The sequence below is a fragment of the Budorcas taxicolor genome, chromosome 5 (assembly GCF_023091745.1).
Source record: "Budorcas taxicolor isolate Tak-1 chromosome 5, Takin1.1, whole genome shotgun sequence".
Lineage (NCBI taxonomy): Eukaryota > Metazoa > Chordata > Mammalia > Artiodactyla > Bovidae > Budorcas > Budorcas taxicolor.
In genome coordinates this window covers 21,425,560-21,539,968 of record NC_068914.1, presented here as the reverse complement: position 1 = coordinate 21,539,968, position 114,409 = coordinate 21,425,560, and the positions used below count along the sequence as shown (strand labels likewise).

General features: G+C 39.5%; 1 protein-coding gene, 1 non-coding gene and 1 pseudogene across 3 annotated transcripts; 1 reads left to right on the top strand and 2 right to left on the bottom strand.

Annotated features, from left to right (window-relative positions):
* Positions 1-9,994: 9,994 nt before the first annotated feature.
* On the bottom strand, positions 9,995-10,878 carry LOC128047514 (40S ribosomal protein SA-like; annotated as a pseudogene).
* A 24,148-nt stretch (positions 10,879-35,026) lies between these two features.
* Positions 35,027-35,108, top strand: TRNAS-UGA (transfer RNA serine (anticodon UGA)). The gene has a single exon. It is a non-coding gene; the product is annotated as a tRNA-Ser (tRNA).
* A 30,494-nt stretch (positions 35,109-65,602) lies between these two features.
* DNAJC12 (DnaJ heat shock protein family (Hsp40) member C12) lies at positions 65,603-107,007 on the bottom strand. Of its 2 annotated transcripts, XM_052640955.1 has the most exons (6): positions 106,921-107,007; positions 98,960-99,064; positions 91,814-91,892; positions 82,641-82,780; positions 73,423-73,627; positions 65,603-66,079 (listed from the first exon to the last, which is right to left on the bottom strand). In XM_052640955.1, exons 2-6 carry the CDS (start codon positions 99,035-99,037, stop codon positions 65,985-65,987), a joined length of 597 nt encoding a protein of 198 aa, XP_052496915.1. In that variant the 5' UTR covers positions 99,038-99,064; positions 106,921-107,007; the 3' UTR covers positions 65,603-65,984. The 2 variants fall into 2 exon arrangements, with proteins under 2 accessions (XP_052496915.1, XP_052496914.1); XM_052640954.1 differs by lacking the exon at positions 106,921-107,007 and having other exon boundaries at positions 98,960-99,130.
* Between the last annotated feature and the right edge of the window lie 7,402 nt (positions 107,008-114,409).

Here is a 114,409-nt window from a genome sequence, read left to right as displayed (position 1 = left end):
AATGATAAAGTGGGGATAATAGGAAAGTCCAGGAAATTCACACATCAAAAGATCAATTATGTAAAATTCAATGTCTTCAGTACCGTAGAATTCTGTATCACATCTGAGATAGTTTTTTCCTCTGAAATCTTACCAAGCATCATGCTCTGTGCTTCTAGGGTTTATTTAGACCCGTGTAATTATTAATAAAGAATGTAAGTGAAGACTTACCAAAAGCTCCACAGGTGAAACCACTATTAAAATCACAAAAAAAAACTCTTTTCCAACAAAATTTCTTTTTCCTACAGCTATTCTTTTATATATTTCCTCTTTCCCTTTTAAATCTCTCACTATCAACATCTTAACATTCACCGGAACAATCTTCCATACCCCTGCTTTATGCTTAATCACTTCATCTATTCCTTGACACCCCTCCTGAACTTGTACCATATTCTTTTAGGCATTAACACTTTTGTGACTTTTTTCCGAAGTCATAAAAGTAGTGACTGTAGTAGTAGGTGGTCACTACCCCTAAAATAGAACTGTTCGTTTGAGGTTTGGAATTCCTGTTCTTAAAAGGCTGAATTCAAAAACTTTTAAAGGCATTTTTTTATTAGCTCTATAGGCACTCTTAGAACAAATATTAGGGAGCTAAGAGGAAAAGGCAAGGTCTGCAAATTGTCAGAGAGAATCAATTATGAAAGAGGTCTCATTTTATATGATTTCTAGGGAAATCTGTGAAATAACTATTTTCATGTAGCTTCCTTTAAAATGTGCATACACTTGACATTACATTTCTCTAACGATTCTTAGTTGTTAACATATTGTCTTCCCCAGATTTTTTTTTAAGCAGCTTTTTCCCCCTGGAGAATCTAGGAACAGCCTCTTTTCACAGTGCAAACAAAGAGTAAGTTTTATGTCTCTCAATCCATCTTTTCTTGAATAAAGAAATCACTTTTCACTTGCAAAATAGAAGTTTTTGTTTTAGAGCTTTAATAATGAATGTTTTCTAAACACAGACTGTTGAATTGAGCCCAAGATTAGACACCCAAATTCTATTATGAGCCAGCCTGCTCCTACTTTAAAGCCACAGATAAGTTACTTACCTGCTCTGTACCTCTCCTTTCCATCTGCAAAATGGAGATGAAAACCCCTATTCTTTCTATCTACTTTTCAGGGGATATGTGATTTTACATGGATCAAATCTGAAATGCTTCAAATTACATTGAGCTCCTCAGAGATGCAATACAGATGCAATTATATTACTTGGTATAATCAAAGCAATTAAATAGTATAAACAATGAAATATAATTTTAAAGAGCTCTATAAAGTTGTGTGTTTTTTTTAAATTCCCTCTTAAAAATGTCTGCAGCCTTCAAGATAGGTTTTAGCTGAAGTATTTCCCACTATAGCCACAAGAGGTCCTCCTCCTAGCAATTCAAATCACGTCGGATTTGATGAGCAGAGGCCCCACGGTTCTCTATATTTATATCGGTTGGGTGACAGAAAATACAGATCACCTATGTCAGATTTCCATAGCAAACTATAGGGTAGCAAACAAAACCGGAAAAATCTGGCTTTCTCTGGGTGATCACTGAAGCATGCTGAACACTAAATAGTTCCTGTAAACTACACAGCCACTGCATTTTGTGCCCTGGCCCGCTTCCAGATTTTCACAGTAATTCCATCTTGTCACCTTGCCCAGTCTTGTTCAGTATTTATTATCCTTCCCTATTTACTTGTTTTCTTTCTTTATACTTTTAAAACTTTAAAATTTTGGCTCACATTCTTTCTGCAAGCAAACAAAGGTTAAGGACAGAGGAGCTAGATAAAAAGAGAAAAAAGAATAAATCAGAGCCATCACAGAAATCCTTCTGAGGTAATCAAGGGTGTCTTTGGCTTTAGGTATCAGGGCTGGCCCCAGACAAACTCACTCAACCACATGTACTGAGAAGCCCCTTGACGCAGAGCCCTGTGTCAGGGGCCAGTTAGATTAGAGGAACAGAAGGGAGGCCTCCAAAAAGAAAACAACTCAACCCCTATCAGCAGTCCCTCCTGGGAAATCAGCCTTTCAGGGTACAATCAGTATTTTAATCAGAATGGAATACAGTTTCTTCTTTACATTAAAATCCCTTAAAAAATGAAAGTTAGCTTTTGCATGAACCATGAGTCCATTTTATTCTATATATGACACCCGAAAATATTGGCTTTCAGATTGAGACGTAAAAATATGTATTTTCTGAACAGCTCTAACACTTTTTTTTTTCTAATTCATGTTTTATTGACTAAGGAGAGGCACCTAGCTGGAGTTTAAACACAAGATGGAAGTTGGAATGTCCCACCCAAAATCCTCTTTCTCATTCCCCGTTTCAAGTAGCCTCTGTGTTGTTCACCTCACCTTGCCTCTGTCACACCTTTTTAAGATGATGTTTGAAGTGAAGAATACTTTCAGTTTGTGATAATTAAAGGTATTTTATTCTAAAAATATGTGATAAATAGTTCTGGTACTTTGTTGGGTGTTGTAGATGAATCTGCTCCTATTTCAACATTTGTATACTGTAGTAAAAAGAGGTTTACCCCACTCTCCCTTTCTACCCACCTTGTTATTAAGTACTAACCAACTCTCCTGCCTCATTCACAAAAATAAGCCATCTTGGAAGACAGCCCCTACCTTCTCATCACCAAATCTACAAGCCCACCCATTCGAGTCCTGACTTCTCTCTTATTACAATTCAAGCTGTACCCTTGCTCCTACCAAAGGTTAATCTCTCCTCTTCTGCTCTGGATCCCTTCTTCTCCTACCTTCTCTAGGACTCTGCTCTTTCATTATCTCATGTACTTCATTATAACCCCTTCTCTACTTTTCTTGGCAGAAAATCAGGCCACCATCTTTAATTTTAAAACATCGAACAAACATCAGCTTCACCTTACAGATCTTTCCAGCTGCTCCTCCCAAGTTCTCTGCTGCCTTCATCACAACACTTCCCTGAGTTGCTTGCCATACCTATGTTTTCACTTCTCATTTATTCTACAAACCCATTCCATGTGACTTCTGTCACCTTCACTGCCATAAGGACCATTTTAAAGTCTATCCACAACTTCCCTGTGGCCAAATCCCCAGCAGGGATTACATCATCCAATCTGACAGTTTTAAAAATGAGATCTGTAATAGGATGCTGAGCAGAATTTTTCTTATTGCTCAGAATTGGCAACTAAGGCTCAAAATGAAAGAAAAAGAAGCCTTCTATGTACATCACATGCTAAGGGATTTAGAACAGACATCTCTCTCTGGGGCTTACTGAAAATCAGTTTGAAAAAAGCACATCATGCTTCCCTCTCAGCCCCAGCAACAGAGGAATAGTTAGGGGACTTGAAAAATTAAAGGAGTCCACGGGGTCGCTAAGAGTTGGACACGACTGAGCGACTTCACTTTCACTTTTCACTTTCATGCATCGGAGAAGGAAATGGCAACCCACTCTAGTGTTCTTGCCTGGAGAATCCCAGGGACGGGGGAGCCTGGTGGGCTGCCGTCTAGGGGGTCGCACAGAGTCGGACATGACTGAAGCGACGCAGCAGCAGCAGCAGCAGCAGCAGGCCAACTACTCATCTCCTCTAGAAGATATCAGAGCAGGAGAAGTGGTGGAAAAGTCAATCTTGCCCCTTCCTCCTTTCAGGTCCCTCAAGAGGACATCTGGTCAGTGCTGGAGGAAAGGGAGGAGATGAGATTTAAATAGGAATGAGATGAAAGTTTCAAACTGGACTAAGCAGGCCTTAAAGCACTGAAAATGGCAGGAAAATTATGGAACCCACCAATGTGTCATTAAGGAATGAGACAGGGAGGTGTAGCAGAGCAGAGTGAAATGTAAGAATTGAACTAACTGATACACTCAACAGTCACACCTTCACAGGCTAACCATTCTCAAACTTGTATCCCCAACCCAGACCTCTCTCAGGAGCCCAGAGGCATATATCCAACTGCTATTTCCATTTGGAGAGCAAACATACATTTCAAATTTATTCTGTACCCAAAAAAAATGTTCTTGATTTTTCCCTTCAAACCTATCTCATTTATGGTGATTATAACAGAAATATCAAATCAATATGTTGTACACCTGGAACTAACATAGCATTGTAGGTCAAGTATATCTCAATTTTAAAATTATAATTTAAAAAAATTAAGGGATGGAGGGGTGTAAAAACCCTATTTCTATCTCTAATACTCCAGTAATCGGCACCATCACTTAATTGCTTAAGCCAAAATCTTGCAGTCATCTTTCATTCATTCTTTTCCTTTAAAATCATCAAGAATTTCCATAAATCCTATTTCCAAAAGTTATCTTGAATACATCCACCTGTCTCTGTCTCCCCTACCCCAAGTATTCTGAGGCATTTGCAATCCATTTTCTACATAGCATCTAAATGATATTTCATAAGACAGTTTAATTCATGTTATTCTCCTGCATAAAGTTATCCAATGGCTTCCTATTATCCATAGCACAAAAGGAAAATCATTTACCAAATCTACAAGACCCTTCCATGATCTGGCTCCTGTCGACCTCTCCCACTGGACTCACAGTACTGTTCCCCCTAGTTCACTGACTTCAATTACACTTTCTGTTCAAAAAACATCCAAGCTTATTCCCTTAGGGCCATTGCACTTGCTGTTCTTTTGCCTGAAATCATTTTCTCCCAGCTATTTACATGCCTGGCTCATTCTCATCTTTGATATAATCCCTCAGAGAGGTATTATCTGATTACCTTTTCTCACTGCCCCTAGTCACTTATCACAACTTTGCATATTTATTTATATGTTTACTTTTTCTGTTTTCACCACTGGAATAAAAGCCAGGGGCAATGGCAATGTCCTTAACAGCATGGCATATGAAAATTAACTATACAAGATAAAGTATCAATAGCTATTGGCTTTCAAACGAAGAAGAAATAGCTCTAGAAGGAGGAGGCAACCAAGAAAATTTCCTGGAAGGAGTTATATTTGCCTTAATACAGAAATGAAAGATGTCAGCATCATGATAAAGTGATATGCTATTAATTTTATTTCTCAAATATCCTTCAAACCCATTGCCTCTCCATGTTTACAGCTATTACCCTGATACAAACTATGGTTGTCTTGCTTGCTGTCTTTATATACTTACCACTTAATTTCTCCCTCTCCCTCTGTTTCACTTTGTGTAAACCCAAATATGGTATTTAGATGCTAGTCAGAATATGTGGATGCTAAAATTTTAAATCTTGATTTAACTATTTCTGAATTACTAAAACTGACCCATTAACTTCACTGCCTTGGTGAAAACAGAAGGGCTAAAATGAATGTTCTTCTGATTAATTTTCTCAGAGTGCCATGCCTCAACTCTGACAGCTCATCTTGCTGTTAGTCAATAACCTTAACGAGCACAGTAATTACAGTCAATCATGTCTGCTTTACTTCATTGATTACTTTGTTATTTCTTTTACAACTTGTTAATGAAAATTCCCAGCACAGACATCCTGGGTGACATTTCTTTTATTAATTAACTACCCTATCAGTCCCTTGACTATATTATAACACCAAAGCATCTTGTATTGATAGTTTTAGAAACAACTTGCTCTTGCAGCTTTGAAAAAAATCAAAATCATTTTCAAGGCCATGGGATTCTGAGCATAGCCACAGTTACAGCCATAATTATGATGTGCTGTCTTTTCTTTTTCCTGCCTCTTTGTATAAACTTTAGTTAAAATGTTATCTTGTAGAAAATTAAGGAAAGGGTCTATTTCTTGAATTAGATGGAATATCGACCTGGAGAACAAGAGCAAAAGCAGCAGTGCAGCAGCATGGCAAGGCATCCAAAACAGGAAAACATGATGGACCTCTTCCTAAACACAGCTGAGAGAGCTCTGGGCATGACTCAAAAATAAACCAGAAACACATTCAGGGGCTAATTTCCAGCACTAAGGCAGTAAGAATTTAAGCTATTGCAATCTAGGTATCTAAAATAATAATGAGACTTCATTTTATAATACAGGTGTTGAAATAGAAATTTTAACAACATAACGTTTTCAAGTAAATAGTAACTTTTTAATCATGTTAACTATGTAGTAAATGGTATACAGTTCATATTGCATTTTAGGCAGGCTCTATTTCAATTTCAGCAGTGAGAAAGTACAAGCGAAAGAACCAAGCAACAATAAAGAGCTGAGCCCAATCGAAGTAGCTTGGTGGCCTAATGAAATACAGTTAACTTGTATTTAATTAGGACCAGTTACAATATCTAAGAACCAACAATCTAGAGAGTGGGACATTGCAGCAGGAGTCTCTACCCAGCAATGTCACTGTATGTTAGGTGGTGGTAATGCCCTATTTCAGGTGGTTCAACTAAAAACATCCAACCTGAGGCATAAGTTAGAGCCACAGTCAAGCACACTGGGCAGAAACCCAGTCACCTAGATTAAATGAACATGGTGGAAAGTTAGATGGAAGGATATGATTCAACGGACACAAAATTGCTCAGGCTTCACACAGGCACACCAGATATGGGACTAAAATTCTGGCTTCTAGCTACAAGGTAGATTCATTTGGAAACAGGATCTGACTAAGGCTGTTTGCAAACATTACAATCTACACAAGTAAAAAAGTTTGGGGTAGGCATTCTTCACATAATATAGGTTTAGTTCTTCTCAAGTAATCAGTGCAAATACTTATCATGTCCTAAGCTGTAAGAACCCTTTTCATACACATATTCTTAGGAATAGGTATCTTTTTGCCTATAGTCAGCTGAATAAGAAGAACCTTTACTATATGGCACCTAGATATGAATGATCCTTGTTTGGGTGGGCTACTCCTTTCAGTAATACAAACATAAGAGTTTAATGTTTTATTTCAGAATTCAGATTGTCAAATACAGGAATATTAACACTTACCATGTGCAAACTAGGAATTTATGTCTCAGAAATTATGCAAAAAAACTAACTTTAAGTATTCATTAAATTAATGAATGTATTTGCTCATGTATATTCAGTGTTTATGAACTTGATTAAAATCCTTTCTATGGGTTTATTATGACACAGAAACACTGTATAACCCAGAGTTTTACTTGAGGAAAAAGAAAGAGAAGGGATAAAAAACTACATTTTCTCCCAAAATTTTTTCAGTACTCTGATAAGCAATTTAATCTCGTGATTGTAGCTTCACTGTGAATAAATGTTTCATCCACCTTTTAAAACATTATAAACCAAGTATCAACTGTATCAGAAACTTCTGGTTAGCCTCACCCCTGATTCCCATCACACCTGTGGAAGATAGTTACTGGGTGGCCATAACACCCTCACATTGTTGCATCACACCTCACATCTCTCACTGTCTGCAGTGGGGCTTCTCCAATACCACAGAGAACAGGGGGAACCCACTTAGTATGTGCATATCCATAGAAGTCCCCAGGACTGAGTGTCCAGGATTAAGACACAACCAGTGAGGGTAAAGAACTGCTCCCTCCAGTTGACCCCCATGTAGAGAATTCTAAGGGGCATTTTACACAATCCTCAGAAGGTTCTGGGTCGCATCAAGTCACAGTTGGACTCAGTAGTAACTCTGACAATGCAAGTTTATAAGATTCTTTTCTCTTTTCCTCATCCTGCCCAGTCTCTCATCCCTGCTCCCTGGTGCTACCACCTAAATAAACTACCTAGACACAAGTCCTTAGCTCAGGCTTTTGCTTTCAGGGAGAATCCAAGTCAAGGCTTGGAATGGGTCCCCCCTCTCCTCTGTGGTATTGGAGAAGCCCCACCGCAGACAGTGAAAGATGTGTGGTGTGACACTGAAATGTGAGGGTGTTCATGGCCTGCCAGGAACTATCTTCCACAGGCATCATGGTTCTGGTATAGCTGATATTTGGTTTATAATGTTTTAAGCCACTTAGAATCAAGTAGGCCTAGAAAGCAGGTCCTTGGAATGATACTCTTGAATCAGATCACTAAAAGGCCAAATGGAAATAAGAGCCTATTGCTGGTGAGTTGCATGTGGCATCTTACCTATTGTGGGGTAAGATGAAGTTACAGGTGAGAGAACTGACTGCCAGCATCTAATTCCAATTCTGCATTTACTGACTTCATGTAGGTAATTTTTAAATGCCCCATGGTTAGGAGTATTCACAGCACAAAAATTGTCGAACACTACAAATCAGGGCTTTCCCTTTCCCAGCATTCTCTTGAAAGGACTAGATGTTTGGGAAGTGGCTACAGAAGTTTGGCCAACACTCTAGTTTTTAGCTTCTTTCTTTCCATACCCCATTTAAAGAGGTAACCTGATAACTTTTCCAGGATTTATGCTATAAATCACCAATTCCAAGGCTGCTCCTGTTAGCATATAAATCAGCTGCTTCCACTATGGTCAACCTTGTATCCAAATGCAATAAATCTTTTTTTAGCAATTAAAAATTCTTCTATAGTGTAGTTTGGGAAAGTTTCTAAATATACAGTACATTGTGGTCTGCTAGTGCTCAAGTGAGGTTTCCATAAACATAAACAGCTAATACATATCAGTCATATTCTATTTTTATAAAATCATATCATTTGTACTCCAACTACAATTTATTTTCAAACTTTTTATCTCTCAGGGCACATAATGCTTGATAAGACAATGGCTCTACAGTCTCTACATGAGTCATTTAACTATGTATCCACCTAATGAAAATATTAATTTATTATATTGCTTTTAAATAGTAATATCTGCCTGTCTAATATACTCTAAGGACAAGAGACTTTTCTTTCTCCCAATTTCCAACTACCAATTCCAAAATAAAAGCATATAAATATACTAAGGAGAAAAAATTTTTCTTTTCTGATTGGTTATCTTTCAGTGGTAAAAGCATACAGGTACCCAGAATACTTGCCAGTCTCTAGAACAAGAACAAACCATGCTCTTCTTTTTCCAGCAAACTTCCTTCAAAACACCCTCCAACCACTCCTTAAGACTGTCCATTGCCCCACACGCTATGGTGAAGAACAGGAAAGCCTGCCCTGCCGCAGTCCATGGGGTTGCAAAGAGTCAGACAGACTGAGCGACTGAACAACAACACTTTTATAGTGGTAGACACTCTGCTTGTCTGCAATTCCCCTACAATAAAAAAATACTGCAGCGGGAGACTTCCTTGTCAGTACAGCGGTTGAGACTCCATGCTTTCAATACCGGGGCACAGGTTTGATTGCTGGTCATGGAACTAAGATCCCACATACTGGTTCATGGGTCCCAAAATAAATTAATTAATTAAAAAGAAAAACACTGCAACAAAAACTCTTGTAGTAATACTTAGGATAGTGTTATTTACTGTAACCAACAAACCCAAAATTTTAGTCCTCTCAGCTCCAAATCTACTATTGCTTTGTGATACTGGAGCTGGAACTCAGCTTGCCCTCCTTCACCAGCTGGTTTTCTCTTAGCTTCTTCCAAGGACACTCGAACGCAAGAGAGTAGGTGGAATTTGCTTTTTCCTATTTCCTTGCTGTTCATACAGCTCAGCCCAGCAATGGTTCTTCATTCCTTGAATCAGCAACAGCTGTTCCAGGTTCAGCTCCTTCACAGTCCCAGACATGTCCTGTCCCGACAGTTCTCTCTCCTCAGACAACTGTGTCCTGGCTCCACTGGACCAACTTGAAGGTTTTAAGAATGCCTCTTCTTGCCTTTGTTCCCCCAAGGGTGATAGCTGTGCCTGCATTCCCTCTGGTTCCCTGATTTTCAGCCCTCCAACACCAATTTAACCATTTCCTAATAGTGAATTATTTTTACTAAACCTCCCTGTATGTTGTTTTTTTTTTTACTAGATGCTGGACATATACAGTGTATTGGCATTAATTATGCTATAAAGTCACCATTAACACTGAACTAGTGACTACTGAACCATTGCTCCTAGGAGAAATACAGTTACTGTGAGTCTGTGGTCACAATATTTCCACTACGATCAATATTTGCTTCTTGTTTTACGTGTGCTTCTGTTAAAAGCATCTTACTTGATATATTCTCTTTTTTTCACAACTGTTCATCTTCTGTCAACCCAATTTCCATTTTAAGAGTTTGAGGAAGAACAGTTTCTCCCCATTCCGTGGCCCGAGCAGTGTGAGCTGCAGAGCAGCGGGCAGCGGCAGGCTGAGCACTCCATTCTTCAGTGGGGAACTGCTGAACAGGCACGGAAGGGACCGGCACACCTTGCGACCAGTCCAATACCTCAGGTTGAGGAGAAGTGAACTCTGGAGCTGAAGTAGTCCATTTACCCTGAAACCCCTCCTCAGTCACACCTTCTCAGCTGCTGCCTGCTCTTCCTTTTCAATCTCTTCAGGATATCATGCAGAGATGAAGCATGACTTCCCATGAGTGTTCCACGCATGTGCTGAACTTCCCAGTTGAGCATCCACTGCACTCGACCCACTAAGTGAGCTCCCTTGTTGTTGCATGGGATGGCAATATCCACAACGGAGAATCTGTCTTACACAGAGCAATGGTAGGCAGGTTAACATAGGCTTCTGTGAGAGGCTGGTGGTCAGCCCTGGGGTCAGTAAACACCAGAAATCATGGCTCCCAGAACACTGCATGTATCTGGTTAGTGAAGGCTCCAGGAGTGAAGCAGCCAACAATAGAATTGGCAGCAGCGGCAGCAGCGGCAAAGTTCAACAAAGCTCGCTGGCCAGTGTTCCTAGAGAATATGACACCAGCATCAGCTGGGTTTTCAATCGCAACAATGAACAAGCTGCCAACAGAATCTTCTCCCAGGCTCTCTTCAGATTTATGATTTAGATGCCATCATTTTTGTAGATGTACTGTTCCGTGTGGCAGTCAAGGTTGGTGCCACCTAAGTGGGTTCCTACTGCAAGGAATTTGAGGACATTCCCCTCCTTCATTTGCAGAATGAAATCCATTTGAATTCTTGACCAGTAGCCCTATAACTCATATCTGAAAAAGCTGATGTAACACAAATATCTTCTCCATAAAACACATCACAGACTCCTTGAACTTAAGAACACTAGAGAGCGCTTGAACACTATACATATGTGGGAGTCATTTTAGATAGTGAAATCACTATCAAAAGGCACAAAATTGGGACTTCCCTGGTAGTCGGGGGATTAAGAGTCTGCCTTCCAAAGGAGAGTACGCAGGTCCAATAACTGGTCAAAGAACTAAGATCCCACAAGCTGCAAAACAAATAAGCCAGCATGGCAGAACTAGAGAGCCCGAAGGCCACAAGAAACATCCCCTGTGACGCACCTAAGATCTGACACACACAAATAAATAGGCAAATATTTTTTAAAGCTGTGGGAATGTGTAATAGTAAGGCTTTTTAATATGTATTAATATCTGTTTTCCAGTAGTCATATATGGATGTGAGAGTTGGACTGTAAAGAAGACTGGGCACCAAAGAATTGATGCTTTTGAACTGTGGCATTGGAGAAGACTGCTGAGAGTCCCTTGGACTGCAAGGAAATCAAACCAGTCAATCCTTAAGGAAATTAATCCTGAATATTCATTGGAAGGGTTGATGCTGAAGCTGAAGCTCCAATATTTTGGCCTCCTGATGCCAAGGACTGACTCATCAGAAAAGACCCTGATGCTGGGAAGGATCAAAGGCAGGAGGAGAAGCGGACAACAGAGGATGAGACAGTTGGATGGCATCACCGACTTGATGGACAGGAGTTTGAGAAAGCTCTGGGAGTTGGTGATGGACAGGCAAATCTGGCGTGCTACAGTCCATAGGGTCGCAAAGAGTTGGACTAGACTGAGCTACTTAACTGACTGACTGACTGACTGATTTCATATCTGGCAATCTCACAGAACTTTCCTTAGTTTTACATTTCTTGGTTGATTCCTATGTCATCTACAAATGATAACAGTGCTCCTTTTATATTCTGCTCTCTGTTCCCTCAGATATACCAGCCTGGGCCACTCTGAACTTGGCTCAGTTCAGACAAACATTTTCTTTGACAAGTCTTACCTAATTGCCTGGCCTCATATACAACTAAGTTCCCCAACTAAGTTAAATGCCAAGTTAAATGTACCAACCACATGCTTCTTTCTATATACCTCTGTTATAGAACTTAGCATATCGTATCAAAATTATGTGTTCACATGTTTCTCCACAAAAGAAATGAACTCTACCATATCTTACCCATGCTTATCCACCTAGGACCAAGCATGGTATGTAACCATAATATTCACTCAATGAAAGGTCGATAAGTAAATGAATAAATGTAATAGGCCAAAGTATTGCACACTGCTCACTCAGCACATGGAGAGAACAAATAAATACAAATATAATCACTTAAGTGAGTAACTCATGCTAAACAGCTTTCTTGGAGTCAATAAACATATGTCCAAAATCCCCAAAATTATACAATATAACAATAAAGCTTAATTGTGCTTCCTTTATTTTTCAGTTAGTATTTTAAGTTATGATGCCTAAGAACTGAGCATATTCACAGATTACAAAAAAATATTAAATAAGTTTATAATTAATAGTACACTAATATATGCTTTTCCCTGCAAATTTCTAGGAAAGCTGTAATATTATAATGACAATAAAAATAAACTTACTTTACCAAAGATAACTTCCTCTGAGAAAGTTTTTTATAAGTTTGAGTTTTTAAAAAGAAGAAGAAAATAGGAATCTGAGATAATACCTTCTTAAAACACCTTTTCCATAAAAATTTAAATTTTAAAGGTTAAATATAATTGTAGGAAAAAGTAGAGCCAGTTTTCCATTAACATAAAATGTAAATAACTTAAGCATTATTAGTCACAAAAATGAAGAGCTAAAACCAAGACTCTCAGCAGCTGTACAAAGATGGCTCTAGAGTTAAACAAACACTAATAGTGCTTCTAATAGTACTATCTAATAGTTAATGGGAATTTGTCAGACATTATCCTAGCACTTTATATATAATGTAATGCTCATATCTATAAATTATAATTTAAGTGTAATATAATGCTCACATTTCTCAATTAGATACTGTTAGATTATTTGTTTGTTAGATGAGCTAGTCTAAGCTCAAAGGTATTTATTTTCCAAAGACAGAAAACTAATAAATGGAGAGGTGGTCTGTCTGGCTCCACAGGTCCTCCATCAACCCCTATGCTTAAGTAAGCAAGCACCTCTATGCTGAGATCCAAGGCAAGTAGGTCAAGTACCTTTTCAATTACTTATCATAGTCTCCAAATTCCTGCCTTTAGGGGTTTTAAGATAGAACCTGAGGAAGACTGTGAAAATATTTAATGGAAGAAACTAATCCAAAAGACACTGAGCAGCAAAAGGGTCAGTAAACTGAGGAGCTAGGAAGTACACAAGCCTAAAAGGAGGTCTCAAAAGGAGAAGACATGAAATGGAAAACATAAAATTGTAACAAATTAACATTTTTAAGCACCAGCAACTGCCTGCTTTACAGTTTCACCAAATTTGTCTACGCCTTTTTGACAATATGAGAAGATATTGGTAAGTATATACAAAATAATATTGTAAGCAAGGAACTGCTCCCTCATCTCAACTTCTAAAAAGATAACCTTCCATAGTACAAATGTGGAAAATAAACAGAATGAAATTATGAACTTTTAAGCAGTCTTTAAATAGTATCTTTACAACATACTTTTAATGACTTATACAAAGTACTTTTATTCCATAATGGTAAGTCCAAAAAAGACCAAAGTTTCAAATTGTATAGATCATATTTTCTAAAATTTTAGAAGTATGTGTAAGAAAAAACCCTTAAAGAAATATTGAGGGAGGACAATTTTAGAAGACAAAAAAAAATTCTTTTATTTTCATTTTTACTTCGGGATTTCTAGGCCAAGCCCAGTAATTTGTCAATGCAGTTTTGGCAAAAACACTGGAGGGCACTCTATCAGTGAATAATAGGGTAAAAGTGAAAGTGAAAGTCGCTCAGTCCTGTCTGACTCTTTGCGACCCCATGGACTATACAGTCCATAGAATTCTCCAGGCCAGAATACTGGAGTGGGAAGCCTTTCCCTTCTCCAGGGGATCTTCCCAACTCAGGGATCGAATCCAGGTCTCCTGCATTGCATGGCGTAGTAGGGTAATTCTCCACTCTCCAAATTTTAACGTGAGTCCTGTATTAGAACCACCTGGTGGTCCAATGGTTAAGACTTCATGCTTCTAATGCAGAGACCCCAGGTTCAGTTCTTGATCAGGGAACTAGATCCCACATGCCACAACTAAGAGTTTGCATGCCACAGCTAAAGATCTTGCATGCTGCAACTATGACCTGGCACAGCCAAATAAAGAACGTTTTTAAAACACAGTTTAAAAATAAATAAAATAAAGAACCACCAGGAGGGCTTATTAAAACAGGGCTTGCTGGATCCCACCCCTAGAGTTTCTGAATCAATAGATACTATAGTTCTGACAAGTTCCTAGGTGATGCCAATGCTGCTGGTCTGGGACCCACACTTAAAGAAACACTGTTTTAAATAATTACATATATGTATATATTTATATATATAATTTAATTAAAATGTAATTTATTTTACTTATTTTATTATAGTACTTTGGTTATTGTTTTCTATTTAATTTACTATCCATAATTAATGTAATTAAACTTTGTGCTTTTTTATAAATCTCCATAGTTACGTAGATTTATTAGGTATATGTGTTGTTGTGTGGTGTTTTATTCCACACTAAAACAGGAAAAAGAGACTAGCTGTATATTTGATTGATAGAATAAAATAACAAATTTGGCTTAACTGCTACTCATGACTAACCCAAGCTGGTGAGAGTCTGCTTTCCAGAGAGAACGTTTCTTCCTCTGAAGCTTCCTTATTCATTTCTAAATCTCATTTACAAAATAAACAGCTAGGTAATAAGAAAAGCAGAAATTTGAAGGCAAGATATCTAATTTTTAAAAATAGAGTTTTAGGAGAAAATGAAAAGATAAAAGCAGTCTCTGACCCTTTCCCTATTCCCTTCTCTTCCACCCCCCACAATGGTACCAGAAATTATTCTCCATAAAATTCTACCCACTTTAAGCCCTGTTTAAAAGAGAATCTCCCTCACAGAACGACAATGATGATCATTCTACAGCATATGACAAATGAGAGCATATGTGCTGGTTTAAAAAAAAAAAAGCAAAAACATTTACAGATCTATTAACTTATTTGCTAAATTAACCATTCTTTATGAGATTTGCCTACTCAGCAGCCTGCATTTTCAAAGTCCTATAGCAGTACACTTCTAAATATCCTAAAACAAAAACAATAAATAAAATGTTATTCTAGGTTTTTTAATACTATGTTCTGATTTAATTTCTACATGACTGGATTCAAAGAACATGATAGGAAGAAAGGACATTAATATCCTTTTGAGATTTTCTGATTAGAAAACTATAAACTGTATAAAGTGAAGCTCTAAAGGAGTTGCATGGTCAGAATATAACAATCTGGCTTATTTCCATGGTGGCTGGTATATTAAGAACAAATTTTGAAGCCAGTGTACCAGTTTATGTTCTAGAAAAAGTATCCATGTCTAGATTGGGCAGTCTTTGGGGATGATAAAAATGTTTTGGAACTAGAAAGTGGTGATGGTTGCACAACACTGGGAGAGTACTAAATGCTACTGAATCGTCCTCTTTAAAATGGCTAATTTGGGGGCTTTCTTGGTGGCTCAGTGGTAAAGAATCTGACTGCCAATGCAGGAGACACGGGTTTGATTCCTGGTCCAGGAAGATCCCACATGCCGTGGAGCAACTGAGCCCATGCACCACTACTATTGAGCCTGTGCTCTAAAGCCCATGCTCACATCAAGAGAAGTGAGAAGCCCGCGCACCGCAACCAAGAGTGCCCTCGCTCAGCACAACCAGAGCCTGCACAGCAACAAAGACCCAACACAGCAAAAATAAAACACAGATAAAATGACTAATTCTTGTTTTGTCTTTTTCACCTCAGTAAAAAATAATAAAAGCAAAAACAAAAATCAGCAAGACAACTTTCACAATGTCCACATCCTTTTAAGATCCTTGCTCCTGACATTTTACAACAGGAAGAAAACTTTTAAAAAGAAAATATTACATTTCTTATATATAAACCCAATGGCCAAAAAATTTTCAATGCTCTACTCCCAAAAGTATTGAGAGAGTCAATTACTAGGCAGGTTGATAAGAACTCTGGTGGTCCCCAAGGAGAGAGGGGTCTGGAATTCTCAAGGAGGAGGAAAGGACAAACTTTTTTTCCTCTACATTCCTTAGGATTATATAACAATAATGTATCCTGCTTGAGGACAGTTTCTGGGGAAAAAAAAAAAACCTTCTGTCTAATCTTGTTATCTTAAAATGTAAATTATGGGAGTGGGTCTAGTAACATCTTTACAACCTCCAGACATTCTTCTGATACACTATAATATTTTTCTGGGCTCCAAAATCACTGCAGATGGTGATTGCAGCCATGAAATTAAAAGACACTTACTCCTTGGAAGGAAAGTTATGACCAACCTAGACAGCATATTCAAAAGCAGAGACATTACTTTGTCAGCAAAGATCTGTCTAGTCAAGGCTATGGTTTTTCCAGTGGTCATGTATGGATGTGAGAGTTGGACTATAAAGAAAGCTGACCACCGAAGATTGATGCTTTTGAACTGTAAGAGTCCCTTGGACTGCAAGGAGTCCATCCTAAAGGAGATCACTCCTGGGTGTTCATTGGAAGGACTGATGCTCAAGCTGAAACTCCAATACTTCGGCCACCTGAGGCAAAGAGCTGACCCATTTGAAAAGACCCTGATGCTGGGAAAGATTGAGGGCAGGAGGAGAAGGAGACAACAGAGGATAAGATGGTTGGATGGCATCACCCATCAATGGACATGGGTTTGGGTGGACTCTGAGAGTTGGTGATGGACAGGGAGGCCTGGCATGCTCCAGTTCATGGAGTCACAAAGAGTCAGACACGACTGAGCGACTGAACTGAACTGAATAACTAATTAAGAGTATATAACTTCATTCCTAACACTAGTGAGGGGGTACTCTTTCTGCCCCCTTCTGATGTCTATGTCAGAAGCTTTCTCTATCCCTTTTATACTTTAATAAAACTATTACACAAAAGCTCTGAGCAATCAAGCCTCATCTCTGGCCCTGGATTGAATTCTTCTCTGAAGGCCAAGAATCCTGGCATCTTCCTGGTTCAGCAAAACCTTTCAGTATTTAATTTGATTGGTTTCCCCAACCCACCTGTTTCTTCATCTACTCTCCCCTCTCTTGGAGTGACAGTCCCACTCTGACTTCACACATGTTATCAGTAGTTCTAGAGAAATTTTCAAAAATTTCTAAGTAAAACTTTACACATACATCTGAATGGTACACAGTTTTAGAAAAGAAAGTGTCATAAAATCTCAAAAATCATAATTTTTACAATTATTGTTGACTTTATCTTTTGATGAGTAAAAACTTTGCGTTACTAATTTCACCCAAACTAAGAAGTCACTTTGTGTTCTAAGCACTTACTAATGATATAACTTTGAATTAAAAATGCACTGTGCTTTAGGGTTTAAAAAAAAGACATAACCTTTCATTTCAGAGCCCATCAGTGACAGAATGGCTTTATTTCTTACTACATTATTTACAAATAACGAGCCAACAATACAAAAATGGGCAGCGGTTTTATAACTGAGATATTCTAATAGTGTATGAAATTAGATAAAATATTTTCCAATTTACAATCACACACAACATATTAGTTTCTCATTATCTTTTTATTTGTCCATATAACTCTGTAAGACCTGACTATTAAAACTGTGCACTATAATTTATCAAGAAATGATTAAGAAATAGGTTAAAGATGGTAAATTGAGCACACCCTTATCTTCTCTTCCTCTCAAGACTTCATTAAAATTATACAGTTAAGCAAACAAATCCAGCTCCTAAATGATCAGAGAGCAAACACACCAAACTTGGAACAGTGTTTATGGGAGAAATGCACAGAGATAGAAACAATAGCAGCTTCACAGTCCCATGTTGCCCAATACATAGCCAAAAAATGTAAATGGCTAGGTATGTGATATAGGTACTTGCCTGAAATGAAAATATAATAATGCTGCAGGAATTGTAATGAATTACCCATGTACTTGTATTACATACATTTATTTAAATTTTTAATTTAGGGACTTCCCTGGTGGTCCAGTGGCTAAGACTCCATTCTCTCAATGCAGGGACTGGGGTTCAATCCCTGGTGAGGGAACTAGATCTCACATGATGCAACTAAAAGTTCACAGTTCAGTTCAGTTCAGTTCAGTCTCTCAATTGTGTCCACTTCTTTGCAACCCCATGAACCGCATGCCACAACTAAAAGGATCCTACAAGCTGCAAATGAAAAAACAAACAAACAAACAAACAAAAACCCCGTATGCTGCAATGAAGATAGAAGATCCTACATGTTGCAAATAAAACCTATTACAGCCAACCAGATAAATAAATAAATACAGCAAAAATAAAATTTTAATTTAAAAATCAGTAAAGTTTGTTTCGGAAAAGTTCAGATTAAAAAATAAAATGGCCCATAAAAATTTTCTTTGAAAAGTTGCTACTATACTTTCAGTTCAAAAGATTTTATTTTTCCTGAAAGAGTACCAGCTCAAATCATGATAAATCTATTTGAATGTGTCAAAGGCATTTCAAATACAATAGATACCTACAGTGGAATTCTCTATCACTCACTCATTCTCAACTTACTCTCCATTCCTAGATCATACCCACATCCCACCTCCATGCATTGATTCAACATTTAGAGAAGATGTCCTCAGTTTGGAGAAGGGCCACAAGGAGGACTTATGATGGTATATATTCTCTTCTATTGCTCAAAACAATTCAATTCTTGCCCTAAACTTGTGCTTCCTACTCACCTTCTCCAAGCTAGACTTCAACAGTATGTGAACCATGAACTTCCAGATGTTACAGCTGGATTTAGAAAAGGCAGAGGAACCAGAGATCAAATTGCCAGCATCCATTGGATCATAGAAAAAGCAAAAGAGTTTCAGAAAAATATCTACTTCTGCTTCACTGACTATGCTAAAGCCTTTGACTGTGTGGATCACAACACTGTGGAAAATTCTTAAAGAGACAGGAACACCAGACCACCTTACCTGCCTCCTGAGAAATCTGTATGCAGGTTAAGAAGCACAGTTAGAATCAGTCAAAGAAAAACAGCATGGCTCCAAATTGGAAAAGGAGTATGTCAAGGCTGTATATTGTCACCTTGCTTATTTAACTTATGTGCAGAGTGCATCATGAAAAATGCCAGGCTTGGTAAATCACAAGTTGGAATCAAGATTGCCGGGAGAAATATCAATAACCTCACATATCCAAATGACACCACCCTCATGGAAGAAAGTGAAGAGGAACCAAAAAGTTTCTTGATGAAGGTGAAAGAGGAGAGTAAAAAAGCTGGCTTAAAACTCAACATGTATAATATCATGTATGAAATGAATCGCCAGGCCAGGTTCGATGCATGATACTGGATGCTTGGGGCTGGTGCACTGGAACGACCCAGAGGGATGGTACGGGGAAGGAGGAGGGAGGGGGTTCAGGATGGGGAACACGTGTATACCTGTGGCAGATTCATGTTGATGTATGGCAAAACCAATACAATATTGTAAAGTAATTAACCTCCAATTAAAATAAATAAATTTATATTAAAAAAAACTCAACATTCACAAAAACGAAGATCATGGCATCCGATCCCATTACTTCATGGCAAGTAGATGGGAAAACAGTGGAAACAGTGACAGAATTTATTTTCTTGGGCTCCAGAATTACTGCAGATGGTAACTGCAGCCATGAAATTAAAAGATGCTTGCTCCTTGAAAGAAAAGCTATGACCAACCTAGGCAGCATATTAAGAAGCAGAGACATTACTTTACTGACAATGGTCTGTTTAGTCAAAGCTATGGTTTTTCCAGAGTCATGTATAGATGTGAGAGTTGGACTATAAGGAAGACTAAGTGCTGAAGAATCAATGCTTTTGAACAGTGGTGTTGGAGAAGCCTCTTGAGAGTCCCTTGGACTGCAAAGAGATCAAACCAGTCCATCCTAAAGGAAATCAGTCCTGGACATTCATTGGAAGGACTGATGCTGAAGCTGAAGCTCCAATACTTTGGCCACGTGATGTGTACAACTAATTCACTGGAAAAGACCCTGTTGCTGGGAAAGACTGAAGGCAGGAGGAGAAGGGGATAACAGAGGATAAGATGGTTGGATGGCATCACCGACTCAATGGACATGAGTTTAAGAAAGCTCCAGGAGTTGGTAATCGACAGGCATGTCTGGCTTGCTGCAGTCCATGGGGTCGCAAAGAGTTGGACACGACTAAGCGACTGAACTGAACTGACTCAGCACTCAGCAAAGGAAGATTGGACCCACCTTCCTTGGAAAGTATCTAACTGAACACACCTTCCTTAGGTAATAGTTTAGCAACATCTTTCATTGTGGGAGCATGTTGCCCACAAATATCCCATTATTAGCACCCTTCCCACCCCCATCATTCCAAGCGTTTTAGTGCTTCCTGTCATATTTACTTTTTTTTCCTGAGAGACATTCAGGAAAACACCATTTTCTCCATTCCATTACATTGCCACTGACGTTTTAGTAACACTTATAAGTGAACATTTGGGGGAGCTTCCTGGTGGCCAGAACCTAAATTTGATGCTGCCCTTTAAACAACACAAAAGAACAAGCCACAGTCCGTACCCTTCAAAGTTTCCCTTTCCATTAAAAGGCTGCAACTGGACCATTAAGAAGGAGACAGATTTTCAGAAAACACTTACCCTCCACCAGGGAATTTATTTTGTCTCATAACAAAATAAAAACACACTGGGATAGTTTTTATTATGTCCAACTCAAACTCTTCCAGAAGCAGTGTCAGTGCCTTCTATCAACTATGTAAAACCCACTTATGGACTTGAGCCTTATTAAATAACTCTTTCCCTTTCTCTTTTTCTAGCCAATTAAAATTCCTTTAACCTATGTTCAAATATTAATTCTACATTTTAATTAATTCAAATTAATTGTCCTTTTTTTAAAAAAAACAATGAACTTAAGAACTGTGTGAAGATGGACTATGACTGTGGTCAAAATCAGTGTGTCATTGGGACTGAAACATTAACAATCACATAATACGTTCTGAATCTGGAAGTGAAAGTTGAAAAATCTCCTGTTTCTGGGATTCAAATCAAACAGATAAAAATTTATTGAGTGCTTACCCAAGACAAGCATCCAGTAAAGACAAATATGAAGCAATAAAAGATTCAAAAACATATCTGATCCTGAAAAAGTGAATAATTTAACAGAAGAAAAAATATGGTTTTACCTATCACAAAAGGGATAATTCACATAACAGTCAATTAATCAAAACAAGGAGAAACTATTTATTGCTTATTATCAAAATATAAGAGAATAATCAGACTGGGCATAAGAAAGTCAAGAGTGCAGAGAAACAGATAGCAAGACACTTCCATTGTGTATGCAAATTGGGAAAACAACTCTAAAGGACAATTTGGCAACAAGTACCAACATCCTTTTTAAAACACATACTTTTAATCAGAAATTGCATATCTAGGGATTTTTCCCAAAGAAATAACCTGTCAAGTATTTAAAGACACATGTACTACAAGGATGAAAGCAACACAGTTTGTAACCATGAATAATTACAAATAATCTAAATGCCCTACAATAGGGACGTGAACGTGATGACATAGCTGGCTAACCACCAGCATGGAAATATCTTTAAGATAGGATAAATGGGAAGCTTTATTAACAATACAAAGTATTTTTCCAAATAATATATACCATTGTTTTTAAAGACAAGTAATGTCCCCACAAAAAAATAAAATAAAAATAAAGACAAGCAATGTCCCCACACACTCTAGTATAAAAGGCTTAGAGCAAGGCCCGGAAATGTGAATTTTCAATATTCCCCCTCCCTGCACATGCACACACACACACAACTGACCTGGGTAATCCTGGCACAAGTGTTCTATAGAGGACCCTTTGAAACATGGTGTATGAACATACCTCAAATTTGAGAGTGAGTATATATGATAAAATATATATACATATATATGATATATGATAAATGATATGATATGATATATGATAAAAAATATATACATGATAAAATAAGAAAGTACAGTCTGGAAGTGATGTTTAAGTGGAAGATTGAGAGATAAAAGAATAAGAAAAAGAAATATAACACATCTACTCAGACTATCATGTAACCATTAAAATAATAACCACAGTGACAGAAACAGACAATATGATATAGTTTTAACTTATGTCAATCAACAGCCAAAAAAAACAAACAAACCACAAAAATCTAGATCAAAAAAAGGCAAAGGAATTTGTGACAACACAGATGGACCTTGAGGGCATTATGTTAAGTAATATCTTTCTCAGACAAAGAAAAACAAATACTGTATGATGTCAGCAATATGTAGAATACTTTTAAAGCTGTACTCATAAAAAGAGAGAGTAGAATGGTGGTTACCAGGGGCTATGGGGTAGGGAAACTGGGGAGATGTTATTTAAGGGAACAAACTTGCCACTAGACAATAAATAAGTCCTAAAGATCTGCTGTACAACACAGTGATTGTAGGAAACACACTGTATTATAGATTTCAAAGAGTCTAGATCTTAATTATCCTTCCCATAAAAAATGAAATAATAATTATGTGACATGATACAGGTGTAACCTAATGCTGCATTGGTAATCATATTGCAATATACAAATGTATAAAATCAAAACACGGTATATTTAAACCTACACGATATTATAAATCAATTAAATCTTGATTTTAAAAAATAGGCAAAGGATTTACATAGACATTTTTTCAAAGGAGATATACTAATGGCCTATAAACACATTGGAAAGAGTTCTTAGTCATTAGTCATTCAGTTCAGTTCAGTCCAGTTGCTCAGTCGTGTCCAACTATTTGCGACCCCATGAATCGCAGCACGCCAGGCCTCGCTGTCCATCACCAACTCCCGGAGTTCACTCAGACTCACGTCCATCGAGTCAGTGATGCCGTCCAGCCATCTCATCCTCGGTCATCCCCTTCTCCTCCTGCCCCCAATCCCTCTCAGCATCAGAGTCTTTTCCAATGAGTAAACTCTTGGAAATATAAATCTAATTTACAGTGAGGTGAAAGAGCAAGAGAGTTTCAAAATACACCTATTTCTGCTTTATTGACTATGCCAAAGCCTTTGACTGTGTGGATCACAAAAAACTGTGGAAAATTCTGAAAGAGATGGGAATACCAGACCACCTGACCTGCCTCTTGAGAAACCTATATGCAGGTCAGGAAGCAACAGTTAGAACTGGACATGGAACAACAGACTGGTTCCAAATAGGAAAAGGAGTACATCAAGGCTGTATATTGTCACCCTGCTTATTTAACTGCTATGCAGAGTACATCATGAGAAACGCTGGGCTGGAAGAAGCTCAAGCTGGAATCAAGATTGCCAGGAGAAATATCAATAACCTCAGATATGCAGATGACACCACCCTTATGGCAGAAAGTGAAGAGGAACTAAAAAGCCTCTTGATGAAAGTGAAAGAGGAGAGTGAAAAAGCTGGCGTAAAGCTCAACATTCAGAAAACAAAGATCATGGCATCTGGAGCCATCACTTCGTGGGAAATAGATGGGGAAACAGTGGAAACAGTGTCAGACTTTATTTTGGGGGGCTCCAAAATCACTGCAGATGGTGATTGCAGCCATGACATTAAAAGACGCTTACTCCTTGGAAGAAAAGTTATGACCAACCTAGATAGCATATTCAAAAGCAGAGACATTACTTTGCCAACAAAGGTCCATCTAGTCAAGGCTATGGTTTTTCTAGTGGTCATGTATGGATGTGGGAGTTGGACTGTGAAGAAGGCTGAGCGCCAAAGAATTGATGCTTTTGAACTGTGGTGTTGGAGAAGACTCTTGAGAGTCCCTTGGACTGCAAGAAAATCCATCCAGTCCACTCTGAAGGAGATCAGCCCTGGGATTTCTTTGGAGGGAATGATGCTGAAGCTGAAACTCCAGTACTTTGGCCACCTCATGCAAAGAGTTGACTCATTGGAAAAGCCTCTGATCCTGGGATGGACTGGGGGCAGGAGGAGTAGGGGACGATAGAGGATGAGATGGCTGGATGGCATCACTGACTCGATGGACGTGAGTCTGAGTGAACGGAATTTGAACATCTGTTTGCAGTTCTCTTGAGTAGATACCTGGGAGTGGAATTGTGAGGTCATAGGGTAATTTTATGTTTAACTCTTTGAGGAACTGCCAAACTGTTTTTGCAGTGGCTGCATCGTTTTACACTTTATCTTTTACACATTACTGTCATCAGTAATGTATGGGGGTTCCAATTTTTCTACATACTAGCCAACACTTATTTTCCATTTTAAAAACTATTGTATCTTAATAGATGTAAAGTGGTTCAGTTCAGTTCAGTCGCTCAGTTGTGTCCGACTCTTTGCGACCCCATGAATCACAGCACGCCAGGCCTCCCTGTCCATCACCACCTCCCAGAGCTTACCCAAACTCATGTCCATTGAGTCAGTGATGCCATCCAACCATCTCATCTTCTGTTGTCCCTTTCCCCTCCTGCCCTCAATCTTTCCCAGCATCAGGGTCTTTTCAAATGAGTCAGCTCTTCCCATCAGGTGGCCAAAGTATTGGAGTTTCAGCTTGAGTATCAGTCCTTCCAATGAACACGCAAGACTGATCTCCTTTAGGATGGACTGGTTGGATCTCCTTGCAGTCTAAGGGACTCTCAAGAGTCTTCTCCAATACCACAGTTCAAAAGCATATTACATTAAGTAAAATATGCCAGACACAAAAAGATAAATACTGTATGATTCTACCTAAGGGAGGTTACCGAGAGCTGAGGAGGAGAGGGAGGAATCAGGAGTTATTGTTTAATAAGCACAGAATTTCCATTCAGGATGATGAGAAGGTTCTGGAAATGGATAGTGGTTGGTGGTACAACATTGTAATTGCATTCAGTGTCCCTGAATCCTGAATTGTACACTTAAAAATAGTTAAGATGGCATATTTTGTGTTATGCATATTTTGTCACAGTCTTTTAAAGGCAACACAGAAAATTACCGTCAAAACACACACACAAATTAAAAAATAGTGATGTATGGTATAGTCACATATAACCTTGGAAATGATATGCTAAGTGAAAAAAGCTGGACACAATCCACATATCATATGATTCTATTTATATGCAAGGTACAGAATAGGCAAACCTATAGAGAAAGATCTAAGACCCTGGCAGCCAGTTCCATCACTTCATGGCAAATAGATGGGGAAACAGTGGAAACAGTGACAGAATTTATTTGGGAGGGGGGCTCCAAAATCACTGCAGATGGTGACTGCAGCCATGAAATTAAAAGACGCTTGCTCCTTGGAAGAAAGCTTATGACCAACCTAAACAGCATATTAAAAAGCAAAGACATTACTTTGCCAACAAAGGTCCATCCAGACAAAGCTATGGTTTTTCCAGTAGTCATGTATGGATGTGAGAGTTGGACTATAAAGAAAGCTGAGTGCTGAAGAATTGATGCTTTTGAGCTGTGGTGTTAGAGAAGACTCTTGAAAGTCCCTTGGACTGCAAGGAGATCAAACCAGTCCATCCTAAAGAAAATCAGTCCTGAATATTCACTGAAAGGACTGATGCTGAAACTGAAACTCCAATACTTTGGCCACCTGATGTGAAGAACTGACTTATTGGAAAAAACCCTGATGCTGAGAAAGATTGAGGGCAGGAGGAGAAGGGGATCACAGAGGATGAGATGGTTGGATGGCATCACCAACTCTATAGACATGAGTTTGAGTAAGCTCCTGGAGTTGGTGGTGGACAGGGAAGCCTGGCGTGCTGCAGTCCATGGGGTCGCAGAGTCAGACACGACTGAGCGACTCAAATGAACTGAACTGATAGGGACAGAAACATATTAATTGCCAGGAAACAGAAAGAGTGAAAGAGTAGGGACTGATTGCTTAATGGGTACAGGGTTTCCTCCTAGGATGATGAAAATGTTCTGTAGTAAGATATTGTGGAAAAACCCAAATGAACTTTTTGGCTAGCCCAATAGATAATGTTGATGCTTTCACGTAATGAATGTACTGGAAGCCCCTGACATGTACTTTAATGGTTAAAATTGGGAATTTTATGTTATATGAATTTATCTCAATAAAACAAAAGCAGAAAAATTGTCACATACACAATTAAAATTATGCAAAAACCTATGTAAGTGTAAGGGGAAAGATAAAGCAGAGATGCTAAAAAAGGCTTAAGTGGGTCAGGGTTTTTTCTATTTCTTAAAACTTTTTATAACACTATTACATTGTTTTCATAATAAAAAGAGAACTATCATGTATCAAGTACCTACTAAAAAATTAAGCACTCTGTTAGGCATTTTCATGAATCGTAAGTACTTTCCAACATACTGGGTGAACAGGAAACATTTGATAGAAACATGGAAAGGAGAGCAAAGGAATCTAGTTATGGGCATGGGGGGTTGAATTCTTAGTTATGTATTGCTGTTTAACAATCCCAAAACATGGCTTTAGAAGAAAGATTTGTACATTTAATTCATAAGCTTATATAAGCTGCCTAAGGTCAACACTTGATTTTCCCTTATAATTGAATAGCCCCAAAGAGAAATCAGAATTAGTAAGAGACAGCATTCTTTTACAAAGAACCAGGACAGTGTTAAAGTTATAATTCCTTAAAGTTAGGACTTCCCTGGTGGCTCAGACGGTTAAGCGTTTGTCTACAATGTGGGAGACCTGGGTTCAATCCCTGGATCGGGAAGATCCCCTGGAGAAGGAAATGGCAATCCACTCCAGTACTATTGCCTGAAAATCCCATGGACAGAGGAGCCTGGTAGGCTACAGCCCATGGGGTCACAAAGAGTTGGACACGACGGAGCAACTTTACCTTACCTTACTCCTTAAAGTTGAAAGAAAACTGGTCTATGAGTTGTTTTCCAATCAATTTTAACTATAATGCAGTGATCATAGCTATATTTTTATATAATTCATAAAGTTATTTTTATGACCTCTGTTCATAATTTCAGTTGCCTTTATAAAAGCCACTTGGAGTAACAACCTGGAGGGTAGGACTGGGTAGGCGGTCGGAGAGAGACTCAAGAGGGCGGGGAGATGTGTATACTTATGACTGATTCACACTGTTGTATGGCAGAAGCCAACACGAAATTGTAAAGAAATTACTCTCCAATTAAAAATAAATTTAAAAAAATAATTTAAAAAAAATCCCACTTGGAAACCCCAGTACCATCAATTCTATATAGAGAGCCAGTCCAGAGAGTTTTATAAGGCAATTCAATTCTTATTAATAAGCTGGGTGAAGATTTCATCCTTAATAAATTTATTCTGCCCTTTTGATATTTAATTGCACTTAAAAGTGTACTAAGATGTCTTCCCTGGTGGCTCAGACGGTTAAGCATCTGTCTACAATGTGGGAGACCCAGGTTCGATCCCTGGGTCGGGAAGATCCCCTGGAGAAGGAAATGGCAATCCACTCCAGTACTATTGCCTGGAAAATCCCATGGACAGAGGAGCCTGGTAGGCTACAGCCCATGGGGTCGCAAAGAGTCAGACACGACTGAGCGACTTTACCTTACCTTTACCTTCCCTAAGATGTCTTCAGTAAATCTAGATCTCTGCTATTTCAAAATCAGTAGGTGCTACTATTGAGAACTCAAGACTGAATATCATACCAGCATCATACCCTTCAAGAAAAGAGGATTCCATCGTTCTTGACTTTATTTCTTAGTTGACATGGCATTAGAGGACTGATTAGGTAGGAAAATCCTACCAACAAATTGTTCTAGTCCTTACTAGGATATATCTCCAGTCTTCTTTAAAATATATACATATAAGCAATCTAATGATCAAAAAGCAATCCACAATTAATTGCTTAGACTTTAAAAGCACAGTTGGTGGCTTCCCAAGTGGCTCAGTGGTAAAGAATCTGCCTGCCAATGCAGGAGATGCAAGAGACACAGGTTCCATCCCTAGGAAGAGCCCCTGGAGGAGGAAATGGCAACCCACTCCAGTATTCTTTAACCTTGGAAATCCCATGAACAGAGGAGCCTGGTAAGCTACAGTCCACGGAGACTCAGTCAGACACGAATGAGCACACACACATGCAAAAATACAGTCATTTGCAAAGGAATAATTTTCAAGAGAATTATTTACATCACTTTTCAAGATGTCTGTAATTTAACAACTAAATTTTCATCAGGGTTTTGCTGCCAATAAATCAGTAAATTTTTTGGCCATTCTGAACTAAGCCCCTTACATATGTTGTCACAAATGTACAGCTAGGTTTATTCTCCAATCAGTATAGAATTAAATTCAAGAATCTTGAATGGTGGCTAAGCCTCTTAAACTCTGCAGTTGTTACCAATTCTCTTCCTTTTAAATGAAGTACAAAGGCACAAAAAGCAGCTAAGTTAAAATTTCCACACTCTGATTACCTATCATTGGTTACCATATGTACTGTGCAGTGCTGAGTTCAATTCAATTCAGTCGCTCAGTCGTGTCCGACTCTTTACAACCCCATGGACTGCAGCACGCCAGGCTTCCCTGTCCATCACCAACTCCCAGAGCTTACTCAAACTCATGTCCATAGAGTTGGTGATGTCATCCAGCCATCTCATCCTTTGTTGTCCCCTTCTCCTCTTGCCTTCAATCTTTCTCAGCATCAGGGTCTTTTCCAATGAGTCAGTTCTTCACATCAGGAGGCCAAAGTATTGGAGTTTCAGTTTCAGCATCAGTTCTTCCAGTGAATATTCAGCACTGATTTCCTTTAAGATGGACTGGTTTGATCTCCTTGCAGTCCAAGGGACTCTCAAGAGTGTTCTCCAACACCACAGTTCAAAAGCATCAATTCTTCAGCACTCAGCTTTCTTTATAGTCCAACTCTCACATCCATACATGACTACTGGAAAAACCATAGCTTTGACTAGATGGACCTTTGTTGGTTGTGTGCTGTGTAGGATGCCCATAAAAATACAATTGTATAATGGAAAGAACAGGGATTCTTATGGAGTCTGATTGGCCCAGCTTGAGCTGTCTGGTGGACAGAATTCAAAGAGAGCTCCCCAGATCCCTGCCCACACTGTACACAGCCTGTATAACCCCCTCACTTGAGCAGGATCTGTGGTATGATGCAATAGTCACTGCAGTGATTACATTATATTATATAAAACTCTACTGTAGTAAACTAGAGAGCAGTTTTCTCCTGCTGGCCTTGAAAACCCCAACTACCATGTTGTAGAGGGGGCCACATGGCAAGGTAAGTGGGCAGCCTCTAGGAACTAAGAAAGGTCCTCCACTGACAGCCAAAAAGTCCTGAAACCACAGGAGCTGAATTCTGGCAACAACTAGTGATCCTAGAAGAGGATCCCAAGCCTTAGATAAGAACAAAGTCTCAGTCAGCACCTTGAAAACTGGTGAGACCCTAAGCAGAGGACACAGTCAACCCGTGACCACACATCTGACCCACAGAAACATAAGATAGTAAATTCATGTTGTTTATGCCACTAAGTTTGTGATAACCTATTATTCAACAATAGAAAACCAAGTCCCATGCCTACCCCTTAACCAGAGCAGGATGGAATACCTTGACTAACAGATGAAGTAAGTCCACATCCAATGGGGGAGGATCCATCCTCTTTAAGCACAATTGAAGTGTCATCATCAGTTTGGAGGATGCATACTGGAAAAAAGAAAAGCAAAAATTATCCACCACAATATATTCAGTATCTGATATTTAATAGGCTTTCAATGTTCAACTCACAACTCTTCCCTATTGTTTGCTCCCTAATCTCCCTCCCAGTGCAAGAGATACAGGTTCGATCCCTGGGTTGGGAAGATCCTCTGGAGAAGGAAATGGCAACCCACTCCAATATTCTTGCCTGGAAAATCCCATGAATAGAGGAGACTGGCAGGCTACAGCCCATGGGGTGGGAAAGAGACACGATTGAGCATGCATGCACACTGCCGTATACACACTTCTAGAGCTACATGTCACTGAGCCAGAGACTAACAGAGAAAACATGAGGGCAACAAAATCTAGTAAACAAAGTAGGCTAATATAACAAATTATAGTCTTGGATCTGCCCACTAATTAGATGTGTGACCTTGGGCAACCACTCATGGGCCACAGTTCCTATCTGAAAATAAAAGGATTGGACTTGCTCTAATGTTATTCCAACATTTAAATTCTGATTTATTAAAATTGGGGGGATCATCAAAATAATTCAAATTAAGTTTTGATTTGTTACAAAAGGACAAAGAAATGTCACACTGCTCCCAAACATATGCCTTATCCCTCACAGGATTCTGCTTCTGAAAGTGGCATCAAGAAAGTTTTTGAGTGAAAGCCACAAATATTTGCCTTCCACACGCAAATTAGCTTAATAAAAACTACCACATAAAGGAACAAAATCTGGGGGTGGTATGGAGTAGGAGGCAACCAGAATCACAGGGGACCTTTACAAACTAAAATGTCCATAGTTGAAAATCAAATTTTTATGATGTTATTGTCTTGAATGATAGCATATCATAATTGGGTTGAAACATATGTATTTTATTTTTTTTCTGTTACTTGCCACTCACTGCATTAAATGGCAAGGCTAAAGAGCTAATGCTGGAAAAGAACTAATTTAGAAATTCACACTTTTTAAAAATAACACCTATAATAAATTTGACCTCCTGGCTCATTTTAGCAATATGATAAATCATTTTAAAAGGCAATTTAAGCTTTTTAAAAGCCTACAGTAACTCAAAGAAGCTGAAAATTAAAATTCAGAGGAAAAATCATCAAAATAATGTTAAACCTAGGTATTGCATTTTTTAAATGATTCAGAGAAAAATTACTCACAATTGTTCTTACCAAATGCACATTAATTTTGTAATATTCTTTTCCTTTGCAGCATTCCTTTCGTCAACACAAACACACAAAAACCCTCAGTAGAATTTCTGATTGAACTATTTTAACCATAATCAACTCTCATTACTGTCAAGTGTTTAAGCAAGTGAAGAAAATTCTTAAAAGGGGAAGGGGAAGTTAGGTAAGAGTAAGAATTTTCCATAAATATTATCATTCAACGACACAGAAGAAAGGAATTTTTAAAAGACTTCAACTTTTGGCTCTCTGAGCGGCACCATGGCGGTCAGCAAGAACAAGCACCTTATGAAAGGAGGCAAAAAGGGAGCCAAGAAGAAAGTGGTTGACCCATTTCTTAAAAAAGATTGGTATGATGTGAAAGCACCAGCTATGTTCAATATAATGAGTTTGGGTGAACTCCGGGAGTTGGTGATGGACAGGGAGACCTGGCGTGCTGCAATTCATGGGGTCGCAAAGAGTCGGAAATGACTGAGCGACTGAACTGAACTGGACTGAGACACTTAGTACCTTGTTTTAGTTAAGCTGTTGTTCTGTCACTCTGTTGTGTCTGAACCTACATCCCCATGGACTGCAGCATGCCAGGCTTCCCTGACCTTCACCATCTGCCAGAGTTTGCTCAAATTCATATGCACTGAATCAGTGATGCCATCCAATCATCTCTTCCACTGTCATCCCCTTCACCTCCTGCCTTCAATCCTTCTCAGCATCAGGGTCTTTTCCAATAAATCAGCTCTTCACATCAAGTGGTCAAAGTATTGGAGCTTCAGCTTCAGCATCAGTCCTTTCAATGAATATTCAGGACTGATTTCCTTTAGGATTTACAGGTTTGATCTCCTTGCTGCCCAAGGGACTCCCAAGAGTCTTCTCCAGCACCACAGTTTGAAAGCATCTATTCTTTGGTGCTCAGCCTTCTTAATGGTCCAAATTTTTCACATCTGTACATGACTACTGGAAAAACCATAGCTTTGACTAGACAGACCTTTGTCAGCAAAGTGATGTTTCTGCTTTTTAATATGCTGTCTATATTTGTAATAGCTTTTCTTCCAAGGAGCAAGCATCATTGGACTTCATGGCTGCAGTCACCATCCACAGAGATTTTGGAGCTCAAGAAAAAGTCAGTTTCCATTGTTTCCCCATCTATTTGCCATGAGATGATGGGACTGGATGCCATGATATTAGTTTTTTGAATGTTGAGTTTTAAGTCAACTTTTTGACTCTCCTCTTTCACCTTCATCAAGAGGCTCTCGAGTTCCTCTTTGCTTTCTGCCATAATGGTGGTGTCATAGGTCATTGATATTTCTCCCAGCAGTCTTGATTCCAGCTTGTGATTCATTCATTCACAGCCTGGCATTTCGCATGATGTACTCTGCATATAACTTAAATAAGCAGGATGACAATGTACAGGCTTGATGTACTCCTTTCCCAATTTGAAACCAGTCTGTTGTTCCATGTTCAGCTCTGTTGCTTTTGACCTCTCTACAGGTTTCTCAGGAAGCAGGTAAGGTGGTCTGGTATTCCCATATCTTTAAGAATTTTCCACAGCTTGTTGTAATCCACAGAGTCCAAAGCTTTAGCATAGTCAATGAAGCAGAAGTCGATGATTTTCTGGAATTCCCTTGCTTTTTCTAGATCCAACAGATGTCAGCAGTTGATCACTGGTTGATGATCGCTGGTTCCTCTGCCTTTTCTAAGTCCAGCTTGTATATCTGGAAGTTCTCAGTTCATGGACCGTTGAAGCCTAGCTTGAAGGATTTTGAGTATTCCCTTTCTAGCTTGTGAAATGAGTGCAATTGTGCAGTAGTTTGAACACTTTTTGGCATTGCCCTGCTTTGGGATTGGAATAAAAACTGACCTTTTCCAGTCCTGTGGCCACTGCTGAATTTTCCAAATTTGGTGGCATATTGAGTACAGCGCTTAGCTAAGGGAGATGGCCGACAAACACAGGAAGAGATGTTCAACATCACTAATTATTCAGTTCAGTTCAGTTCAATCTCTCAGTCATGTCCAACTCTTTGCGACCCCATGGATCACATCACTAATTATTAGAGAAATGCAAATCAAAACTACTATGAGATGCCACTTCACACCTGTCAGAATGGCCATCATTTTAAACATCTACAGACAGTGCTGGAAAGGTTGTGGAGAAAAGGGAACCTTCTTGCATTGTTGGTGGGAATGTAAACTGATACAACCACTTTATGGAAGTTCCTTAAAAAACTAAAACTGAAACTACCATATGACCCAGCAATACCTCTACTTGGCACATACCCAGAGAAAATCATAATTCAAAATGACACATGCACCCAAAGGTTCGCTGAAGCACTGTTTCCAATAGCCAGACTATGGAAGCAACCTAAATGCTCATCAGCAGAGGAATGGATAAAGATGTGGTACCTATATACAGTGGGATATTAATTACTCGGTCATAAAAATGAGTGACATTGGATCCTTTGTGGAGATGTGGATGGACCTAGAGATTGTCATACAGAGTGAAGTCAGTCAGAAAGAGAAAAACAAATATTATATATTAATGCACTGGGCTTCCCAGGTGGCACTAGAGGTAAAGAACCCACTTTCCAATCAAGAGACATCAGAGATGCAGGTTCAATTCCTGCATCGGGAAGATCCATATGTATGGAATCTAGCAAAATGGTACTAATGAACCTGTTTGCAGGATTGGAATAGAGACACAGAGGTTGAAAACAGACATGTGAGCATGAAGAGGGTGGGGAAGACAGTGGGACAAACTGAGAAAGTAGCGCATATATGTGTGTGTATACACACTAGGGAACTCCACTCAGTGCTCTGCAGTGACCTAAATGGGAAGGAAAGCCAAAGAGTGGATATATGTATGGCTGATTCACTTTTCTATGCAGCAGAAAATAACACAACATTGTAAAGAAACTATACTCCAATAAAAATTATTTTTTTAAAAGTTTAGATGAGAAAGGTACTGGAAAAATATCTCAAGAAAATTCACACAACTTTCAACTGAGGTCACTTAACATCTGGTCTTCCAAAGGGCAAGAATTCGTTCTCCAGCCTTACTATGAAATCCCGGCCCACGCCCAGGAAAATTTCTGCATCTGTGAAAATTTCTGTGAGAAATTACCATGAGAAAGATGGTAACGTTTCCCTGAACAGGTTCAGAAATTTAAAGTAATAAAAGGCCTCCTATGGTTTTCTGAAGATCTTCCTTCAACAGACAGAACTTTCGGGTAGTAGGACGCCACAGTGCGCGAGTAGGAGGTGCTTGCATGCACCCTGGGATTCCCAGCGCCAACCCTTGGGCCACAGTCCCGCCTCAGTTGTCTGAGGTAAGAACCAGGGTTCAGACCTACCGGATTCTGAGAACCTTAACGAAATAACGCAGTTAAAGTACCCAGTGCAGAAGCTACACTTAACAAGTGGGGTGGGGGGTGGAATTAATGGCATTTAAAGGTAAAATGCAGACCTAATTCGCAGAACTTTGTTCTCAAGGCATCCCCAAGTCACCCCGTCAGCTGAGAAAACTGAGGCCACAATCGGGCACATTTTCTTCCAGAAGGGCTCAGCAACGAAGGGGTCAATGGGGAGAAAAGACTGCATGGGCAAGAGCCTGGGAGAGGCGAGCCCCGGGGCAGCTGCGGAGGGCTCATGCATGCCCGCACTCCTCCCTATCATTCCGCAAAAAGAGGAGCGCTCAAACGCGATCACCGCGGTCAAAGCAGTCCAAGATGCAGAACTTTTCCAGGGCGCGGGCCCGCAACACTGAAGGAGAGAGTTATTTGTTTCAGATCTCTCTCTGTGACCGAATGAGGAAGCGGGAGGGCAAACAGCAGGTCTGAGACCGGAAGCTAAGTGGCGATTTTCGATTTTCCAAGCACATGGAAGGGAAAGATTTCTAAGATCCTCCCTTAAAGGCGTTTACTTAAACTACTTAAGGGAGATTTTATTATTTCTTCGCGTTAACGAGGTAGCTCCTACAACTTGAGCCCCGACAGCCTCTCACTGCAGACCTTGGGGAGATTGTAGGCCCCGCCCACTAGCGTGTCTGGTGCGCATGTGCTCAGTTTTAACACTAAAGTGTCTCCGCCTTCCCTTTCTCGCCGTGGCAGCGATGGCCGAGTGGTTAAGGCGTTGGACTTGAAATCCAATGGGGTCTCCCCGCGCAGGTTCGAACCCTGCTCGCTGCGGAAGCGGTTGACTTCACACTTTTTTTCATCGATTTCTAATAAATACCTTCAAATGATAATCCGCCTTCTTCAGCTGAATTTCCGGTATCTGCCGGCTAAATGGTCTGACTACAGAGAAATTAAACGTGTCAAAGAAAAGCCAGTAAGTGTCAGTGCTGTCAACATGACGCTGTTCACACTAATGGAAATAGTCTTTCTTTATCTTAAACAGCAAGCTAATCTTTCAGAATCTTGTTCCTCATTCGCAGAATAAAAATAAAATGAAGATAAATATTGGTGAGAATTTTCAGGCTATGATAGCCTGAACAAGCTATCATCTCATTAAAACTGATGGCAAACCTAATATTATCTCTCCTTCCATCCCAGAATCACCTTCACCTTCACCTCACAACATCTAAAAGTGGTGTGAAATGCAAACTTCTAAAAGTTCAACTTCTAAAGTAGAATAGGTAGATCCGCACGATGGAACGCTGCATGTAGCCACTAAAATGATATTACAGACATGGAAAGACTTTTCCAATATATTTCCAAATGCAAAAAGTTGGACAGGTGGAAAGACAATATATATTATTATCACATTTTTGTTAAACAATTCATTTATATAATCATTTATGTGGAAAGAATGGCAGAAAAAAAGAATAAATGGGGGCTGGAAAGAAAGAACCAAAATGTTAGCAGTAATTATTATCTCTGGATGGTGGAATTTGGGGGGATTTTAATTTTAGTTTTCCTAAAAGATAGTTTTTTGTTTAACTTAGTTTTCTAAAATGTGTGTATTTACCCAGTTTTGTTTTGTTTTTTAATAATAAAAGGACCAACTCTGGCAGCTTAAACACATAAGTGGTTTGTCTCAAGAAATCTGGAAACAGTTAACTCTCCAATGGAACAATGGAACAGTGCTCTTTCCAGCTTTCTTTTCTGCCATTTTTATTTTATTTTATTTTTTGTCCACATGGCACATGTGGGATCTTGGCTCTCCAACCAGGGGAACCATGCCCCCTGCCTTGGAAGGACCAGTCTTAACTAGTGGGCTGCCAGGGAAGTCCCTCTGCTCTGCCATTCTTAATGCACAGGCCACATTCCAAGCATGTTGTCTCATTGTGCTAAGATGATTGCCAGACCTCCAGACCTCACATCTATATTCAGCTAGAAAGCGAAAAGACAAAAACCCTGTTTATATCTCATTTCCTTGAACTGTGTAACATGACTACCACTCAGTTCAGTTCAGTTCAGTCGCTCAGTTGTGTCCAACTCCCACCAGTTACAAGGAATTCTAATGAAATAAGTATTTTAAACTGAGTGTATTGTTACCCAATTCAAAATTAGAATTTCACTGATAAGGAAGAAAAATGGATGGATATGGAGTGGACAATCAACTGTTTCTGCCACACTCTTCTACTAGGAAAGTCAAAATTTCTAGGCGTAAGACCTTCAAAATAAGTCCCCTATCTGCCTCCCCAACCTTCCCGTCCTTCTCTTCCATCTCCTTTTGAGTTATTAGAAGGCTTCCCAGCCCTGTTTGATGGCTCTTATCTTTGAACTTTTTCACTTGTTCACACACAATTGCCTTCCTAGTTAGAGGGAGGCAGCATGTGACCTAGGCCCAACCAATCAGATGTGCTCACTGCCCCCAACTTTCAATCAGAGCTATTAATGCAAAGAAGAAGAGAGGGTAAGGATCCACCCTGTTGGTAAGCAGAGGCCACAGTGGCAGCTGCAGAGATTGCGAAGGTTAGCAGCACCAAGGCTACAAATGAAGTTTACAGTCAGTCCTTCAACAGCAGCAACAGTAGTGTCGTCATTCCACAGTGTCGTCATTCCACATTGATCTTGGACTTTGCCTAGCCTAACTTACTCCTGTCCCATTTTCCAAAAGTGGCTGTGCAGCCCTCCTGGTGATCCTATGAACTATTTGATTTCCTTCCAGTAAGTATTCTGCTTAAATCAGGCCCAGTCAATTTCTTTTCTTCCAAACACCAGATATAGCTTCTCTCTTCACCTCACCATTACCTGCTGGGAAAACTCATGTTCTTGCTTCAAGTGTCACCTTCTGGGTAAAGCATTCCTGCAACTTCCAGGTTTGACCCCAGAGGCCCCATTTTTATTCTTTTATTCTCACTACTTATTATAGCAAATCTCACATTGAACTATTTCTGCCCGTTTGCCTCTCTGCCCACTAAACGGTAAATTTCCTGCAAATGTAAAAAGGGATCATGTCTCATCTTTGTATCCCTGACTAGCACAGAAAAGGTACTCTATAAATCTTTAATAAAGGAATGAATAAATATATGAATCAACACACAAGTCCACAGTCCACCCCTAGAATACCCTGGAAAAAATGGCGGGGGGGAAGCAAACTTGTTATCTTCCTTTTGAAGACCACTTACCTTTGCCTCAAGAGCAATTCTCCTGGGTTTCCTTACCCTACTGCTCTCCACCCGGGTGTCCTTTCCCAATAAAATCTCTTGCTTTGTCAGCACATGTGTCTCCTCGGACAATTCATTTCCGAGTGTTAGACAAGAGCCCAGTTTCGGGCCCTGGAAGGGGTCCACCTTCCTGCAACAAATGGCGACTCTGGTGGGATTCTTCTTCGCTGAGATTGACATCCTGACCACTCGGGGTACTCAGGGGCCAGCTTGCCTGCCAATGGACCAGACCCAGCGGCCACAACTGGGACCCTTTTGTCTCTGGTCTCCCCCTGATGCGGACGACTGGCCAGAGTGCCCCGACCGGTAAGGAACAAGAGATTTTATTGACCTCTCTCCCCTTCCCTCTCTCTTTCCTCTCCTTAACCCTTCCTATCCTTCCCTGTTTTTCTAGTCCACCGGTCCTGGACACAGGAATCTGGTCGAAGGGCCCTCAGCCTAAGCTGAGGATTGGAGACTGATCACCTCCTCTTGGCAGAGAACTCAAATTCTGGTTCTGGTCTGGTCTGATTGCTGATAGGGCCGAGTTCCAATCCTCCCTTCTCTGGAGGCCCAGGGAAAAGTCCCAAAACGCCTGGGCATCTGTAGGTGGCAGGAGACATCTGTAAGGCCACCCCTTTCACCCCCCACCTCCCGCCTCCTCCCCCTTCTTCTTTCAACCTGGCTTCCTTTCCTCCCTTGAAATCTTTGATGTTAATACTTGGATTCCTGTATTTAAGGGCTTCCCTGGTGGTGCAGAGGTTAAAGCGTCTGCCTGCAATGTGGGAGACCTGGGTTCGATCCCTGGGTCGGCAAGATCCCCTGGAGAAGGAAATGGCAACCCACTGCAGTATTCTTGCCTGGAGAATCCCATGGATGGAGGAGCTTGGTGGGCTACAGATCGCAAAGAGTCAGACACGACTGTGCGACTTCACTTCACTTTACCTCAGGCTTCCCAGGTGGTACAGTGGTAAAGAATCCACCTCCCAATGCGGGTTCCTGAATTGGGAAGATCCCCTGAAGGAGGGAATGGCAACCCACTCCAGTATTCTTGCCTGGAAAATCCTATGGACAGAGGAGCCTGGTGTGCTACAGTCCACAGGGTCACAAACAGTCAGACACAACTGAAGCGACTTAGACACGCAACCTTTGTCTTAGCATGAACGTGAGTTAATTTAATATATAACATCTTCCTCCCTTCCTTATCTTTCCATTTCCTTCCCTTTCCCTATTTTTTCCTTGCCATCTTTTTATTTTTCTTCTGTTCCCTTGTCTTGTAGCACTGAAAGAACCAACTGAACCCGGAGGCAAGTGCATACAGACCTCTATTTCTCTGGGCAACCTCCATGCCCATCTCCCTACGAGTGGTTCACTTTCACCCTGGCCTCCATGTAACCTGAATGTCATCTCTCTCCGTGGGGAGCAAAGAAAAATCCACAGAAGATTTTGGAGGAGATGTGGAAGTGGTTCTGTAGCACACTCCTCAGAGGACACAACCTCAACTTCTTCTCCTTCCACCTTTGTCTTCATCCCAGTTCCCCAGCACCTTCACTCTCCTGTGCATCCCTGAAGCCTACAATTTCCAACCCAACTTCATATGGTGAATGACCTTGAGGATTTTCCCCCAAGATCCCAGCTCTCTCACTCTTTTATAATACAGAGTAATTAAGTCTCATCCCTGTGCATTGGCATCAGTGTGCCCAACAATCAAAGAGCCCCTCTTAGAAGGCAGAGGAAGTTATAAATATGATTCCAAAGTCTCCTTCCCCTACCTCAGATATTTCTCTATCCACTTCTATTAATACAAAATAAATCCTTAAAAAAATAAATAAATAAATCCTCCAACTTCCCAGAAAAGTTTTTCAGTGTAGATAAACTGAAGAGAATTTTTTGTAAATTGTAATCAGTCGATCTGTAAGCAAATGCTGAACTCTTAACCATCCCTCCTCACCTTCCAAATCCAGGTCCTTCTCCATCTGTGCTTCCAGTTTGCAGCATCTCGACCCACTGAGCAGGACATACCCACTTGGAATTATCCTGATACTTCCTATTCCCCACCTCATCTATCCTCCCCAAGTGCCCCTGAGGTTACCCCTAAATATGCTCAGAATCCACTCTGTTCCAAATCTACCACCATCACCCAATCTAAGTCAACATCACCTCTCAGGCTGATTACTTCTCAGCCTCCTGTCTCCCCCATCTACTCTTCCTCCCCTTTAATCTACTGTCCATAAAATAAAATTCAAAAATTTAATATACTGGGAATTACCTGGTGGTTATGACTCTGCTTTCACTGCTGTGGGCCCAGGTTCAATCCCTGGTAGGGGAACTAAGATCCAGCAAGCCACGTGACACAGCCAAAAAAATACTTAATGCACATTTGATCTAATAACTCTGCTCTGAAGACCTTTCTTGAGATTCCCAAGTGCTCTTGCAATAAAGACTAAACTCCCTACAATGACCCCTTAGCTTCCCATGATCCTGCCAGCATTCCAGCTGGGCTTCTCCCAGTCATTCTCTGGCAAGATATACTGTCCTTTCCTTTAGCTTCTTGAAGAGATTCCACTCTTTGCCACCTTAGGAATTTTATGTATGTTCCAGTGTAACCCTCCCCCATCAAATTAGGTTGCCTTCTTATGTGATTTCATACCATTTTATTCTTTTTTTTTTTTTCACAACATTTACTGTACTATGTGACACATTAGTATGAATATTTGTTTAATTTCTCTCTGCATGTTAACATATAGTGTGGGATATATATGTGTGTTTAACCACTGAAACTCCTTATCTGGTCCTTAGTGGGCCCGCAATAAATAATTTTGCTGAATGACTTTTGTGGTTGAGAAGATCAGCAAGCACAAGGTCTCAAAATGGGACTCCTCTGGTGGCCCAGTGGTTGGGAATCCACCTTGCAATATGGGGGACAAGGGTTTGATCCTGGGCAAGGAACTAAGTTCCCACATGCCTCAAAGCAACTAAGTCCACAGCAGGAGGATCCTGCATGAGGCAACAGAGACCCCCTTATGCTGCAACCAAGAACTGATGCAACCAAATAAAAAAATGTTTTAAAGATCTCAGAATACCTGAAACAGTAGGAGATAGAGTCTCTAATGAGGGTGGGTATACTCTGCTTTCCTTCAGCTTTCAGGGATGAATCAAAACTGTACCTGAGGGACTTCCCTGGTGGCTCAGTGGTAAAGAATCTGCCCGCCAATGCACAGCACAGAGCTTTGATCCCCAGTTCAGAAAGATCCCAAATGCTGCGGAGCAACTAAACCCATGCACCACAACTACTGAGCCTGTGCTCTAGAGCCCAGGAGCCACAACCACTCAAGCCCTCAAGCTCTAGAGCTTCTGCTCTTCTATAAGAGAGGCCACTCCAATGAGAATCCCGCACACCACACTGAAGACCCAGCACAGCCCAAAATAAATATAAATAAATAAAAACTTTTTAAAAAATTATGCCTGAATAGATTTGTGTCCTGACTGCATAGATCAGCAGGAGTGTTGCAGCTGAACCAACTGATGTATTGCAGCACTCTCTAGTATGATTTATGAAGCTGTTATTTTGTTTTAACACATCATGTTTATTGTAAAGGAGTTTCATCCCCAGTGGTTTCATTACTGGAAACCTACACTGGGGTGTGTAGTGTGGCTGGGGAAAAGCAATTCAGAGATAGGGCTGGCCTAGAACACGGCAACCCACTCCAATATTCTTGCCTGGAGAATCCCATGGATGGAGGAGCCTGGTGGGTTACAGTCCACGGGGTCGCAAAGAGTCGGACACGACTGAGCGACTTCACTCACTCACTCAGAACATGTATAAAACTTATATTCCAAGTCCCTTCTGGCCCTGACAAACCCCCCATGCCCACTTCTGAAGGCATCACTCCCCAATGTGCCCACATCCTCAAGAACATCTGGTCTTATGCCTTTTCTAAATGCAAGAGCGGAAACAACTAACAATGATGCCTAAGTCATAGTCCCTGCAGGAGCTAGAGAGACAGAACTTCTGACACTGGAATTTTCAGATAGAACAGATGATTTGTTCTAATCTGAAGCAATGATGGAGAAAACTTAGAGCTTTCAGCTCTTGTTTTAATCACTAGTTTCCTTCCCAACATACATGAAGTTAATCAGACAAGCTCACTCAGGCTGGTAGACTGGATGCCACAGGAAACTGGTTATTTCTTTTTCCTTCCCATTTTCCCTCACTTCTACTCATCAGTCCTAAGCCTGGGGGACACTCAAGAGTTGAATTCCAAGACCTAAAGAGTGGATGGGAGGGACTTAGAGTTACCTTAGCTTAGTCCTAGACCTGGGGACATTCTTTCATGGGTTGGATTCCAAGGCCTAAAGAGGGACTTAGGTTTACCTTAGCTGCTTTGTCTGGTACTAGGCTGCCAGGGGAGGCATGAGTGAACAAGGCCAGGTATCCATTGGTATCTCTAGGCCAATCAGGAGACACCAGTGACAGAGAACATGGCCCACGGGCTTCATGCTCTTGATGCTCTTTGATGCTTGAGGTCAGGGATGGAAAAGAGTCAGGAATTGCTCTGCTCCTCACTGAGGTGCTGAGGCAAGGCACAGTCGTGGCCTGGTCAGCTCATCAATGCCAGGTCCCACCCCAGAGATCTCAGAACCCTTTGTTCTTTCGTATCACATTCATTCCCAAACACTTCGGGGGGATATGTTTCCCTCCCAAACATAGTCATTTGAGACAAATTCAAAGTATTTGTCTAGAGAGGCAATTTTTTACATATTTCACCTGACACCATATTTCATTCTAAGAGATAAGTATATACAGTGTCCATATAAAAGGTATTTATCTTCCAGATGTTAAGACACATGCATCAGTGGAGAAAGACTGTTAATGTTCTGACATCATATATATTGGGACGTTGGAGCACAGAAATGCCATACTCCCTTTTGGTACACATTTGTAGTACAGAGATCAGCAAAGTTTTACTGTAAAAGATCAGCTAGTAGATATTTTCAGCTTTACAGGTCATGCGGTTTCTGTTGCAACTACTCAGCTCTTTGTAACCTGTAAGAAGACATAAACAAATGAGTTCCAACAAAACTTTATTTACATGACCAGGCAGCAGTGAGAGGGTAACAGGTAGCAAGGCCAGAGGTCCCCAAGCAGCAAGAAGAAATAAACTGCAAGTGGCCGATGTTTTCCCTTCCCTACACAAAATTAAACAGTGCTCAATTCTTTGGGACCCCATGGACTGTAGCCCACCAGGTTCTTCTGTCCATGGACTTTCCAGGCAAGGATACTGGAGTGGTTTGCCATTTCCTTCTCCAGGGGATCTTCCCAACCCAGGGATCAAACCTGGGTCTCCTGAATTGCAGGTAGATTCTTTACCAACTGAGCTACCAGGGAAGCCCTCATGGCTTTCTAACAGACATAAAACACCTTGCTAAAAACTGGCAAGGGGGCACTCTTCCTGACCCCTTCTGATGTCTATGTCACAAGCTTTCCCTATCTCTATTATACTTCAATAAAACTTTGCTACACAAAAAGTTCCAAGTAGTCAAGCCTCGTCTCTGACCCCAGATCGAAATCCTCTCCTCTGGAGGTCACCAGTCCCGGCGTAACACACGGCTTGCAGCAGCAACCTTTCAGCAGGCTGGATTGGCCCACAGGCTGGAGTTCACAATCCCTGCTCTAGAGGACTCTCCCCGGTATAATTTTAAAAAAAGAAAAAGTCTTTCCAAGTCATAATTGTTAAAATACAATTAATTGGGACATTGTTAAGAGGCTGTTAACATTTCACTTATGGTTTCACATTTATATTAATACCTAGTTATGAAATCTTACAATTCCCATTAATATAAACATATCTGGCTCAGTGGTAAAGAATCCACCTGCCAGTGCAGGATTCCCAGGTTCGATCCCTGGGTTCAGAAGTTCCCCTGGAGAAGGAAATGGCAAACCACTCCAGTATTCTTGCCTGGGAAATCCCATGGACAGAGGAGCCTGGCAGGCTATAGTCCATGGGGTCACAAGAGTCAGACATGACTTAGCGACTAAACAACAAGAAGAAAAGACATCAGTAATACATACATGAAACAAAATTGGGAGTAAATGTTTTCTCAGATCATTCCATCTCAGTACATTAATGTGAATACTTCTCAATACATTTGGAGTTCTTTCCTGTACATCATGCTTGTCAGCTCCACTCAGCAGACTGATGGGGTGCAGACCGTGGAAATACCTGCTTATTTTCTTCTCTTTCTGTATTTTGCCATGTAGGCCTCTGCTCTGAAATAAGAAGGTATTGGATCTGCTGTTGTAAACAAAGCCATTCAGCCTTTGAGCATCTTAAGGCGAGGTTTGAATTCATGTTTGCAAGTTTATTTGCAAAGTGCCCTGAGCAAGCAGGAAGAAGAGAGACTTTGAAGTCAGGAGCAACCAGGCTTCAAATCCAGGCTCCTTTCCTTTCTTGCTGTGTAACTTTGGGCTTGTTAACTTAACCTTTCTCAGCCTTAGTTTCCTTATCTACTAAGAGGCAATAATTATTACTTCTACACTGTGGCATGATCAGAGCCATTTTCTGAACTGGAACCATAGGTCTGGCACTGTGATAAGTGCTTTATATACATTGTTTCATTTAACTCTGGAAACAGGTCACAGCTAGTTTACCAGTGAGGAACTGAGGGTGGGATCACATGCTGTTATGTCCTTCCCCTTTTCCCAGAGCTGGTCCCTCACAACAGTGTCTAGTACCAACTCGAAGGAGCCTCTGGATAGGGATGAAAGAGGTCTTTCGATTTATGTTGCTGGGGTGCAATTTTCTTTGTTCTGTTGTCTCTCTCAGCTGGATAAATTAGGGAACAAGTTCCCAGGGAGTTGATAGGCAAAGCTGCCCAGGCTCTGGTGAGGATGTGTTTGAGACTAGCTGAGGCCTTCTCTAACAAGCTAGCAGCTCCTTTGAGATTCTCTTATATGGGCTTTTTTCCCCTGATGCCTTTAACCGTTCATTATTGGTTTCAAAAATATAACTTCCCAGCCTGTGTTACATTCCTCCTTCCAACTCCAGTCCACTCCAGCTGTTTTTTTGTTTTTTAATTTATTTGACTGCAGCGGGTCTTAGTTGCAGCACGCAAACTCTTGGCTGCAGCATGTGAGATCTAGTTCCCTGGCTGGGGTTGAACCCAGGCCCCTTGCATTGGGAATGCAGAGTCTTAGCCACCGAACCACCAGAGAAGTCCCTGCCCCAGCTTTCTAAATGTATGTATCAACTGCATGATATGTGTCTTGACCCCGGATGTGAGATGACCTATCTCTGGGAAGGAAAAATCTGATTTGGAGGACCCTCTTTCCTGCATCTTCTGGACTTGCTAAGTCTGTCTGGCCACCATCATTGCCTCTTCTTAGACAATGATCTGAACCACCAATCTCCCCAATGGATCCCCTCAGCGGGCAGAATAAAGGCACACTCCCTAGCTTAGGAGTCCTAGCAAAGGCCCGTCAAAATTTGGCCCTGACATCTTTATTACCTTCTTTCAAAGTACTCCCCAACATGATGCTGGAAGAGTTCATCTGACTTAACAACATCTCCCACAGAACAGACTTAGCAGTTTCTCAGACGCTGGCACTCTTGGCTCTCCTTAATGGCTGATTTGGAATATACACACCCAGCAACATGCATGTACACATACATACACACACACTACCCCACACACACAGATTTGAGGATGAAGGAAAATTCAATTCATGTTCTTCCTTTTCTGTCCCATGTTCAAGAAATACTCCAGAAAAGCCAACAAGAATATCCGGTATTATATATCAGGGAAGCCAAGAATGGAAACACCAAGAATCCTATTATACAGCAAGACAAAGTGAAGATTTCTTTTTAGTTAAATTATGTTGACTTGCTTATCAAATAGACAATGTATTCTTATAGATCAAAATCATAGTGGTTCCCGCCCTTCCCTGGCATCCTGCCACCAACATCACCTTCCTGGACCACCAGCTATCAGTTTCTCGTTTTTTCTTTCGGCACCTTCTTTATGCACACACAAGAATATACATACTTTTAAAACAATGTTAGCATCCTATACAAACTGTTCTGAACCTTCTTTTGCTATTGAAAAGAACATTGTGAACATCTTTCCATAAAAAGCTTTCTCATTAAAAATGGCCTCTGCTAACTCAAATACCATCTGCAGGTAGAGCTCAGTGCCTCAGAATGAATGGACCCAAATTTATTTAACCAAATCATTGTTGACGATCATTCAAGTTTTCCAATCTTTTCAGTTTACCAAAAAAAAAAAAAAAGTGCTTAAAAGAAAATCTTGTGTGTGTGTATACAAATATATATGACATTTTCTAAAGCAAGAAGCTTAATCTCTGTTACCCATTTTCATGTACAATTGGGAGAAAGGGGTCAGCCCTTTGAGCACCTAACAAGAATTCGCTACAAGAAATCAAACACTTCTAAAAGCATAGTCAAACCTCAATAAAGCTGAAAAATAAATAAAATAAAAAGGTATAGTCTACACAAATAACCTAGAAAGAAAAGGGAAGCCTCCACTCTGGTAATCTATTTCATTTCCAGGGGAAAGGGAGGATCAGAAGTAAAAGCACTCATTTACCTTTTGACATCTCAAGTGAGTTAATTTCCGTTTCCCTTCTCTTCTTCCTGTTTCCCCTCCCTGCTGCTTAGCTCCACATTCTACCCAGTAGCTACTGGGCTTCCTGGGATTTTTATTAACAATTGAAGATGCTCCAGGAATCATTTCTGTGACCTCAGCCAATGGCCTCTGGGCGTAGTGCTCACTGCCTCTGGCTCATAAAAAAGACAGCAAAGGCTGATGTTACAAACAATGCAGGTCTGGAACTTTCCCTGAAGAATGGCAATGATTATTCGTAAGGCAAGGGAGTGATGGAAGGTCCACAAGACCCACTCTCAGTTCCTGCTTCTGTTTTCAGGGGTGAGATGTATGACTTGATGAATTTTTTCAGTACCTATATTAATATCATGCCACAGTCCCAACTCCTTTGCAAGACTGACTTGAGGGTGCATCCATTGCAGAAACAAATTTATTTCTTTTTTTTAATATAAATTTATTTATTTTAATTGGAGGTTAATTACTTTACAAAAATTTATTTCTTAAATGCAAGCAAAGAGGCACAGAGACACTCTTTATCTATTGCTTTTCCTGTTCCTGTTTTTGCCATGAAAATTAGCTAATATATGATTCAAATCTACTTGTAACAATTTGATTTTGCCTTACATTCATCCAGCCTTGAAAAATGACCAGAGCTCAGGCAGATTGATGCTTCCTGGCCACTCGTTTCTAACATGTATTAATACACCAGCACCACCAGCACCAACTTTGAGTAAATTATTCTTTGTTTTTACCCCCAGCGCTTTTTAAACTTCATTAAAACAGAAACCCCTAAACATTTTTCCTGATTGTCTCTATGAAACACCCAGACTGCTGACAACTAGGCTGTATCTTCATATTTTCAATTTTTTAATTTTTTGGCCACACCACACATCACATGGGATCCTAGTTCCCCAACCAGGGAGCCAACCTGTGCCCCCTTCTTTAGAAGCACAGGGTCTTAATCACCGGACCATCAGGGAAGTCCCCGTATTTCAATATCTTAGCTGCTCTTTTTTATTATCTATTACTATTACAACAGCATTCCCATTGAGGGGAATGTTGGGCTACTGAGGGACTAGGAGAGATTTTCATTGGTCAAAAACCAAAATTCAATTGAGTAAACTTGAAGATCTAATTGGCTTTCTTCAATAATTCTTGAATCAGGCAGCGACCCAATCAGTAAATAGAGAAGCTCTGAGGCAGAATGAGGGTGAGGCAAGAAGGTATTAGCAAAAGAAAGGATTCTTTTAGGCCAGGCTGATGTCTTTGGGCGAAAGGGAACGGTAGGGGTCTTTGTCACAAAGGCTTCCTCAATAGGGCTGAGAAGGAAATTTCAGATTGACTGTTTAAACAGTCACTTTTCTAGTAGGTGTTGAAACTGCAACTAAATCTTGGTATTTTTGGGGACAAATGATTTCATTTGGGGTCTCTTTTTTTAAACACATTTTTTTAAGGTAATAGTCTCTCTCCCTTTTTAAAAATATGAATTTGATAATATATTTGGTTTCACAAGGTTTTATTTGCAGCACATGGGCTCTTCGATCTTTGCAGCATGCAGGATCTTTAGTTGAGACACGTGGAATCTACTTCCCTGAGGAGGGAGTGAACCTGGACCCCTAGCACTGGGTGGGGGGGGGGGGGGGGGGCGCGCAAAGTCTTAGCCGCTGGGCCACCAGGGAAGTCCCTTGACACATCTTTCTGCTAAAGCCCACCACGCAGCTACATCATTTCCAATTATGACTCTTCTGCAATGTCACAAGTTCTAGTGGGCATTATATTTGAAAAAAAAAAAAAAAAGTATCAAAATGTTTATATCTGTTCTAAAAAGTAGGTTTTATTATTCAGGTATGGTAAGGACAACAGAGATTATCATTGAAAAGATAATTTGTTATTCACAATATTGACTGAAAAAAAACAATGCACTGGCTGAGAGTTGTGAGTTAAGTTTTTACTGGGGGCAATAGCTCAGGAGAGAGTTCTCAGGAATTGCTCCAAAGTGGTTGGGGGAAGGTCAGTACTTTATTTGATTTTAGTGAAGGGAGATAAGTACAGACAAACACACATATAAACAGAAGGTTGCTGCTAGTCATGAGGAGGGGATGTCTCTGTTAATTATTTTAGTGCTTTTCTAAATATGAGAAGATTCAAAAAATTGGACTCATAAAATCTCCTGAAAGTATTTAACTATCCAAAACCTGTTCTGCCAGTTTATCCAGAGCACAGAGTGCCTCATGCCTGATCTCCACCCTGAACTTCTTTCAGGTCAGTGACTGAAGTAGCCCAACCTAATCCTTATCACAGCAGATGTTGTTGTTAAGTCACTAAGTCGTGTCCAACTCTTTGTGACCCCATGGATGGTAGCCCATCATGCTCCTCTGTCCATGGAATTCTCGAGGCAAGAATACTGGAGTGGGTTGCCATTTCCTTCGCCAGGGGATTTTCCCAACCCAGGGATCAAACCCACGTGTCCTGCGTTTCATACATTGGCAGGCGGCTTCTTTACCACTGAGCTACCAGGGAAGCCCACAGAGGCAGATGGCAAGTGACAATTTTTAGCTGGCAACAGTTACCAAAGGGAGGGGTCATGCCAAGCCATGGGTCTGTCCAGAAGTAGACGAAGCAAAGGGGAAAGGTGGGCAAGAGGCTCCATTTTAGTTTCTGTGAGGAGCTGGGAAGACAGGGCAAATAGGTTTAGGATTGGCTAGTTTGAATGATTTCAGCAGGCTGTTGGGTACTTAAGGTTTATTCCTAGTTGCCTGGTATCTGGCCCTGGAGTGATCAAGACAGAGTAATAGTGGCCCACAGGCGGTGGAGGTACGGCCTCAGGATTGGTTCACTTGCATATAAAGGTATGCTTGCAGCTGAGATGTTCAATGTCTCCAGGAACTGGTTGCCCTGGGAGGGACAGTCTCTCCAGAGTTAGTAAGACCCCAGATGTCAAAGCACCAAAAATATAGAAAATGAAAGGGCATGATTAATAGAGTAGCAGCAAGTATCTCAGCAAGAAACTGAAAGCACACTCAACTTAGGGCAATCCTATATGGGCTTAGTAAGAAAAGACTATTTTCGAAGGTTATGGAGAGGGTACAGAAAACTCACAAGGGACAGGAAAGTGGTGAAAACAAGGAATGTCCCTTGCCATCTAGTTCTGCAAGGATTACTGTCACTGACCAACAGTACACCCTAAAAGGAATTCAGGACTAAGAAAAAGTTGAGGCATTCTATGCTTCAGGGAAACAGGCCCTGAGATAGTAATATGAACCCAGATTCTTGCATCTTCCCACACTTAGAAAAGCACAAAAATAATTAACTGAGATACCTGCTCCCTGTGACCAGCAGCAAATGTCTACTGAGATGTGTGCTGGGCCGCACCTACTCCTTAGTCAATATCACATTATATACTCACCTCTCCCCTTACATCCTCAGAGCAGTTCCTCAGAGCTCTCTGAAAGGCTGTCTCCCAGGTTGTAGTCCTTACTGAGTCCCCAGATAAAACTGAAACTTAGTTTTCTCATTGTGCCTTTTATGAGGAGAGGGAGTGGACACCAGAACTCAGAAGGGAGTTCTGAGGAAAGGACTGTCCCTGAGGAGTCCACAGCGATCCTGAAGGCAGAGAGCTGAACCTGCTCGCTCTTCTGCCTCCCTCCACACCCTGAGTGGGCCTCCCCATGGTCCAAATGCCTCTAGTCAGTCTCTGTACCTAGAAACGGGGCAAAGAGTGGGTCCAAAGGGGCAAAAGGAGATAGCAGGACTCTGATTTACATAAAACTTGGAAAACAGAGAAAATAAAAATACTTATACCTAATCAAGCACCTGACACACCAACTTTATCACAATGGTCTATTTCCTTCCTGTTCTATTTGTATATAGTTTAGTACATAACTGTATTTAAAATTAAATCATTGCACTTCCCTAACGGTCCAGTGGCAAGAATCTACTTGCTAACGCTGGAGGACACAGGTTCAATGTGCCACAACGACTAAAGCCTGAACGCCCTAGAACCTGTGCTCCACAACATGAGAAGCCACCGCGATGAGAAGTCCGCACACTGCAGCCAGAGGGTAGCCTCTACTCTCGGCAACTAGCTCGTGTGCAGCATCAAAGACCCACATGATGTACTCTGCATATAACTTAAATAAGCAGGGTGACAATACACATCCTTGAGGTATTCCTTCCCCAATTTGGAACGAATCCATTGTTCCATGTCCGGTTCTAACTGTTGCTTCTTGACCTGCATACAGATTTCTCAGGAGGCAGGTCAGGAGGCAGGTCAGGTGGTCTGGTATTCGGGTCTCTTTTAAGAATTTTCCACAGCTCGTTGTAATCTACACAGTTAAAGGCTTTGGCGTAGTCAGTAAAGCAGAAGTAGATGTTTTTCTGGAACTCTTTTGCTTTTTCAACGATCCAACGGATGCTGGCAATTTGATCTTTTGTTCCTCTGCCTTTTCTAAATCCAGCTTGAACATCTGGAAGTTCTTGGTTCATACTGTTGAAGCCTGGCTTGAAGAATTTTGAGCATTACTTTGCTAGCATGTGAGATGAGTGCAATTGTGCAGTGATTTAAACATTCTTTGGTATTGCCTTTTTGGGGGGTTGGAATGAAAACTGACCTTTTCCAGTCCTCTGACCACTGCTGAGTTTCCCAAATTTGCTGACACTTGAATGGAGCACTTTCACAGTATCATCTTCTAGGATTTGAAGTAGCTCAACTGGGATTCCATCACCTCCACTAGCTTTGTTTGTAGAGATGCTTCCTAAGGCCCACTCAATTTTGCATTCTAGGATGTCTGGCTCTAGGTGAGTGATCATCATCATGGTTTTCTGGGTCATGAAAATCTTTTTTGTGTAGTTCATCTGTGTATTCTTGCCACCTCTTAATCTCTTCTGTTTCTGTTAGGTCTATACCGTTTCTGTCCTTTATTGTGCCCATCTTTGCATGAAGTGTTCCCTTGGTGTCTCTAATTTTCTTGAAGAGATCTCTAGTCTTTCCCATTCCATTGTCTTCCTCTATTTATTTAAATTGATCGCTTAGGAAGGCTTTCTTATCTTTCCTTGCTATTCTTGGAACTCTGCATTTGGATGCGTATATCTTTCCTTTGCTCCTTTGGCTTTAGCTCCTCTTCTTTTCTCAACTATTTGTAAGATCTCCTCAGACAACCATTTTGCCTTTTTGCATTTTTTTTCTTGGGGATGGTCTTGATCCCTGCCTCCTGTACATGGTCACAAACCTCCCTCCATAGGTCTTCAGGCACTCTATCAGATCTAATCCTTTGAATCTATTTGTCACTTCCACTGTATAATTGTAAGGGATTTGATTTAGGTCATACCTGAATGGTCTAGTGGTTTTCCCTACTTTCTTCAATTTAAGTCTGAAGTTGGCAAAAAGGAGTTCATGATTTGAGCCACAGTCAGCTCCCAGTCTTGTTTCTGCTGACGGTATAGAGCGTCTCCATCTTTGACAGCAAAGAATATACTCAATCTGATTTCAGTATTGACCATATGGTGATGTCCACATGTAGAGTTGTCTTTTGTGTTGTTGGAAGACGGTGTTTGCTATGACCAGTGCGTTCTCTTGACAAAACTGTTAGCCTTTGCCTTCCTTCATTTTGTACTCCAAGGTCAAACTTGCCTGTTCCTCCAGGTATCTCTTGACTTCCTACTTTTGCATTCCAGTCCCCTATGATTAAAAGGACATCTTTTTTGGTTGTTAGTTCTAGAAGGTCTTGTAGGTCTTCATAGAACCGTTCAACTTCAGCTTCTTTGGCATTAGTGGGTTGGGGCATAGACTTGAATTACTGTGATATTGAATGGTTTGCCTTGGAGACGAACAGAGATCATTCTATCGTTTTTGAGATTGCATCCAAGTACTGCAATTCAGACTCCTTTGCTGACTATGAGGGCTACTCCATTTCTTCTAAGGGACTCTTGCCCACAGTAGTAGATATAAAAGTCATCTGAATTAAATTCACCCATTCCAGTCCGTTTTAATTCACTGATTCCTAAAATGTCGATATTCACCCTTGCCGTCTCCTGTTTGAGCACTCCTAATTTACCTTGATTCATGGATCTAACATTCCAAGTTCCTATGCAATATTGCTCTTTACAACAAAGGACTTTACTTCCATCACCAGTCACATCCACAACTGAGTGTTGTTTTCGCTTTGGCTCCATCTCTTCATTCTTTCTGGAGTTATTTCTCCACTCTTTTCTAGTAACATATTGGCCACCTACCAACCTGGGGAGTTCATCTTTCAGTGTCATACCTTTTTGCCTTTTTATAGTGTTTATGGGATTCTCAAGGCAAGAATACTGAAGTGGTTTGCCATTCCCTTCTCCAGTGGACCAGGTTTCGTCAGATGGCCTCACTGGTGCTGACCAGAAAATTCTAAACTGAGCAGTTAAAACTACATTCCTGGAAGAGACTGAAACTGCAACTAGGGTAAGTTCTAGGTTTCAGTTCGGTGATGTGAGCTTAGCACTCATGACTTCATTAGAGGCCTGTTGCTTCTTTTGTAACAATAGTATATTTTATATTTTTCATTAAAATTATTTCGTAAGATTTTTGCTCTCCTTTGTCTTCATAATCATGATTTTTAATGCCTCTGTAATAAACTAAACAGTAGCTGCATCAAATTTAATGAAGCAATGATACACTGTGGCTGCTTCATTTTTTAATTTTTGCTAAACAGCAATGTTAAATAATGTAATGTACATCCCTGAGATAGAAGTTTTTCCCATATTTTATTTTATTTCTTTAGGATCTACATCTCCAGGAATGAGAATATTGAAGCTAAGGATATGAACATTTTTGTGGCTCCAAATACATATTCCTAAATTACATTCCTAAAGAGGTGTACCAATGCCTAGTGCTACCAGTAATGCATAAGAAAGCTGTGATCATAAAATAATTATCTACATTGAATATTATCACTTGCAACTTTTTTTTGCTAATTTAACAGGTGACATGCTCATTTTTATTAATTTGCTTTTCTTTGATTACTATTACTGTTTCTGTATTTTACTGTATCTTTGTTTACTAGTTGTACTTACTGCTTAGTTTTTGACTTTATACTGAATCAGCGACCAGTCCCTAAAACTGCTGCTGAAATTGACTCTTGGAGGAATCCTCACTGAAAACAATTGAGCATCATGGTGATAAGACAGTAATTTCAAAGGAAAGAGGCTAATGAATTTCAAGTTAAGGGTTTATGGTCTTAACATCTACTTTTCTGGGAAGTTTATTATTTAACTCTATTGGATTACAAGATATATCCACCTCTTCCCTAGTACCCTTCTTGCCCCTTGTTTCACCACTTAAAAGAACTTTTGCAAAACTAAATTCAGTCTGAATGACTGCAGCAGCCAATCATGTTACTTTCTGTTCTTTATTGGCAATATGATGATGCAGCATCCATCCCAGGATATACTGGCCTTGACTGACTGATTCTGAGATATATATGGGTCTATTATGGCATAGACCATATTATTATCATCATCATCAATCATCCTCTTCTCTCTCTCATCACTTCACAGGTTATTTGAAGAAGTATCTTCCTTGACCCACCAGAATCCAGGGCAGTGAAGGGGTTCTTTCTTATTATATCAGAGATTCTCAAAAATTAGAAGAATCACCTATGACAGATTACTAAAATCACGACCCTTGCACCTCATTGTTGGAGATTCAGATTCAATAGATATGAGGTGACCCCAGGAATCTACACTTTTTTTTTAATGATTGAGAAGAAGAGGAGTCTAATGACCAAAAAAACACTGGCATAAATCCTTGAGATAGGAAGTAAATTTGTATTGAAAATATTCAACATAGAGGCAGAAAAGGGGCTAGCAGTGGGGAGATTGGGGAGTATAGTCCATTAAGAGCTCCCTCTGAGCCCATTCTCCAAAAGTGTCAATGTGGAGGAAACTGCAAATAATGCCAGAATTGGGTGGAGAAAGTGGTCAAAGTACACCCAGAGCAACTTTCAAAATTGCAGGATTGTTTAAGATTTCTTCTAGGTTATATTCATGAAATGTCAGTGGTGGACAAGGATACCAGCTAACCACACTGTAGAGGTGCAGAAGCAAAGAAACAACCAAATCTGGTGTCTTTTCCAACAGCACAGCAACTAGCAAATACATTTGGGGTGGGGTGGGGGGCGCGCGGGGACCTGTCTCCTACTCCTGGCCCAAGGCTGCCATCTTGTGGCCATCTAAGGAATGGCAATGCAAGCTTATACATTTTAAGAACTTTTGTTTTAGGGGAGGATATGAATATATTGGTCCCCTGGAAGAAGTCTTTACATTTTCTTCTCACATCCTCTATAAAATTTTAGCTTGGATAAAACCTACTTCGGCTAATTCTGAAAGTAGAAAAAAACCTACTCAGATAAGCATAGAAATTTACAACAGAAAAGATTTTAGAAATCACCTTATGAAGAAATAGCCTTGCTTTTTGTAAAACTAGTTCACCAAAATGCCAACACCTTGATGTGTCTATCACTCTGCAAAAATCACTAAAGACCACATTATACATTTTTCACACAGTAACTGTGCATCATGAAATTCCTCTTTATCCTGAAATGAAATCACTCCTAAGGAAAGACTTCATTTGATGCTCATTGCAGAAACCAACCTCCTCTGTTTGAAGTGCTCTCCCTGGCTCGTTTTTCTTTAGGGCTTCAACTATACATGCATATCTACAGTTCTGATGTCTTCCCTTGAGCAAAGGAAAAATCCTTGTTTCCAAACCCTTGGTAAACACCTCCAGTACTGTGTCATTTTCTTGTTTCCTCTCTGAAATGACTTGTAAGGCTCTACTCTCATCATTGAAAAGCACAAAACATCAAGTACACGTACACATATATACAAAAATCTACCCTGGGCAAGCACTTTAGTTGTCCTCAGCACAGCTTTGGGCACTGTACCAAATGCACAAATAGTGTCAGAGCTCAGTGAGGTGGAAGCAACCGCGGGGAGGGGGACTCGCAGAGACTGATTGCCAAATAGAAAATAGAAAAGCAGTCCCTGGCAGCACTCACAGTAAAGAGTTAAACAGTTACATGCACACAGATTTTTTTTTTTCCTCTAGCTCTCTGAAAGAACATTTTTACCATAGATTTGTACAGGATTATCATAAATACAGTGTTATTGTAACAGACTACTTTTTGTTGATCTGTTGTGTGTGAGGTCAGGGGTTCAACAAGATCTGGTGGTGAACAAAACAGTCCCTGCTTCAAGGAGCTCACAGTCTTGTGGCAGCGATAGGCAATAACCAAGAACAAGCAAGTGATATATGCTACAGCAGGTGCAGATTGGTTCAGATGCTGTTCAGTGCAGGGCAAGCAAGGGAGGCTTCCTGGTGTAACCCAACTCCCTCACTTTACTGAGGAAAAAAATATTCCGTTGGCCAAAAAGTTCACTCAGATTTTTCCATAATATTTTATGAAAACCCAAACAAATGCTTTGGCCAACTCACTAAATCATCTGTATATAATGGTTTGCCCAGTGCTTCTGAGTTAGTAAATGGCAGCTCCAAGACCAAAAGCCACGTCCGTGATTCCCAAGAAGGAAGTCCGTGATTCCCAAAAAGGAACTAACAACGGCCCAGAGGAGCATGGCTTGTTCAGGAAATTCAACGCTGTCTCATGGGGCTACGTTGATTGCTAAGGCAGCGTATGCATCTGTCTAGATTTCTAGTCCCACCCTCCTTACCTCCGCCTCAACCTCTCCCTCTTTTTAGATTTTCAGTTCTCCGTCATTCTCCTTATTCAAAGTAACAGAAGGTCGTTCCCAAGATGAACATATACTGAAGATGTTTAGACTATGTTGTGGTAGAAAAATGAAGCAAAGACAAAAGAGAAGAAGAGTTTAAGTTAAAGATTTACTCTTTTGACTTTTTAGTATGGAATGCATTCGCTTCCTAGAGATGCCAAAACAAAGAACCAGAGAGTAGGTAACTTGAGCAAACAAAAACATTTATTGTCCCGTGGTCCAGGAGACCAGAAATCAAGGTGTTATTAGGATCATGCTCCCTCTGATGAGTCATCAGATGAGACTCCTTCCTTGCCTCTGTCTAGTCTGGGGATAGCCATCAATGCTTGGTGTTTCTTGATTTGCACCTGTACCACTCTAGTCTCTGCCTCTACCAGTCACATGACATTTCCCCTAAGTGTCTCCATCCAAATTCCCCTTTTCCTTTTTTTCCCAGCTTTACTGAATATAACTGATGTATAACACTGTGAAAGATTAAGGTGTACAAAGAGTTGACTGGATACATTTATACACTGCAAAATGATTACCATCACTTTGCATTAGCTTATACCTCCACCAGCTCACACAACTGCCAATTCTACTCTCCAATTCTACATTGGAGAGTAGATCCAATGTAAGATCTACTCTCATATACTTTCAAGTATATAATACAGTATTATTAACTATAATCACCATACTATACTTGGATCCTCAGAATTGAATTCATTCTTTTTTTTAATATTAATTTTTATTTATTTATTTGGCTGCACCAGGTCTTAGTCGAGGTACACGCAGGACCTTTGATCTTTGTTGTGGCATGTGGGACCTTTTAGCTGCAGCATATGGGATCTAGTTCTCTGACCAGGGATTGAACCCAGGCCCTCAGCATAGGCAGTGCAGAGTCTTAGCCACAGGACCACCACAGAAGCCACTAAACCACCAGGGAAGCACAACATTTTTTTAAATTTTGACTTAAAGTTAATTAAAATGAAATAATATTAGAAATGCAGTTCCTCAGTCACACTAGCTATATTTCAAGTGCATAAGAGCCATGTGTGGCTAGTAATCAAAATTTATGAATCACATAAAATCCAGATGTCTAGCTTTTTAAACAAAAATGAAACAATTATCCTAGCCTAGGCTTAGCCCTTTCCATGGCAACATTGGCTGAATCTGAATATGCTTTTCTCAAGTTACCACAGTCGCCAGCACTCCCAACTGGAGTCCTGCCATGGGCCTGCAGTATCACTGGCCACTTACCGTTGCCCTTGTGCTCTTGATTCTCTTATAATTGGCCTGCTTCATTCATTTACATCACTTGCTTGACTTTTAGAGTCTGTCACCCTTGTCCCAGATAATCTGCTTCACCTAGATGCTCTGTGGCTACAAAAAATAATAATAATTACATAACAATAGTTATTCTAGAGCATCACTGTCCAATAGAACATTCTGAGATGATGGAAATGTTCTATAATCTGCAGTGTCCAATACTGTAACCACTAGCCCCATGTGGCTCTTGTGCACTTGAAATATGGCTAGTGTGACTGAAGAATTGAATTTCTAATGTTATTTCATTTTAATTAATTTAATTTTAATGGCCAGTGACTACTGTATTAGAGATACAGTTCTAAGGCAGAGCTTCTTGTGATTTAACTTGCATATAAATACCCTGGGGAGGGAGGGGCATTGGGGAGCAAGAAACCTCTGGTGGTCCCCTGGTTAGGACTCTGAGCTCCCACTGCTGAGGGCATGGGTTCAATTTCTGGTCAGGGAACGAAGATCCCACAAGTTATTTGGTGTGGCCAAAAAAAAAAAAAAACCTGGTGATCTTGTTAAAACACAGATTATAATTTAGCAGCTCCAGAGTGAAGCCCAAGATTCTGACTGTCTATCTAATAAGTTTACAGATGATGCCAATGATTCTGGGGTTTGGTCCACACTTTGGGAAGGAAGATTTTAGAACGGTGCTCCTTCAACTTTAGCATGTACCTGGAGATTCCAGAAAAATTCCAAAATATATTCCTAGGCCCTGCCCCTCATAGTTTCTGACTGAGTAGGTTTGGGGTGAGGTCCAATAGTTTGCATTTGTAACAAGCAACTGGATGATGCTGGACTACCAAAGGAATGGGATGGTGTTGGCAAAATATCTTTTTAGTCACTTTCTGATTTTCTTCCCAGTCATTACTATTAATAGTTAATATTTGTGTTTGATATTTATTATCCCATTTTACTGATGAGGAAACTGAGGCACAGGGAGGGTAATGAACTTACCTAAGCTTACCGTGAAGGTAACTGCTTTCTCTAGAGCAACCTTCTTAACCACACATTTCTCACCATGGATGATGTCACCGTGGATGTTGCCCAGTGTACTGTCCCTGCCTTGATGTAAAGACTTCATAATTCTTTGAATTTAAACTGGAAGATAAGAATCAAAAGCAGAACAGTCTACTTTGGATTCCCAATTTTCCTGCTTTCCTTTCACATCTCATTTTAAGAGAGGAAATGGGTTCAGAGAAGTAAAGGACTTGCCAGAGGCCACACAGCTAATCATTTCTCTTTAAGTATGATCTGGTAAATAACCTTCATGCAGGCTTTTTTTCTTTCCTTTCCTTCTGTTTTCTCTGTAAAAAGCTTTACTGTTTCCATATGGTCCAAGGCTTGGGAAAGAGCTCCAGAGTGCTTAAAAAGCTACTCAGTGGCTGCAGAGAGGGGCTTCAGGCAGAAGCGCTGTCACCAGAGGGGCTCTTCAAAGGCTGCTGGACTTCGGAGGCTACTAGTCATGCTGGAGGTGTGCCTTTGGAAGAGATACTCGCCCTGCCCCGCCTGGGAACCAGCCAGCCTGTGAAGGTTGGTCAGGTAGCTGCCCATTTTCTTGATGAGTTTCACCTTCTTGTCTAGGAAGCCGGTCGCCAAGGAGTCACAGAAGTGGGAGTCTGCGCGGACAGACCATCAGAATGGCGCCTTTCACACAGTCCTGGATTTTACCCCACTCCTGCAAATGGCTACTGCCGCTGGTTTTGCATTTTCAAGAGAGGCTCAACCTCGTGCTTCTCCTCAGCCAATTTCAGGAAAATAGTGTCCCAGGTTCTCCAGAGCCATATCCTTCGTGGTGGAAATACAAGCCCAGAGAGAGAAGTGTAGGAGGCCTGCAGACCCCTGTTGACCAGGCGGCTGAAGACAACCTCCACCTCAGTGGGATAATTCTGAGGTATCTGGGAGCTCACGGTTGATTGGTAATAAGGAGTTAAGCTCAAAAAAATGGTGTTGGTATGTCCTGGCGGCTGAGGATAGCCGAGTAACTGATTCCAAAGCTTGCGACTGGAAAATAGGTTGGAGGGGGTCGAGGCTTGAAGGGGTGTGCCTCGGTCTGTTCTGTCCAAACACTGTTGAAGCAAGGGCCGTAGACCTCTGAACCCGCGGCTCCCCCTGTCAGTCCCTCACCCACACCTCACCAGCTGGCAGAGGAAAGGCACTGGGGGTGAGGCCGAGGTGAAAGAGGAGAAGGACGGTCTGGGAGAGCCAGTTCTGTGCTCCCAGTCTGGCGAGGGCGAGTCGCGGCCGCTGAGGAATTGTTTAAAACGAGCCTAGCGAGAACAAGCCTCCGGAACAGGCCCCCAGGCGGCCCTTCTTCCCGCCAGCAGTACGCAACGCGCGGCAGCGGCAGCAGGGGGCGCTCCAAGCGGCCTCCTCGGCTGGAGGTGAAAACCAGAGAGAACCGTGGCGAAGGCAACTGCCTTCAAGGTGACTGCCTCACAGACCGGTTGGGAGCCCAAATGAAGCGCTTCTGGGGCCAAGGGAACCCCAAAAACTGACTAGTGGCGCGGAAGGGAGAACTCTAATCTCCTGTATGCAGGTAGAGCCAACAAGATGTTAACCATTTCATCTGTAATTTATTTAAGCTACGTGGTCCTCAACACTTTAGTATCACCTGGAGCTGTGAAAACCCAGCGCCTTTGGGATAGACAGAGGCCAATTAAATCAGAACCTCTGGGTTTGAGACCCAGACATCGAGGGGTGCACATTCCCAAGGCAGATTACAAGACTGAGAAAAATGATTTCACACACACACACAAATTAATTAAATTTTAAAATCTGTTTTCCATTCTATTGTAGTTTTTAGGATATAAAAAAAGTTACAAATTCCTCCAGAAAATGGAGTTAGTTGTGAGATTTAAACACGATACATGAGAAAATGCCTTGGAAACTGGTAAAGATAAGAGTTATTATTGTTATTATTATTTTACCTGTTTTAGAACTTCCCCTGATAGTCTAGTGGGCTGGAAAGTATTTAAATACTTTAATATACTCTGAAAACAAGTCACCATTGTCTTCAGAGATGGGATGCTATCAAGAATGGCATTGAACTCAAATGAATGTAAAAAAATAATTGAGGTGTTCAAGGCTGTGCCTATAGATAGATATATTAATACATACTTAATTGTAATCTCTCCTTTTCTATCTCTGCCCTTTTACTTAAATGAACAGTAAGAAAGGAAGAGTTATTAGAAAAAATGAAGGAGACAGAACATTCTTCCTCTGCCTTTCCTGTCCTCACTAATCTTTGACTTCTTCTGGACGACACACTCCATATGTTTCCACACTCTCCTGGCCCCCACCAGAGCCCTGAACAGGTCAACTCTGAACCTGGTCCTGAGCCAAGAGTTTGTGTTCTATAAAGGGGAGATTCTTAATTCCAGCCTCAGGGAGAAAAAACTGGATCAGAGAATTCAAGTCATTTGCCCTAAATCTCACAATAGGTTAGAACCAGAGAAAGATCTAATTCTCCTTCAACCTAACCTAGATTCCACTGTGAAAACATTTACTCTTGGCTTCTAATTAATACAAAAGTCATCAAAGCAAAAATATTGGAAGATATGAGAGCCGAGGTGGGAGGAGAAATGGTGAGAATGACCTGCCTAATACAAAATGTTCTCCACCATGAGGGTAAGACGACACAGGGAGCTGAGAATAATACTAAACACACAGCCACACTGATGCGTATCACAAAACCTGAAATTGAAGGGAATTGAAGCCTTTCTTGTGAGACATTTCATCATTTTCTCAGTAATTGCATCAGTTTTATAATTTCTTCCATCACTGAGTCCCCAGTAGCCCTGGCATCTCCTCGTCTGTGATATTGAGGTGGTAGGTAATGATGTTTGCCTTCAGGAAATTAAAGACCCCTCTCAATAACTGCATTAGTCATCCACACTTGCTGCTATGATTGATCTTGTAACCACAATCAGATCTGGGCACGGAAAGGATATGAAAATTCATAAGCGGGAAAGCAACCTTATCTTCCCCTGATCCAGCTCTCTCTTTACGAGAAAGATCTGCAAAGTTTTTTTTTCACGTTTCTAATTTGCTCATCAAAGGGCATGTTTTTGACAGGCTGGTCTATGTCCATAGGCGACTAGGAACTATTGGGGATCATAGGAAATTGTGAATTCTGCCCAAGTTTTGGAGATTTGCTCTGTTGAGTTGCCCTTTACTTAAAAAAGCAAAAATGTTTTAGAACTGTATTTCAACATTTCGGGACACCCAGAAGCCATAACACTGAAAAGAATATCCTGAGCTCATCCTGTCTCTGTGGAAGATACTAGAAGAAAAGTATACTCTGATTTTATTTTTGCTTTATATCTTGGGCAATCCCTGGTACGACAGGGGGTCAGAGACAGCTGGTAAATTCTTCCATAAGCTTCAAACTGAGGTACTCAACAAAGTCTATCCTACAGTGGAAAAGACTAAATACAAGAATCCCAATGAACATGAACTATTTTCTGGGTTTTATAATTCAGTGGCCCTAAGATCTGCAGCTTCCCAAATTGCATCTGTTGTTTGCTGAACTATATGGTAATCTAATTATGTGTGTGTGAAAATCACTAAGTCATGTCTTTGCAACCCCATGGACTGTAGCCTACCAGGCTCCTCTGTCCATGGAATTCTCCAGGCCAGAATACTGGAGTGGGTAGCTGTTCCGTTCTCCAGGGGACCTTCCCAGCCCAGGGTTTCCCACATTGCAGGTGGATTCTTTACCATCTGAGCCACCAGGGAAACCCAATCTAATTCTACATATACATATACACTCTTTGATCCATTCCAATAAGAAGTATTTATCTTACAGTATACTTCACATACAAGAAACTGTGTGTAAACCTATTCACTACATTGCTCTTGGTGTTTCAGGGGAAAATTGAAATAACCTGGAAAGGCTCAAGTAGAGCATATTAAATAACTTGTGGTTCACATAATGAAAACCATGTAGCAGATTAAGAAAAAAAAAAAAGGGTAGAATTTACATACTAAACATGGAAAAATCTCCAAGACATAGAAACTGAATAAATGAAAAGTATGCCACAGGATGGAGAAGGCAATGGCAACCCACTCCAGTACTCTTGCCAGGCAAATCCCCAAAACAAAACCCATGAGGAGCCTGGTAGGCTGTAGTCCATGGGGTCACTAGGAGTCGGACACGACTGAGTGACTTCACTTTCATTTTTCACTTTCTTGCGTTGGAGAAGGAAATGGCAACCTACTCCAGTGTTCTTGCCTGCAGAATCCCAGGGTCGGGGAGCCTGGTGGGCTGCCGTCTATGGGGTCGCACAGAGTCGGACACGACTGAAGCGACTTAGCAGCAGCAGCAGCAGCATGCCACAGGATAGTGTTTCCATTTGAGTAGAGAAAAGAACAGAAACATATGTATGTATGTATGTAATGCACAGGATATCTGGAAGGATATACAAGAAACAGCGCTTCTGAGATGGAGAATTGGAGGAAAGGTAACAAGGAGGGAAAGAGGCCACAGTTCTGTTAACTGATTATCACAAGGTTTAATATGTAAGAATAGTAATAGTACACTAAGTGCTTACTATGTGCCAGGCATGTACTAATCACATGACATACCTAAACTAATACAGCATGCCCCTTTTAAACTACGAGATATTCCGATATCTGTCTTACTTCACTAAATTATCAAGTGAAGTGTGTTAAGTGTGCTAAGTTGTTTCAGTCATGTCTGACTCTGCAAACTCATGGACGGTCGCCTTCCAGGTTCCTCTGTCCATGGGATTCTCTAGGCAAGAATACTGGAGTGGCTTGCCATTTCCTTTTCAAGGGAATTTTCCCGACCCAAGGATTAAACCCATGTCTCTTACATCTCCTGTTGGCAGGCGGGTTCTTTATCACTAGTACCACCTTAAGCATTTTTATATCCTACACAAAGTGAAAGTTGCTCAGTCGTATCTGACTCTTTGTGACTCCTTCCAGGCCAGAATACCGGAATGGGTAGCCTATCCCTTCTCCAGCAGATCTTCCCAACCCAGGAATCGAACCGAGGTCTCCTGCATTGCAGGTGGATTCTTTACCAACTGAGCTATCAGGGAAGCCCCAATTGCTAGTACATATCACATAATAATTTTCTCAAGAAATATGTGCCTCATTCATTCACTCATTCAATATCAAATATAAGAGAAACTAATTATCTTTTCCATTTGGAGATGACTTATGAGCTTAATCACTTTCATGTAAAATTATCTTTTCATAATCATTTTGCTATGCCATGAATTCAAGCCATAATTCAGTAATAAGTGGCTTTGAAAATGTGCTGTTACACATACATACAATTGTGATTCTGCTGGACACACTGGGGAATTCAAACAAATTTCTGAGGAAAGTTGTCCTGTTTTCTTCTTACTTTTTATTCAAAGAGAAACACTCTTTCTTTTGATTGTATTATCAAAGTATAGTCACCTCCCTATTTAAGTCTTGAGTTCAGGAGAGTTCTTAACTGTTTTAATGTGAAAGATCTCCTACTAAGTTAGATGGAATCAAGTAAATAAAGTGCTTAGCACAAGGCTGACCTATCCGAAATCCCTATTCAAGTGGCGCTATTTCTTTAGAGGCTATTTCTTATTTAGAGGCTTCAAATGGGAGAGGAAAGTAAACAAGAGCTAATGCTCAGTCTTATCAACAGTTGGGAAATATGTCTGTGACAAAAGCAGAGCAGACTGGGGGAATGAGAATGTTTTTCCCCTCCAAAAGTCACTAAAAGTCATCAGTGCTGTAAATCAGACAGTCTAAGGGAAAAAAGAGGAAAAAATTAAAACCCTGATTCTTTAGATTCAAAAATTCAGTTATTCAGTCTGGTATTTATTCGAGTGCCTACTTGGGCTAGGCAGGCATTATGACAGGCAACTATAGTCCAAAAACCCATTTTATTAATTTAACATGCAACCTCTTTTGAATTTACTTTCTGCTTTTGAAATAAACTTTGTAGACATGATAACAATGCCAAAATATTTTACTAAAGTGGTAAAATGTTGATAGAAATAATTATTTAAATGGATGGCCCTGATTTTTGGATTTGGCAAAACAACAAAACTTCAAATAATATTAAGGGAACCAATACAGGGTTGTATTTGTTTTAAAAAAATTTTTTTCATCTATGTTAGGTACTGAATTATGTTCCCTTAAAATTCATTTATTGAAGTCCCTGCTCCCAGTAGCTCAGAATGTAACCTTATTTGGAGATGAGCTCTTTAAAAGGATGAAGTTAAAAGATGCTTTTAGGCATCCTTTTGAATATGGGGTCCTAATCGAATATGACTGATGCTCATAAGAAGAAAGGCCTTTGTGAGGATAAAGCAGCCATCTGCTAGGCAAGGAGAGAGGCCTCAAACGAAACCAAATATGCATACACCTTGACCTTGGATTTCTAACCTCCAGAACCCTGAGAATTATTGTTTAAGCCACCCAGTCTGTCGTATTTTGTTATGGCATCCCAACAAACCCATACAATCTACTATGACGCTATTTCATAAAAGGAAAGCACATTTTAAATCACAAAGGTGGGAAGGACATAATTTCTGAATTATTTTACTTTTAAAAAAATCTTCCTATATTTTTTTTCACTTTGCTATAAAACAGTGAAAATTCTGTTTTGAACAAGGAACTCCTGCTCTAAAATCATTTTTATTCTTAATTTTTCATTCACTTCTTTCCACAATAAAAAGTAACCATCAACTACACTCATGAAAAACCTAGTAATTCCAACCTAAAAAGGACATATTACATCATAGGTCCATTTTCATAGTTAGAATATAGTTTATAAATGTATCACCTGCTATATAATAAAAGAACTCTTGTGAAAATATTTTCTCAAATGAATAATGTTTTAAATTTATAATTATTAAAATTGAAGTAGAAATACTTATTCAAATTATTTTCAAAATACAACTGAACTATAAATTCATTATAGGGACTTGCCTGGTGGTTCAGTGATTAAGAATCAGCCTTACAATGCAGGGGAGGCAAGTTCGATTCCTGGTCAGGGAACTAAGGTCCCACATGCCTCAGAGCAACTAAGCCCAAGCACCACAACTAGAGAGCCCGTCTGCCGCAACTAGAGAATCTGAGTGCTGCGACAAAAGATCTCTCATGATGCAACTAAGGCCCAATGTGTGTGCGTGATCAGTCACGTCAATCGTGTCCAACTCTGCAACCCCATGGACTGTAGCCTGCCAGGTTCCTCTGCCCATGGAATTCTCCAGCCAAGAATACTGGAGTAAGTTGCCATTCCCTTCTTCAAGGGATAAGGTCTGATCCAGCCAAATAAATAAATTTTTTAAATAAAAAATTCATTATGAACTTTGGAAAGATTATTTATTTCATTCAATATACATAAGTAATTTCACATTTCATTTTAAGTTCAGAGTCACAATACATTTCTTGTATATCCAGCACTAATAACGATCATGGAACATCAATGAAATATTTAACAACAGGGATTGATTTTTAATAGATATCTATAAATAACATTAACAGGAAAATACACATAATACAATCTACTCTGGATCTAAGGGCCTTAATTTACTTCAATATTGAAAGAAATTAGTCTGAAAATTTTCTCATTTAAAAAACACATTGAGAGAATGGGTTCAAGGATGGAGGAATGATTTGGTACTCAGCAATTCACAAATATGACATTTTTAAGATTTGAAGAAAGACTGCAAGTTGGCAGCACAAGAAATGATCTCTCTTCTCTCTCTCTCTCTCTCTCTCTCTCTTTCTTTTTCTCTCTCCTCTATGGAACAGGGATATTTCATATTTCATAGTTTCTGAATTTCCTCAGGAGTTCTGAAGGAGCATCCCCAGACCAGCGGAAACGAAGGTGCCAACAGTTCACGTCTGCAAAACCTGTAGAAGAGAGAAGGGGATATTTTAAAATCAAAGGTGGGAAAAGTCAAGCTTATCATAGTAAAATAGCTTGTTCATAAGATTTCAAGCAATAAATGAAATGTAAGGGTAAGTCTTTGGTGTCAGTTTTTAGTATCTTACACAAATGGATAAACAGACTTTTGAATCTTTATGAACAGGAATTGGTTTATATGGATGAGAGGACTTCACATGTTTAAATGCTTAAAAATAAAAGGATATTTATAGATGCTTCCAGTGGTAGGAATTTTGACAATTCATCTGCAAAGAAATTGAAAACTACTTTCAAAGAGCTGCCAAAAGTAAAAGGTCAATGGAAAGAATCCCTGGAAATACAAATAATCTATTTAACAATAGTAAGACTGTTTTATTCTAATAAACAACTTTGTTGAAAACTAGAAAAAAGGTCACGTTCATTCTCTACTAGAGGAAGGGTCAGTTCAGTTCAGTTCACTCAGTTGTGTCCGACTCTTTGCGACCCCATGAATTGCAGTACACCAGGCCTCTCCATCCATCACCAACCCCTAGAGTTCACTCAAACTCATGTCCAGCAAGTCGGTGATGCCATCCAGCCATCTCATCCTCTGTCGTCCCCTTCTCCTCCTGCCCCCAATCCCTCCCAGAATCAGAGTCTTTTCCAATGAGTCAACTCTTCGCATGAGGTGGCCAAAGTACAGGACTTTCAGCTTTAGCATCATTCCTTCCAAAGAACACCCAGGACTGATCTCCTTTAGAATGGACTGGTTGGATCTCCTTGCAGTCCAAGGGACTCTCAAGAGTCTTCTCCAACACCACAATTCAAAAGCATCAATTCTTTGGTGCTCAGCCTTCTTCACAGTCCAGCTCTCACATCCATACATGACTACTGGAAAAATCATAGCCTTGACTAGATGGACCTTAGTCGGCAAAGTAATGTCTCTGCTTTTCAATATGCTATCTAGGTTGCTCATAACTTTCCTTCCAAGGAGTAAGCATCTTTTAATTTCATGGCTGCAATCACCATCTGCAGTGATTTGGGAGCCCAAAAAAATAAAGTCTGACACTGTTTCCACTGTTTCCCCATCCATTTCCCATGAAGTGATGAGACCAGATGCCATGATCTTGGTTTTCTGAATGTTGAGCTTTAAGCCAACTTTTTCACTCTCTTTCACTTTCATCAAGAGGCTTTTTAGTTCCTCTTCACTTTCTGCCATAAGGGTGGTGTCATCTGCATATCCGAGGTTATTGATATTTCTCCTGGCAATCTTGATTCCAGCTTGTGCTTCTTCCAGCCCAGCGTTTCTCATGATGTATGTACTCTGCATATAAGTTAAATAAGCAGGGTGACAATATACAGCCTTGACGTACTCCTTTTCTATTTGGAACCAGTCTGTTGTTCCATGTCCAGTTCTAACTGTTGCTTCCTGACCTGCATATAGGTTTCTCAAGAGGCAGGTCAGGTGGTCTGGTATTCCCATCTCTTTCAGGAAGGGTAAATTGGCAAATTTCTTCTAGCAAAATTCTTCTAGCAGGTAATTTGGCAATATTTATCAAACTCATTAAAATGTATAAACCTTTAAACCAATAATTCTACTTCTAGAAATTTATCTTAATGAAATAATCATGATGTGCCCAAGGGTTTAACTATAAGGATGTTTATTGTGATACCATCTATAAATGTTTCAAAGAAACAATCTAAATCTTCAGTAACATAAAATTGGTTAAAAGGTTTTGATATAGTCATTAACAATTTTTTAATATTTATCATTATAGAAAAATGTTCATAATATATTGCTAAGTAACTAGTAGTTAGGAAATAATTTCGACAGCATGATCTCATTCATAAATTCATTATTTACATGGGTATTTATATAAAAGCTTTTTTAAGTCTACAAGGAATTACCCCTAAATGTTGATAGTAGCTATTCCTGAACAGTTGCAATACATATGATTTTCATTCTTTATACTCTTTTTCTGTTCATCTGTATTTTCTTACTTTTCTACAATGAACAAGTATGCTTTATATTATTTTTTATGTTTAAAATACTGCCAATAAAACACAGGTTACAGAATAATACATAAAATATAGAATAATAAATAATACATACTTCACTGATATTTAAAATATTATCTAAATATCTAGTAGGAAAAATATACACAGAATAGTTGACAGTGATTATCCCAGGAAAATAGGATCTGTACTTTCTTTACAATTATCAGAGAAAAAAATCTGAAGAATTTCCATTTGGGGGAAAAGGCAAAAAGAAAATTGTTTCCAACAACCTGTAATTGAAACACACAAAAAAAATATGTGCAGTGATATCCTTTTCATCTTAAGTATACTAACATATCTTAAAAATATACCAAAATAGCAATAATAAATATTTCCCTAAGTGGTAAGACTGCAAGTTATTGTATTTTGTTCCTTTTGCTTGACCGTATTTTCCTCACATTTCTACACTAAATATGTGTTATTTTGGGAATTTAAAAAAAGATCTTTTCACATTTGGGTTACCCTAGAAATAGACCTCAGACAAGAATTTGAATGCAAGTGGCTAATCTGGGAGGTGATCCCAAGAGACCCTGATAGGGAAGTAGGGAAAGGAGCCAAGTCTATAAAAGGTACATTTTCAGGAAGTTACTACTCTGGACAACTAGGATTTGATCCCCTGGGGAGCCCTGGGAGACAATACTAAAAAAAAAAAAAAAAAAATCAAGACTTGTTCCACTTGAGGGGTGAAGGTGTTGGAGAACTTATCCTCCCACTCACATTCATTATCTGACGGCTACATCCACAGGGTGTTTACTCCCTGGCACTTAACTGTCCGCTCACTTGCTGCCAAACCAGATTCACTGCCAGTGAAAGCCCTCTGGTGGGAGCCGTATGGTTGGCAATGCCTGGGAAGGCAGATGCCCAGAAGATATGTTGGCACATCAACAGCATCTGCTATGTTTGATTTTTTTTTTTTTCACTCCAGGATGTTATGCAATACTATTTGATTCTAGAACTGTATTTATCAGAAGGCACATTTATTGCATATTTAAATGAAAATAAAGTAAACATTAGATTGTCTCTTATGTGGGTTTTCAGATGCTGCACTCCTTTTTTTCCTGGTTGCAATGAAGAGCTGGAAATGATGGGGGCTGTTTGATGGATGTTTATGACAGAAGAGGCATCAAAAGGCAAGCTTCAAAGTAAATACCAAGCACTGCTTGAGGAAATCAACAAAAATGCTGAAAAGTTATGTGGGAAGCCACTTGGGGCTTGGTAAAGCTGACATGAATAATATTTCTTAAATGCTGACATTATAAAAATTTTCATTGCAGTCAAATGAAATTATAAATAAGCATGTAACTGTACTTTGGCATATGAAAACCCAACTTTAAGGCACTACTCAGAACAGCCAATAATCTCTTAAATAACGTTAAGAAAATACTGGTATATGCAGCCTTCAGCAAAATTTCCTAATTCTTAGTCTTCAGTAGTAGCTTTCAGAACAGTGATCCTCTCCCCCTCTCACCCCCTTCACTTCCTTCCTTAACCATAGTATAATATACTTCATGATGTGAGGGTATCAAAACTGGCATCACAACTTGTTCAGAGTCAATTACAATATATCTACACTATGAAATATTTATCAGTTGTTAAAACCAATGAGTTCATTCTAAATATAAGGGTCTAAGGAGAAACCCCATAGTAATAAAAGCTAACACTAAAAAAGCACTGGCCATGTACCAGGTCTAAAAAGTTTACATATGTTATTTACTTCTCAAAAAGACCTTATAAGGTACACACTAATATTTTAACCATTATAGAGAGATAAGAAGATATAAATACAGAGAGGTTAATTTGCTTGCCCAAGGTCACATAACTCAGCAGTGGAAAAAGCCAGGCTCTGGTTACAGAGTCTGTACTCTTAGTTACTGTATAACAGAGAGTAATGTGCACAGTATAACCCTCATGAACGAACATATGCTTATGCATGCCTTTGTTAACATAGAGAACCAGTGTAGAAGGAGACACACCGGGCATTTGCACTATTTACTTCAGGAAGTAGAAGCAGAGAAGGATGAGACACTAGGGTAGACACTAAGTTATTGTCTATGTATGCTTCTTTGAATTTTTAATTTTTTTTTCTTTTTTGGCTGCACTGCTTGAGATGTGGCTCCTTAATTCCTGGACCAGGGATCAGACCTGAGCTCCCTGCCCCCTGGAAATGGGGAGTCTTAACCACTGGACCCCCAGGGATGTCCTGATTCTTTGAATTTTCAATGATAAGCTCATATTACTTTGAGGCTTTTAAATATCTAAATAACTTTTTTAAAAGAAAGAGAAAATTTTATAGAATCTAATGAAAGGGATTTGAGTGTGGCCTTAGTGTGAGGCTCTGACATGATCAACCCCCTCAATTCTAGTGAACTCAGAATAGGCCTGAATCTGAAATAAAAAGTCACAAGGAGGGCCTAGAGAGGTTCAGGAAGCACAGATCTGAACATTCCAAGGATAAATGGGAAGCAGTCACGTGTTTACCTGTATATGCAAACTGTGGTGGATGGGTGGGTGTTTATATGTGTATGTTTCCCTGAAACACTTCTTGGGACATCTGGCCTTCTGCTTTGATCTGTTTGTTATATTATAACCGTTGCCAGTTATGAGGCTGATGCAATCAACTGCAGGCTCTACGAAAGGATCTCTTGGAAAACCAGCAGAGGCACCTGAATGAAGCACTAAAAATCTTTATTCCCACCAAGAAATAAGCATGTAAAAATTCTCACCAAAAAGAGTTTAGAAGAGACTATTTCTAGAAAGACTATAGTTCACTGTAACCTATCTAATTACCTTCTTTTTTATAAGAAGATTTTGAGGACATTCAGGAAACTTCTACTGAAAGACTAGGGACTTCCCTGGCAGTCCAGTGACTAAGACTTTGCCTTCTGATGCAGGGGGTGTGGGTTTGATCCTTGGTGGGGGAGCTAAGATCCCATATGGCCAAAAATCCAAAGCATAAAACAGAAGCAATATTGTACTTAAAGGCTAAATTCTGCTGGGGTGTTGAGGGTAGTTAGAGTGTGGATACATAACCCACCTATACAAGATAAACAGATGGGCAGATAGACAAAGAAATCATAACCATAGCTAACAATTGCCCAGGGCCTGCTATAGGCAAATCACTGTCCTAAGTATTTTGCATGGATCACCTCATTTAATCCTCTTGGTAACTCTATAAGAAGGTACCACTTAGATCTCTGTTTTGTAGATGAGAAAACTAAAGTGTAAAGGAGTTAAATAACTTTCACTTCATTTCACTTCAGTCACTCAGTCACATCCAACTCTTTGCGACCCCATGAACTGCAGCACGCCCGGCCTCCCTGTCCATCACCAACTCCCGGAGTTTACCCAAACCCATATCCATTGAGTCAGTGATGCCATCCAACCATCTCATCCTCTGTCCTGCCCTCTCTCCTCCTGCCCTCAATCTTTCCCAGCATCAGGGTCTTTTCAAATGAGTCAGCTCTTCACATCAGGTGGCCAAAGATTAGAGTTTCAGCTTCAACATCAGTCCTTCCAATGAACACCCAGGACTGATCTCCTTTAGGATGGACTGGTTGGATCTCCTTGCAGTCCAAGGGACTTTCAAGAGTCTTCTCCAACACCACAGTTCAAAAGCATCAATTCTTCGGTGCTCAGCTTTTTTTATAGTCCAACTCTCACATCCGTACATGACTACTGGAAAAACCATAGCCTTGACTAGACAGGCCTTTGTTGACAAAGTGGTGTCTACTTTTTAATATACTATCTAGGTTGGTCATAATTTTCCTTTCAAGAAGTAGGCATCTTTTAATTTCATGGCTGCAATCACCATCTGCAGTGATTTTGGAGCCCAAAAAAATAAAGTCTGACACTGTTTCCACTGTTTCCCCATCTATTTCCCATGGAGTGATGGGACCGGATGCCATAATCTTCGTTTTCTGAATGTTGAGCTTTAAGCCAACTTTTTCACTCTCCTCTTTCACTTTCATCAAGAGGCTCTTTAGTTCTTCTTCACTTTCTGCCATAAAGGTGGTGTCATCTGAGGTTATTGATATTTCTCCCAGCAATCTTGATTCCAAGTAATATAAATAATAAATGGTAGAGCCAGAATGTGAGCTGACATGGTCTCCTTCGGTGTCTATTGCCAAGGATGTTGGGCCTCTGGATGCATGCATGGCTCTGGGCCTTTGGAGCACCACCTGGCACCCAACTTGGCCCTTGCTGCTTGAGCTCTTTCATGTGCATCTGGATTTTTAGGGGCTTCCCTCGTGGCTCAGGCAGTAAAGAATCTGCCTGCAATGCAGGAGACCTGGGTTCAATCCCTGGGTTGGGAAGATCCCCTGGAGAAGGGCATGGCAACCCACTCCAGTATTCTTGCCTGCAGAATCCCTGGACAGAGGAGCCTACAGGGCTACAGTCCGTAGGGTCACAAAAAGTTGGACAACAACTGAAGAAACTTAGCATGGAATATGAACCCAGGTGGGTTAGCTTAGGAGCCAAGAGTTTAACCTTTGTAATACCCTGCTTCAGTGGACCTATACGTGGGTCAAATGTCTACAGAGCTACCTACAGATAGTGTATCTTCTGAGGATAGTGCAGTGCCTTAGAATGCAGACTCTGCAGTCAAACTGTCTCATCTCAGACCCCTTCCCTGCCACATACAAGCTGGATAACCTTGAGAAAATTATTCAGCCTCCCGAGGCTTCAGTTTTCTCATCTGTAAAATGAGAATAATACTTGTAATGAAGATTAAATAAATTAACTCATGTAAAATTAATATTAAATAATAGATTTTAAGTAATATATGCAAAGAACTGCACACAGTAAATACCCAATACAGGGATTTCACTGGTGGTCCGGTGGTTAAGACTTTGCCTTCCAATGCCTGGGGTGTGGGTTCAGTCCCTGGTTGGGGAGCTAACATCCCACATGCCTCAAGGCCACAAAATCAAAACATAAAACAGAAACAATATTGTAACAAATTCAATAAAGACTTTAAAAATGGTCCCACATCAAAAAATCAAAAAAAAGTTTAAAAATAAGTAAATATATACATATATACCCAACACAAGCTAGCTAGTGTTTTTTCAGTAAAGCAGAAGATGATCCCAGAAATGTCTCAAGTTTTCGCTTGCAAGGAATGTGTTAAGGAATATATCTAGTTTCTGTGTCGATGCCAAGTATCTTTCAAGGTGCCAAAACAACATTTATAGTTGGTATTACTATGTAACTGGAAAGGTTGAGAATACATATGATATAAAACGGGTCTTTTAATTTCAGACCTCTGTTCTACAAAATACATGACATGACTTACCTGGAGAATCTGGATTTTGTGGGGAGAATGACTTCTCCACAGATTTGGATTCTTTCTGCTCCATTTTCTCTGTGGTTGAACCAAACTCCTCTTTCTTTATCTGTTTTTGCTCGTCCTGTTCCTCATTTTCAATTTTGTCAGTATGAGTCTGATCAGATTCTTCCAACATCAGATCCTTTTTTCCTCTGACAGCCCAGTGCATTGACTACATTAATTGAAAGCAGATGTATAATATAAAATCCATATTATATAGTTTTTATATTTAAAGTTCAATACATAGTAACATTAACCTACTATTATAATGCTGATTAACAAAATGTTAGACTTGACTATTAGCCAGATATTAATCAACAAATTCAGATATTAATTGATTAATCCTCAGATCTGGAAAACTAAGAATATGAGGAGAAATTTGTATCCTAGTATAAAGGAAAGGGACCAGCATCAGAGAAATTAAAAGAATGATGTTTTTCCAGAAAATTAGCCATAAAATTACCATATGTCCAAGCAATTCAGTTCCTAGATACAAAGAATTGAAAACAGGCATTCAAAGAAAAACTTACACACAAATATTCATAGCAGTCATGGAAATAATCCAAATGTCCATCAATTCATTGGATAAACAAAAATGTGGCACATCCATGCAATGAAATACTACATTACCATAAGCAAGGAAGAAAGTACTACAATGTGGATAAACCTTATAAATATGCTTAGGAAAAGAAGTCAAACATAAGAAGCCACATTCTGTATAATTCCAGAATAGGCACATTCATACAGATAGAAAGCAGATTAGTGGTTAGCAGAGGCTGGGTGAGAAGGGAGTAGGAAATGATTGCTAACAAGGACAGGGGTTTCCTTTTGGGGTGATGAAAAAGATCTCAAACTAGACAGTGATGATGGGTGAACAACTTTGGGAACGTACTTAGTGCCACTGAAACGTACACTTTAAAATGGTTAAATGGTAGGTTTTATGTGTATTTTACTACCAAAAAACAAAAAACTGGACTGTGTACCTTGAGCCATGCCAGAGATTAAACCTACTACTGTTGTGACCTTCCTTCCAGCCATGATCAATGCAGAGCTGGCAAATATTAGAATTCTGGATTATACATCTTCTCTTTAAGAAAACTCATGGCACAAGCAGTTGTTGCTCAGTCACTCAGTCGTGTCCAACTTTTTGCGACCCCATGGACTGCAGCACGCCAGGTTTCTCTGTCCTTCTCCATCTCCTGGAGCTTGCTCAAACTCATGTCCATTGAGTCGGTGATGCCATCCAACCACCTCATACTCTGTTGTCCCCTCCTCCTCCTGCCCTCAGTCTTTCCCAGCATCAAGGTCTTTTCTAATGAGTCAGGTCTTTGAATCAGTGACCAAAGTCTTAGATCTTCAGTATCAGTCCTTCCAGTGAATATTCAGGGTTGATTTCCTTTAGGATTGACTGGTTTGATGTCCTTGCAGTCCAAGGGGCTCTCAAGAGTCTTCTCCAACACCACAGTTCAAAAGCATCAATTCTTCAGTGCTCAGCTTTATTTATAGTCCAACTCTCACATCCATACATGACTACTGGAAAAAACCATTGGTTTGACCCTATGGACCTTTATTGTCAAAGTAATGTCTCTGCTTTTTAATAAGCTGTCTAGGTTTGTCATAGCTTTTCTTCCAAGAAGCAAGCATCTTTTAATTTCATGGCTGCAGTTACCATCTGCAGTGATTTTGGAGCCCAAGAAAATTAAGTCTGTCACTGTTTCCATTGTTTCACCATCTATTTGCCATAAGGTGATGGGACTGGATGCCATAATCTTAGTTTTTTGAATGTTGAGTTTTAAGTTAGCTTTTTGACTCTCCTCTTTCACGTTCATCAAGAGGCTCTTGAGTTCCTCTTCGCTTTCTGCCATAAGGGTGCTATCATCTGCATATCTGAGGTTATTGATATTTCTCCCTGCAATCTTGATTCCAGTTTGTGCTTTATCCAGCCAGGCATTTCACAATATGTACTCTGCATATAAGTTAAATAAGCTGGGTGACAAATACAGATTTGACGTACTCCTTTCCCAATTTTGAACCATTCTGTTGTTCCAGGTCTGGTTCTAACTGTTGCTTCTTGACCTGCATACATGTTTTGCAGGAGTTTTCTTTAAGGAAACTCATGGCACAAAGCAGGAAGTTAGTCAATATTTATTGTGAAATATCTGTCCTAATTTTAAGTGAATTCACTTCAAATCCAGTTACCATCAAATAACGAGAACTTTTAAAATATCTCTCCATTTGTTTTTTTTTTTAATGATATTATGGACTTCCCTCAGAGAAGGCAATGGCACCCCACTCCAGTATTCTTGCCTGGAAAATTCCATGGACGGAGGAGCCTGGTAGGCTGCAGTCCATGGGGTTGCGAAGAGTAGGACACGACTGAGCGACTTCACTTTCACTTTTTACTTTTATGCATTGGAGAAGGAAATGGCAACCCACTCCAGTGTTCTTGCCTGCAGAATCCCAGGGACGGGGGAGCCTGGTGGGCTGCTGTCTCTGGGGTCGCACAGGGTCAGACACGACTGAAGTGACTTAGCAGCAGCAGCAGCAGCAGCATGGACTTCCCTGGTGGCTCAGACAGTAAAGCATCTGCCCACAATGCAGGAGACCCAGGTTCAATCCCTGGGTCGAGATCTCCTGGAGAAGGAAATGGCAACCCACTCCAGTATTCTTGCCTGGAAAATCCCATGGACGGAGGAGCCTGGTAGGGCTACAGTCCACGGGGTCACAAAGAATCAGACATGACTGAGTGGCTTCACTTTCCTCTCATTCAATGATAGAATTATTCTGGAGACTTTTTATGAATGTGCCTGTATACATTATGGAAGTTTCCTGAAAGAAAACACAAGAAACTACAATGGTAGCTTTCTGGGACAGGGAAGTAGAACTGAGGTATGAAATAAAGGTGGACTCACTTTTTATTACATATCCTATTGTACTAGTGGTTTTTTTTAGAAAGTGTTTTATTATTTTTTAAGTTACAGTTTTAAAAAATCAGGGACCATAAATCAAGTGTTGGGCATTCCCCCATTGACTTCTGGCTAAACTTTTATATTTTTGGACAAACACAAGATTCAAAACACTTGAAAACTCTCCCCAGAAACTCGATATCCTAGAGTGGTGTCCGATATACTTGGTAGTGGTCCTTTGCCAAATAATTTAACTGTGTAATTTTTCCAGCCTAGCTCTGGCTACTGATGGTGATGTCAGGAGTGAGGAAAAAATGAAAAATGGATCTTCAAAATGGAGCAAAGGTAAGAGACAGTTACTTTTACCCATGCATGCTTTTGGACCCTTTTCACATATGTCTTATATATGTATTTCCTTCTCTCTTTTTTTTTGGCTGAGCTGCATGGCTTTCAAGACCTTTTTTCCTTGGCCAGGGATTGAACCTAGACCATGGCAGTGAAAGTGCCCAGTCCTAACCTTGGGACTTCCAGGGAACTCTCTGTATTTCCTATTAAGATGTTTAAAACTGGATGGATGAGTAGATAAATTAAAGGGAGAATAGATGAATACAGAGTAAGAAATAGAGAGAGTTTGCTGTATCAAGAATATTCAAGTAGAATAATTAGCTGTGGCATAAGCCAAAATAATAAACATAACTGTTTCTTGAAATCTCATCTGATACTGTGGGATGCTGTTCCTAAAGCACTACTGAACAGTAACCTCTGTTACTCAGAAACCCAAGAAAAACCCATAAGCCATGTATTGGGGCAAATTAAAACCATAGAATAAATTATTTTCCTAATAATGAGGATATTGTTTTCCTGTACTAAAAAAAAAAAAAAGAATAAAAGCAAAGCAAGAGCACAAAGCAAAAACAAAAACATTGATTTTCTGAAGTCCAAGGCTTAGTGAATAAACTCAGAAGTTGTGACATTTAAAAATTGTGCCAAAACTCACAGAAGGGGCCACTGCCTCTGCTACGCACTCATCCCATGATGCAAGGGACATCAGGCTTTTCATCTGCAGTGCACTGAAGTCTGAACTCTCTCAAAATAGTGCAGCTGCCAACTCCTTCCCAGAGCACCACTTTATTTGCCAGTTTGAACAAAGCAACATAGGGAGGCGGTGGCCCATTGCATGTGGACTTGGCCATGTTTGCTCACCCAAGCAACGTGAAGGGGATGGGGCGGGGAAGGAGCAGGGATCATCAGGATCTTACAGAGCTTGGAGTGATACCATAATTTCTTACCACTTGTCTCAGGAGCACTAACACTGACCACATAGACAGGAACCAGGAGAAGCACCTCATCAGAAAAAAGGGAAAGTACAACCTGGTAAAATGCTTCCTTGGAATCTTAAATAAATCTGTTCATCATCATTTTTTAAGAGAATTTAGAAATGTTAATAATATGGTATTTATGAATAGCAGCCAACATGATCACAAATGGGCTTCCCAGGTGACACTAGTGGTAAAGAACCTGCCTGCCAATGCAGGAGACTCAGGAGGCACAGGTTCAGTCCTTGGGTCAGGAAGATCCTGGGAGGAGGGCATGACAACACACTCCAGTATTCTTGCTGGGGAACCTCATGGACAGGGGAGCCTGGAGGGCTACAATCCATGAGGCCACAAAGAGTCAGACATGACTGAAGTGACTGAGCACACACATGATAACAAATAGATGATCTCAACTAAATTAAAAGGTACAAAGATACATTCAAATACAGATAAATAAATATATATGTAGATACACATACATAAAATATACATACTAAAGGGCAATATAGCCTTGTGCACACCCTAAAACCATAAGGATATTCAAGCCTTCTGCTTTGATCCAACCAGAGAACTCACTTCTTCCCACATTCAACCTGTCTCTCCTCAACTGCAAAGGAGCATCATCCTAATTCATCTTCCCCAAAGAAAGACCCCGTAAAGCAATGTCATCATTCAGTGTAACCGGCTCTCACACTAACAAATGATGGGCAGAAAACACTGGAAGGAAATGCATCAAAATACTAATGGGGTTATCTTGGCATGGCAGCATTATAAAGTCTTTTTTTTTTCTTTTTATATTTTGGTGTCTTCTAAATTTTCTCGGACAAGTCTATATATATGTACAACTAGGTTTTAAATTTTTAATGAAGGACTTCCCCAGTGGTGCAGTGGTTAAGACTTCTCACTTCCATTGCAGGAGACACAAATTTGATCCCCGGTAGGGGAATTAAGATATGGCATGCCAAAGGGTGTGGCCAAAAATTAAAAATTAACAAAATAAAAATTATATGGAGTTATGATTGCCAAAATATATTAAGGAGGGAGCTTCTGGGTACCAGTGATATGTGTGTTGGGGAGAGGAATGGTTACAAGTATACACTTCACAATTGTTTACTAAATTATAAACGCAGGTGTTGAGCATTTTTCTGTAGGTTTTATTTCAAAATAAAAGTCTTAATTTTAAAAAGAGGCAATGGCTTCAGCTGGTGTAAAATATAAGCTAGTTTTAGTTTGGTTGGTTTGGGTCTGTTGTTATTGTTCTGTTTGCTTCGTTTCTTGGGTTTTTTGCATGTGCAAGGAATAGAGGAGGCTGGCCAGTGGCTTTGTCTGTGGAGGGCAAAGGATATTGAGAAACTTAGTGAAAAACTGAGAGTAAGAAATGCAAGCTTTCAGGTTCAGAGAACTGAAAACGTGAGCTATATGTGTCACAGGTCAGCTAGGTGGCCTGAATACAATATCTTGACTCTCTGTCTCAATACTTCTCTCTCAGAATAAAAGCGCCTACAGTCTGCCTTAGATGATGGGGTGAGGATTAATGACTGACCTATAGTAAATACTCTGAAAGCATTTGTAGCAACTGATACAGCATGGGACACTTTTAACAGCTTATGAGAATGTTTTTCTCAGAATTTTATTGTGACTGTGGCTTTGCTGTAACACTTTCCCCAGAAGCATCCTCAAGCCATTTTGGAGGAAGAACCATTCACACCGTGGATCCCTTGGGGTAAAACCATATAATAAGACAGTAATGATTTCCCTAAGATTCTTTAAGCTGGAAAGGTATCTGTTTTCAAGTTATTCCAAGATCTGAAGGCCACCGTTACTGAAGTCCCCACTTCATATTCCCTTTTTTAAAACCAACATTACATATTAGATTTAAATTTCCCTCTTTTAAACCAATATTACATATCTAGACTTAAATTTCCAACATATTCATTGACCTGATCGAATTCTTTTTTAGTTGTATAGTTGCCTTACAATGTTGTGTTAGTTTCTACTGTACAGAAAAATGGAAGAGCCATTGATACATATATATCCTCTCCCTTTTGGAGATAGATTTATCAAAAGTTTTACAAGTTAAACTATCAGGAGGAGCTTCTAAAAAGGAAAAAGTAAAATCAATAGCTGGTTAAGTGACAAGGACTTGCTGTGGGGGAAAAAATACAAATTAGAGTTTCATCACCGTTGAATGATAGAAATGTATCATCCCTGAAGCTGTGTGAGGAATTCCCTCTAGGAGATTCTCATGATAGGAACCTGTGTGATGCTGCAAAAGTGCATTGTGATTTGTCCTTAGGGCAAGCAAACATGCAGATGTGTTTTAGATAAATGTCACCTAAAATTTCAAGTCCTGAATTATAACCATTTTATTGTCAGAATGGCATATGTAGTATATCTAGTCCAAATACCCTAATGATGATATTTATCTACACAATGGTAGTGATCTAATAGGTGCTGAACAATACTGGGTATGACAATTGTTATTAATTTCTCTAGAGCAGTGAGTGTGAAAGGATGGACAAAAAATGCACACACACACACAAAACAACAACTAAAATGTTATAGAGAACCTTGCTTCTGCATGTGAGGATCAAATGCAGAAGTCACTATGAGAATTAGAACAGAAGGGAATGAAAGGAAGTTACAGAAAGTCTATCTGGGACTTCCCTAGTGGTGCAGTGGTCAAGAATCCGCCTGCCAAAGCAGAGGACATGAGTTCAATGTCTGGTCCAGAAAGATCCCAGGTGCTACATGGCAACTAAACCTGTGTGCCGCAGTTACTGAGCCCACGTGCCTCAACTACTGAAGCCGGTGTGCCCCGAAGCCCATGCTCCACAACTAGAGAAAGCCCAACACAGCAACAAAGACCTAGTGCAGCCAAAAATAAATAAATAAATAAAAAATTTTTTAAAAAAGAAAGTATATCCAGTGAGGTACAAAACACATGAAACTTGGTATAGGGGTTTCAAAGTTCACTGAGGAAGAAATACAGAAACAGCATGGTTGAGCCCAAACAAAGACTGTGCAAGGAAAAATATCACTGCTGATTTAAAGTGGAAAGATATGCATTTCATCATTTTTGTACCACTAATAAAAATAAATCCCGAACCAAACGCTAGCCCAGCATAGTAGTTCAACATTGCTGACAAGACCAATAATGCAGCCAGTAAGATCTGAAATGTAATTATTGTAAGCCCTCAAACACTTCATAATTAAACTAAATTCTAAGCAGAAATGATGTGTTTGGAGATAGGCCATTAGTATTTAATGGAAAGACATCTGCAATATAAATTAGAACAGGGACTTGGAGAAAAGTTTTTGAAAAATCCACAGCTAACTTGATATTAGCAGTTAAAATTAAGTAATACAGTTCAGTGGATCATCAAGAAAAATGAACTATAAATCAAAAGGCATTAAAATAGCAAGGGTCACTAATTCACTAGCAGTTACAGTGTATAATACTCAAGAGAATAGAAATATGGTTATATAGAGGTGGCAGAACAATGTTTAGTCAGAGTTAACAAAGAATTTTGGATATACAAAATGTAGAAGAAAAATCCTATTTTTGAGTATGTGAAGCTAGGTCACTATTTTTTTAAAGATTCTCTCTAGATATTTTGTATGTATACTCAACAGTCTTATGGTTAGTCCTTCATAAATAATTAACCAACCGTAAACAAATCATATGAATAGACACTGCATTCTAAAATGAAATGAAGAAAACCATTTACATGTTATATAGAGTGGCTTTCACTATATACTTTGAGAGTTTTGCATTGTTCTTCCCCATTGCTTCAAAGACCCTCCCTCACTGGTACAGGTCATTTATCAGTGAAAAATCAATTTGATCAAGTCTTGTTTAAATAAAAACTATTAAGAAGGAATCTGAACATAACCCTGAAGAACTGGAATTTAAGAGATGTGAATCACTTTATACACTTATTCTAACATGTCCCTGAACACTTCCTTATAAGGTAACTTCTCCATTTTTAAGTCTCATGTTATAGAAAAGTATCCCTGTAGGGGGAAAAAAAAAAGGCAGATTAAAAAAATCATGTAAATCATGACTAAGAATGTAGAAACCTTTAAAATTACATTCTTTCTGCAATCTACAATGGTCCATGGAAGGACAAAATAAATATATAACATAAAAGTTATAGAGATTATTTTATATTTGGTTTTTTTAATGGCGTGGAAGAAAATAACAGAATGGTTTTTAAAGTCTCTCTACATCTATCCAATAATTCTTTTACCAAAATAATAACAGGAATAGCTTACAAATTTCTTTGATTAAGCAGGTCCTGTTTTTATCGACTTTATTAAGCTTTGAAAAGAGAACAAGCTCATATGAACTAAAAAGATGGAGCATATGAATTTGCATTGGTTCAAACTTCAGCAGTGTTGTATGAGCAACTTGAGAAGCACAGTTATCAGAATGTATCAAACAATAGATGATAACAGGAAGCATATGTATATACATATTCATGTATACAAATCTACATATACATATACAAACAGCCAAAGAGACTGAAAAGCATAGTCGGAGAGTCTTCTGACCCTGATGTATTGAATTTCCTTTCACAAGATTTTGTGGATACTGCATTGTATCCAGATTCTACCAGCTTCTTGGTCTTTTCTCTCCTCTTGTCCACTGACACTTTAAGCTACTGGGCTGTGTGCTGTGCTTAGTTGCTCAGCCATGTCCAACTCTTTGCGACCCATGGACTGTAGCCTGCCAGGCTCCTCTGTCTATGGGAAGTCTCTGGGCAGGAATATTGGAGTGGGTTGCCATGCCCTCTTCCAGGGGATCTTCCCAACCCAGGGATCGAAACCAGGTGTCCCACATTGCAGGCAGATTCTTTACCATCTGAGCCACCAGGGAAGCCCCTTTAAGCTACTATGTGAGTCTAATCCAGGGCAGCCTGAGCTTCAGAAATTCCCTTCATCCCAGAGAGAAACCTACCATTTTCACCGAGTCACTCAAAGCTTCCCACTGCTGGAATGACATTGACATCTGGCTCCTTCGCCACTGGTCATAGCGGGCTCGACTTGCTTCATTAGTCAAAATGTCCTTTGCCTTCTGCAGTTTCTGAAAAGTCTCCACTGGAAAACAAATCAAAAAATGAGCACGCCCCAGAGGAGTTATTTTAAACGCCCAGTCAAACTGATCTCACTGAAACATGTGTCTGTTATTTACCATCTATGTAACCTTGGGCCAATTCACTTCATCAAGCTTTCTTTTCCTCATTTATAAAGTGTACCATGAGGACAAGTGAGATAATATATGCAAAGTACCTGGCTCACAGTTTATCCACTCCCTTTACTGAGCTCCAGTGATGTGACAGGTGCTATCCCAGGTGCTGACAATGCAGATATGAGCAACAGACATAATTTATCTCATGGGATAGACATTTACAAACATTGGATAAGTTACAATCTTTCCTGCGTATGTGTGTGTGTGTTCAGTCACTCAGTCGTCTCTGACTCTTTGTGAACCCCTAGACTGTAGCCCACCAGGCTCCTCTGTCCATGGAATTTTCCAGGCAAGAATACTGGAAAGCGGTAAAGAATCTCCCTGCAATGCAGGAGACGCAGGTTCAATCCCTGGGTCTGGAACAATTCCCTGGAGGAGGGCACGGCAACCCACTCCAGTACTCTTGCCTAGAGAATCCCACGGACAGAGGAACCTGGCAGGCTGCAGTCCATAGGGTCACACAGAGTCGGACACGACCAAGCAGCAGCAGCATGGAATCTAGAAAGATGATACCGATGAACCTATTTGCAGAGCAGCAATGGAGATGCAAACATAGAGAACAGACTTATGGACACTGTCAGGGGTTGGGGAAGGAGAGGGTGGGACGAATGGAGTGAGTAGCGTGGAAACATGCACACTACCATATGTAAAATAAATAGCCAGTGTGAATTTGCTGTGTGACTTGGAACTCAAACCAGGACTCTGGTGACTACTCTGTGACTAGGGGGTGGGATGAGTATAGTTTCTTGTTCACAACAACCTTATCAAGTGCATGTTATTAATATTAGTATTATTCACATTTTACATGATCTAAAGCTAAATGAGGTTAATGTAACTTGTCCTAAGCTACAAGTGATGGAGCCACAATTCAAATCCAGGCCTGCCAGGCTCTCCAGCTGGTGCTCACCAGGCTACACTTGACTGCCTCCTGCCCCTTCCATTTTCCTGCAGTACATGTTACCCTCTAATCCCCACTTTCTCCTTCATCTCTGAGGATAATGAAAATGTCATCATTCATCACTAAGATCCAGGTTGTGCCCTTGAGAAACTTAGAGTCTAGTAAGGAAGCAGACATATAAATAAATCATTTCAGTACAGTGTGCGAAAGAGAAATACAGAAGTAAGATTAATTGTGCTTGAGGGGTCAGGAAATGCTTCACTAGTTTCCTCTACACTTGGGGTCATCCTTGACTCTTCTCTTTCTTTCACATCTCATTTCTAATTCATCAACAAGCCCTGTTGACTCTATCTGTGGAGTCAGTATACCTTTAAACCATACCCAAGCTTTGACCTCTTGCCCCTGCCTCCACTGCCATCACTCTAGTCCAAGCCACCATCCTCTCTTGGCTGGATGATTATATTAGCTGCTCAACTCATCTCCTTGCCTTTGCCTTGCTTTATCTTCTACACAGCAGTCAGAGTGGTCTTTTCAAAAATAAGTTACATAGGGGATACCCTGGTAGTCTGGAGACTGGGACTCCACACTTTCATAGCTGAGGGCCTGGGTTCAACTAAGACTCTGCAAGCCACACAGCATGGCCAAAAAAGGGAGAAAAAAAAGGAAGAGGGACTTCACTGGTAGTCTGTGGCTAAGACTCCACATTCTCAATAGAGGAGGCTGGGATCATTTCCTGACCAGAGAACTAGATCCCACATGCCAGAACTAAGAGTTCACATGCTGCAACTAAAGATCCTGTGTGCCACATCTAAGAACCAGCACAGCCAAATAAATAAATAAAATTTTAAATTTTTTTAAATGATCTTAAAGAAAAAAGAAAGTAAAAGAAGTCACATAATATCACTCCTCTGCTCAAAATCACTTCCATTTTTACTTTTCATTTTTGTTGGAATTAAACTGAAAATTCTCACCATGGCTATTAGGTCTGACATGCTCTGCCTGCTCTCTACCCTTCTCTTCCTTCTCCAACTTCATTTCCTCCTACTTTGCCCATCTCCTTCGCTGCAGCCATAGTAGCTGCCCTGATGTTCCTTGAGTACACCAAGCACACTGCAGCCCCAGGACTTGGAACTTGCTGTCCTTTCTGCCAAGAACACTTTACCCTAAGCACTCACACAGCTTACTTCTTCCAGATGTCAGCTTGGGTATTGTCTTGTTGATGGAGTTTTCTCCAACCTTCTACATAAAATAGCTGCCCACCCCATCAGCCCCATTCCTTTATCTCCCTTACTCTGCTTTACTTTTCTTCATGGTACCTCAGTGTGTGCTAAGTCACTTCACTCATGTCTGACTTTGTGCGACGTTATAGACTGTAGCCTCCCAGGCTCCTTTGTCCATGGGATTCTCCAGGCAGGAATACTGGAGTGGGTTGCCATTTCCTCCTCCAAGGGATCTTCCCAATCCAGGGATCAAACCGGCATCTTTTATGTCTAACCTGCAATGGCAGGAGGGTCCTTTACCTCTAGTGCCACCTGGAAAGCCCCCATGGTACCTACCCCCTGACATTAGGTACAGTTATTTGTTTATAATCCTCCATGAGAATGCAAACTCCATGAGGGCAGAGACTTTGTTTTGTTATCTGCTGCCTCCCTTGTACTAAAGAGGGGTAGCAGGTGCTCAAAAAGTATTTGTTCAATGAATGAATGAGCAGATGCTTCCAATCTGAATGTGAATATAAAGATGTTCATAGAATGCTATTACCTAAGCTCCAAGCACCAAAAGAGTGACATACCCTTAAAACATTTTGTGAATTAGGCACCTTTTAATAGTGTTAGTGGGAAAAATAATTAAAATTATCCTGACAGTGCTTAAAAATACCTCATGGGAAGTAGTCAATATCCTCTGAAACCAAAGATGTTAGGACAATGTACAGTCAGTACTGATGGTACCACCATACCAATTGTGAAACTACTGAAATACTTCTGTACCCCAGTTGGTAAAGGGCTACTGTTCCTGAGCTCTCATCCCCCAAAACCACTACTTCAGCTATTCCTTCAGCAACCAGAGATACTGCCCAACATGGCAGGGTTCCTCCTGGACCCTGTCCAAAGCTGAGCAGCACAGGTGCTTAATATATCATTAAATATTTAATATCACTGCTGGAGGTAGTAGCAATTGATGGATTAAAAGGAAAATCCTAAAGGTGGGGCTATTGAAAGAGAAGGAAAACAAATACATAAAAAACATCTTGCAACACCTGCCAGCTCGAGTGAGTAATCCTTCCTGTTGCTGACGACAATGTAAATGTACCAAGATATAAACGAGATGTCACTTTTTCCAACAGAAATAAAAAGCTCATTAAATTATTACCATGGATGCACACACCAGTGACTACTAGAGCAGAGGTTGTAAAAATTTACATTTTTATCTACGATTCACCTTCTCTTTGCACATTACTGTTGGCCTCATTTTTCAGAGTTTCCGGAATGAAAGAAATTATTCTTATGTCAATCCCTCAACAGCAGATGATAAGCAGAAAGCAAAAGAGACCTTACCTTTCCTGTTAGGTGGCCTTTTCTTTGTTCCACACCTTCACCACATTTAATAAAAATGAGCTTGGATTTATATTTGTCCTTTAATATACCATCTAATCAAATGAATCATACAAGATAAACATGTACCAGTTCTGGGAAGAGAGATTTCATTTTATAAGCTTATACAAGCAAATGATGATGGAATACTTAAGAAACATTCCAATTTAACGCCAGATCTGCTTTGAAAATACAGAGGTCCTCTTAATTCATATTTCACAATAAAAATTATATTATTATAATAGCCACATTTTAACTGTAGGCCACTTAAAATTACTTGAGAAATAATAATGAGAAGTCAGGATATGCTTTGAAAACAATCTGGAGGAAAATATATCCACTGTTAACAGTGGTTCTCTGGCAAAAAGAGATAAGAGCAGACTTTCACTTTCAACATTATTTAATACCGTATGTTATTTTTATTCTAAGAGAAAAAAAGCAATAAAGAGTTTTCAAAGTAGGAAAACATTGAGAGATTGAAAGATTTCAGTTAGTAAAAGACAAAGAGTTCCCCTTCTTCAAATATTCAGATGTCTCTGAAGCCTGTAAATCAATAACAAAAATACCATTTCACAGGTCCTTAAGTTAGTCTGAAATCTCTTCAAGGTCAAAGGGAAGTTAATAAAGGGTTGACTTGAAACCATTAGTGTCACACACACACACACACATGTACACACAGGACTGGCATGAGCACCAACCAGCGGCTTTTGATCTCAGTGACTCAATTTCTATAGCATGACCAGTCCTGCCTGCATCACCCACTGCAAAACGAGGATCTCAAAAAGCCTTAGATTTAGAGTTTTGTTATGAGAAAAATGGCTAATATTTACTTACAAAAAAACTGTCCCATTTTGTTAAATTTTTATCTTGCAGTACTTCACAGGACAAGAAAAGTACACTGAATCATAATTGCCAACATCCATTGAGTTCTTCCCACATGCAAAATACCTCATTTAATCCTCACAGCAGATACATGAGATTCCCAGGTGGCACAATGGTAAAGAATCTGCCTGTCAAGGCAGGAGATGCAGGAGACTCAGGTTTGATCTCTGGGTCAGGAAGATCCCTTGGAGGACGGCATAACAACCCACTCCAGTATTCTTGCCTGAAGAATCCCATGGACAGAGCAGCCTGGCGGGCTACAGGCAATGGGGTCACGAAGAGTCGGACATGACTGATCAATTGAGCACACACAGACACAGAAGAGGTGATAATATGCTATTAGTCTCCCATTCTGCCTAGGAGAATGCTGAGGCTCAAAGAGGTTGCCCAAAATCAACTAGTTCATAAGTAGGAGCTAGGAGCAATGCAGACAGACAGACCCGTGTTCTTGTCTACCACTCCATCATGCTACCAAACCAGTCATTCCAATGGCAATGGTTGAGACTACATTTAGCAAGCCAAAAAGGCATATTACACAAGTTTGATTTCTTCTACCTGCATTTGCTCTACAGGCTTAGCTTTTTACCTTAATGAAATGTGTTTCCAAAATCTGTCCAATATATTCTGGATTTCAGTCAAGCTAAAGCCAGCATCAGGGTGAATTTTTGTTTCACATTTTAAAGTATTTTTTATCAGTAACCTTAACCCTTCTGCAAGTATGTAAAGAACGACTTAAATTTTCAGGAAGTCATGTTCATCCAAATTAAGTAAATAGACGCTTGAACATGTTTGAAAACAATTTCTATCCAAAGGTTGAATCATCTATCTATTGCAAGCCTGAACAAAGGAAGATATTAGTGTCTGTGTATCTTTTCATTTTAAACAATATTTACACAGTCCAGTGTTTCTCTGAACAGGAAACCTTCAGGTCCCGGTACATGGAACTCCCATCACCATGGCAACTAGAATGGCAATGACTGCACAATGATTCATCATGTATCCTTAATGGAAATCATTTGCTGTGACAGAAAAACAACTCAACACCATGCTTCACTGGAAGAGAACCCAGCTAAAGAATAATCTGTGGTGGTGATTTTTTTAAGTGTTTATCAAATTTTTACAGTTTTATGCTAAGATACTATCTTAATATAAATTCTAGAAGGGTAACTAATATACGTCTCCTACAGAAATGTTCATGAGTTCATTCTTTCACTCATTCAAGAAAGTTTGTGCACAAAGTAGCTGTCCTCCATGGCAGGTGCTATGCATGCTATTTTGGGTGCAAGCCATACCATTTTGAATTAGATAAACAAGACCAGCTTCACACAGCCTCCAGTATAATTAATAAGCAAACAGTTAACAAGCTAACAATATAATATGCAGTTGGCCACCTGACATATGTACAGGGGGCTCTGGGTAGCTGGGGCACACATGAATCCCAGAGGAAGTGATGGCCAAGCTGAGACCTGACTTGGGAGCATGACCCAGCCAATCAAAAGCAGGGCAGGGAAGTAAGCAGGCCTCAGGAATGTTCCAGGCTGAAAAAGCAATAAGTATAAAGGTCTAGAGAGTAGACATCAGGACACATTAAAGAGCCAAGGTAGTTTTTTTTTCTTCTTCTTTTAAATAATTCCTTAAATGCTGGGACTTTTTAAAGATTCATTTTTGGCTGAGTCGAGTCTTAGCTACAGCACCCAGGCTCTCCACTGTGACCCACGGGCTTCCCTCTAGTTGCGGTACGCAGGCTCTAGAGCACATGGGCTCTTCGGTTTGCAGCACACAGACTCTCTAGTTGAGGCCCTCGGGCTTAGTCGTTCTGTGGTATGTGGGATCTTCGTTCCCCAGCCAGGGATTGAGCCCATGTCCTCTGCACTAGGAGTCAGATTCTTAACCACTGGACCACCAGGAATGTCCCTAGGAGCCAAAGTAGTGCTGAGTGGCTGAAACATAGGGCTGTAAGTGTGGTGGTGAAGAGAAAATGAGACTGGAGATGTGGGGAGGGGTACATGAAGGGGCTTATGCCTCAAGGCCCAGCAATGACAGAGAATGAACCACTGTTACATGCACAATCAAGGTGTAAAGATTACAGACACAAGGTAAAGCAAAAGAAGCTTCACAAAAGAGTACATACCATATGATTCCAGGTATATAAAACTTAAAACTAGGCAAAACTAATCAATGATGATAAATATCCAACAATGGGAAAGGGTGCTGGCACTGAATGGGACATGAAAAGGGACTTTTCCTGGAGTGGCAGAAATGTTCTACATCTTCATCTGGGCAGTGGTTAAACTGGTTATATGTAGACAAAAATCTATCAAGTTTATACTTACGATTTTTTCACAGTTGCTTTAAGTAAGTTATGTCTTCATAAAAAGGGGAAAAATCAAATGTGCAATGGTAATAGTTAAGTATCTAACAAAAGTTGACTCTATACATTGGAAAATAACCCATTTATACAATCAAAGGGATCAGTGATTTCTAGAGAAAATTAAGAGCTTTAAGATAAGGGATTTTTTTTTTAATAAAAAGGAGTTGAGTTTTACCATTTGTGAAATGTGGAGTTAAAGACAAGTCTTAATGGGCTTTCCTGATGGCTCCAGGGGTAAAGAATCCACCTGCTAATGCAGAAGATGCAGGTTCAATCCCTGGGTCAGGAAGATCCCCTGGAGAAGTAAATGGCAATCCACTCCAGTATTCTTGCCTGGGACATCCCATGGGCCGAGGAGCCTGGCGGGCTACACTCCGTGGGGTTGCAAAGAGCTGGACACAACTTAGTGACTAAACAGCAGCAGCAGCAGACAGGTCTTAATCATACTTTCCTTATAGAGAAATCACATATAGTACTTCCCTGATGGTCCAGTGGTTAAGACTCCACCCTTCCACTGTAGGGGGTGAAGGTTCAATCCCTGCCCAGGGAAGATTCCATATGTTCCAAGACATGGCAAAAAAAAAAAAAATCATAGGTATACACATATTAGACATATACCAATAGTAGGGTGGTACATACATGGACACGACTGAGTGACTGAGCATGCACATAAAAGGTGAGAGACGGATGAATAATGAGGCCAGTTTTTGACAGAGAGATATTGAAATGTCCTCAAAAGGATATTTTCAAAAAGCAGTCAAAGCCACAGTCTGAAACTGAGGAATGAGAACTGAGTTAAGGATAAAATGGGAAGCCATCAACAAATAACTGAGGACTGAAAACCACAGACTTCAACAAAATTCTAGAGAAAAAGTGGGGAGTAAGCCCAGAAGAGAGTTTAAAATTTTTTTAAAGATTTTTTTTATGTGTTCCATTTTTAAAGTCTGTATTAAATTTGTTACAATATTGTTTCTGTTTTATGTTTTACTTTTTTTGGCTGCAAGGGATATGGGATCTTAGTTCCACAGTCAGGCCTCAAACCTATACCCCATGCATTGGAAAGCCCAGTCTTAACCACAGGACCACCAGGGAAGTCCTCAGAAGAGATTTTAGAAGGGAATCTCAGGACGGAAGGGAAGAAGTCACAACGGAAACAGAAAGAGGAGCCCAAGAAGTAGGAGGAAAAGCATAAGGGCATATCCTGGTAGCTAAGAAAAAGGAGTTTCAAGAAGATGAGCATGATCAACAGTTCCAAATTCTGATGCTAGCTCAGGGAAGACAAGGACTAAAAGGAGTTGGCAGCCAAGAAGTTCTTAGTGACTATTACAAGTGCCATTTCCTAGAAAGGTGAGGAGGAAGTCAAACTGGGATAAATTGAAAACTGGCTGAAAGGGAAGTAGCGGTATCAACTGTGAATTTCTTTTTCAGGAAAATTGGCTCTAAAGGGAAGTACAAAGATAGAGAAGAAGCAGGAGGGAGAGAGGTTAAGAAAGGATTATTGTTTTATCTGTATTTTTTCAAGCTGAGATACACAAAAGCATTTATGTATAAATTCATGATCATGAAATTTAAAATATGATAAAGAAAAAGCAAATGTATGAATATATTATTATACAATATATACAGACCTATTCAGAAGAAAACACAGCAAGGTTCTCATTAAGATAACCACCTAGTTACAAATGGAAGTCACTGTTAACATTCAAAAATTGGTGAAAGGAAGCATAAAACTGACACATTTTTTTTATTCTTTTATTCTTATTGTTATTTTATTTATTTATTTAGGCATGTAGGATCTTAGTTCCCCAACCAGGGATCAAACCCACACCCTCTGCACTGGAAGCACCGAGTCTTAACCACTGGACCACTAGGGAAGTCCCAATTGGACAAATTGTAAACCATGAAGCAGCACGTTATAGCAGAAAGATAAATGAATATTAAGTGACTGCTATGAGAAAAAAGACCCTACCCGGTTTCCTCTTCAGCCTCCATCCAATAGTGCATAAAACACTCTTTGGCATTAAATGAAAGAATAATTTTGAGCATAAATAGATAAAAGAAAATGAAGCTACTATTCACTGGCTTTTTAGGTCTATATGCTATACATTTTCATGAAAAGCAACCATTATTAAACACTTACCAGCTTTGGAATTTTCAGGGTGCTTGTCAGGGTGACATTCCAGGGCCCTGACCTTAAATTCTGCAAGAATTTGTTCAACCTAAAACAGAAATTAATGAATGAGGAACCCAACTTGAACGGCATAAAGGGAAAAGTAGGGTGTCAGTCCTTCCCAAAAAAGCCACCATGAACACCTACCTTTTTATTTTGATTCCTATTTGTATTTTGACTTTTTAGTCTAAGAAATTATTTTCTCAATCACAAAATTCAGAAGGTATCCAATAAACATTCTTATTCAAATAGTAGTATGCAATGACAATTGACCTTGCTACTGTATTTAGATGATGGCACAAGACACCTATAAGTTCAGTAAATTTAAACATTAAAAGTGGTCATATAGGTTTATCCTGCAGCTGCTGCTGCTAAGTCGCTTCAGTCATGTCCGACTCTGTGCGACCCCATAGACAGCAGCCCACCAGGCTCCCCCGTCCCTGGGATTCTCCAGGCAAGAACACTGGAGTGGGTTGCCATTTCCTTCTCCAATGCATGAAAGTGAAAAGTCAAAGAGAAGTCTCTCAGTCGTGTCCGATGCTTAGCGACCCCATGGACTGCAGCCCACCAGGCTCCTCCGTCCATGGGATTCTCCAGGCAAAAGTACTGCAGTGGGGTGCCATCCTAACAATATATAGAAGGTGTGTTTACACACCTGAGTTCTTCAAAGGATGTTTAGCCACCTCTGTTATTCAAGATGATTGTCCAGTTTATAAATTACCCATTATAAAGTTCTTTCTTCTTTTTTTGTCCTGTTCTTTTCTATTAAGAATTTCACACATACACACAAAAAGAATGTCACAACTGGGGATGGAGGGGTTAAATAAAGGTAGTCAAAAGATACAAATTTCCAGTTAAATAAGTATTAGTGATGTAATGTAAAAAATGATACATATAATTAACACTACTATATGTAGTATATGAAGGGTGTAAAAGAGTAAATCCTAAGAGTTCTCATCACAAGGAAAAAATTTCTATTTCTTAATTTGGTATTTATATAGATGGTGGATATTCAGTAAACTTGTGGTAATCTGCACTTCAGACTTACAGTACTATATGTCAATTATATCCCCATAAAGTTGCAAAGAAAAAAATGTTTCACAATTTAGGGGGGAGAAAAACAGGATAAACTTGATCATTTTGTTACCAGTAAACAGTTTGGTTAGAGATATTGACTGAAAAAACAGAGATTTCCGCCCAAACTAAAATGAGGTTTGAGGGCCATCTATGATTTTTATTGGGTTTCACTCACCCATCTAATCCTTATTATCATGAATTATCAAGACTTGGCTTTATCAGTTATAATTGTAATGTCAACATCAGAATGCAAAAGTGGTTATGTGGCTCTTAGTATCTGACTTTTTGTTGTTATTTAGTTGCTAAGTCATGTCCGACTATCTAATTGCTTTAAATCCCAGTTCTGCTCTGTCGGGTGCAGGCAAGTTATATAATTTCCATGTGCCTAGATTTCCTCATCTTTACATTTCATGAATAATGTAACTCCAGCACTTAACACAAAGCCTGATCACAGTAAGAACTTAATAGCTATTAATTAAACATCAGTGGTTAAGTTCCTTGAACTCATTTAACTTGATACTGGGAAAAAAGGCTTTTTCTGTTAACTAAGCAGTTGGAATTCAAATCCAATAATTCTTTTTGTTTTTTGGCTGGCTGCACAGCTTGTGGGATCTTAGTTCCTCAACCAAGGATCAAACCACGGCCCTCAGAAATGAAAGTGAGGAGTCCTAACCACTGAACTGCCAGGGAAATCCCCAAATCCCATCAACTTAACCACTGTTTTACATGGGCCAGTTCTTCAGGCTTAGGACCTATTAGCAAGTTCCACATTTACTATGCACGAATTCATGAAAGCAAATTACCTTATTTGAGAATTAAATTCTCAAGCAGTTCAGTTCAATATTGTCATAAGAATCATGGGAGAAATATTTATATCAGCTCCATGTCATCCTTAATCAACTCTCATAAAAAAAATCTTCACTTTTACAATCAAAGACAGTATTAGATATGAGTATGTTTAAAGCCCAGATTGATATCTCTGTTCTCTTCCTTTAAGTATGTCCTGGGAGACCCTTGTAATAACAGGAAGAGAGAGATATCCTAGGAAGAACTATAGTTATGTTTCCTCTTCCGGGGTGCTCACTTTACCTGTCACCATAACCTGCTAATAGAACAAAGAATATTGAGATTGGGACTTGTTTTAAAAGTTTTTAATATTAAATATTTTACAGAATCTAATAGCATTTTTTAATTAACAAGTAATTTATAAGTACTCACAAACTCTCTTTGAAAAGATTTCCATCAATACAGAATTTTTTTTTTTTAAAAACCTTTATTCCTGGACTTTCCTGGTGGTGCAATGCATAAGAATCTGCCTGCCAATTCAATATCTGATCAAAGAAGATTCCACATGCCTCAGACCAACTAAGCCGGTGTACCACAGCTACTGAGCCCATGCCCTAGGGCCTGAGAACCACAGCTACTGAGCCTGTGTGCCACAAATTGTGAATCCCACATGCCTAGAGCCTGCGCTTCTCAACAAGAGCAGCCACAGTAATGAGAAGTCCTTGAACCACAACAAAGAGTAGACCCTGCTCACCACAACTGGAAAAAGACCCCAAAAAGCAACGAAGATCCAGTGCAGCCAAACATAACATGATAAAATTTTAAAAACACTTTTACTCCTTTTCCCCTATGATAGAATCCTTCAAGACACATTTTTATACACATTATATATTTATGTATCTATCTTGGGGAAATTAATAGCACAAATGGATAGAAACTATACCTATATATCAAACATAGAGAGTTTGAGGGGTTTGTTGTTGTTTATTTCATTCCTATCCAATTTTTAAAAGTTAAGAATAGTGCATATCAGTCTATCATTACTTTTCATATTTTACTGCCACAAAATTTATCACAGATCTCCTGTGTAGGGCTGGTTCTGGGGAAACTAACCAATAAAGTGGCTTAGTTTGTCTTGGGCACATTCTATTTATCTCCTGGCATCACTACCCCATGTTCCTGGTGCCAAGAGCAGCTCATGGACAACTGAGGCCCTTCCTGTCAAAGTCCACTGAATTTTGCATTTCTGACACAATGTCCAATGATCTGGAAAGCTGTCTGTTCTACTGGCCAATAAATATACAATAAATATCAACTTTACTCATCATCAAAAAGTCAAAACATCCATGGATTATTATAACCAGTGTCACTGAGGGTACAAGGAAATGAACTGACCTGTGCTTTCCTGGGAAGAATTTAAATGTTCTTTTAACATTTTTAGCAAATTTTAGCAAATTTTCTATAAATCAATTGAGATATACATATATAAAGCTATGATAAACATAGACAGGATATTAAAAAGCAGAGACATCACTTTGCTGACAAAGGTCCATATACTCAAAGCTATGATTTTTCCAGTAGTCATGTACAGATGTGACAGTTGGACCATAAAGAAAGCTGAGCACCAAAGAATGGATGCTTTCAAATTATGGTGCTAGAGAAGATTCTTGAGAGTCCCTTGGACAGCAAGGAGATCAAACCAATCAATCCTAAAGGATATAAACCCTAAATATTCATTGGAAAGCTGATGCTAAAGCTCCAATACTTTGGCCTCATGATACAAAGAGCCAACTCATTGGAAAAGACCCTGATGCTGGGAAAGATTGAAGGCAAAAGGAGAAGGAGGTAGCAAAGGATGAGATGGTTAGTTAGCATCATTTACTCAATAGACATGAGTTTGAGCAAACTCCAGGAGATAGGAAAGGGCAGAGGATCTTGGTGTGCTATACCCCACGGGGTCACAGAGAGTCAAACATAGCGACTGAACAACAACAACAAAATATATAAATCCTTTAATTTTTTTCATACTTTTCAATCCAACCATTTCAATTATAGGAATTTGGCTAAGAGGATAATTGAAGGTAGAGAATGGATTTAGTTCTAAGAAGGTTCAATGAATAAAAAGTTATACATTTTAAACAAAAACCTGTGTGCCTAGTAATAGGATATTGTTAAAATTAATTGTAATAGGGCTATAGGATGGCATATTTTGCAGTCATTAAAAAAATCTTCTTGTAGTAGAAGATATTTAATAATCTGAGAAATTTTATATAAAACATTCTATGAGGAAAAGGTAAGCTATAAAGCATTGTGTAAGGTATAAAATCTTAATGTTTTACTCAAAAGGAATCATGTAACATATATGTATATATATGTATATGTAAAATAATGAGGAAATTATCTGGCAGTCCAGTGATTAGGACTCCATGCTTTCACTGCCATGAGCCTGGGTTCAGTCGCTGGTTGGGGAACTAGGATTCTGTAAGCTACACCAAATAAATAAAATAAAATAATTATAAATAATGGCTAAGATTTATTGAGACCTAGTGTGTGCCAGGTACTGTTCTAAGTACTTTAAATATAGCATGTCTTTCAATTCCCACAGCAACTCTGTGAGGTGGGTACTATTATTATTCCCATTTTGCAGATTAGGGAAACGAAATATAAGAGAGTAATTTTCCCAGTCACAGAGGTAGTAAGTTGCAGAGCCAGGATTTCAACTCAGGCAGTCTGACTCCAGACACAAGACCCCATGGACTATACTAGAGTCCATAGAATTCTCCAGGCCAGAATACTGGAGTGGGTAGCCTTTCTCTTCTCCAAGGGATCTTCCCGACCCAGGGATCGAACCTAGGTCTCCTGCATTGCGGGCGAATTCTCACCAGCTAAGCCTTGGGGAAGCCCATATATAAAGATAAACATATAAATATGTATACATGTACATGTACTTATTTATACAAAATTATATATATATATATATGCATGTATAAAATGGCATGCATATATCATAGTTCCAAACATTAAGCGTTTGGGTTGGCATTTTTCCTTGTGCTCTCTTTATACTCCTCATTTCCTTATTGAACATACATAATTTTAGAAATTAAATTTTAAAACTTAAAAGCTTATATTTTGCATATCCTAATAGCACAGTATTTTGCTCTGTGTCAGGAAATACTCATGTGCAATAGGGACTAATTTGATTCCCACTTTAAGGGATCTTCTCCAGCTTTCCCCTGGTCACTCAAATGCCCTCTGCGTCTTGCTCCATGCATCTAAATTTTAATGCAGAATCGTTTCACACCCCATCTCCTCTCCAAAGTCTTTTCAGACATTCTTTCCTTAAACTTTGGTAAATGTTTCTGAACAGGGAGTATTTGTTTTCTACTCAACAGCATGGAAATTCTTCCATGGCCTTACATGTGTCATTTATTAATTTCCAACACAAGCTTTAAAGTGTAAGAACTGTATACTAAGCAAAAGAATTATGTGTGTCTCAGTTGTTTTAAGTAGTATCAAAGTATCAAGTTGCTAAATTGCTTTTGGATAGAAACAGTTCTGGTTAATTTTTTAGAGTATCAAACCAAGGAATATTCGAAGCAAAGAAAATCCAGACAACACAAATCAAGTAAAGGAAATGTCACAATAATAGTTTAAAAAAGCATTATAACTGGTCACGACAAAATGAAACTGTTATAAACATTATAAATAAACAATGGGATCATTTTTTTAGTCTTTCAAAACTAATCTTTCTTTGTAAACTGAAAAGACAATAACATAACTACAGAAGCCTGACTAAAGAGATTTATTTAGGGGATATTACAACCTTTACTTTATAACCTAGCATAACAATATTTTTAAAAAAATCCAAATTGTGAAACCTTTCAAATTAAATTATGTTCCTTCGATTTAAATAGTTCCTTCAAAAATTATTTGGCAAGAGTATAATTCAAAGTATGAATAACACATGATAAGCTTTCTCAATTAATATAAGTAAACCACCCCTAAAGAAAACAAAAGTAACATATTACCCTAAAGAAGAAATATGCAATTAAGAGAATATTATAACCTCTTTTGTGTGTGGGTGTTTAACTACAAGGTACCTAAGCTAACTTCCTCAGGGTGATGAAGATAGAGATTTCAATCTTTGCATCCAATACTGCATTCGATTTGCCAAACAAAACTAAGTATATTTTATTACTTAACTCCAGCCTTATAAAACAAAGATAAATAGAAAACTAATTTGCTTTAAAGCATTTAATATTAATAGTTATATTTTAGTAATAAAATAAATATTTTAATACTCATAAATATAAAACAATGTGAATATATTTAATAATGTAATAAAATATATTTCATACTCATCTAAACAATATTTTAAATACTAAAAAAACTGTAAATGAAATGTTTAACAATAAGAGAATAATCAGTTTTGGTACAATAGTAAAATAAAATTTTATGCAATCATTAACCCACGTATGAAGAACCTTTAGTAGCATGGAGAAATCCTTATTATAATATTAATGGGTAAAAAGTAAACATGTTCTTCAAAAATAATACATAGGAAAGAGTCTGGAGACTAATCTACCAAACATTAAGAATGTTACCTTTGGGAAGTAAAATTATAAATGAACTTTCCATAATGTGAAAAACTTTTATGACCTTATAATTATCCATAGGGACCTTTAAAACATTGTTCTATTATAGATCAAATGAACAATTACAGAGTTGTCACATACTTTGTTTCAGAAGCCACAGTTTAAAGAAGTAATTCCTTTTACACAATTTGAATTATTAACCCAAAAGGACGTTTATTGGTTTAAATAACTTACGTGCTCATGTAAGACTACATATTTTAATGAAACATTTTAAAATCATTACTAGAAAATTAAATTTCATCTCAATTACAGTGTACATTACCATAATAAAGATATAGCTTATGTATATACTATGAAACACTGCCAATAGCAATTACAATAAAATTTCAAATATATATTTTTAGTATATTTGGAAAACAGTCTATGACCATGTGTAAGAATACACATATTCAATCAGAAGTGTCCAGAAAATTGAAAGAGGACACTATTCAAGAAAAGACCCAACACTCTATTTTAAGTCCTTTCTCTGAGCCAAAAGAGCTTTAAAATAATACATGATTAGGTTTTTAGGCAATGTGACTTAAAGTTCAAAATGTTAAAACCTTAAATAAAACTTGAAACACTGTTGTGAAAAAGAACAGCATTATTCATTGCTTACCGAAGACAGTTCATCACATCCCAGTAATGTGTAGTAATCTTCAGTATCTTCCGACTTGTAATTCAGTATCGCATCCATTGAGATGACTAAACCAGTTTTTCTTCCCTTTGAAACAAGAGGCACAATGAACTGAGAATTAACAGGAAACGCCTTTTGAGATCTGGTTTACAGCAGCGCGTTTCAAACGGCAGTTAACTAGATTTAAGGCTGGCCACAGTCAACACACCAGCTGTCATTCTAGACCTTTGTAAACTCTAGTTTTCATTGGCTGTTTATACAAGAGAAAAGAATAGCCCACGTGCGGAACTGTTGCAGTGCTGGCTGGGATCTGTAGTTTGAGTTTATGTAAGTGATGCAAATGAACCATTCCTTTTAGAAGCTGATAAACACTATCCATTTTTACATACTCCTCAAATTGGCCATTTTTTCACCTCTGATATATTTTCACCTCTTTTTTTCCTTAAGGAATAGAAAAAAAATTGAAGCATTATGGTAAAATCTTAGTGTTTGTTAAATATGAATAGTGAGCACTTTTCTGAGTGTTAAGAATATTTCATAATTTTTTAAACAGCTTAAGAGTAGACAAGCTTCCATGGTGGCTCAGATAGTAAAGAATCTGCCTGCAATGCAGGAGACGGGGTTCAATCCTTGGGTCGGGAAGATCCCCTGGAGAAGGAAATGGCAATCCATTCCAGTATTCTTGCCTAGAAAATCCCATGGACAGAGGAGCCTGGAGGGCTACAGTCCATGGGGTCACAAAGAAACAGACACGGCTAAGCAACTAACACACATAAGAGTAGAAAGAAATAGACTAAGAGATCATTTGATAATTCATTTGATAATCTATTCATTCAACAAATATTTATTGAGGACCTATTTTGTGCTCAGCATGATTGTAGAAAAAGATGCAGTGAACAGTTCTTAGGGAGCTTATAGTGCAACAGAGGGAGGCAGACAAGATACATACAAACAAACAGGATTATTTAAAACAGTGACCTGTGGGACTCCCCTGGCAGTCCAGTGGTTAAGACTGCACTTCCAATGCAGGGGAAGAAAGTTTGATCCCTGCTCCAGAAACTAAGAAACTAAGATCCCACATACTGCATGGTGGAGCCAGAAAACAAAAAAGAATGTGTACAAAGATACAGCAATAATGATAGTTATCATTACCAATTAAAATAATGAAAGTTTTGTAGAAAAATTAACTGTCCAACAATCATTTAAATAATGATCCACCTACAGTAGTATATCATATAGTCATTTTAAAAGATGTCAGTTCAGTTGAGTTCAGCCGCTCAGTCGTGTCCGACTCTTTGCAACCCCATCAACCACAGCACACCAGGCCTCCCTGTCCATCACCAACTCTCGGAGTCCACCCAAACCCATGTCCATTGAGTTGGTGATGCCATCCAAACATCTCATCCTCTGTCGTCCCCTTCCCCTCCTGCCTTCAGTCTTTCCCAGCATCAGGGTCTTTTCAAATGTAGAAATATACTTAATACCTGGGAAATGTTCACACATTGTTAGTTGAAAAAAAGGTAACAAGCAATTATGTAAACATTCACTGAGCATTGAGACTTATGCACATTACTGGGCATAAGTTATATCTCAATTGAAAAAAGAAAAAATACAAATATTAAGTTTTAGAAGTATGGTATGATTCCTGTTTTATAAATATACAGCTCTTCCTCAATTTAGCATGGGGTTTTGACACCATAAACTCATCCTAAATCAAAAATGCATTTAACCCAACTATCCTACTGAATATCATAACTTAGCCTAGCCTACCTTAAATGTGCTCAAAACACTTACATTAGCCTACAAGTGGGAAACAGCATCTAACACAAGCCTATTTAATAATGAAATGTTGAATATTTCATATAACTTATTAAATACCTGAGTGTCATACCACATGTCCCTGGCCCATGAAAAGATCCAAATTGAGAATTCAGAGTACCATTTTTACTGTACTTTATTTCTTTTGCACTATCATATTCCAGACCAGAATACTGGAATAGCTAGCCTTTCCCTTCTCCAGGGGATCTTCCCAACCCAAGGATCAAACTCAGGTCTCCCACATTGCAGGTGGATTCTTTACCAGTGGAGCCACAAGGGAAGCCCAGCATATTACCTCATCAAATGTTAAACTGTACGGTTTAGAGGGAAATTTTAAAAGAAATCCATAGGAGCACTTACAGAATAAATGGAGAGAAGGAGGAAGGAACAAAATGCATAAGGTGTTGTAGGAAAAAATATTCAGGGAAAAGTGAAGAAAACAACTTTACAGCAGAGTGTGCTGAAGAGAATAACATTTGAGACCAGTACTCAAGATGAGAGCCAGAACATGGAGAGCCTTGAGGATCAGGCAGAGGACGCTGAACAAGTGGGGAGGCAACAGGGAACTGCTGTAGCTTCTTAAGCATGTGACATGTTAAAAGTGAAGTTTTAAGGTTAATCTGGTGGCTGTGTGCATTTGGAGGAAGGAAAACTGGAAAACACTGACAATATGACTTAACCATCACTTTGAAGTTAAATTTAATTTTAATCAAATTTTATATTTTTAATGGGCACTGTTGTTTGATGTTTAGTCTCTAAACTGTGTCCAGCTCTTTTGAGACCCTATGGACTGCAGCCCACCAGGCTCCTCTGTCCACAGGACCTCCCAGGCAAGAATACTGGAGCGGGTTGCCATTTCCTTTCTCCAGGGGATCTTTTCGACCCAGGGACTGAACCCACGTCTTCTGCTTGGCAGGCAGATTCTTTACCACTGAGCTACTTGGGAAGCCCTTAATGGGCACTACATGCACATACAAAAAAATTTTAAAGCTATAAAAGGGATGAAAGGTAAGGGTCCCTCCCTCCTTGGGTCTTCCAGCCATTAGTTTTATTCCCTGGAGGTAACCAAGATAACCACTGCCAACAATGTCTCGTTTTTGCATTCATTATATGCATTTACACACATGTATATATATATATGTGTGTGTGTGTATGTATGTGTGTATTTATTTTTTTAATCTCAGTTCCTTAGTGTCAGACACTTCAAATCTTCAGCTCTAATAAGAAATACTACACTGAATACTCTCGTTCTTAGATTCTTTCACTCATGTTGGCACATCTTTTAGAAAAGAAAGCTAACCTATATGTAAGTCAGTAGGGATTTACTGAGAGCCTATTGGCTATACACTTACACAGTTCCTATAGTTTTGCGCTTTTTTTTAAAGAACTCTGATGATTTCTTTTATTTTCCCTACATCCTATAACTGAGTTTTACCAAAATTTTTATTTCATGTAAGCATAAGGTTTTCATTACTTTCTTTAATCACCTAAAATTAAGCAGTTCTACAAATAGAATACACCTGCATCATATTGTGTTATTTATCATATTATTTACTAAACTGTGGCCTACATGTTTGACACCTTGGCTCTGAATGGTTCCCTCTTTAGTGCCCTCAACTCACAGCACCCCTTAGGATAAAGGTAAGGATTAAAAAGAAAGAGCTCATAATTCAATAAGTACCCAGCTGAAGGTGTTCTTTATGTTGTGAGGTTACAGTTTTACATGGCATTACTGGTTATTTTCCTCATTTTGATATTTCCACATTTATTTTCACTGTCAGAATTCAGTAAAAAGCTCCTTCCCATCTTGTTTTACGCCTCTGAGGTTTTGTTATTTTTATTAATAATACTACTGAATGACTTGGTTACAAGATCATATCCCAAAAATAAAAACATTGATTGTAACAACTTTGCATGGCAATAGATGGTAACTAGACTTACTGTGGTGATTATATAAAAATATTAAATCATGGGAGGTCCCTGGTGGTCTAGCGGTTAGAATTTGGTGCTTTCACTGCCTTGGCCCAGGTTCAGTCCTGATTGGGGAACTAAGATGCCACAAACCACACAGTACGGTAAAAAAAAAAAAAAAAAGTCAAATCACTATGTTGTACACTTAAAACTAATATATTACTGCATGTCACAAATAATTTAGCTGTATATATTTAAATATATATTAGTAAAATAATTAATAGCTGTATATATTTAAATATATATTAGTATATTTATATGTGTTCTTAGTTGCTTCAGTTGTGTCCAACTCTTGGCGACCTCGTGGACTGTAGCCCACCAGGCTCCTTTGTCCATGGGATTCCCCTGGCAAGAATACTGGAGTGGGTTGCCATTCTCTCCTCCAGGGAATCTTCCTGACCAAGGGATCAAACCCTCGTCTCTTATGTCTCCTGCATTGGCAGACAGTTTCTTTACCACTAGTGCCACCTATGTATTTTTACATAAAATGTTGAGTTTGATAAGTCTTGATGAAAATGAATACAATGTGATTTTATAATCAGAGAAAAAGAAAATCTTAAAAGGAAGTGCCCAACCATACATCCTCATGTTTTTCTTGTTATAAAAACGGGCTTCCCTGGTGGCTCAGTGGGAAGCTACCTGCCTGCCAGTGCAGGAGACTCGGGTTTGACCTGTGGTCTGGGAAGTTCCCATGTGCGCAGAGCACTAAGCCCACGCAGCACAACAACTGAGCCTGTGCTCTAGAGCCCGAGAATCCCAGCTCTTGCACCCACACGCCTCAGGACATAGTATTCTAAGGTTTTAACAGAAAAGTAGAAGACTTGCCTCCTATCTCCCTCTGCCTGGAGGCAAATATGGTAAAACATTTAGCTATTTCTTCTTGTATTTTTCACCATGTTTTTAAATGATGTTTATACTTCAGAATTTAAGTTCAACATATTGCACCACTGTATCTACACTTAAGTCTTGATCAAACAATAGCAAAATGACAAGAATACATTATCCAGTCCTGAATAAAAGCCTAAGTTTCACCAGTGAGACAATCCGCCCTGCCCAAAGGATGACTTTGGGGTCATATTTGTATATATTACATGTGAACGTAATATACATGGTAGCGGTGGTGGCTTAGTTGCTCAGTTTTGTCCAACTCTTTAGAACCCATAAACTGTAGCCCCCCTGGCTCCTCCATCCATGGAATTTCCCAGGCAAGAGTACTATAGTGAGTTGCCATTTCCTTCTCCAATATAGTATATACATTATATATAAAATAGTCAAATGCTTACATGTAATACTTAACTTTCATTATTTAGCTATATATAAAATGATCCAATGACCTATAACATTCAGCTTTTTAAATTTACTTAAACCTATATATTTAAAATACTATATTATGAAAAACTGTATTAATTTAAGAATAGTGCTGTTCTTCCACTGTATGAGAAACTCTGTAAGGTTACAAGTATAAGGTATCTACATTTTCTTCTAAAGGATGATTTGGGCAAAAAGTTTCCTTTATATTTGTATATACATAACCCTCTGTCAATTTGGGAATTCTGCTTCAATCATTCATAATTTTTAAAATCATTTTCATATTTTTTATTTTTCAAGTTGTATAATGATTAGAAATCTTCATTACTTTAATAAATATTAAATAAACAATAATTTATATAAATATAGTATAAACACATAAATAATAGGAACCTTTTGGGGGTACTGTTTGAAAAAGCAATAATATAAGGTTAGTATGTGTTTGGAGAAAAGTAGAGTACCACTTATTTATTTCTACTCTTTTCCCCAAAACTAACTTCTAAACTTGCTGCAGCATCTTATGGTAGGGTATATCTTTAACGTTCACTGGGTTTTTCTCTCTAATGATAAAGGTAATAAAAATCACGTTGGGGCCATTGGCTAGTATTTTGAAAAAATGATGATGCTAGAGCCATTCCTCCTTATACCAAAGTAAGTTACAGATAACCAAATAACCCAGAAGCCATAGGATAAAATTAATAAACATGACTGTACAAAATTTATGCAGATGTGTAGTGGCAAAAAAAAATACAAATGCGAAATCAGAAGGTAGGTAAATAACGTACAAGGAAAAAAATTTCACAATTCCCGTAACAGACAAAAGACTGAGTTCCCCAGTTTACAAAAGTACCAAAAAATCAGTAAGAAAAAGATTAACAACCCAATAGAAAACTGGATTAAGGATATGATTTTTCAGAAATATAAATAGCCATTAAATGTATCAAGAAAAGTGCAGCCTCATTCATAATTATGAAACTGCTAATCACTCAAAAGAAGATACATTGTTTACTTCTCAGAGAGGCAAAATTTCTAAAGTTGATAATACCCAGTGCTAGAATAGAAGGGAGGAAGCAAACACCTTCATACATTGCTGGACACTACTATAAATCAGTGTGTGTGTGCGTGCTCAGTTGTGTCTGACTTTGCAACCCTATAGACTGTAGGCCACCAGGCATCTCTGTCTCTGGGATTTTCCAGGCAAGAATAAGGTAGTGGCTTACCATGCCCTCCTCCGGGGAATCTTCCCTACCCAGAGACTGAACTTGTGTCTACTGCATTGGCAGGTGAATTCTTTACCACTGAGCCACCTGGGAATTCGAGTGTAAACTGGTACAGTTTAGCAATTTGGTGATATTTGTAAACTTTTATAAAGCATATATCTCCTTGGCTTGATAATTTTTCTATACAAATTTATCCTGTGGATTTACACCAAAATATGTTCCAGGCAGTCATTGCAAAATTGTTTGCAACAGAAAAAAGTTGGAAATAATCAAAATGTCCCTCAATGGGATGGTGAAGAAGAGATCAATGGATGAATAAATTATGGTATTTTTGTTATGAAATACCATACAATCATTTTTTAAAAAGAGTAAGATAGCTCTTTTTGTGCAGTATGGAAAGATCTCTAAGATGAATTATCAAATGAAAAAGAAAGTCTAAAAAGAGTATGATGTCATTACCTCTTTTGCATACTTTTTCATAATTCATTTATTTATTGACCAAAAAAGAAATTTCCCTGTGTAAGTGGACCCCTGCATTTCAAAGCCCGTTTTGTTCAAGGGTCAACTATATGTACATTTGCACCTGATTTTTTTCTTTAAAAATCAAATATATGGATTCCTTTTAAGGGAGGGAGCTGAGCAGGTACAGAAAGCCTTTAATTTCAGTTTACATCTCTCTGAACTGTTAGTGTGAAGTCAATATAGTCATCCTACCACTTTTGTTTTCTGTATGCTTTTTATTCTATTTAATAACTTGTATCTATCTCCTTACTGGCCCGGCTTTCGAGATCTTACTTCCCCCACCAGGAATGGAACCCAGGCCGCCTACAGCGGAAGCAGGGAGCCCCACCCACTGCACCCGCAGGGAATTCCCTTGGGATGCTTTTTAAAAGAACAAATATAATTTAATTTACACAAGCTGGTTAAAAAGAAAAAAAATTTTAACTTAAAAAAAAATACATATACCAAATACAGAAATCACAGAGAGCTTTTTAACTTAGCGAAAGCTCTTCGCATGTGGCCCGTCAGAGGCCCAGGCTCAGAACCAGAAAAACCGCCCAGTCTCCTACGACCCAGGCGGCAATCGCCGTCCCAGGACTACAGCTCCCACAAGACATCGCGGAAATTGGCGTGTAAAAGGAGCGACAAAGGAAAGCCGTTACTTCCGGCCTCCCGGAAATGTCCCTCCGGAAATGCCTTAAAAAAAATGCACATAGATTTCAGAGCCTTTTAAGGGAGGGGGGAAAAGCCAAAAGAGCTCAAACGGAAAGTCTAGAAAAGTTTCCAAGCCCCAGGAGCTCCGAGCGAGAACAGAAATTAGGCAGCCCATAGCAATTAGGTGGGCTCCACGCGGACAACTCAGAATCGTTCTGACTAGCAGCTACTCCGTTTTCCTTCCAGTCTAGCGCCAAGTTCTGCTATGCAGAACGAAATCGGCACCTTTCCCTTGCGGTCCTTCGGAACCCTAACTTCCAAGACGCCAAAGCCCAAGTTCCAGAAAGACCCTGCAATCGTTCGTTCTGATTTCCCACAGCACGGGCCCCTGTTCCCTTCTCAAGCTGAGGTTTGGACATCAGCTGAGCGCTCTGATTAAAAACGGAATCTCATTTCTGATTTAGCTCCTACCTCTCAATGTCTTTTCTTCAGAATCTGCTGCTCCGGTTCCAGCGTAATATTCAGTGGAAAGAAAACGGAACCTGCCAAGACCTTAACCTCACTCTTTCAGACCTGGTTGCCAGAGCAAAAGAACATTCTGAGACAGGAACAGGATATGTTTTAAAGAAAAAAAAAAAAGGAAAAGGTCTTTCTGTTAAATCAGACATAAAATAGAATCTGTAAATGATTCGTTAAAGGCTGTTGAAACATTGCTTTGAAGCTTCAGTCAAGTGCAAAGTGCAGTGACAAATGCTAGTAATCCTCTTGTTAATGTTAGTGAGGGACAGAGGATAAAAGGGAACTCTGCTTAATTTGGCTGTAAACCTAAAACTGCTCTTCAAAGTTACTTATTAATTTTAAAAATAAAATAACAGTAACAACAGGAAGAATAATCACCATTATTGAGCTCCTACTGTATGCCATGAATAAACCTAGCATTTGAACTGTGCTGTGTCTGACTCCAAAGCTCTTAGTGAACATAATGCATAAAAGCACTGCATCAGATTATTTGGCCAGAATTTCGGCATTTCAGAAAATGCACTTGACAAGGCTGTTAGGAAACCTGATTTCTAGTATCAGCTCTCCACTGGCTCCTTGTTGAGCCGCACCACCTCGATTTATGAAGGAGAATTCAAGACCAGAGCAATGATTCTCAAAATTAAAAGTGCACATGAATCACGTAGATTTGGTGAAGATGCAACTTCTGCTTCAGGATGTCTGGGAGAGGTCTGGGATTCTGCATTTCTGACACGCCCCCAGCTGAAGTCCCTGTTAATCCAGGAATAGCAAAGGATGGGATGACCTCTGAGATCCTTTTAAGTTCTAACCCTCAGCATGGATCATTCTTTCCCACTCTAATCTTAGCACCTTTGCTCTTAGGGAAATATGGAAGGATATGTCAAAAAGCAGAATGACTGAAGTACAGATTCCTTCTGAAGCCAAAATATGAAAATTAAAAATAACTGTAGACTATAGTGTCTCTGGAAAGATACACAAGAAACCCATAAGAGTATTTATCTTCAGGGAAGTAGACTTGATGATCCAAATATAGGAATGGAAGGTAAACATTATACTTCTATAACTTTCGTAATTTTACTGTGTGTGTGCTTTCTCTTTTTAAAAAATAATTCATTTTTAATTATCATTGAAAAATGGTTTAGTATGTCACTTGTTAGTGAGGCAGAAATCACCAGGTTTTTAGTTTAGGCCTCCTTTTATTATCACAGATTTCTTTTAAACAAAGAAATTCCATGAACAGTCACTCAATTATGTTTGGGAAACAAGCACTTAAATATCTCCCCGAGGTTTCAGCTTTTTCCCCCTCTTCTCAAATAGAACTACAGACAAGTATATTGGTAACGTGAAAGTGTTCGTCTCTCAGTTGTGTCCAACTCCGCGACCCCATGGACTTATAGCCTGCCAGTCTCTAGGTACATGGAATTCTCCAGGCAAAAATACTGGAGTGGGTAACCATTCCCTTCTCCAGGGGATCTTCCTGACCCAGGGATGGAACCCAGGTCTCCTGCATTGCAGGCAGATTCTTTACCGTCTGAGCCACAAGGGAAGCCATATTAGCAGTATAGTAGTCAAATAAGATATAACAGCAATTTTAGGAAAATAGTGACTTAAGGGCATGAAACTGGGCCAAATAACTCATGAGGTAACTTCTGGCAGTAAGATCAAGATTATCTGGTCTTATGAGTTCTGATTACCAGATACCAGACCAGTGACCCTCTCTAGTCTGGCTGCACATTAAAATCACTTGGTGGGGAAGTTCCTAGTGGGTCCAGTGGTTAGGATTCTGGGCTTCCACTGCAGGCGGCCCAGGTTCAATCCCATAAGCCATGTGACCTGGCCAAAAATAATCACTTGGTGAATATATATATATACACACACACATATTTATACACATATGTGTATATACATTTACATACACAACAGTGCCAAGACCCTCCTTTAGAGCAATTAAAATGGACTTCCTGGGGTTGAGGCATGGGTATTTTTTTTAAGGCTATCACCAGAGATTAAAATGTGCATCAAGGTATGACCTAGACCAAGGATATCAATCTGATACCAGGATTATTCCAAGTACAAATGCAATAAAAACAAGAAACTTCTAATGAATACTTTGTGTCCTAGGCCCCATCATCCTCTTTAATAAATTCAAAGAATCCATTGGCTCTGATAAATTCACAGTACAGTGTATGTTTGCCAAAAGGAACTGAAATCTAAATACAGAATAATACTCATGAACAGTTTCAAAGCTCAGCAAAAATCTTTTGAGTACTTGGCTGGTACCTACCACCGTGAGAGATAGAAAAGAAATCTGCTTTTGCAGTTTCTCACAGGGAACTTGCATTGCAATTAAAGAGACAAGAATGAACTTATGACCCACTGATCAAATCAGTCCTGCCAAACCATGTTCTTAAAATGTGATTTCATTGCCAATGTGTTAAATTTGGGAGATTTTGCATAAAACTCCAGAGTCCTATCTTCTCTTTAAAAGATCTGATGATTTGGGATTCCCTTGCTTCCCTGGTAGCTCAATTAGTAAAGAATCCACCTGCAATGCAATTGCCCAGTTCCTGGATCAGAAGATCTGCTGGAGAAGGGATAGGCTACCCACTCCAGTATTCTTGGCCTTCCCTCATGGCTCAGATGGTAAAGAATCTGCCTGCAGTGCGGGACTCCTGGGTTTGATCTCTGAATTGGGAAGATCCCCTGGAGAAGGGAAAGGCTACCCACTCCAGTATTATGGCCTGGAGAATTCCATGGACTATATACTCCATGGTGTCACAAAGAGTCAGACACAACTGAGCGACTTTCACTTCACTTACCATTCCTAATGGCAGCATTTTTCTGAAGCTGAGCTGGGAATAAATACCTCCTTTATGTGAGACCCATGCTGCTGAGTCTACCACAGTCTCCAAACTCTCTGTTGGTTTCTGATACTGAAGTTAATAATCAGTTGCCAGGCGTTATCACATATTTTTATGATAAAGTTAAGAGGAAAGTGAAATATTTTTGATCCCCCTTTTTCAAATGTAGAGCAACAAAAACTAGAGCAAGAAGGCCCCATATTTCACATCCTGGTCCCTATACACATCTGAGTTTATGCCCCATGATCTACACTGATTATATGTTCAGTATCCAAATAAAAAACTATATTCAGGTAATTCAAGTACTGGCTAAATGCTTGTGGTCTTGAGTCAGACAGGGATTCAGTTCCAAGCTACCACTTATCAGCCATACGTAGGCGTAGGGCCAATGCCTCAGGTCTACCTTCTCCATCTGTACAAGGGAAGCGATCAGAGCACCACCTCCCAGGGTTGATTTGAGGGTTGAACAGGGTAACATTAATTAACATGGTATCTGGTACCCAGTGACAACTCCCTAAACATCAGTTATTTTTATCCTGGTTAGGAAATGCCAAGGTATGAGTTAAGGATGGGGCACAGAAGGAAATGGCAACCCACCTAGTACTCTTGCCTGGAAAACCCACAGACAGCCAAGCTTGGCAGGCTATAGTCCATGGGGTCACAAAGTCAGACACAACTAAGCAACTAACACACACACAAAGTGAGTTGTTGGGGAACCTTTGTAGAAGGATGAGCCGACCAAGATGCGTGGAAGATATAGATCGTTCACATGGAGAAAAGACAAAGCAAGATAGGCCTGAGCAGAGGCTCAGAAGAGATGGTGATCAGGGCCTGAATATTTAAGCCACATCACTGTAAGACTGCTGCACTGGAGCGTTTTCCTCATGGTTTACTTTTGAACTCTAAAGACTATTTGTCGATTGCTTTATGATATACAGTAGATGACTGTAACAATCACTGTAGAGATTTTGGGCTCTTTCCCACTCAAGCTTTGGCAAGGATTTCAAGAATTCAAACATCTGAATGTTTCAGAGTTCTGTTAAAGATACATTAGCTGGGAATGGAATGTTTGTGCTTGTACTCAGTCACCAGGACTGCCCCATGCTTGCCACTAGAGGGACTAGAACCAAAGGAATCATCAAGCTTCTGGGTACAATTTTCACCTTCCTAGATTCTTACTCAATACTCTATCAACATTTTTTTCCCTTGAAACATATTTTTTTTTTTGCACTTTAAAATACTTTAAAAAAAATCCAAATTCTCCTGTATTATTTCTTCTACTTTGTTCTGTGTAAAAGGGGGAAAATTAAAAAGCTAGAATACCACCTCCCCCTAAAAAAAATCCAGATCCTGCTGTGGTATAGAAAATTAGAGTCCTGCTAACCATCATCCCCACAAAATAGCCACTTAATAATGGTAATAAGATTTTCTGTCTCCTTCCAGATGTTTTCAATTTGTATACAAACATATGTATTATTCTTTTATTTAAACCCATGATTTGTCCCCTGACTAGCACTTTGATTTCACCCCCTACCAGGCTCTGCCTGCTGTACAGACAATATTCTAGATCTTCAAACTTGCCACCCTGTTCCAGGACTTTTGCACTCAGGACCTTTGCACTCACTACATTATCTTCTTGAACCACTTACTTCTCCCAGGTTATCCTCACTCAGAGCTCAATTCATATGTCATTTCCTCAGAGAGGTCTTTGTGATACCCATCAGGTAACTATTCCCCAGCCCATGTCACTCTCCGTCACCATTAGTTTTACTTTCTGCTTCTATCACTGTTTGAAATTAACTTTGTTTATTTAAATGTTTGCCTACTGTATTATTGTTTAGTTACTCAGTCATGTCTGATTCTTTGTGACCCCATGGACTGTGCCCACCAGGCTTCTCAGTCCATAGGATTACCCAGGCAAGAATACTGGAGTGGATTGCCATTTCCTTCTCCAGGGGATCTTCCCAACCCAGGGATCAAACCCATCTCCTGCACTGGCAGGTGGATTCTTCAGAATTGAGCCATCTGTGAGGCCCTATGCACTACTAAAATGTAACCTCCATGATAACAGGAACTCTGGCTGCCTGATGTACTTCCATATCACTAGTATCTCGAACATAAATTAGGGACCTAAAAGTATTTGTTAATTAAATAAATAAATAAAAAGAGTGTTGTACATATTATTCTGTGACTTTTTTCTCACTTAACATATCTTGTTCAAGTTGTAATTTACTTATTGTAGATAAGCCTTCTTCTTTTATTTCAGTCATAGTCTTAATTTTTAATTCAATTTCTTTTAAGTTACATATTCAAAAACCTCAAAAGTAGAAATGTAGAAAGGTAGTCAGTGAAAAGTCTCACATCCACTTCTATCTACCATATACTTAGTCCCCAGTCAACCAGGTAAACATTTATGTTAGGTTATTGTATATCCTTCCTTATGTCAAGCACACATATGTGTATTTTTTTATTCTTATTTCTTCCCTTTTTTGGATAAAACAGAAGCATAATATATATATATAAGGTTCTACACCTTTATTCTTCTAATGCTTCATGGTATTCATAATTTATATGGACCTATAATTTATTTTGCTCAGTTCTCTATTAATTGACTTTTGGTTGTTTCTGAATTTTATTATTGTAATTGATGTTTCAGTAATCATTTTTATTTTTATTTTTTAATATAAATTTATTTATTTTAATTGGAGGTTAATTACTTTACAATATTGTATTGGTTTTGCCATACATCAACATGAATCTGCCACAGGTATACACGTGTTCCCCATCCTGAACCCCCCTCCCACCTCCCTCCCCACACCATTCCTCTGGGTCGTCCCAGTGCACCAGCCCCAAGCATCCAGTATCATGCATCGAACGTAGACTGACGATTTGTTTCATATATGATATTATACATGTTTCAATGCCATTCTCCCAAATCATCCCACCTTCTCCCTCTCCCACAGAATCCAAAAGCCTGTTCTATACATCTGTGTCTCTTTTGCTGTCTCGCATACAGGGTTACCATCTTTCTAAATTCCATATATATGCGTTAGTATACTGTATTGGTGTTTTTCTTTCTGGCTTACTTCACTCTGTATAATAGGCTCCAGTTTCATCCAACTCATTAGAACTGATTCAAATGTATTCTTTTTAATGGCTGAGGAATACTCCATTGTCTACAAGCAATAAATGCTGGAGAGGGTGTGGAGAAAAGGGAACCCTCTTACACTGTTGGTAGGAGTGCAAAGTAGTACAGCCACTATGGAGAACAGTGTGGAGATTCCTTAAAAAACTGGAAATAGAACTGCCTTATGACCCAGCAATCCCACTACTGGGCATACACACCGAGGAAACCAGAATTGAAAGAGACACATGTACCCCATTCATCACAGCACTGTTTATAATAGCCAGGACATGGAAGCAACCTAGATGCCCATCAGCAGATGAATGGATAAGAAAGCTGTGGTACATATACACAATGGAATAACCATTTTTATACTTGATAACTGTACAGAGGAATAAATTCCTGGGAGTGGAATGACTAAATCTAAAGACCTATATATATATATTAAATCATGAAAGATCTTACCAGATTTCCTTCCAAGAAGGTTGCCTCAATTTCTGCTCCCACTACAGTACAAGAGCACAGCTTCCCCACACCCTCACCAAGTCCTAAATATTATAGGCTTGAAAATATTTGCAAATCTGATGGATGAAAAATGGTTGCTACTGTTGTTTTTAACTGTCATTTCTCTACGTATGAGTGAAGTTGAATATCTTTTCATATTTTTAAAATAGATTTATTGATATGTAGTTCATGTTCCGTATAATTTACTCATTCAAAGTGTACAGTTGGATGTTTTTTAGTATACTCACAAGTATCGATGCAGTTGCACAGAGGTGCAACCATCAAGGTCAATTTTAGCACATTTGCATCACTTCAAAAAGAAGCCCATATTCTATCACTGAAAAAGCAAGAGAGTGCCAGAAAAAAATCTACTTCAGCTTTATTGACTATGCCAAAGCCTTTGACTGTGTGGATCATAAAAACTGTGGAAAATTCTGAAAGAGATGGGAATACCAGACTACCTGACCTGACTCCTGAGAAATCTATATGCAGGTCAAGAAGCAACAGTTAGAGCTGGACATAGAACAACAGACTGGTTCCAAGTCAGGAAAGGAGTGCATCAAGGGTGTATACTGTCACCCTGCTTATTTAACTTACATGCAGAGTATATCACGCAAAATGTCAGGCTGGATAAAGCACAAGCTGGAATCAAGATTGCCAGGAGAAACATCAGTAACCTCAGTTTTGCAGATGATACCACCCTTACAGCAGAAAACGAAGAACTAAAGAGCCTCTTGATGAAAGTGAAAGAGGAAAGTGGAAAAGTTGGCTTAAAATTCAACATTCAGAAAACTAAGATCGTGGCTTCTGGTCCCATCACTTCATGGCAAATAGATGGGGAAACAATGGAAACAGTGAGAGACTTTATTTTTCAGTTCAGTCACTTCAGTTCAGACCAGTCAATCAGTCATGTCCGACTCTTTGTGACCCCATGGACTGCAGCATGCCAGGC

Bases quoted from the DNA above. Each gene is read 5' to 3' on its own strand.
- DNAJC12 (XM_052640955.1), bottom strand. From the start codon at position 99,037: ATGGATGCGATACTGAATTACAAGTCGGAAGATACTGAAGATTACTAC. The intron at 82,781-91,813 runs GTAAGTGTTTAA...TTTGTTTTCCAG, and splicing joins CCCTGAAAATTCCAAAGCTG to TGGAGACTTTTCAGAAACTG. The intron at 66,080-73,422 runs GTAAGTCATGTC...TCTCTTCTACAG, and splicing joins ACAAAATCCAGATTCTCCAG to GTTTTGCAGACGTGAACTGT.